This window comes from Euleptes europaea, chromosome 9 (assembly GCF_029931775.1).
Source record: "Euleptes europaea isolate rEulEur1 chromosome 9, rEulEur1.hap1, whole genome shotgun sequence".
NCBI classification, from domain to species: Eukaryota; Metazoa; Chordata; class Lepidosauria; order Squamata; family Sphaerodactylidae; genus Euleptes; species Euleptes europaea.
In genome coordinates, this window is record NC_079320.1 from 85,374,123 (window position 1) to 85,518,301 (window position 144,179).

At 44.6% G+C, this 144,179-nt stretch overlaps 1 protein-coding gene across 3 annotated transcripts; it reads left to right on the forward strand.

Annotated features, from left to right (window-relative positions):
- The first annotated feature begins 7,087 nt into the window (after positions 1-7,087).
- Positions 7,088-118,338, forward strand: RAB28 (RAB28, member RAS oncogene family). 3 transcript variants are annotated; one of them, XM_056855388.1, is made up of 8 exons: positions 7,088-7,174; positions 30,376-30,472; positions 37,683-37,771; positions 41,435-41,564; positions 107,519-107,622; positions 108,105-108,182; positions 112,916-113,016; positions 118,228-118,338. In XM_056855388.1, exons 1-7 carry the CDS (start codon positions 7,094-7,096, stop codon positions 113,009-113,011), a joined length of 675 nt encoding a protein of 224 aa, XP_056711366.1. In that variant the 5' UTR covers positions 7,088-7,093; the 3' UTR covers positions 113,012-113,016; positions 118,228-118,338. The 3 variants fall into 3 exon arrangements, with proteins under 3 accessions (XP_056711366.1, XP_056711367.1, XP_056711368.1); XM_056855389.1 differs by having other exon boundaries at positions 112,916-113,011; XM_056855390.1 differs by lacking the exon at positions 112,916-113,016.
- The last annotated feature ends 25,841 nt before the right edge of the window (positions 118,339-144,179 follow it).

Sequence of the window (144,179 nt, forward strand, 5' to 3'; positions counted from 1 at the left end):
ATTTTATGTTCGGTACATTGATGATCTTTTTTGTATATTGGACAATGAATCTTCTTATGGTATTATTTTTCAATGGATTAATTCTCTGAACACGCATTTACAATTCACTGGCTCTATGAATTTACAATCTATAGCTTATTTAGATCTGATGGTCTTTAGGACCATGGAGAATAAGACTGCTGTGAAACCATACCAAAAACCTACGGATGTAGGGGCAGGACTTCACTTTGCTTCACATCATCCCCTCCATTTAAAACTTAATTTACCTTTTAGTCAACTGCTTAGATTAAAACGTAATTCTACGTTTGAACAAGATTTTGTTTCTGCAGCTTCTGACCTTTGTGATACATTTCAGAACAGAGGATTCCAACCCCGGATCACACAGAATGCCCTAGCCCGAGCTAGTACTATTCCTAGGCATGAGTTGCTACAAACTTCCAAACGCAGCCAGTCCAGGAAGCCAAGAATCTTTGCCTCTTTAGAGTTCAACCATCTGACCCATGAAATTCAGAAGATTGTGTGTAAGCACTGGCACATTCTATACAATGTACCCGGGTGCAATGAGTTTCCTGTGTTTGGATTAAGGAAATCCAAATCCCTGCGTAACCATTTAATAAAAACGGACTGTTTGGAAAGTAAAACGGAGTCGAAACCAAAGGGTCACTTTAAATGCGGCTCTTGTGCTATGTGCCCATATTGCTTGCCAATAAAGGAAGTCAGTTCCTCTAGCACAAATTTCACTTTCAAACTGAATCAATTTACTAATTGTAGCTCCTCCTACGTGGTGTACGGAATTTTTTGTCCATGTTTTTTATTATACATCGGCTCAACGACGAGACAATTAAAAATTCGCATCGGTGAGCATCGGGCAAGGATACGTTCCCTTACACGGGAGGCTCCGTTAACCAATCACTATCTAGAGAAAGGCCACTCAGACAAAGATCTTTTGTTTTTTGCCCTGTGGCAATACAAACCTCGCTCTTATTGTCAAGAAGATGCAGCTAAATTATTGCACAGACACGAAATGAAATTTATTCATTTATTTAAAACGATGTCTCCATCAGGTCTCAATAATGATTTTGATCTGAGCTGTTTCCTTTAAAATCCACTTATCAACACCCCCAGGTGTAGGCTATTAGAGTTCAGGGATTTAGTCTGTACGGGTGTTGCATTCGCCACCAGCCGGGGCAGAGCCTGAGGAACCGTGAGGTATAGCTGGTCTATTATTGGTAAGATTAATGGTATTCGTCTTTGTATGAGCAGTTCTTGTCTGTATATTGTTAGTTATGGCCTGTGATGTATATTATACATATATATATATATATTTTTTCAGAGGTCTTTGTACCCAATTAAACTTATCCATAAGGGAAATGTTCATCAAGACAAAAGCAATCTACTGAATGTTCATCAAGGCAGTATTAATCAACTGAAGAAGCAATTCATATTGCGAAACGATCACTCATCCGGAGGTGCCGTTTTGAGTTGGATTTTTATTCAAGTTTGGATCATTTGTTGAATTTGGACTGATTGAATTTAATAAGAAGTACCATTGTAAATCTGGGACTTGAACAGCCATCAGGTTGTAATAATTTGGATTTGTTATTCCCGGTGTGGACTTTTCTGTTGTTACCTTATACTATCGGACTGATTGGTATTATATATGAATTGTTATTGTTTAGGATTCAACCTGCAAATGGTAAAATATATATGAAGAAATTTTTGTTACCAGGCAATATAGTTTGGCCATGATTCATTGAGCTGGTGCTGTTGTTTTCTTAACCTAGTTGTTTCAGCACACGTTGTTTTTCATTAACCTCCAGGTGGTGGCTGGAGATCACCTGGGATTGCAACTGATCTCCAGGCAACAGAGGTCAGTTCAGCTGGAGAAAATGGCCGCTTTGGAAGGTGGCATCTATGGCATTATACACCATTGAAATCCCTGTCCTCCCCTCCCCAAACCCCACCCCCCTCAGGCTCCACCCCCAAAATCTTCAGGTATTTCCTAACTTGGAGCTGGCAACCCTAGGGTTTTTGGTGCCTCTCCCATTCAACATACATACACAAACATAATGAGAAAACTCATTCCAAGGGCTGCAATCCTGAGCGTGCTTACCTGGGAATAAATCCTGCTTTACATAGTGGGACTTACATCTGAGTAGGCATTGACAGGCAGAGGAGGAATGCTGATTCACCTCCCTCTCTGCCCTGAACACTAGGCCCCAGGGGCTGCCTGTGGCCACTCACTCACTCACTCTTTTGACACTCCCCCTGTGCCAATGCCCTAGGTGACTGCCGACATTTGCCTAGGAAATGGGATGGCTCTGGTCAGGACAACAGGCAGCTATCATCTGGCCTTCAGAGCGATCTCACTGCTGAGTGTAATCTGCACACATAAAACAAACAGGGCAAGATGGAGGGGATCTGGTGCACTTCTCCATCTTCATTCAGGGAAGATAGTTGTATGTATGGTTGGAAGGCACATGCTTCAGTAAACTTTGCTGAAACTACGCGAGTCTAGGGCTGAGTAGTGCTTGGCTGGGAGACCTCCTGGGGATCCAATAGATGTTGCCTTGAGCTTCATGAACGAAAGGTGGGATGCAAATATGTTTCATAAACAAATAGGACTTTGGGTCTGGAATTCTTCAACTTACCAGTGAGTATACCCAACAGGGACATACAAGGGCCATTGTCATCAGTTCAAGAGGCGGAAAACATACAGGAACCTTGCCTGCTTACCTGGTTCACTATTAATCTGAATTTTCTCCTAGCCCTATTACTTAGTTGAAAACTCCACCATAATTGCCTTTCCAAAGCCTGACAAAACAGAAAAATGTGGCAGAATTCAAAAGGGATGGCATAGATGTCTAATGCAAAAAGATTGTGGGTGATTTAGAAAAATCTATCCTTGGATGCTGAACGGAGGTTTGATGGTAGGGATTTTCTGTTCCTTTGAGCTTCAAGGCCTCTGAAAACATATCATTTCCTTTATAGGTTGTAAATGCAGTGATCATGAAGCCAGAAGGAACTGTCTTCTTGGGAGTCATTGGCAAGAACATCCTTGCACGTACACCATTTTCTCAATTTACTAAAACAACTCATATGGTGATAAAAATTATGACTGTCTATGTGTGCCTTTCCCAGCCCTCCAGCTTCCTTTTTGAAATACTTTGTTAGGCCTCTGTAGCCCAGAGGCTGAAAACAAAGAATCAAACAACAACCAAATAGTGATTTTTCACTATTTATGGTGTATGGCATGTTTATGGTGTAGGCATTACTTTTGAGAATTAAAAAGAATGCATAAAATTTGAAGCTCTTCAGCAGAAGTCTTCACTCAAGGGATAAGCCAGGTCAGGAATGCTCTAGCTCTGCGTTTCCTGCATGCTCTAGCTTTCGGTGAGGAATGTTTTAGCTTTGGGTTTCCTGCATTGAGCTGGGGGAGATGGTGGTGACGTAGAAGGCCCTTCCAATTTGAGGTCTATGGTACCATGAAGGGAGACACACAGACAATAATTAGTTATGTTTCACAGGAGTCACAGAGTGCAAGTTTACTCAAACACTCTTTATGTGGTGTGAGATACGGACCTGAAGTGTGAATTTAACCTAGATGTTCTTCTAGTTTCTATACCAACTTCATCCTGGAGAGGAGTGACCAGTGGAGTGCCACAGTGTCTGTCCTGGGACTGGTACTATTTAATATTTTTATAAATGACTTGGATGATGGGATAGAGAGCATGCTAATCAAATTTGCAGATGACACCAAGTTAGGAGGGGTAGTTAATAACCCGGAGGACAGGGTCAGAGTTCAGAATGACCTTGATAGACTGGAGAGCTGGGCCATAAGTAATAAAATGGATTTCAATAGGGAGAAGTGTAAGGTACTTCACCTAGGCAGAAACAATATAAGGCACAGGTACAGGATGGGAGAGAGTTGGCTTGACAACAGTACGTGTGAAAGAGATCAAAGCGTCTTAGTGGACCACAAACTGAACATGAGTCAACAGTGTGATATGGCAGCTAAGAAAGCCAATGCAATTCTGGGCTGCATCAATAGGAGTATTATGTCTAGATCAAGGGAAGTAATGTATTCTGCATTGGTCAGGCCTCACTTGGAATACTGTGTCCAGTTTTGGGCTCCACAATTTAAGAAGGATGTTGACAATTTGGAGCATGTCCAGAGGAGGGCGACCAGAATGGTCAAAGGTCTGGAATCCATGCCCTATGAGGAGAGACTTAGGGAGTTGGGTTTGTTTAGTTTGGAGAAGAGAAGCTTGAGGGGAGACATGATAGCCATGTTTAAATATTTGAAGGGATGTCATGTTGATGAGGGAACTAGCTTGTTCTCTGTTGCTCCAGAGACTAGGACACGGAGTAATGGATTAAAACTAATAGAAAAGTGATTCCACCTAAACATTAGGAAGAACTTCCTGACGGTGAGAGCTATTCGATGGTGGTATGCACTGCCTCGGAGGGTGGTAGAGTCCCCGTCTTTGGAGGTCTTTAAGCAGAGGCTGGATGGCCATCTGTCGGGAGTGCTTTGATTGTGGGATCCTGCATGGTGGGGGGAGGGTTGGGGTCACTGGGGATGTGGGGAGGGGAGGTAGTTGTTAATTTTCTGCATTGGGCAGGGGGTTGGACTAGATGACCCTGGTGGTCCCTTCCAAGTCTATGATTCTATGATACCTTTCCCCTCTACCAGTTGGGAATTGTCACTTTTAGATTTGCCTCTTGGGCGAGAATGGACCAATACTTCACAGCCCTTGTAGGGATTTGCATTGGAACTCTGCCTGCAGTTTGTGTTGAGTGGGGAATCCCAGTTCTCCAGACTAGAGTTTACTGCTTTTACCCACTATACCACGCTGGCTCTGTGTTTGGTTGTGGACTTTGTTGGCCTCCTAAACTACATGGTGGCTGTGTCAGTATGGGGAATTTTGTTTTTAGCACCAATTGAGTTCATTAGGAGTGTTTATACTTATATACAGACAAATAATGTGGGCTGGGGGAAATTTAGGAGACTGCTTAAAACCTGCTCCTCCCGGGAAAGCCCATTTTTTTGTGGTTGCTGTCAAGTCAAAACCAAGTTATGGAGATACCATAGGGTTTTCAAGGCAAGATGTGTTCAGAGGTGGTTTGCTATTGCCTGCCTCTGCATCATGATGACCCTGGTATTCTGTGGAGGTCTCCCATCCAAATACTAGCCAGGGTCAAGCTTGCTTAGCTTCTGAGGTCTGATGAGATTAGGCTAACCTGGGGCTATCCAGGTCAGAGGGCGCTGTCCATTGCTGGCTCCTATGCTGACATAGTTATGCCAGCACTTGGTTCATGCCGGCGCAGCCTTAGTGCTGTGCTGGGCTGGCATAGCCCCCCCCCATCCCAATTTACAATCTGTGTGTTCCACCAGTGTGGGGCTCAGTTGATATCTTAAGCAGTTTATAGAGTGGCTTTAGGATTGTGCCTTGAGTAACAGAATAATGTATAACAGGCAATTCTGAACACTGGTTGCAGAGTTCCTGCCTTTTGTAATGCCCCCACCCCCCGCACCACTTGGGCCAAACACATACCAGCATCTAGAACACTTTTGACATTCTCTGAGCACATCCCATTATCGGGACATAGACTAGACCTCTATAGTCATTTCAGACCCAACATCCACCTTTAATCAAATTCTATTTTTGCTCTATTATTTTGTATTATTGCATATATTGTATTATTGTATATGCCCATTGTCCTCCTTTTCAAGGATGACCAAATGCCAAGGAAAACAAGGAGGTACAGGTAGGGTTGTCAACCTCCAGGTGTGGCCTGGAAATCTCTCAGAGTTACAACTATCTCCAGACTACAGAGCTCAGCTCCCCTGGAGAAAATGGCTGCATTGGAGGGTGGGCTCCAGGACATCATACCCCACTCTGGTCCCTCTCTTCCCCAGGCTCCATCCCCAAATTTCCAGCAATTTCCCAGCCTGGAGTTGGCAACCCATGTCAACAATCTTCTTCTGCATATTAAAAACAAGGGAACACCGTCCTTAATAACTCTTTTTGCATATTCACAAACAACAGAAGAAGATAGTAGGTAAAGGTCCCCTGTGCAAGCACCGGGTCATTCGTGACCCATGGAGTGACGTCACATCCTGACGTTTCCAAGGCAGACTTTGTTTTAAGGGGTGGTTTGCCAGGGCCTTCCCCAGTCATCTTCCCTTTACCCCCAGCAAGCTGGGTACTCATTTGACCGACCTCGGAAGGATGGAAGGCTGAGTCAACCTTGAGCTGACTACCTGAAACCGACGTCCGTCAGGATCGAACTCAGGTACTGAGCAGAGCTTTTGACTGCAGTACTGCAGCTTAACATTCTGCGCCACCGGCAATGTGATTATTATTTTCAAAACATTTTCTCTTTGTTTAAATTATTGCTTATTTGTGTAAATTAAATTATTTCTAGTCCTCATCAATAAAGATAAAAACAACGGTCTGTGGTTTTTTAAACTCAAAATGCATTCATTGTAAAAAAAATTTAAAAACCCCCACCGGGCCGCACATTTCCCACCTTGCAGATTCAGAACCAACACCCCGCCCCCATCTGAAAGCAATACGCATGCGCTCCTCTTTCCCGGGCGCCAAGGGCAGACTTCCTGCGACTCACTTTTTACCATATTAGGTAAAAGGGGCGTTCCTCTTAGCGAGTCACCTTTCACCCTCCAAGGGCCTTAGTTACCACGCCGGGCGTCACTAGCAGCCCGAACCGTGACGCCAGCCGCTTTGGACTAAACCATTAATTTGTAGAAGGGGCGACGGCACTCGTGATCAATCCCACAGGGAGCCCATTCTCGCTCCCGCTTTTTCCGGCCCCGCGCTTCTTAAGCCTTCCACGAATTCTTCCCCTGTCCTTCGTCATCTTAGTAAACCCCCACCCCCGCCGCAGATTCGGCCGTCTTCATCGCCTTCCTTCCCTGTCCCCCCCTCTCGTTCTGCCACATGGTCTCGTCCAGCGCCGGCCATAGCGACCGGCGTCGAGGGGGCGCAAGATGGCGGCGGCGCTGGTTTTGCTTCCGTTGCCGCCGTGAGGAGCGAATGAGCGCGGGGCTCCTCCTGGCCGCCGGGCGATGTCGGACTCGGAGGAGGAGGAGGAGCGCCCCGACCGGCAGCTCAAGATCGTGGTGGTGGGCGACGGCACCTCCGGCAAGGTCAGTCGGTCAGACAGTCTCGCAGAGTCTCGCGACGTCGACGCCTGGACCGACCTGGCGACGCGAGCGTCAGGCGCTCTGGACGGGGAGCGGGACTGCCGGACGTGGGTTCGAATCCCGATTAGTCCTGCTGCCCCCCAGTTTGTTAATAATAGCCATGCCCTACTTTAGAAGGCTTCCTGTGGCAGGGTTGCCAACCTCCAGGAGCTGCCTGGAGATTTCCCAGTATTACAGATGACCAAGATCTCTTGGAGAAAATGGCTGCTTGGGAGAGTGGACTCTATGACATTATACCTTGCTGAGGTCCCTCCCCTCCCCAAACCCACCTGCCCCAGGCCCAACACCCCAAATCTCCAGGTGTTTCCCAACCCAGAGTTGGCAACCCTATGTGTAGGGTTGCCAAGTCCCTTTTCACCATCGGCGGGAGGTTTTTGGGGCGGAGCCTGGGGAGGGCGGGGCTTGGGGAGGAGAGGGACTTCAATGCCATAGAGTCTAATTGCCAATGCAGCCATTTTTTCCAGGTGAACTGATCTATTGGCTGGAGATCAGTTGTAATAGCAGGAGATCTCAAGCTAGTACCTGGAGGTTGGCAACCCTACCTATGTGGGGAAGGGTGGCAGTGCTTTCTCTAGCACAGTGAGGCTTGATTTGGTGTCTTGTGGAGAACCACAATTACCCCCCACCACAAAAGCCACGTGGCTACTTCCTTTCCTTTATCCCTTGGAAGCTCCTTGATCCGTTGATCTTGAATAGCGTAAATCTAATGTTTGAGGGATATAAGGACTGAAATAAATCTTGCCACTAACAATGTAGCCTTGAGATCCCTGTCGCTTAATAAAGAAGCCATTATGTCAGACACAGAGGAGTCTTGTGGAGAACCACAATTACCCTCCCACCACAAAAGCCACGTGGCTACTTCCAAGCATGAAATAGGGTTGCCAGCCTCCCAGAATTAAAACTGGTCTCCAAAATACAGAGATCAATTTCCCTGGAGAAAATGGCAGCTTTGGAGGGTGGACTCTATGGTATACTGTAGATTCTAGGTGAAATCCCTCCCCAAACACCACCCTTCACTGGTAACACCCCCAAATCTCCAGGAATTTCCCAAGCTGGAGCTGGCAACCTTATATACAATAATGTAACTGTTAATATTAAGTATATAATTATACCAAGAGGCTGTGGCAAGGGGTAGGTGGAGGGGTGGCTGGAGTGGATTGTGCTTCCTTCCCAGGCATTAGGCCTGGAGCTCAGGAAAGTTAGCGGCTTACCCATTCTCCATTCCCTCCAATGGTGGCTGTTTCACAGTGTGATCCACCTACCAGGCAGTGGCCTACTCCAGTTTCCTGGAACATGGGGCAGGTGGCACATTGGGGAATGGTGCTAAGAAGAGCCACTGTGGCTCCTGAGCCACTGAGTATGTCTCTAGTACATCTGCCTCCTGGCCTTCCTACAAAGAGATTGTGGGTCTTTCTTCCCTTCTTTTTTATCCTCACAACAAACTCTTTGTGGTAGGCTCTGCTGACTGTGTGTGTTTGTGTAAGAGGGTGGGGGGCAGACTTTAAGTTGGCCAGTGTTTTACATAATAATAGTGGGGCTTTTTCTGTTTTCCTGCACCTGACAAAATAATATAACCATTCCATCATACGGCACTCCATCTATCAAGATCTCATTCATTGTACTTCAAATGATAAGAACATAAGACGAACCCTGCTGGATCAAACTGGTGGTCTATCAGATTTATTTATTAATACGGTAAATGCCATTAAAAACATTCATATCAGTTACAGAAATAAAACTGGAGAATATACAATAACTAAAACTGTAGGATAGACAGTTTATATAATTTAAACAGACCTTGAATTAATAAAACATTCTCCTTTTTAAGTTAAATTACCAAACCCCAGCTTTGTCTGACGGATCTTATATATTGTGGTACAGAATTTCGCTACTTGCTTCACCCTCTGGTCTGACCCATCCCATAGGAGATTCCTCAGCCTCCCTTCCTCGGAACTATCCTTTATTAGATCAAGGAGAGGGGAAATTAGCCTGCATCAGACTTCCTGGTAGAAAGAACACCTGAAAAAGACATGCGCAGTAGATTCAACTTCACCTGACTTACAGGGACATCATTCTGACCTTGGTAATCTCTTCTAGGATCGCTGAGGGCAGGGCAGAACTTCCAGCAAGCAAAAAATCCCTTCCTTGTTTGTTCATTTCCAGATATGAAAGATATTCTGCTGGCGCTAACACATACCTATTATTGTCTGGGGCCAAAAACGCCGGAGAGTTCACAAGCTCATTTTGACGTTCAATGTCAAAAAACCTCTGCCTGATTAATTGCTTTGCGTGATCAGTGTTAAGCTCTAACAGAGAGTGGGTGGAGAATCCTAGGCTTGTGACTCTCCTTTCAGTCTGTTGCCACCATCTGGGTTTAAAATCATCACCAAGGAGCAAAGGCAGAAGGCCTTCAGTTGCACCTATCACTATCAGTCAAAGGTAAATGGAGGAAGGACTGATCCTATCCTCTATCTTTAACATCCAAGTTTCCAGGTGTACCCAAGAGTTTGATACGCATGGTGGTACTTGAAGTATTGCTCTAGGGAATTTGGCTTGGACCCGCTCCAGCGGAGCATAGCTGGACCTCGAAGAACCCAATAAGGTTCCATATAGCATCTGGGTCAAAGACTTTGCCTTGAACCATCTTAGGGCAGCTGGGATAAAATAGGCTCCCCTTGCGCGGTAAAATTTTATTATACTGTAGGATGATCTTTCAGCTACATTCGCTGCCCGTCTATGGTGTTCCGTTTTTAGTCCGTTCAATTGGAAAGTCACCCCTAGGTATCTGATGGACTTTTCCTGTTCAATTCTTTTCCTGCTTATATACCAGGCCCCGTTTTTACGATATGGTGGTCTATCTATTCCAGCTTCTATCTATTCCATATCTATTCCAGATATGGTGGTCTATCTATTCACATAGCAGCCAACCAGCTGCCATAGAGCAGGGATTCCCAGCCTTTTTGAGCCTGTGGCCACCTTTGACACAGTGGAGCAGGCACAGTCATAAAATGGCTGCTGCAGGAGGTGGAGCCAACCATACAATGGCAGCCTCAGCTTATCTTCCATCACACAGTGCTTGTGCTTTGGTGGCAGCTGCTGCTAAAGCAATATTTTTAAACATCTGCACAGCAAGTTAACCCTGACCTGGATGGCCCAGGCTAGCCTGATCTTGTCAGATCTCAGAAGCTAAGCAGGGTCAGCCCTGGTTAGTATTTGGATGGGAGACCACCAAGGAATACCAGGGTTGCTGTGCTGAGGAAGGCACTGGCAAACCACCTCTGTTAGTCTCTTGCCATGAAAACCCCGTAAGGGGTCACCATAAGTCGGCTGCGACTTGACTGCACTTTACACACACACACACACACAGCAAGTTAAATCTCCAATGGCCAATTAGAAGCCTTGCTGGGCAAAAGCTCCACCTAGCCCTGCCCACTTTCTAAAAACACTGAATGGGTGCCCGGAAAGAGGTAAGTGGGCGCCATGGTGCCCACAGGCCCCACAACGGGGACCCCTGCCCTAGGGTACCAAGAAACAAGCAACAGAGGTCAATGCCTTCACTGATGTTTCCTCCTGGCAGTGGCATTCTGAGGTTTACTGCCTCTGAATGTGGAGGGTACTTTTAAGTACCATGACTAGTAGCTACTGATGGATCTCCATGAATTTATCTCATCCCCTTTTGCTTGTGGCCATCACTGCCTTCTCTTGCAGTGTATACCACAACTGAATCACTAGTCTGGGTGAAGAAGGACTTCCTTTTGTTTGTTTGAATCAGTTGCCCATCACCTTCATTGGTGCCCCCAAGTCCTAGTATAATGGGAGTGGGAGAAGGAGACCTCTCTATCCATACATGATTTTTATAAATATCATTGGTAGTGCAGGTTTTGAACCTGGGTATCTCACATTATAGTTTGGCACTCTACCACATTACCTCTCTAAATTTTTACTCCCATCTCCGGGACCATGCCCCATCTCACCTGAGCATGTCTTCTTGCTCGTCAAGGTGGAATAGGGCCTGCAAGTCTGAGCAGGCCTGTTCCGCCACATCTGGTGGTAGCGGTGGGATTTGACCAAATAGAGAACATGATTGGCCAGAAGTTTAAATTTGGCTTTCACATACACAGAGAGAGCAATGGATGTTTTGTTTCCGGGTCGACTGGAGTAGGGGCAGATCAGACTAGCTAGGATGGAACTGGCAGAGCAAGTGAGAATAATAAAGATGTCAAAGCACAAGCTGCAAGAAGAATGCCAGAAGCAGTGGATAAACTGTGAGAATAGGACTGCAGATGAGATGAAGGCTCTCCTGCTAAGCAGTGGCACATCAGTAGGGGCAGCAGCAGCTGGGCACCAAAGGCCACAGGACAAGGTCCTGCTCGAGGAATTAGAGCTGGAAAGGTTGTGGCTACAGGAGAGGAGGGAGGAGAGAGAAGCCCGCATGAGAGAACTTGAGAGGGAGGAAAAGCTGCAGGAAAGGAGGGAGAAGATGCAAGAGGAGCACCTCGAGATGATGCACCTGCAGGCTGACCAAAGCAGGAAAATCAAAGTTATCCCCAAAGATTTTGCTCCATACAGGGAGGGGGAAGTCCCCTCAGTATATCTTGCTAATTTTGAGAAAGCAGCTAGCCAGTGGGAGGTTGCAGAGGCAGACTATATGGCATACCTCTGTAGCATCTTCTTTATTTTTTTATAAATATTTTATTAAATTTTCAATATATACAAACAAACATAAAATGACACATCCATTCACACAGTTTATACTCCTTCGGGGAGTCTGTTTCATCATACATCTCAAAAAGTCTTCTACATTATCAGTATGGTTTGCATATTAAATTCCGTCTATTCTAATTATAAATTTATATATTCCAAATCTTACATCTATCAATCTATCCCTTTTGTTGAACATAGTCCAAATAGCTTTTCCATTTTCGTTGAAATTCATCAGTTGTCTTCTCTCTCAACAAGCCAGTCAGTCTGGCCATCACCACGAATTCATCCATTTTCTGTTGCCATCTTTCTACATCTGGAAGGTCCTCCTGTTTCCAAAATGTTGCCAGTATCAATCTGGCCGCTGTTGTCATATAGCCGAACCCAAGTTCCTGTCCAAATTATTAGGTTCCACTCCTAGTAACATAATCTCTGGATTTAACGGAAATTTTATTTTTAAAATTTTCTGCATTTCTTGATGTATTTGTATCCAAAATTTCTTGACTTTCTTGCATGTCCACCACATATGAAAATATGTTCCGTCTTTATCTTTACATCGACTATCTTTCCAACATCGACTATCATATGACTCATCCATTTTTTTAATATCCATCGGTGTGATATACCATCTAAAAATTGTTTATACCAATAAAAATTGTTTACCAATACGTAAAATTGTAGCATCTTGAGTGGGGAACTGGCTACCATCTACCATAGCATGCCCAGGGTGGAGAGGGGAAGTAACTTTTAAAGATTTCAAAACCACAGTTTTTAAAAGGTTCAAACTGGGGGCGGAGCATTTTCGAAACCAGTTTAGGGGCTTATCCCCACAGCAATGCAAGATCTATTCAGAATATGTGATAAAGATGAGTGAGATTGGGAGGAGATGGGTGGAAGAAGCAAAAGTAGGGGACTTTGAGGCTTTATTCCAGTTAATGGTGCTAGACCCATTTTATTCCAAACTTCCCAAGGAGCTGAAATGTCTGGTAAAGGACAAAAGGCCCAAGGATGCTTCTGAAGTTTCAGAACTGGTGGATGAGCTGGTGCTGGACAGGGAGGGGTTGGACTGGAGGATTTCTCAATTGGAAAGGGAAGGGAAAGGGTTCCAGAGGGGTGGGAAGGTTGATTCTCAACCCAAAAGGGAAGGGGCTTCTGTTCAGGCAGAGGTTAAGAAAGCCCCTGATTTGGCTAATTGGAACTGGCCCCAGGTCAGGAAGTACTTTAACTGTGGAGGTATAGGCTACTTAAGGGCTGCCTGTCCCCAGTTACAAGCAGAGGCCTCCAAACCCACTCCAAAAGCACCAACCACCCCTAAAGTGAAAGAAGAGCAAGTGGCTGTGGCTAACCATGAGTGCCTCTTCACCACCATGGAACCTGCTGAAGCCTGGGGTGATTATGTAGAACTGGTATGGTTGAGAGACTGGTTGGTTTTGGCGTATTCTGACACAAATTCTTCAGTGACCCTGGGGGGCCAGTACTCAGTAAATGTGGTAATGCACAGCCAGGCCCTAAGGGGTGGGGTGGGGGGAAGAAAGCGTCTCTGCAGAATCAAGCGCTCCACCACCCAGGGGGGAAGAAGTGGCTCAGGTTACTGTAGGAGAAGAGGGAGCCCAGTTGACCCAGGAAGGGGAGGGCCAGCCCATCTCAGACCCAGAGGGAGGGGTCTCCCAGGAGGGGGAAGGGTGCAGTTCTCCCCAGGAGCAGCCAGAGGTTGTGGTTCTTCCTGGTGAGGAAGAGGATCTGTCTCACTTCAGTGCAGTAGAGGTTAGAAGACAGAGGTAGCAGGGGAAGGGTAGCAGGGGAATCCAGTTGGAGACTGGATTTCCCTAGTGTCAGGCCTTTGCCTTTTAGCTAAAGCAAAGGCTCTTGACATGAATTAGGCCAGGTTCTGGCGACACGTCAAGTCCTTGGTTCTCATGCCTATGAACGTCTGTGTACAGTTTCGCTCATCCTGTTTTCTGCAGCTGTGGTAAGGTTTAGGCTATCTTCCTGGGAACTGCTTATCTCAGGGTTGCTTAGCAATGTTTATCTTTTCAGTCCGTAGTATTTTAAGCATGTAACCTGCCTGTGTTCCCCATTACTGGCCTCACCAGCCTGCAGGCAGTCAGCCCTTTAATCTGTCTTTTTGCTCCTAATAAAGTATTACTGCTTCAGAGCTACCTGCCTGGATGAGTTTGCTTATGAGATGCTAGGGATAGATGCCTGATCCTGACACCTAGTGAGGAGGAAGACCTGTCTTGCCTCCAGGGAGGGCCGGTGGAGGAGACAGAGGGAGAGGTGCAGATTCCACAGGAGTTTTGAAGGGTAGTGAGGCTAGTGTTGGCTCAGAAGAGCAGATAGCTGAATGCTTGGGGGAGCAGGAGGAGTTCCTGGACGAGGTTCAGGGTGACCCTAGTTTGGAACGGCTTCGTCAAGTAGCTGTGGACCAAGAGGTAGAATTTCTGAGACTATCTCTGAACAAGTAGTTTGGAAGCAGGGCCAGTTGTATAGCCTCTGGTTTCTGCAGGGCAGAAAGGCATCCTGGGGTTCGGTTAGACAGCTGGTGGTTCTAGGGAAGTACGGGAAGAGACTCATGGAGTTGGCTCATGATATTCCATGTGCAGGGCATCTGAGGATCAACAAGACTAGGCAAAGGCTTTTGTTGAACTTTTACTGGCCCAAGTTAGCACAGGATGTGAGGGAATATTGTTAATCCTGTCCCACTTGTCAGAGAGTGGATGCAAGGCAAGGCAGCCAAAAGAGACTTCTCTCCTGGCTCTCAGCAGTTTTAATCCTTCCATTTCTCCACCCACTGACCAGGACAACCTGGGTCAAATAAGTTTTTCCTGGAGCCCCTTCTAGCATTTTAAAACGTCCAAGTTTCTGCGGTAATATTTACAGCATTTTCAGTATTACAGAATTTAACACACTATCGACATATGGTGCTAGTCCTATTGTGACTGTATGAGGCTGTTTCTGTCCCATAACACACTTCCTTTTGTTTATTACAAAATTTGAGCTTTTTGTTCTCAATTTTTAGTTTTTCTTTCCTCTCAGATTGCCAAAACCGTATGAGACTCTTTCTGTCCCTTTCTTTTGTTTAGTGCAAAATTTGGTGTTTTTCATTTTTCTTTTCCTGCCTCTCAGATGGCAGAAATTTAGATACATATGCCATGGAAGCATAGGGTGTAGCTGGTTGCCATTCTCTTTCTTCAGGATAAGGTGCATTTGCAATTTCTTGCAATTTAGCTTGCAGAAAATGAAGGCATTTATGCTTTTGAATTTTGTAAGTATGCAATTTTGTATGCAAATGATACATGCTATGTTGTAAAAACAGTCAAGTAAGTTTAATCTTGATAAGAGGTTAAGTATTGCATATATTTCAATTTTTCCGAAAATGTGTGTTAAAATCCATGTAATACTCTTTTATGAGGGACAAAGAAAAAATGAAAAATAAATATTCTGCAATATTCTTAAGAAAACTTATGTCAGGCAGACGTTGCAAAAAATAAAACATTTAAAGAGGGAAAAGACAGACTCTTCTGCCAGCTCTGGTGAGGTTAGATGCTGACAGGCACACTGAGTAGTTCAATGGCCATAGGTGTTGGATTCCAGAACTTGCATCATGGGGGAAGAAAAGCTGGGGGGAAACACCTCCACCTCCAAAATTTCCAGAAATTTCAAATCTCTAATCTAGTCCAGTGTTTTTTTCCCCAAGAGTGGCAGGGCAGATGCTTGTCAAAAGGTAAAGATGGGCCTGACGGTGGGTTAGACCAATTGCTGCTGAAGGGCATTTATGTTTACCTTTGCTGGTCCCAACTCTAGGGTCTTTCTCAGATCTGATGCCTTGGGTCCTTTTAACCGTTAATGCCAGTACCTTTCATACATACAACGAGAACTCCAACATGGAGCCGTTTCCTCTTTCCATGGACAATAGTGCTTTACTTGATACTGTCCAGATAGGCACAGGCAGAAGACTCTACAGGGAATTCAATCCTGGTTTTTGGCAATATTCTAAGGGAGGCACTTCTCTTGGATTGTGCAGTACTGGTAGTAAAATCTCCCCCACTACCATTATATGGAGGTTAACCATAGTTCAGATCACAGGATTGTCTTAAAAATAATGTCATATTTGACTATATTATTGTATTGCTAGAATTACATGCTTCCAAACCAGTTATGGGCTAGAAAGTAGACTTTTATTATTATACATTTCTGTTATCTTTAAAGTGCTTTTTATGAGGGTGTCGGTGATTATTAGTCTTGCTGTATAGAAATGGTGGCAGAGACAGAGTGACTTGCTCATGGATGCCCAGTGAATTCAAGGCAGAGCAGGGATTTGAACTGTGCTGTTTGAGAGCAAATTGTCTATCCGCTGACATTTGCTATCTCTCTGCAGGTCTTTTAAGAGTTGATTCACATAGATATGTTCCTTTGATGCAGTTCAGGCATTGGGCCAAGCCACGGTTAAGGAAGTCTGCCTGTGGTTTAGAAGAATGTCTAAAATGTCAGTCCATAGTTTGGTTGGCAAACCAGAATCTGTCATAGTTTGAAGTGGGTGTACAAACTGTGGTTTGTGCTAACTGTAGTTTGGTGGGAATTGTCAACTTTCATTATGGCTATGGCTTTACTTTTGTAGACCATTGCATCTAGGGACTGGGTGCTGAGTAGGTGGAAAATGAAAGCAGACTGCTCTAAATCATAGGATGCCTGTATGTCTGGAAACACAAACATTGATTTGGGGACTAAACTATGATTAAAGTAAACCATGGGTATCTGAATTGAATCTCCATGAGCCAGTTCACATAGGTGTGTTAATGACTTGATATTTCATTGATGACATGTTTGGAATGCGTGGATTCCATACGGAAAAATAATTTTGTGCAAGGTGCCATCAGATGATGGTGGAGCTTGACCCAAGATTGCTGCTTCTCACATGCAAATCGTCTCTCATTGATGGTGTCATTGAGCGGTATGATAAATGTCTAAATCCACTATTGGATATATAGCCAGAAGGAAAAACTCTTTATTGGCAGCAACACGTACAAAAATTTTATGAGGCTTTGAAGCAGGTGCATCTTCGGACTTCAGCCGGGACTATCCTCTCATTAACGAGGAGGCTGTACCGAAGCCATAAATCACCCCACACGCCGGCAGCCGAGCACCTCAGGAATCTAGCGGAGATTTTCAGACAGCTATTGCTGAGGGGGAAGAATTACACACTAGAAGACAGAATGTACATTATGCTAGGATCCCTAGATGAAAGCTACCATGTGCTGATAACATCTCTGGAGTGTATGGACGCGGCACGTTTAATACCAGAGTACGTGTCGGGGAGAATTCTTGAAGATGAAGCAAGACGGTGGGAGAGCCAGGATGAGATGGCTGCAGCCCAGGCGAGACCGCATCCGGTGATAAGAGCAGCTCATCAATCATCGCGGCAGACAGCAGCCCAGCAGTGGGAGGGTCACGCGAGAGAGGGACATCCCAAACAGTCTACGCCGATGGCAACGCGGATGACAACGCCGATGACTTCGCCGATGACATCGCCGAAGACACCAGGATGGGAGGCGTTTGTCTACCCTGCGCAGAGTTTGCAGCAGAAGCAAGCGCGTGGAGCTGGTCGGAGGAGCGGTGGCTTCAAGGAGGAACCGGAGGAGTGTGTACTCTTTGTCAGGAAATGCTTCAGCTGTGGCTCAACAAAGCACTTCAAAAGAGACTGCCCTAATGAGCTGGCCAAGAGACGTCAGAGTAAACAGACTGAACATTCCTCACATACCTCTGTAGTACTGGCAGAGGCTGGAGAAGCAAGCAGCCTCTGGCTAATTGACAGTGGAGCTTCCAAGGTTTTTGTTAACTCTGCTGCAATGTTAAACGCAAAGAAATGTTCTGCCAAGAGTCATGTAAGTTTGGCAGATGGGAAGCGTTTGGAGGTGTCATGTGAGGGGGAGGTGTTTTTTCCTGCGTTAAATCACACGTTCAAGTCTGTGCTGTGTGTCCCAGGGCTCGAAAATAATCTATTAAGTGTTTCAGCCCTCACCCAGGCTGGATATACGATGGTGTTTCAGGACAAAGCCTGCCTGATTAAGAAAAATGAGGCTGTGTTGTTAAAGGGGCACATTAACAAAGATGTTTATGTGGTGCACAGTGGCTCAGAAGAGTCTAATGCGGTGGAAGCATTAAACCCTAAACCACATGATGGCTGCCAGCATCTCCTCCACAGGAGGCTTGGCCATATGTCATATTCTACTCTTAGGAAAACCCTAGAGGCATTAGGGGGTGAACTGAAAGTAAATAAGTGCAACTCTTTCTTGGACTGCACAGTTTGCAAATCAGTGAAGAGTAGGAGGGGTCCAGTGGCAAAAGCCAGCAGCAGGGTTAGTAGCCAACCCCTAGAGCTCGTGCACATGGACCTGAGTGGCCCCTATCCGGACAGTGTGTCCAAGAATAAATGTGCATTATGTGTGGTTGATGACAGGACCCGTTTTGGATGGATTTATCTCTTGAAAAATAAGAGTGAGGCTTGTCAAACTATCAAATATTGGCTTGCCAGGGTTGAGAGGCAATTAAACCTCAAAGTAAAAAAGATACAGTATGATAGGAGTGGAGAATTCTTATCACATGCCCTGACTCAGTGGCTGGAAAGTAAAGGCATTGAACAGAGACTTGCTAATCCCGGGGTGCCACAGGAGAATGGGGTCGCAGAGCGCAGAAATCAATACTTGCAATCAATGATGCAAGCTCTGCTGGAAGACTCTCAGCTCAAACCCAGATTTTGGGGAGAGGCGATCAAGACTGCAAATTACTTGATCAACCACTTGACCTCAAGCATAAATGACATCCTCTATAAAGTGTTATATGGGAAGAACCCATCTTTAAAGCATTTGAGGATTTTTGGGTCTAAAGCTTGGGTCAATATACCTTTGCATCAAAGAAGAAAGGGTGGCAAAAGGTCTAAACAATTATTTTTCCTAGGCTATCAGAATGCAGCCAAGTCCTACAGCAGTGATGGCGAACCTTTTAGAGACCGAGTGCCCAAACTGCAACCCAAAACCCACTTATTTATCGCAAAGTGCCAACACGGAGCGGTTCAAAGCTGGGCGGCGGGGAGTCCAGGGAAGGGGAGGGATTTGAACTGCTCCGCTGGGGCTCCCCCCCAGCCAGAAAGGGGCTTGTCCCCCCCAGCAACTTGCCCCAGCGAGCCCAGATGGAGCTCCCCCCCAGCTATAAAGAGGGTGGCCCGCCCAGCAACTTGCCCCAGCGAGCCCTGACGGAGCTCCCCCCTGCCAGAAAGGGGCTTGCCCCCCCAGCCACTTGCCCCAGCAAAGCTCCCCCCCGCCAGAAAGGGGTTCCCTCCCGCCCCAGCCAGAAAGGGGCTCTTCCCCCCCAGCAACTTGCCCCAGCGAGCCCAGACGGAGCTCCCCCCAGCTAGAAAGAGGGTGCCCCCCCAGCAGCTTGCCCCAGCGAGCCCCGATGGAGCTCCCCCCGCCAGAAAGGGGCTTGCCCCCCCAGCCACTTGCCCCAGCAAAGCTCCCCCCCACCAGAAAGGGGTCCCCCCCGCCCCAGCCAGAAAGGGGCTCTCCCCCCCAGCAACTTGCCCCAGCGAGCCCCGACAAAGCTCCCCCCAGCTAGAAAGGAGCTTGCCCCCCCCAGCAACTTGCCCCAGCGAGCCCCGACGGAGCTCCCCCTCCAGCCAGAAAGGGGTTTGTCCCCCCCCCCACACACACACAGCAACTTGCTCTACGGAAGCAAAAGAAGCCGCCCTGCCCGCGACAGGGAGGAAGAGGTGAAGCTGCCCAGAGACAAGGAGGGATTTTATTCTTTGTCTCAACCAAGAAAAATACAGCAATTGCTGGAGAAGTTTAACTTAGTAAATGCAAATGCTGTGGATACCCCAATGGTCACAGGGTATGTGAAAGATGAGACAGAAGGGCAAGAGGAGTGTGACAGAGAGCTATATCAGTCTCTTGTCGGTAGCCTTCTGTACCTTGCTTGCTGGACAAGACCAGATACTTATCAAGCTGTATGTCTCCAAAGCAAAGAGACTGGAAGGCTGCTAAGTGGGTTCTTAGGTATTTAAAGGGCACCGTGGATAAGCAGTTAAACCTGAGGGCAGAGAGAGGAAGTCTGACAGCGTATGCGGACGCATCCTGGGCAGATGAGAAAGATTCCAGATCAACAAGTGGGTACATCTTGTTTCTGGGGAAGGCACCAATTCATTGGAAGTCCCTTAAGCAAACATTTGTGGCTACTAGCTCATGTGAAGCAGAGTATAGCGCCATTAGCGAGTGTGTGGGACAAATAGAATGGTGTCAGCCCTTGGCCCACAGAACCAGAAATCACCACAAAGTCATATAGAGTCCAAACAGATGGCTTTTACTGGTCAAATAGGCATACAGTGCAAACGAATAAAATGACAGCTATGAGAGACTCACTAGCTGGGAGATATTATAAGGCAGGAAAGGCGGGAGATTACACGCATAGACTGAATACAGTTTCCCAGGAGCTGAGTTCCCAGGCCTAGGTATGCGACCTTGGGGGGCAGACAATACAGCGCAGAGACAGAGGCAATAACGAAACCGAGATAGCAGCCTGACATTCTGCTCCCCTCAAGGCCCCCTCCCAGTTCGCAAGGGGGCTGGCCTATCCGGGTAAGCAATGTGAAAGGCGTCGACGAGGTCGGGGGCGGAGACATCCCGTGCACGCACCCATTCGTCATAGGCAGGGGGGAAATGTTTCCAACGGACTAAATATTGCAGGTTGCCATGGTGAACACGGGAGTCAAGGATCTTGGAGACTTCGAAGTGTTCCTCCCCCCCCACCATGATGGGTTGCGCAGGAGGTGGGTCCGGATGCCACTGTGGAGAAGCAACATGGGGTTTGAGGAGGCTAATGTGGAAAACAGGATGCACACGCCTCAAGGATTTGGGGAGAGCCAGTTCCACCGTGACAGGGTTTATGACCCGGGTGATGGGGAAAGGGCCAATGAATTTAGCACTGAGCTTATGGCACGGTTGGGTGGAATGGAGATTTTTGGTGGAAAGGTAAACCAAAGCACCCACTTGCAGATCACCCCCGGGGGAGCGATGTTTGTCAGCTTGCGCTTTGTATTTACGTTTGGCCCGGTCGAGGTTGCTAACGAGCCAGGGCCAAGTGGTACGGAGGGCGTGTGCCCAGGAGGCAATGTCGGGGTTCCCCTCCCCCTCTACATCATCTGCAGGAGCGATAGGACTGAAATCTTGTCCATACACAGCAAAAAATGGGCTAAAACCTGTGGATTGATGCATGGCATTATTGTAGGCATATTCTGCTAAAGGTAACAGTTCCACCCAGTTATCCTGGTGGTAGTTAACATAACAGCGTAAATAACATTCAAGTACAGCATTGACACGTTCAGTTTGACCATCAGTTTGAGGATGGTATGCACTAGACAACCCTTGTTCCACTCCCACCAACTTGAGGAAAGCTTTCCAAAACTTAGAAACGAAACCACTTCTGCGGTCACAAATTATCTTACGCGGAAACGAATGTAAACGAAAGATATGCGTCACGAAGAGGCGGGCCAGTTTCTGAGCAGAGGGGATCCCTGCGCATGGAATCAAATGTATTTGCTTAGAAAACAAATCAGTAACAACCCACAACACAGTTTTACCCCCACTGAGAGGGAGATCAGTCATAAAGTCCATAGCAATCACTTCCCAAGGTCTGCTGGGCGTTTCAAGAGGTTGTAGCAGTCCCGGGGGTTTGCCCTGCGATCGTTTCGCAGCGGCACAAACGGGACAGCTGCGGATGAAGGAGTCAATGTCGGAACGCATTCCCCCCCACCAGAACTGTCTGCGCAATAAGTGAAGGGTTTTCAGAAACCCAAAGTGCCCAGCTGTTTTGGCTCCATGAGCTAAATGTAAAACGTCCTTCCGGAGAGCTTTGGGTACATACAATTTCGAGTCCTTGTACCAGGACCCTCCTTGTTCCAAAACACCAGGAGGTAGGGTATGAGCGGAGCATTCTAAAAGGCACTGGTCCCGAAGGACAGTTAAAAAGGACTCGGAGATGGGGATTTTGGAGGGGGCCCCCCCGTCGGCCATGGAGATCTTAGAAACAGTTATGGGGCTAGTGCTTACGTGCGGCGGCGCGCAGACTGCAGGCGGCTGGGCGGCCGGAGGGGTAGGAAGGGCGGGAACTCCGGTCTGTTGCGGTGGCGGCTGGGCAGCCGGTTGGGCTGGCGGAGCTTGTAAGTTGGGTAAGGTGTGCTGATGCTGGGATCGAGTTTGCACAGCCAGCATAGGTAGGGCCCCACGTTGCATAGGGGTGAACAGAGAGTTGGTGGGTCTCTCGAGTTTTACCGGATATTGTGGTAAACGGGAGAGGGCATCCGCGAGAACGTTCTGCTTCCCAGGGACGTGCTTCAGGGTGAAACGGAACTGAGCAAAGAACTCCGCCCACCGTTGTTGTTTCGCCGATAGCTTATGGGACCCCGTGAGGGCAGCTAGATTTTTGTGATCGGTCCAAACCTCAAAGGGGACTTTAGACCCTTCCAAGAATTGTCGCCATAGAGTCAGTGCATGATGAACTGCTGAGGCCTCTTTCTCCCAGATGGGCCAGTTCAATTGAGCGTGCGCAAATTTTTTTGAAAAGTAAGCGCAAGGGTGAAGAAGACCATCCGGTCCTTGCTGGAGGAGAGCCCCTCCCATGGCTACATCGGAAGCATCGACTTGCACAATGAACATTTGATTTGGGTCTGGGTGCTGTAGCACCGGCTCCGAAGTGAAGAGGCGTTTGAGGGCCAGAAAGGCGGCTTGGCATTGCTCAGTCCATAGGATTTTTGCGGAGGGCAAGGCAGCCGAGCTTACTTTTCCCTTAGTTTTCAGTAGGTCCGTAATGGGTAGAGCCACCTGGGCGAAGTTAGGGATGAATCCTCGATAGAAGTTTGCAAATCCCAGAAATTGCTGTACTTGCTTACGGTTGGTGGGGGGAGTCCAATCGAGGACGGCTTGGACTTTGGCGGGGTCCATGCGAAGACCTTGGTGGGAGATGATGTATCCCAAAAACGTGAGTTTGCTTTGGTGAAATTCGCACTTAGCTAGTTTTGCGAAAAGTTGATGGTTACGCAGGCGTTGCAGAACTTCCCTGACCAGAGCCACATGCTCGTCCATAGTTTTCGAATAAATGAGAATGTCATCTAAGTAGACCACCACCCCACGATATAGAAGGTCACGTAGGATTTCATTGATGAGTTGCATGAAGACCCCCGGGGCCCCTTTTAATCCGAACGGCATCACAAGGAATTCATACATTCCGAAACAGCTAGAGAAGGCAGTGAGGTGCTCATCCCCTTCGCGGATACGGACTCGGTAGTAAGCTTCCACCAAGTCTAATTTAGAGAACACACGGCCTTCCTGTAATTGTCCCAAAATATCTGATATTAATGGGATAGGATAGGCGTTGGTCTGGGTAACCGCATTGAGCTTTCTGAAGTCAATGCACAGGCGAAGGTCGCCCTCTTTTTTCCGGACGAAAAACGCGGGGGCCGAGTTTGGGGCATTCGAAGGGCGAATGAACCCTCTGGCGAGGTTTTTGTCCAAAAAGTCCCGGAGGACAGTGCGCTCGGAAGCGCTCATAGGGTAAATCTTACTCTTGGTTAATGTGCAGTCCTTTACCACTTCAATCGCACAGTCTGAGGCCCGGTGGGGGGGTAAGGCATCACATTCCCTAAGGTCGAAGACATCTTCAAAGTCCCGGTATACAGCGGGTAGAGCCGGTGGTGCTGGGGCAGTAGAGGTTAATGCTGGAACGGGCGGATATAGCAGAGCAAAGTTTTGCCGATGCTGGTCGCAGGTGGGACTAGCGAAGGAGATAGTGTTTGTTTCCCAATCAATACTGGGACTATGTCCTTTAATCCAGTTAATTCCCAAGACCACTTCAAATCGGATAGGGGCTATAGTGAAGTCTATTTGTTCCCAGTGGGAACCAATTCCCATTGCCACCCCTATGGTGCGGTGATCAACTGGACCCCCCTGGAAATGGCTTCCGTCCATTTGGGCAAATTGGACGGGGGCGGGTAAAGCCTCAGAGTCGGCTCTGAGTGCAGCAAAAGTGGTTTCGCTTATGAGAGTGCGACAGCAACCGGAGTCAATTAGTGCTTTGACGGGGATTTGTGGGCCACCGTTAAGTTGTTGTAAAACTGCATCCACGTAGACGGTGGAGTCCACTTCTTTGATTTTGGTAGGAGCATTCGGTTTGATAGGAAGATCCTGAGAGGTCTGTGGAGACGCTCCATTCACCACAGACCGGAGCCGTTTTTTGACAAGTCGAGGGGAGATTCCAGGTTTAAGGCTGGAGAAATCCAAGGATTTTCCTCATCCGAAGAGGGAAAGTTGTCCCCCAATGGGGCACTTGTAATCCGAGACCCGGCGGGGTCGTTGGTAGTAGGCAGGGAGGCTGGGTCCCCGGCATGGAGTGCAGAGGGTGTGGGTCTTCCCGGAGCTGCGCTGCGGGTGGCCGCGGTGCCTCTGCGTGGTGGACGACCTCGGGCGCGGGTTGTCGTGCTGGGACGAAATAATTCCTGGCGGCGCGGGCAAACGGCTGCAAAGTGGCCCATTTCCCCGCAAGTAAGACAGGCACCCCTCTGAAATCGGGCTTCACGTTCCTGGGGCGGACGTGGGGGATTTCGTGGGACGAGCAGTGGTGCCTTGGGTTGAGGCTTTTGGGTGCCTTTTTCCTTGTGCTTTTGACGGACGAGAGAAATAAAGCGTCGGCGGCTTTCCACTTCCTCGGCTAATAGGATCCAGTCTTCGAGGGTATCGGGATCGCCCCGCATGTAAGACCAGTTCAGAATGTCAGGATGCAAGGCTTCCCTGAAATGATGGATCAGGGTGGTCTCGGGCCAACCTACAATTTTACTTGCCAGTCGTTGAAATTCATCGGCAAATTCTCGAACTGTAGCAGAGCCTTGTTTTAATTGTAAGAGTTCCGTTTTGGCTCTTTCCCCCAGGAAGGGGTCCTCAAACCTCCTTCTCAGGGCAGTCATGAAGTTGTTGAGGGAACGAATAGCACGAGAGCGGGTGTCAAACTGGAGGACCATCCAGTCAGCCGCTTTACCTGTCAGAAGGGAAGCTACGTAACGCACCCGGCTATCTTCCGTGGGGAAAAGTTGTCCTTGTTCTCGCATATAACTGTCCACTTGATGCAAGAAACAAGGCAAAGTCTCGAGAGATCCGTCATACATAGTCCTCAATTTGAGTTGCTTCCAAGGGCCGGGCGCAGGTTGACCCGGTTGCACGGGTGGTCCGGGCGGAGGAGCAACAGGAGCTCCAGGAGGCAAGGGTGGAGCAGGCACATTAGCGGGTGGTTGCACGGGTGGTCCGGGCGGAGGAGCAACAGGAGCTCCAGGAGGCAAGGGTGGAGCAGGCACATTAGCGGGTGGCTGTACGGGTACCCCCTGACCCGGTATCGGAACGGGCTGTCTCTGAGCTATCAGGGTTTGTTGTAATTGCCTGTTCTCCTGAAGCATACGTTCCATTAATTCCTGGAGTTGATCAACACGGTCGGAGAGCTCCCGATTCTGGGCTCGTAAGAGATGAACCTCCTCACTTGGGCCACCAGTAAGATGAGGCTTACTGGTCCGGAAGCTTGTGGCCCATTGAGAGCTATCCCCATATAGATCCTCGTCTTCAGACTCTCCTGAGTCTCGACGTCGGTCAGCCAAACGGCGTGCGCGTTGGGTCGCGCGCGACGGGACAAACGCCGGGGAAAAAGACAGACCTGATAGCCCTAGTACATTGTCCTTGGGGCGCGTGTCCACGTTCGCCTGATTTCTAATCCTTGCTGCAGCCGCCCTGGCTGCTTCCGCAGCTTCTCTCTCTCTTGCGACCTTAGCCGCTTCGGCGGCTTGCTGATCCGCAAGAACTTTGGCGTTCTCAAGTCTTAGGGCAGTCTCTGCCGTAATGCGCGGCAAAAGTTCTGTCTCCAGGAGTGAGAGTATGGGGTCGGGTTCCCCGCCCAGCAGAGGTTGTACTCGAACCGCCAGTGCGGGTGCCTCGGCTCCAAAAGTCGAGGTCAAAACTTGAGCCAAGGTGGCTACCGGGGTGTCCTTTGTACATTCCACAAGGAGAAGAGCGGTGCTAATAGCGACTCGCTTGGCCTCAGCCTGACAGCTGGCTGCATCCGGGATCAGGGAAAAACCCTCCGGCGGGGCTCCCGCCATGGTAGAAAGAGTTTCTCGAGAAATAAGATTATCCAAAAGTCCAGTTAATATTTGTAAATCCTCAGTCGCCAACCGGGCATCGTCCAGTAATTGATCCAAGTCTTGAAGATCTAAACGAGCATCAGTATCCTCCGACGTTAACATCCAGAGAGTTCCTGTAAGAGATTGCCACTGTTCCTGTACCAGTCCCCTCAAGCGGCAAACCTCTCGGGTCGTCCGGAAAAGTTCAGCGATTAAGTCTTGTAACAGAGTAGGATCCTCAGAGAAGGGCTCCAGGGTAGTAGATCACCTGGAGAGCTGCACAGCTCCCATCCAAGTGGCAGGCGAACCCCCCTGGGCTCCAGCCTGGCTAGTAGAATGGTGAAGAGGAGATAGCTGTCATAATGTCAGCCCTTGGCCCACAGAACCAGAAATCACCACAAAGTCATATAGAGTCCAAACAGATGGCTTTTACTGGTCAAATAGGCATACAGTGCAAACGAATAAAATGACAGCTATGAGAGACTCACTAGCTGGGAGATATTATAAGGCAGGAAAGGCGGGAGATTACACGCATAGACTGAATACAGTTTCCCAGGAGCTGAGTTCCCAGGCCTAGGTATGCGACCTTGGGGGGCAGACAATACAGCGCAGAGACAGAGGCAATAACGAAACCGAGATAGCAGCCTGACAAATGGTTTGTGTTCTTAATGAAGGAATTGGGTGTAAATGTATCCCTGCCAGTACAAGTGTTTTCAGATAACGAAGCAGCGCAAACTCTTTCTAACGAGCAGTCATTCCGTGGCAAGAGCAAGCATGTCAAGATAAGGTATCAAAATGTGTTGGCTGCAATAAACAATAATCTGATAACAGTAATGAGATGTGCAGGTGTAAACAATATTGCAGATCTGTTCACCAAGGTGGTGAATTGCAACAGATTCTTGCAACTGTCAAAGCAAATATGATAAACTTGAGAAGGAGTGACAGAATATGCAAGTCTGTTCATATTGGCAATGACAGGTGGTTTTAGATTCAGGGGATCTAAGTGTCAAGCTAAGCTGATGCAATAACCTGGAAAGCCCCTAGAAGGCCTGAGACTGAGTTAATGAGTTGCACCTGTAGGGTGACTCAGCCTGAAGGTGATGAGTTGCACCTGGAGAGTGACTCAGCCAGTAACACTAATTGCTGCCTGGAGATGGCATCTGTATATAAGTGTAAGACTCTGTGAGTCTGGGTCAGGAGATAGTGGTGGAAGAGTGTGTATATAGCACTGTGAATAAACAACTGCATTTTCTACAAGCTCTACTGGTACTGGTGGTTAAACAACTGCATTTTCTACAAGCTCTACTGGTACTGGTGGTTATTCCTGGGCGTTGGCACAATCCGCCAGCTCCCGCAACAGAGTCTAGGATGGACGGTTGTGGGAGTGCAAAGAAATGGAAGACTAAGGCTCCAACTCCGAAGAATGCTTTTCTTGGGCCTAAGTCCTGTTAAATAAAATGGGGCTTACTTCTGAGTAGACCTGCTTGGGATTGTTCCCTAACAGGCAGCGGACTGAAAGTCCAGTTAGGAAAAGTGTAAATAACTGATCTGGCAAAAAGAAAAAAAAGTGGGCAGAGAATTGCTACCTCATTAGTTGACCACTAATGAGATGAACAACCTGTAGGAGTAAAATTAATATACTTGCACTTCACATGGACAGAATTTTAAAACGGTTAAATATCACTCTCCCTCTCCACTCCCGATCATCCTGAATGTTAGAAACTGCAATTCAGTGAAGGACACTCTGACTGCTCTGAGCTATGCTGGATACCCCCAAAGGCCTGATTAGGTTCCCAGGGCCTCACATTTGACAGCTTTGGTGAAACCCCAATAATTGGCTGTTCCTGATGGGAACATTGATCAGGGACATTTCCAACTGTCCTCTGGTATCCCTTAGTGTTCTGCGCATTAACTAAGGGCACTCGTTTTGACCCATAAAGTAACTTCCCTTAATCCGTAGAACTGGTGCTGGGATGGGGCCTGGTGGTAAGCTGCCATAGCCTCCAAGGCTAAGGAAACTTTTGGCTTGATTTGTTAGTCGTCTAGCATTTCAAATTTAGTCTACAGTGTGTAGATTTCTGAGAAGTTGAAGTGGTGTGAAATTAAGATGAATGTAAAGGTTTTGTTTTGAATTCTTGACTGCCTATGGTGTGGTTTGTTTGTTTTTTGTTATTTGGTGTGCTTATATTATTGGAAGGTGCGGATTGGTTTCAAGGTATTGTTTTCAGTACTCCAATATGTTGAGGACAAAACGTCTGTCTGGTCCTACAAACTTGAGCGTGTATTTTAAGTTTGGGAAAATATAGAAAGACAAATGTTAGAATTAGTTTTCTGGAAGCCTGTTGCTGAATAGAAGAATGTGAACTGCTGATACCACTACTTGGAGTATAAATATTTGTGCTTGAACTAGAAGTCTTGTTTTTCTAGGGTTGTAAGAGTAGGACCTCCAGTGCAGCACATTCATTAACAGCAAAATATAAGGGGTCCTAGACAGCCACTGATTTTCTGCTCTACATTCTTTCTCATTAAGGAGAGGATGTAAGAAGGTGGCTTTAAGAGAACTTTTCTTTGCTGCTGATAACTTTTTGCTCTTACTAGTAGTTGTTAACCCAATGTGTGTTTTCATTAACACCTTTAGAAACCTTTAGGGAATATCAAGTGTTGGAGAGGGATAAAACTAATATTTATAATGTCCTTAAATCAAAGAGGGAGGAATAAAGTAGATAATCTTACCAGAGGTTTCTGTATTTTCTAAATTTACATCTACATTGTGCATATTTTTGCCCCTGACATTCAATTTCTTATCAAAAGAAGGTCACATTTAAAGTTGGAATCAGTTTGTGGGAAGAGAAATGTTGGCAATTTCCCCCATGTGTCTTTTTCATGCTTCTGTTTTCATTTTAGAATTTTCATCAGTGTATTACTGTATTTATATACTTTCTGTTAAAGTATCTGAAATTACTATTCTTAATGTGCAGTTTTCAAATCAAAAATTTAGAAGAATGGTTGGTTTGAATATCCTTTTTATTGTAATGAATAGAATTACTGCAATTACTGATACATCAGCACAGTACAGCTTGTTTTCTATATTTTTGCAATCTAAAATTAATGTAATCCTTCCAGAAAACACCTTTTATTTTAAACTTGTAATAATTGAGGCTCTGGTCCCGAGTACACATATTAGGAAATGCATTCCATGGTATTCAACAGGTGTTATTTCAAATACTGCAAGTTTCTTAATAGTGAGTTTAGGACTGGAAACCAATATAATATTAGGAAAATGTGTCCTCTAAACGAGTATATATTCAAGGGCCTTCACATTTGACAGAGTAGGTTAGTCCTCATGAACCCACACACATGGAGAAATGAATCTGTCTGCCTCAGTTCTCTATCTGAACAATTATCATTAGCCACTGGGGTCCAGCATGTTACGGTTCGACATCTTAGCTGTGTGAGACATTTTAAGCTTTTTTCCCTTTGACCCGCACATCTCTGTGCCGTGTCACTAACTGTTTTCAGATTCCCTCAGCTTCAAAAGTTATTGGGGGGGGGTGTGTACTCCAGAAACACAAGTGCAAAAAACCCTTGGACATATGAACTGTTTGTTTGGCTCTTTGGATCCTGGTGGGGTGTAAATATTTTAATAAATACTATGAGCACAGATTTTTGAGAAATGTTTTCCATGTTACTGCAACACATAATCTGGGATCTTGTTCTGTGTGCTGGAGCAGTTTAGGGTTTTCATATAACATTTGTATATAGTAGGCATTTTTTACTTCATGTTATTTATTCTAAAAAATCCAAAACTGCCAATCAGCCAAAAGACCGTCTTGCAAAAGTTGTCAGTTTTGCTTTAGAAATTGCCTGACTACCGTTGCCATTAAATTAGTAATATATTTGTAATTATGGCATTCAGAAAAAAGTTGACTAAATACATATTTATGAATATAAACTAAGACTGAATTCATATGCTTATTTACCAAAGAGTGGAATTTACTTTTCAGTGGTCATGTGTAGGTTGGGTTGTATGACTGTTATTTGTCTTTCTTTTTACCTGCTGTGTTTTTAATTATTTTATTATCTATTTAAATTGGTATTATTTTCTACATTCCTATGCAAATCACTGAAGCATTAGCAGTCACTGATTTTTAAAAAATGTGCTTTGTTTTTATTTTACTATGTTACTGTTCAGTTGTGGCTTTTAAGATACCAAATGGATTTAATGTGATTCTGTTTTTAGACCTCTTTAGCCACACGCTTTGCTCAAGAAGCTTTTGGGAAGCAGTACAAACAAACCATAGGACTTGACTTCTTTTTGAAAAGAATCACACTGCCAGGTAAGAAGAGAATTAACATGCACAATGCAAACAGTGGGGAAAGCTGAGAACATGCTGTATTCTGAAATAGACAAAATTTAATGTGGTGCTTTAATAATGTTTTAAAGGTGCTCCTTGATAAAGAGTTGTGTATTTGCTGTTGCGTTGTTTTGATTTTGAGATGAGGGTCTCAGGAATGTGTTTGTCTGAGCTTCCTAGATCTGTAGATTCCAAGTAGGTAATGCCCTCTGCAAAGAAAAGAAAAAAGAACTGAAAAAGGTGTTTCTGTTGAAATAAATATGATTTTGGAATGAAATTTTCCCCACTTTTGATTAGGTTGATGGAGTACATGCAGCGTAGCTATGGAGTTGCTAGGCTGAGATCTGTGAATGCTGTCTTATGCAAGGCAGCATGAAATTGCTGGCATTTAATAGACCACTAAAATGCAGGGTCCCAAGGCACTCATAAAAATACAGTTTGAGCATTCAAGATGTTTCACTTCATGATGCAAAGCAACTATTTAGATGCCGGTTGTGCCATGCTGCATGAAAAATATAAAGAAATAATTAAGAAAGAATGGAAGGATCTTAAAGTTTGTTTCAAAACAACTGGGCACCTAAAATGAGCCGTTTGTTCATTTTAGTGTAATTCAATTTGTAAGCATAAAAATAATCCATTAAACGTATTTTCCCTGGTGTGCTTAACAAACCAAAGCTGGAGAGAGCATTTTCACCATGAGACTGGAGGGAGAAATGATAATGTGGTTGGAAGATTGACCTTTTAAAAAAAATATTTCTGGGATGTTTCAGGAAAATACAAATAGAGCATAGTTTAGTTGAACAGTATTTAGGGCATTTTTCTACCCCCCCTCCTCCATTCTTCTGAATGCTAAATTATAACATCAGTAATGAGGTCTCTGAAATATTTAGCTTCAAAAAGCCAGTGTTAAATTTTGGAGAGCCAGTATCAAACTGGCTCAGTCAGTCCCTACATAAAGCTGAAAAACAGTTCAGATATCTAGGTACCAACATCCATTTGACCACATTCTTAGGACTCTGCCACTAATATTCAAACAACATAGATTTTCAGTGCAGTGTTGAATTCCAAGCCTCAGTGGCTGTTTCTTTATGAACGAAGAAGCTAATAGCATGTTTCTCTGGTAGGTATCTGGAGGAATGGGTAAGTAGATATTGACACTAACGCTAGCAGAATGCATGCCCTGTGCACGTGAGAACATGTGTATTGAGAACATGTGTATATTTTTGGTATCTGTATTTATAGGCAGATGTCAGACTATTTATCTACTGAAGTAGACTAAATATTGCCCCAGAATTTTTTTACACTTTTTAATTAACAAAAACATTTGTGGTCCCCTCCCCTGGATTTAAAATGCCTTTTTAAGATTTGGATATTTTTTTGGAGAATGGTAGCATCTTAGGGCTAAAAAGTTTTAAAATGTGTATTGTGCATATACTTTAATTCAATTTTTTATTTTAAAATATCTTTAATTAGCCCAACAGAAATAAATTAAAATATAATAAAATATAACAATATAGTCAACAGATAAGCATCTATAAAAAGTTTCCAAGTATCTAATAATATGTTCACACACAGTTGTCATTTGTATACTGTATGTTCAAATGTTGATAAAGCTGTAAAGTCCTCAATTTACTGGATGTGGGCATTTATCTTCCCAGTATTGTAGCATAAGTGTTTTAGCAACAGTAAGGGCACAGAGGGTCCATTTTTGTTGACAGTTAATCTCCAGGAGATAAGCAAATAGTTTAGAAGTACATGAGCATCCTCAAGAATGAAAAAATATCCTAATACAAAAATAATTACTTCTCCAAAAAACCAAATAACTGGATATGCCCAAAGTCTTGTAAGTTACATTGCCAACAGTTAGGCACTTCAGTCCTTTAGTGAAATAGCCCCATAGTGTCCAGTATATTATAAACATAATTTTTTGCTGATTAAGTCACAGCATAAGATCCATGGGGGGAAAGGTTGACAGTGCAATCTTACAAAGAGTTATTCCAGTCGAAACCCATTCATTTCAATGGGCTTAGACTGGAGTAACTCTGTTAAGGATTGCCCTGTTAGACTTTAATTAGATTCCCATGACAGAACTGATTATTCTTAAAATTATCTGTAAAAGTGGACAAATTAGTGCTGCGAAAGCTCAGTGTAAGAATGATTTTTTTCTGTTTACATTCAGAGGTGTTGGTAATACAGTTTATCTTCCTCAAAGCTGTATGTTTTAGGGGGGTTCACATGTACATATTTGGGTGATGGGGCCTTAATTTGACACTATTATTTTAAGCCCAGTGTTCATCTACTTCCTCTTTCAAAAACAACAGCTGGTTTATCAAGAATAATATTGGTTTCAGTTATTCAGATTTGGTAGCCTTACATTTGGCAGACTTGTGTCCGGTATTTTTACAATACATGCTGATTAAAATTTCAGTAATAGACTGTTTAGGAGTATCATCCTAGGTTAGAGTATCATCCTAGGATCTAGGAGACCCAGGTTTGCTCCTCCACTCTGCTGTCAAATCTTGCTGGGTGACTTTGGGCCACACTTTCAGCCTAACCTACCTCTCACGGTTGTGGTGAGGATAAAATGAAGGAGCAGATAATAATGTAAATGGCTTTGGATCCTCAATGGGGAGAAAGGTGGAGATATACATGAAGTAAATAAATAAAATAGTATTTGTGCATGAGCCCTGTTGAAGTTAATAGGACCTGTAATTCCTGCAGTGAGCTACAGTTCATGCTGTTGCTCCATTACTACATGCTGTGTCCCCTGCTCTGTCACCAGCTTCTATGCACTTCATTGACCTGTGTGTTCAAAAGGGGGAAGACCCAGATCCAGCACAGAGTGCTACTTATGAGGTACCCCTTACTACCCACACCTTGTTTACTACGCTGGTAGGTTTGGCATCACCAATAATGTGCTTGGCATCAGGAAGGGGTCCAGTACTAGGCACTTGTTTCTTCCCGTCTCCCCGTAAACAAGTGATGGTTGATGCCAGAACTGATAGAGCTGGGAATCCGTTTGGCAGGATTCTTTCTCACACTCAGATCCTTGCATTATGCGAGAATCTCCTCATTGTTGCCATTGTGTTTTGGACTGGGGTATACCTTTTTCAGCACACGGTATCAAATGTTGTTGAAGGCTTTGACATTTAAAAACATTTCCAGGTAAACTGATGTAATTCTCTCTGTTTGAGGGGGAAATTCAATTTCAATATTCAAAATAGTAGCCCATTTCATTATATTTTACGATCCAGTGTGCTGTATAGTCTGGATGCAACCACTGTGCAGATTTCAGTGCTTAAAATAGTGTATCTGCTAGTCAGAGGTTTTGCAGATAGAGCTCCTTAAGAGTCATAGTCAAAATACTTTCAGGAAGGTTGTGGGTATCGTCCAGTAAACAAGGTTTCACTGTGAAAAGACTTTTAAAAGTTCTCAGTGAAGAGGTGGACAGACATGTGTTTTTAGTTCCATCTTGACTGTAGAACTTTAAGTAAGGTTAACCAGTGCCCCAAGTATACTTTTAGAAGGTCGCTGTTGAATCCTGCTAGTGGCTTCGATTCAGACCAAAAGAGCTTGGATAACTGCCCTATATTCCCTAATAAGATCAACTTTGCTTTCAATTGAGCACTATTTCCTGTGGAGTACAAAAAAAAAGTTCCAACAAAATTTCTGAAGCATTCTTAATATATGGCTCCTACGAAAACTTTAAATTTAAAGAGAACCTTTTCCCCATCAGTGACTGTGAAAGATATTGTATACGTCTGTAAAAACATATTAAATGGTACAGCATTGCTAAAATTTATAACATTATATATAGATATAATAATATCTATGTGTAAACTTTCCACTTTACCAGGTATAATTAAATTGCTTGAATATTACTGAAAGACTGTGGCTTCATCTGGATAATGTACATTTCTGTATGGAACTCCTTTTCACTGATTCCAACTGAAAGTAGATACTTATTTACCAAATATTTAGGCTTAGTATCCCAGAAAAATATAGTTGGAGCAATGTGGCTAAATGTTCCCATGCTTGGAAACATATTGTTCTGTAAGTTTATAATCTTAGTACAATACCTTTGTACATAATTTGGTTGCTAGTAGTTTGAATGCAAATTATTCCTCTTGTCTTAGCAGCTCTGTTTGGTGACTTATGAAGAAATTTTCTTGCATGGGCTCTGCTGCAGAGAATGGGAACTCCCATTCATTTCAGCATAGCATGTGGCTTGTGCAAAAGAATTTCCCAGTGGACTGTATACTTAACAAATGTGTGTCTGTAGCTTCCTGCTGAAGATGCAGAGTGGGTTACAGGTATCTCTTCAAATCAGGTAAAAGCATTGTTATGATCAGGTAACTTTCTAAACAGGGAAGAGAGTGTATATTTGAAAGAATATGAAAAGAGCAGCTAATAAGGTGCCACAGTTAATGGAAAATTCTGACTCGTTTCTGTGCTCTTTATCAGAGGAATTTGCTCAACAGTTAATCAGACATACGTTGCGTGGTCCTCTGGCGAGACACACAGAGGAGCTGTGTCTCAAAGCAGTTCCTCTACCTTACCAGAAGCCGATGCAATATGTGTGTGTTCAACTGTTGAATAAATTGCACTGATGAAGAGAACTAAAGCATGTTGGGCATTTTCCTTTAATAACTCTCACACCTTATTGGCTTCACTTTTAGTATCTCTTTATTGTTGTTTTGGTGCAGTCCCACTTGTTGATTTTATTGCACACTTGATCTTATGTACTAAATTACTACAATCTGCCACTAAAATGTGGCAATTTTAAGAGGTTAAAAAAAATTAAATAAGGAATTCTACATTTAGTACTTGTATTTATTGCCCATTGTAAAGGAACCATTTATTTCTCCCAGTTACATATAATATCAGTGGGGCTGTAAATGTGTAAGGGATCACAACCATATGTAGAATTTTACACTGAGAAGAATGATCAACGGAATCATAACAAGATTTACATATTTTAAATGATTCAGAGGAGCATAAGCACAGTATGGGTTGGATCCAGCCAGCTTTTCTGCTGGTAAAAAAGGGTCCCCTTTGACCATCCAAAAATGCTATGTTTGAGATCACAGGACCTGTATGTACAAAAGCCATGTGTAATGGGAACTGTCATAAGAAGGGGAATTAGACGAGAGGGAGTGAAAAACTGGCTGCGTCTATCCAATGTCTTTTTTCTTGTAAATTATGAAGTAGTACAGTTATTTAAATCCTTGATATGAACAACGCTAAAAATTATTTGTATTTCAAATACAAATTATATATTTGAAAAGTTGTGGAATTTATGGAAAATGGAACCCACTGGATTTCTGCTAGTGTGCCTGCTATTAAGGGTACAGTACTTCAATGCAGAAAAGGTGGCAACCCTAAGATATTTAGGTCTTGATATAATACATCCCTTTGGTAGCCTTTTGCATAGGGATAACATTGTAAAAGCAGCTCACAGATCTTGAACACAAAATTTTTGTGTGCTGAAAGTTGTGCTGTTAGAGCTTCATTGTATTAAAAGGTGTTTCCTGACAGTGTGTGTTGCCTTAAAAATATTATGCTAGTTATAGCAGATTGCAAGGCTCCTGTTGTGGGTGTGTATAAAATATTTTACAAGGTAGGCTGATGTGTCAGTCTTTGTGCCCTCCACTGTTTGATGTATTATACTTTGATAAAATAGTTTCATATTGATAGAAGTATTCTCTAGTCTGAACAGATTCTCCACAGCAGTAACCTGTCTTTAACTGACCCCCCCCCCCTTACTGTTTAAAAACTTAGGCTATAATTTGACTAAAGTTAGTTCTACTAAATGTAGTATATCTGTTTTTCACTCATGCTCAGCTCTCTCACTGAAACCAGAGGAACTGACAATTGGTTGAATTATGCCCTTAATATTTTTAAACATACGAAGCTGAAATTAAAACATCTGTATATTCAGCTGGAAAAGAAAACAAGATCCTTTGCTGTTTAAAAGCAGAATTCACAACATGCAAGAAATCTGAAATGATGGGCTTTTACTTTTAGGATATTTAAAAAAGGAATACAGCAGTGTTATTGGTTCAGAATTCACAGTGTATTAATTTATTAGTTATGGTGACCAGCGCACACGCACACTTGATCCATTGATCTCAACAATTTCAGGAGCCGAACTATATTGGAGATGTTAATAGACTGACCTTATTTTAAATAAAGGACAGTTGTAATAATGGCAGAGTTCAACTTCTTTGAGCTTATTTTTCAAGCAGCATCAGGACTGTAATGGAAGAGTAAGTGATGTAGGCACAGGAGAGACCCACATGCTCAGCTTTACTTTTGTTTGTCTCTGGTGGTTTTCCCTCTGCAGAACAGAAAAGTTGCTTTGCATCTGAGAAAGTGACATGTCTATTCAGCAGCAGAAATGCTGCAGACAGCAGTGAAAATTAAAACTTGGCTGTGCATTTGATTGCAAACCATGCATGCTTGTTACCTCTCAGGGTTTTCATTTGCCCTCAAGGAGGACGTTTTCAAGGTAGTTGTTACAAAGAGCTTAGAAATGCTCTTTTTGGTCTGAAATATGCTCAAATGATGACTATATTGGTAAATGCATAAATGGTCCACAAAATTATTGTTCTCTATCACAGGCCAGGGTCCAAGTTGGTAGGTTTTGCATTTCGTGAACATGGGTTCCTTGAGCCATCTCTGTAAATGTGATTAGGTGGGGAGGGGTTTGAAAACAGTTTAGTGGTTTTGCTAGTTGAAAAAACCACAGCTCAGTGGGGTCAGGCAAACCTTTGGGCTCCAGAAGCTCTTTGGATTGAAGCCCTGAGGTATATGCTTCCCAAAGATAACTGAATAGCCAAGTCAAAGGCTAGGCTTCAGACAGCTGTTCAGGTGTGTCCAAGGGCTTGTGTCTCTCTGTGAGATTTTGGGCTGTTTTTCTTTGTACAGTGGGCACTTCCATTTGTCCCATTATTATAACTTTAATAGACTGACATTACTTAAACAAAGGCACGTTATAGTTACCAGTCAATGCATCTCTTCAAAGTTGTCCTCAGTTAAAAACACAAAACAAAAACAAACAAAAAATACATTTCATCCAGCATAGTAGACATGTATACTGTTCAGTGTTGCTTTGAGAAATTTTATTTGTATTTGTTTTCTGTAAGTTAGGTATTCAAAAGTTTTTGGTTCTTTTTTTCTCTTGTTGCAGGAAATGTAAATGTTTCTCTTCAGGTATGGGATATTGGTGGCCAAACAATAGGAGGCAAGATGTTGGATAAATATGTCTATGGTGCACAGGTATGGTTTAAAAAATTACTGCAGTTATTTATTGTTGGCCTTCCTAAAATGTTTGCATTTACAAAAAAAGGTTAGGAGAGACTGTTAAGCGACTAGTAAAATGTAAACATCTGCTTAAGTGAAACTGTTTTGCACTTCGGTTTTGTTAAACTAGCTTAAATTTGTTATATGGGGTTGCTCAATAGTATTTTTTTTTATGAAGCAAAGGTGCTAGTTTGTATATCCCTAACAGCTCTCTGAAACAGATGTTCATTGCCTTACATTGTGGGCTAAGTTGAAAATAGCCGTCTTCGCCAAGGTTATTTAGATATCCCCACGGTATGGTAGGTATAGTGGCTGTTTTGAGTGCAGATGCTTCCTGGGGAGTAGAGGCAGAGGAGGAAATTAAGACCAATCCTATGCCATTAAACTTACTCAACCAGCTGAGGTTCTAGGAGGCCGAACAAAAGAAGTCAACCAGGTAGCAAAATATTTTTTTGGCAGAATGGTAAAAAATGCTTTAGAAATAAACCCACTTTAAAGTTAAATACTTTATATCCTTTCTGGTTGTTGTTTTTTAAATAAGAAACATATTAGACAATGAACTCTGTTATTTTGGAAGGGAGCTACAAAATAGCATTTGATTTTGGAAATACATCTTTTGGACTGCTTGAATAAAATTAGAGAAGTGCATAAAAAGGCTGTCATATGTTTATAAAATGTTTATATTTGGTTTTGTTTGCAGCTTTTGGCAATATGTAAATATTGTGTGTTAAGATGTAAAAATAGAGGAAGAACTGTTAACTGAGGAGTGTCTGGAAATTGTACGTTAGTGGATGAAAAAGGGGCCAAGTAGTTAAATTTTAAAGCTAGTCATTTTCAAAAATGTAGTTAACAGATGTTAAACATAACATACCCAATCCTGAGTCAACCTTGCCACATCTGTGTTGCCAAACCGTGTTTTCCTACATGTGAAGCGGAAGCATTGTAAAGTGAGATTAAGTTAAAGCTCACAATATCATGGGACTTTCCTTGTATGGCAATAATCTCTATGGACAAAGTTTAAAATTACTGGGGATGTGAGAAGTAAGAGAAACTCTTCCCACACAGTCAATCCTAAAATATTCAGGAAATAACTCACATCCATTTTGATGGAATTTCATTCTGAGCATTCATTAATAATAGTCTCTTGCTGCTGCTTCATATTTACTTGATGTTTTTTGAGAATTCAAGAGCACCTCATTATGTGCCTCTTTATTTCATTAACCCTTACCAGAGATATGGTATGAGGGGTGTCATTATAATGATACCTGTTGCAGATGAAGCTGAGGCAGAGAAGGTGGCAGCTTCATTAAAGCCACCCCGTGAGTTTATGATAGTGATGAGATTTGAACCCCGGGGGTTCCTGGTTCAGTTTTAATCACAACACTATTCTGACTCAATATATGACCTTCAAGAAAAAGCAGCTGGCTATCTGTGCCTCTTCCTCCCATCCCTTGAGTTTGATGCTGTGTTGTTTCATGCTCCATGTCCCTCAGTAGAGCTTTCCATTGGCCGTGGTCATGAGCTTGATGGCAGCAAAATTGCCGGTAATTTTCTAGGCATCCATAATCTAGATTATGTTTAGATGTGGGCTTTAGTGATATTTTCTTTGCCTTAGCCAGGCCGTTGTTTAATTGCCAAACACAAGGTAACATAAGGGATGAACTTTGCTCAGGAATTCTTATCACCAACTCTTCTATACAGCTGCTCTTGTATCTGTGACTGACTTGGTCTTTTGCCTGAATACCCTGGACTGTTGCCCTGATGTTCATCATTCCCACTGCCAGTTTACTGTGATTGCCAGACTAGTGGAATGCAGTCAGAGCTCTTCAGACAATTACGGGAACTGCAGCACACTGAGAACTAGGGTGCTTCTGCCGATGTTCTACAAGCAGTGAAGGATGCTGGTGGCTAAGAAAGCCATTTGGACCATCCAACACAATACTGTGGGCTACCATCATTAGTCAAAAGTTAAGGAACTGCAACAGCAGACTTGTATTCCATGCGAACAGCTCCCTTCTAGGAGACACATGCATGCGTGTTGGATAATATGTCACGTTTTCCATAGGGAGAGGTAGAAGATGGATTTAAATCAGAATTTTATTACTTCTTAAATAAAATTCAGTACATGTTTAGTGTATATTTAGTATAACATAACTTTTTTTTGGGGGAGGGGCTGTCAAGTCACAGCTGACTTATGCTGACCCCAAAGAGCTTTGAAGGCAAGACGGGGGTTGAGAGATATGAGGAGAGCAGGCTAGCCTGGGCTATCCAGATCAAGTCAACCATAAAACATACTGATTTAAAAATGAATAGATCCCTTATATATCATCTGAGGGCCCACTGTAAGCTTCTTAAATCTTTATTTTTTTTTTTTACTATTCAACCACAATGATGTACCATGCGTTGTATGTTTTTAGATAACAATGCTCATGGCCTCAAAAGGGGGATTGATTGACTAGCTTCAGCCCTTACAGGTTTTTGTAGACAGATGCTGGTAGATATCAACATTAGAAGATTGCTTCTTTTTCCCAGAGTCTCTCTCTGTCTCTCTGTCTTAAAGCATGCCCCTTCTCTTTTATATTTGCTCTGGCCCAGTCAACTAAAAGGAAATATTTTCAACCAGAATGAAGGTCAGGTGGAAGTAATCTGTCAGATAATTGTTCTTGTAGGAGATAGATGTTCTTTGATGGGTAGACAGTGTCATAAATATTTTGAATTAGAGCGCTGAGCCCGCTGCATAGAGGTGGCTCCAGGGCTGAAATGCTGCCTGGTGGACAACGCTCAGAGTGACTTGCCAGTTCCTGGGCTGCAGTATAAATGCACGAATGACTGGGCAATATGATTATTTGATGAAGTTGCTTTCTACTGTTTTTCCCCCCTTTACAAAGACCAGTAGCATTCATAAATTGATTAGGGAGGTTGTAAATTCAATTTTAACAGATTATACATAGACAATAAGTTCAGATTTGATGTAGATCAGTTATTTTTAGAAGGAAAATTTACTATAGCTAAAATGTAAATACATTATAAATATAATTTAAATTTTTAAAATGTGATTATTTTGGGGGAAATTTTGCTATTTTTAAAATTTGTTTTTATCCACTCTACCTGTGAGTGGGGTCATGATCCTGAGGCTCTGTTTGGTGCTCCTCTTCCATGTGTAGCATGTACATGCTAAGGAACTTGAATGGTTCAGCCTTGTGTAACTCATATAAATTGTACAAATGGAGACCCAGCATGGTGTAGTGGTTAAGAGTGGTGGACTCTAATCTGGAGAACTGGGCTAGATTCTCCACTCCTCCACATGGGCGGCAGACTCTAATCTGGAGAACCAGGTTTGATTCCCCACCCTTACACATGAAGCCTCCTGGGTGACCTTTGGCTAGTCACAATTCTCTTGGAGCTCTCTCAGCCCCACCTACCTCACAAGGTGTCGGTTGTGGGGAGAGGAAGGGAAGGCGATTGTAAGCCGGCTTGAGACTCCTTAAAGGTAGAGAAAACTGGAATATAAAAACAAACTCTTCTTCATTTTGTGTCACAGGAATCATATTTGCAGAAGGGACTTCCCCATTCGTGAAGACTTTAAACAATAGCGTAAGCTAATATACTTTTCTTAACAAATTGTACTTTTCTCCTCAGGCTGTCCTTCTGGTGTATGATATCACCAACCAGCAGAGCTTTGAAAACTTGGAAGATTGGTACAGTGTTATAAAGAAGGTCAACGAAGAGTCAGAAACTCAGCCACATGTGGCACTGGTAGGCAATAAAAGTAAGTTGTTAAATTGTTATTCAGTTGGAATGTTTGGGTGATCTACTAAAATGCAGATCAGCATTATGTTCCGTATTCTCAGCTCTGTACTTACAACTATGTGGGCTTCAATCTTGCAGACACTGGTATATGTGTGGTCCTTTTCATTTCACTGGCACCATTGTGCATTGATTTTGGCAAGCTCCGGACTTCAGAATGTAATATTTCATGCATAGCACCAAATTGGGTGTGTGTGTGTGCTATATTGTGACAGCAATCACAGTGTTTAGTCTGCTGGGGGATATCACTTTATGGAAATAACCTGCTTCAGTGATTAGCAGCATGACACTACCCATAAAACTTGGGAAGCTCTGCTAGTTTGTTTTTCTTATTTTTCTCATATAAAATGGCTGTATTATTGTTTGTGTTTCCCCTTTAAAAACCATGCATAACCTGAAAGATACTTCTTTCTTATTCTTTAAAATTAAAAGGTTCCTTTGGCCATCACCTATTGAGAGAGACTTGTTGGTTGATAACATCATCACAGTGCAATGGGTGATATTTTGCCACCATTCCACTAATGAAAGAAGGCAGAGAAGTGATCTCACCTGATTCTCTTTCTCATGGAAACTCTTAAGCTGCGTGGCTTTTTTTGTTTATAAGAACAGAAAACAGTGACTTTTCAGAGGTTACAGAGGCTGGTAGGAAAAGACCTTGCTTCCACTGATGGAACAGTCATAGAGTTGGAAGGGGCCCTACAGGCCATCTAGTCCAATCCCCTGCTTAATGCAGAATCAGCCTAGAGAATCCCTGACAAATGTTAGTCTAGCTGCTGCTTGAAGACTACCAGTGAGGGGGTGCTCACCACCTCCCTATGCAGCTGATTCCACTGCTGAACAGTAAAAAATGTCTTCCTTATATCCAGCCAGTATCATTCCACCGGTAATTTATACCCATTATTGGGGGTCCTATTCTCTGCTGCCTATAGGAACAGCTCCCTGCCCTCCTTTAAGTGACCTTAATCAAAACACAAACATAGGTAGCCAAAAATGGAATGCCATATGTGGATAATGTTTGGCTGCACATATGAAGAAGTCCATCAGAGTTCTGTATAGAATACAAACATTGATAAAGTCTGAAGAATGGTCACAAAGCAGTTTTGCAAGGTGAACAACACAGCAAAGATGGTCTAGAAGAAATCTGTTTCATCCTCAGACTTCTTCAGTTCCTTCTGAATTCTGCCATGCACTCACTTAGTAATAACATATATCACAGTAGCATTAAGTACTATGGTAGTACTTAATTGCCCATTATATGCTGGTATCCTATATTGGAACACATGTTGTAAGCTGCTTGTAAGCTACACACTACCTGGAATGTTGTATGTAAGCTGTATGCTACTGTGATATAAGTTATTACTAAGTCAGTGCTTAGTAATAAGTTATTACTTATTACTGATTACTAAGTCAGTTAGTTTTTTTATCACTTTACCGTTGCAAAAGTGGACACATCAGACAGTAGCAACATTTCTCCTAAGTGTGTACTGTCTGTGTAAGTTCTTTAATAAAATCCACTCTTGGTACTAACATTCTGTAAAGAGAAGAGAGACAATCGATCCGTCTTATAAGTCTGATGCTTTTTCCGTGGCCTAGATTGAAGATCCGTTTTAGAATATCTAGAAACCTGCACATTGATTTGGGAGCATTTGTCAGCTTCTGCTACCATTTCTTCAGTGTTCACCGGCCAAGTTCTTCAGTGGCGCTGTTCCTTTGGTTGAGAACAGTGCCGTATCTGTACTTTGAAGTACAGTTAGTAATCAGATTTTTCACCCAAGAAGTTCAAATCCTAGCTGAGCAACTGCCTGGAGTTTGTCGTATGGCCATGACTGATGTGCTGTTATGGATCATCTGGCAATTTTGCCCAAATCTGTGCTTAGAAGTCTTTGATATCATACTTCTTATTATGGGATTTAATTAAACAGGAAGGGGTTTATTCTCCTGCCTTTCTGCCCTCTCCCAGTCCTACCTTGGATTGAGAAAGGGGAAGTGGGTGTTTTTAATTTTGTTCTGCTTTATTGTGATGTTTGCTGTGGGATCAAAACGACAAAAAATTATCATTCTAAATCAACATCTTGCTTCTGTGCTGATTACTGAATAAAAAGGTGGCTTATAGGGCTGCCAACCTCCAGGTGGTGGCTGGAGATCTCCTGCTATTACAACTGATCTCCAGGCGACAGAGATCAGTTCCCCAGAAGAAAATGGCCACTTTGGTAATTGGACTCCATGGCATTGAAGTCCCTCCCTTCTCCAAATCCCGCTCTCCTCAGGTTCCACCCCCAAAATCTCCAGGTATTTCCCAATATGGAGTGTGATTTCCCAATATGAGTGTGAGTCTCCTACAGGTTGCTTCCCAATGGCCTCTTACTAACAGGGCCAATTAGTAGCATTAATTCCCATTGGAAAAAGAAAATTTCCTGTGGGGTTAGCTTTTCTTTTCACTCTCCACTTCTTGGAGACTAACTGGCTTAACAAAGGTGAGGAGCCATTATTGTAGAATAATGTGTGCTCAGAAGTACCGTAATAATGTCCTTATTATGGTGCTATGGCATGTAGGAGGTAATGCAGACAGTTGCTCATTATTCAGTGAATCTATAGCTAATTTTAAGATCCTCCCCCTCCCCCCAGTCTTTCTTTTTTATTTTTAGTGGGGGCTGGGGCAGGAGAGCAGAAGTGCTTATTTCTGTTTTAAGAACTGTTTTTATGTTCATTACTACGAGCATATTTTTTTAATGCTGCTCTATTTTCTTTCTTCCTGACTAGCTCCCCTCCTTTATCACATTTATAAGCAAAATCCCTAAGTGTCAAGTCAACATTCCTAGTGGATAAATTGTGACCCAAAATTAACCCAGGCTGTGTAGGAGCTGCTGTTACTTGATTTGCAGTTGGCTGGTTGGCCCGAGGGCAGCGGTTATCAGCAACTTACAGAAGGGGTAGGAATTATCAGGTGGCAGTGTAGGCTGGATGGATGAACCATCTCTCTTCTTGTAGATATTAACCAGATCTGTTCCCAAACACAGTCCAATAAGTCAGCTTTTTAAACAACGATTGTGACTGATGGGGCTGAGAAGAGAGTGCATCCATGCTAATTAAAAATGTTGATGGTATATTTGTCTGAGTGATGATTAATGGATGCCGGAGTGCTGTCTGTGAGCAGGAAATGTTTCACTGTTGCAGTGTGAAGTGTAAAGGTTAAATTCTAATGTAAATTGTAAGGTTAATGCATTGAACTGTCTGATGATCTATTAGGACAACATAATTGCACTTGAAACTATAGATTTTAGTTATAAATCTGAGTATTTAGAAATAATTTTTACTAATGGATTCTTGGCAATTTCCAATAAACTGGCTTGTTAAGTGCTGCTTTTTTTTCTGCTGAGAAATGCATTCTTACCTTGTGGAACAGAGAAGCACTGCAAGAGTTTTCTCCAGTTAGGCTGGAACAACAAACCCCAAGGTTTTTCTGTAGTAGAATACAGTTTACATTTGCCTGTGTATTCTCTAAACGGAGAAAGCCAGAAACGTAGTACACAATTCTAATGTATATGGAACAGCTTCATGGTCATTGGGAAGAGTTGATGTCAAGAAACTGAAAGTGAAGACTTTGAGGTGGGATCCCGTGATGTGAAAGGCTTCCCAGCCAGAAAAAAAACAATAAAAAATATTTTTTGAACAAAACCCTGTGAAACTCCCCTATTGGTTTCACAGGGCTATGCCAGCTATTTTGCAGGCGTAACTGCACGCCTGCAAAATAGCACCTTCCCAGGGCAAAAGGACTTTGGAAGCTGCCTAAAGGCAGCTCCGCCCCTGGGAATGCTCCCTGGACACCAGCATGGGATCTTATTCTGGGGAAATGCTGTTAAGGAGGCAGTGCTGGCGCCTGAGGCCCGCACTGCTGCATCTGTCCACAGAGCTGGCATTAAATCTCCCTGTGCCAGTGTCCATGCCACTTTGGACAGCTCGAGCGGTACGGATGACAGCATAGGGGTCACACTCCAGCCCCCCCTTCAGGATTGCACGGCCAATCTTCCATCAGCAGAACAGAAGTTTCCTGCCGCCTCCTCTCCCACTGCAGCTTGCTGTTCTCCATCAAATGCTACTTGTGTCAAAGGACACTGAGCGGTGACATATAGGCAGTCTACAGCAGGAAGGGGGCTTCGATGGAAACAGCCAGTTTAGTCTGGAATCAAACCTCTGTTTTGAGCTGAGATTGATGCTGAATTGTACCAGATTTCTCAGAGGTGCTGGGGCTCATAAAGGATCAGATTATGATAGGGTATTGTGGACCCTTTCTGACCCCTGCTGCTGCTTCTTCCTCTTCCTCCTTCTCTTCCTCCTCTTCCTCCCCCTCTTGCTTACCAATGCTTATAATAGTAAGCCCAAAAAATTGAGCAGATGAAGCTTCCTGCACTGCTGGGAGAAACCTGCATGCTGGGAGAAACCTCTCCATGTTGGGCTTCTGCCAAAGGCACAGCTGCTGCAGGACCAGGAAAAGGCGGCAACTGGATGGCTGCATAATACAGGAGAGAGATGCTGTGCCTTTAAATGATCCATTGAGTAGAACTGAGGCAGCTGTTTGTCTAGAATGGGTACATTTCTATTTTGATTAAATTGCTATGAATACATCAGAAACCCATGTATGGTGTACTGTTTTCCTGCTATTCTGGCTGTTATTACTTTTTTGACAGTGACAAGGAAATTGTTGTAAGCGGTTTTAGCTCGGGCATGCATCGGAAGGTTTATTCCTTGGAAAAGTATTCCTTGAAGGCTCCCCACAGCTTGTTCATAGTCTAACAAAAACTTCAGAGTGATGATCGTTAGAACGAGGGTAGCCAAACCGTTTTCCATTCACTCATAACTTAATTGCTTTTAGGAGCCAAACAGGCTTTCAAATAAAGGTACCAAGGTTACGACGCGGAAAGCCTGCAGCAGGTTTTTGGCTAGCTCCACAGCCACCTATATTAGTCATTCCTGTGATTCCCTGAAGGCCTCAGAGTGTCTGTGGCTAGTGAAATGGCTAGCGAGGTGCAACCACATTGTGGCTACCAAAGATAGAAGGGGCTCCCACCTTCATCTGTGAGAGTAGGGGGGCAGTGCTGGAGGCAGGGGCCTGGCAGCCAGCACCACGGGAGGATGCTGATGGGCTACCAGCCTCAGAGTGCAGCATGCCTAGTTGCAAACCCACCTCTTTGCTGGCTGCAACTCCCCCCCCCCCAACCTTCTTTACCCTTGGAAATTGCTGGCCTTCCTACCCTGCACATCCTTCCCCCCCCAAATTGTTATCTTTGGGGGATGTGGAACACAGCAGGCTCTTCTGCGGCCTATATATCAGACTAGTTAGGCCTCAGAATAATATTATTGTTAGGATTTTATGGCCGTTTTTAATTTCAGTTTTAACTGTTTTATTATTTAATTATATTTGTGTGGGTCTCCCTGAGCCTGGCCTTGGCTGGGGAGGGCGGATTATAAATTTGATAAATAAATAAATAAAAGTGTATGCATTGTGGGTTAAGGTGTGAGAGGGAGTGAAGGACTACCAAGTGGGTCAGTGGTGGAGGGGTAGACGATGACATGCCATCGAGGTCCTGTGTTTCAAAAGTTAATGAACTTTGCCAGTCAGACATCTCATCCTACTGATTGCATTGACTTGCATTGTGTAATCCGCTTTGAGTCTCTGTGAGAAAGGCAGACTATGAGTAACATAAATAAAAAAAATACGTTTTTTAAAAAAATCACACTTTAAAAAAAAGCCACAAAGAATAACAGGCTTGCCTTCCACTGAAATACATGCACCTTTGCTTTAGCCTGGACATTTCTCCAACCTCAGTTTAAATGATGTGTACAGGGGTGGTATTGGATGACCTCCATGGGCAAATGGCACGGGCTCCTTCCATCCCCCCGCCCCTTGTGTGACCGGAGCAATTAGCAAAGCTGATCAAGCCTTGTTTTTGTTATCTGCATGGCAGTAATTGCAGTCATTACCAGATTATGCTTTGCTTAGAAATGAGTGAAGTTACTAGAACACAAAGACTTCCCCCAAAGCTGATGAGCTACGGAAGTGATGACAAAATATTCTGAAGTGGCGCCTAAACTTGAAAAGCATAAAATGGACTGCCTTGTGGTGTCTAAGGGTGTGAATGTAAATATGAATATTTCACGCAGTGCTTTGTGAATCAAAGACTGAATGTGAAGTAACCAGAGTGTTTTTTTAATCTGCACAATGAAGTGCACGATAACTTTGGAAATGTGTCTTGGCAAGAGCCATTGAAGTGAATGGCATTGCATAGGAGAACTGCCGTGTGGGTTGCTGCTGTGGCAGCGTGGACCCAGTGCTGTTAACAAAGATGCTTCATGAATCATAGTTTAGGATAAATGCATCTCTGGCTTAACTGTAACTATTTTTTCTGGTTGCATTTTTCATACTTTAGTCTTTTTATTAAAAAAACGGAGATTTTAAAAATTGTACTCGGGGAATAGTTAACCTACAGTTGACATATGGGGGACAAAATTGGCGTCTAGCAAATGCAATAAAATGGCAAGCAGAAAACTTGTGACTGTGTCTTGGGCTGGGAGATGAATTATTCTGCCCGATTGTACTGTATCTTAATTTAAGATAAATTTTCCTGTGTTGATATGTTAATGATTGTCCAATTTATGATGGAACCGTGCCCAGGGAAAATGTTCTGCTGTCCTTCTTCCATAAAGTTTGTCTTCTGGGCCATCCCTAAGAGTAAATAAGAGTTCTAATTGCTACCAATTAGGCATAAATGGTATTTTTTAAAAAGTCACAATGTGGTAGATAATCTGCATTATCCCCATACCGTGTTTCATCTTTATGGATTGAAGCATTATATGTGGTTGTGCTGCTCCAGCAAAAGGTTAAGTATTAATGGAAAATGTTCACAGCTCTTTTACTCAAAGAAAACATGTTACTTGTAAGTTTTCTTTTGATTTTTACTTTTACAGTTACATTGAATGTCTTCATTCATTTAGCCATCCATAAAGCAAATATTGTTGCACATGCAGTGGATAATAAGTCTTTTTAGGACTACTTGTGTGGTATGTCACAGATCATTAACGGCAAGCAACCACCTGACTTGGGGGAAGTCTGGAAGCATCATTACAGTGAAATGAGCTTTTATTTCTCTATCACTGCAGCACATTGATTTGGAGGAATGTCTCCATTAGCTACTGTGGAAATATATCCTCACCGAAGGAAGCTGATGATAGAGGATAACGAATGTTCGATTGTGAGGAGGACATTAATACTGGGCTTTTGGACACGGTTTGAAATGGGGGGGCAAATATGTGTTTAAGAATTTCTATAAATCTTTTTCTGAATGTGCCATTAAGTATTTTTTTACAATTGTTTCTTTCACTGAAGAGTGGGTCAAATTAGGAGCTGTAATAAAACTTCACAGCCGGCGTATAATGTTGGTGCTTATCCTGCAGAGTCATCTTATTGCTGTATCCACCGAATGCAGTATTTGTTTTCTGCTCTAGTGGTGTAGCTGTGTGTGTGTGTGCGAGCGCACACATTGGGGGGGAGAGAAGGAGTATGACCATATATTTGAGAGAGAGAGAGAAGCAAGGCTTCTTCAAATTTAGTTTTGACTGGACTAAAAAAGTATAAAGGTTTTTATCTACTTCGGCACTGGTTTTATGTTCCAACTCACATAACAACTGATAGCGTGGGAGGGAGCCTGTCAAATTAGATGCATTGTTCACAACCCTTATAATTAGAATGCAATTTTAGTGATCTTTAAGGATCATCTTAATCCAGTCTTTTCTGAGATTAGGATTCAAATTGCTCTTCAGCACTAAAGGCAGTCACTCTTTCACCAGTTCAGTTTTGTCAGCAAAATGGGGGATAGTGGTGACCTGCCATATGAGGATGCTGAAGGATGGATGGATGAATGATTGATTAGGATCAACGCCTAGCAAAAAGTGAACACATTTGGGTTGCATTGATTTCAGTGGGAGAGTGAAGGACATGCATTGAAATCAGTAGGGTTGAAAAGTGCTTGAATGTAGTCAGAATCCTCTAGTTCTAAGGGGGGAAAACATATTGGGTGGAAAAAGATGGGAGTTCCCAACCATGAATTGGCACAGTACTCTGCAAAGAAGCCTTTGGGAAGGGGAGGAATGGGGCGGGGGGGGGGTGATGGCCTTGTTTGCTCCTTCTGTCTGCTGATTTTCCCTTGTAATCTCTCTGTGTGGATTAGGACTGGGTTTAAGAATCACATGGTTGCTACCAAACATGTAGTTTCACCCTTAGGACAGTCCAGTCATTGGCGAATTAACAAACCCTTATGTTTTAAATGTCTGTTGCTTTTCTAATAACCAAGTGGTCTCAAACAAGACTGAATTGGACATTCTCTAAACATTAGCATGACAAGCAAATGCAGGTTCATAAAGAGGGAAAAGAACTTTGTGTGTGTGTTGGTGGTGGGGGTAGAATAATGAATGATCTGGTAAATTGAAAATGTTTCTATATACATTATTCTGTTAGGTTGGGTCCGGTGACTTCCTTCCAAGCTGGATCTTTTTCCTTCCTCTAAGACTTTCTTCCATTGGAGGACGTCTTTCCAGCCCATGGATTTGGAAGTAAATAATTGTGTTCCGGGATTGCTCCAATTTAAACATTAGCATTTGGAATGAATTTTCAGTTGGACATTTTAAAGACGTGATGCGTAGATTTCCACTTTTTTACAGGTGTGTGTATATTTTCAGTCTCGGAGCTGTTGGCACAAGTAGTCATAGAGCATTAGAGGTGGAAGGGACCTGGGAGGTAATTGAGTCCACCACTCTGCTCAGGGCAGGTCTCCTATCTGCCTTGTTTCAGCAAGGTGGTGGTGTCACATGCCCTCAACCATTTCTCTCTCTGTGTTAAGGAAGATATTTCATAGCTGGAGAAACTGATGCCTGAGAAATTAACTGTTTATCCAGTTTTATGTTATCCTTTCTCCTGCGATGGAGAGTGCTGCCTGCTTCTATTTCATTTAAACATTAAATATGCCAGAGAGTATATATACCAACTAAGTTGATACAAATTATGCATTTTATATTGTTAAATCAGTAACATAAGTTTAGGATTGATAGGAAACTTAAGTATGACGTGTATTTCAGTTTCCCCCCACATGGCTGCTTTTCAACTTTTCCCTCCATGTTTGCAAAATTTCCAGAAATGTGCATCTCTGCTCTGCATTTATTTTCAGAGTTAGTCTGAAAATGAATATACTGATGAAGAAGCGTTGGTGTCCCCATTAGTGGTATTGAGTGATGTATAGATTTTGCTGTTTATTTTGCTCAAGAGACCAATTTGAAGTAGGAAGCCTACTCTGTTGGTAGCACCTTTTCTTGATAATTTTTCTCTTGTGGGTTTTTCTCCTGCTTTACTCTGCCCTTGAAAGTGAAATTGTTCAGTGTCAGTGGAAAGCAAACAAGAAGAAATTATTAAGGGAAATTTTCCCATCCTCTAACTTGAGAGAAGCAAGCAGTAGTTCCCTCTCTTGCCCTTGACTTTGATTATCCCCTATATTTCTCAGCTGAGGCATGAAAATGTAATGAGCTGACCTAAATATTCATTAACCCTCCTTTGGTCTTTACGCTTTTACCAGCTGAGCCTACTTATTAACAGTTTGCGCTTTGAAAGCATGGATGGGTGTGTGTTCATTCTGTTTAGCATGGACAGCACTTGCACATGTGTTACATGATCCAGTGACAGCCAGTGTGGTGTAGTGGTCAGAGTGTTGAAATATGATCAGGGAGACACAGGTTTGATTCCCAGCTCTGCCATGGAAGCTGGCTGAGTGACCATTCACAATCTCTCCGCCTAACCTACCTCACAGGACTGTTGTGAGGGTAAAATGGAGAAGAGAATGACGTAAGCTGCTTTGGGGAGGAAGGTAGGGTATAATTGGAGCAAATAAATAATAACAATAAATGTAATCCAAACATGCCTTTCCTGGGGAAAAGGCATGAGGGCCTTGATCCAAAGTCTGCTATCCAAGATTGTGGGTAGGGGCTGTGGCTCAGTGGTGAAACATCTGCTTTGCATACAGAAGGTCCCAGGTTGAAATCTGGGTATGGGATCCAAAGAAGTATCCGTATTAAGTCCTGATGAGTATTGGGAATAGCAGACTGGGCAGAAATCTGAAGTCTTCTCTTATAAAAAGAGGAAATTAGATGTAGTTTTTACAAAAATATTTGTAAGTGGAACTTTTAAATGACCAGGTCGTTTTTTCATTACAAAATTAATAATTTTCTTAAGCTGTCTTTCTGGTAAAAAGTCTAAATAGCAGTATCAGTAGAGACTCCCTTTGGCATTTATAACTTCCATAGTGAGAACAAAGCCAAGCCAAAGATTTTTGGAGGGCTGCATGTTTCAGGACGTTGATCACTCGGGCAATAATGCTGGTTTCTGAGCCCAGCCAGCCCTTTTTCCAGCTGCTTTATAGTGAGTGATATCTTGAAGCTTAAAATGTAATCTGCCTGGGTTAGCCACAAAAGCCACTCAATATTAAAGCAGGCCCAGACAATAAATCACAATTGCCCAGCTGGCATTGCTACTAAAGTAATAAACTTATTTATTAAAAATCTAAACAGAAGAATTATATTAAAGTATAGCATAATTTCTGCAGACCAGTGGATATACTTTAAAACCTGGAAAGTGTTCTAGATTAAGGGCCAAATTTACGAACATCTGTTTTGGCAGTTTCTGTGTGATACTCATGCTCTTTACGTGGAAGTGTGAAATGTATGTCTCCCTTACTGCCCTTTCATATTAATCATGCCTTTCTGCAGTTCATAAACCTCTTATTTGACCTTATGTGTGTGATCCCCCCTCTCTTTACACACTTCTGAACATAATTACTCTATTTACTAAAAAAAAAAGGAAAATAAAGCTCATTTTCAGCATTGGTGATCTGGGCTGGAGGTGGGGTGATTAAATTCACTTATTTCAGAAAGGTAACGTGCTGAGCAGTACATGAACTTTAAGCCTTTTTTCTTCATACTCTAAAAAATGAGATAATAGGGATAATAATAGAGATTTGCCATTGACAGAGCTATGCATATGCTGTGTTTTCATGGAGGTACTCATTTTTCAGGCAAGAGTATTGACTGCAGAATTTAGTTTCCGAATCTTGAATTTTCTGTTTGAATTGTTTAGGCTTGATAACATGTGAGCAAGGCCTGCTGAAATCTCTAAAATGGGATGGGTAATACTTTAATGGGTCTCAGTATAGTAGGCTTCGGAGCATAATTCCTTGCTGTTCCTCTTGAAAAAGAATAAATTACACAAAGTGGTACAAATGGTAGAGTGTATTATGTAAATAAGAGAAATCCTGTAAAATGAGCTCTTCATCTTGTGGAAGTTGGGGTACCTTGGTACCCAGTTATCACTCAGCTTGGTGAATTCCAGAGGGTAGCAGGGTTAGTCGGCTGCATCTCAAATCATAAGGAATCGGGTGGCCCTTTGAAGACTAACACATTTATTGAGGCACATGTTTTCCTGTGCTGGAGCCCACGGAGTCCGGCACGGTAAGTGTTGGTAGTGACCCTCTTTGCATGAACATCACGCCTGTGGCACAGGGGCCCCTGGGTTCAGGAAATCTTATGTCTCAATAAATCCTTTGGTCTTTAAGGTGCCACGAGACTCTGAATATATGTTATTGACGTATACTTTTTGGTTGTGATACTTTTTGATATATACATACATTGCACCTTTTTGGCTTTTGCTGTTTATTTGTAGTTGCTGGTTGATTATTGGGACACTTCATTTTGCACAGTTCCACAAAACAGGGCTGTAGGCAGTGTGCCCTACTGATCCGCATTCTTGACAGCTAAGTGGGTCTTGTAACACAGTTGCTGCCGAGAAAACACCGGAATCTTTGGGTAGTGACTGTGGAGATTGTGTGTTCTGTCTGCTGCCTCTCAGGTGGTTTCACACTGCCTTACTTCCCAAACTGCGGCTTTTTATGGGGGGAGGGGCTTCTGCATGATGTTGTCGTGCAATATACTCGATTTCCCCTTGCTTCAGTTTGGGTTTTCCCAAATCTGCTTTGCTCTTTAACTAGTTTTAAAGAATTTTATTCAAACATCATGTTGGTATTGTTCTACAATAGGGGTAGCAGGCAAGATTTTCTTCTGGAGCCAGCATAGTTGCTGAGCAAAGACTTCCCAGTTAATAAATGTCATGTTTCCTTTATGATTTTAGGGAATTCATCTTGGTAAATCTCTCTGGATCTTGTTTTCCCTTGAAAACACTTTAGCAGGGCTGGATCTTGAGGAGGGGTCTGGCAGCGTGCAAGAAGAGAGAGGGTGCTAGTGCAGGCATGGGGAGGAGAAACACTGCCACAGCACGGGTGCAGCTGCCCGCCCATGGCCTGGCCGGTGCATGCCCTGCTCTCCCTCCTCGGCTCGTATCGGCCTCTGCTCTCTTTTTTTCTGCGGGGGTGGCCCCATGTATCCCACCCAGCACATTTCTCTCCACTCCTTCTCCCAGCTCCATGCCTATGCCCTGGGGCCAACATCATCTGGCTCCAGCGCACACACGTGGCATACCCCTCCCTCCCCTTACCTCTGCCCCTGGCGCTCCATTCCCCAGCTCCGTGCCCGCACTTTAGTATCTGTTTTGATGTACCGTATTTTTCGCTCCATAAGACGCACTTTTTTCCTTCTCAAAAGTGAGGGGAAATGTGGGTGCGTCTTATAGAGCGAATGTGCGCACAGAGCCGGCTGGGCGCGCTGGGAGGCAGCCAGGGAAAGCTGCCTCGCGCCGTTCCAGCGCGCCCAGCCGGCTCTGTGCGCCCGCCCAGCCCGCTCTGTGCGCTTGCTCGCCTCCCAGCTGGGAAGTGGAGGGGGGGCGGCTTGGCGCGCCCGCCCGCCTCCTCCCCGCCCGCTCTGAGCGCTTGGCGCGCCTCTCCCGCCCGGCTCCTCCCAGCTCGCTCTGAGCTCTTGGAGCGCCCGCCCGCCTCCTCCCCGCCCGCTCTGAGCGCTTGGCGCGCCCGCTCCCTGCCCACGTTTTTAGAGGAGGAAAACAAGATTTTTTCTTGTTTTCCTCCTCTAAAAACTAGGTGCGTCTTATGGAGCGGTGCGTCCTATGGAGCGAAAAATACGGTAGATGTGCTTGCAGCATACTTACATTCTACGTGTGGAATCCTGTTCATCTGGACTGATTGATATATTGAGGGTTGTGCTGTACTTCAAGTGGTTAACCTGGATGACCTCCTGTCCTATGATTATATGCAGTAGCAAAGTGGTTAAGTTGCTCGGCCATATCTACACCCTTCAAGTTCTTTAGATCAGAGTCTCAGATACTTACACACTGAATGGACATTTTTCTCCATCCAGAATTACATGGGTATTTGATTTTCCTGGGCTGGGGGAAGTCTTAAACAATTGGAACTGTGCTGGCTGAGCTCAGAGGTCCATCTTATCCCATATACTGCTTTCCGTAGTCTCTAGATCAGGGCTGTCGAATACAATTGGTTCAAGGGTCTGGTATGACATAAATGTCACTTGGTTGGGCCGGGCCATGCCTCGCCAGCTCAGATCTATAGTGTGTGGGGGGCTGCCTCACCTGACTCGCTGGTCTTTTGGCTGTCCTCAGTCTACTGCCTATAAATTAATTGGGTGACCCCAAGTTCTACTATTTAGTATGAAGATCTGGTTCTAGTATTCATTTAGTATGAAGATCTGGTTCTAGTATTCCTGTATCTAATATGGAGCAGGTGAAAAGCTTATTTCTTTAACACTTTGTCCCCCTCGTGTGTAGTTTTATGACAGCCGTATTTAGCCATATTCTATGACAGCCTTAGCCATATTTTATTTTTGCTAAACGAAATCCCCCCCCCAAAAAAAATACTAGATTAAACAGTTGTGGGGTAAAAATAACAGCTCCTGTCCATTGTGGATCTCTGCAACTTTTTAAATATGAAAGCAGGCATAAGAACATAAGAAAAGCCCTGCTGGATCAGACCAAGGCCCATCAAATCCAGCAGTTTGTTCACACAGTGGCTAACCAGGTGCTTCTAGGAAGCCCACAAACAAGGCAGGAACTGGTAGATCACCGCAGTAGATAACTATGATTGTACTGTAACACAATAGCAATTACCAGGTTTTTTTTTTTTTTTAAAAAGCCCTCTGGTGTTCCAGTGGGAAATATGACAACTGTGAGGGGCTGAGAGAAGGAAAATGGCTCTAACCCTCAAAATGATGGAACTTTTGCCAAAGTGCACTTTGTTGCCCAGATGACTTGCTAATGTGTTTGGATTGTGTTCTTTCTGAAAAAACATTGTACCATGTCAGGTTTGAGAGAAAATACACTGAGGACGGAGAAAGCGGGGACAATGTTGTGTGGCTGCTCCCCCACCCCCCAAAAAGCTGCCATTTGGAAGCCAAGGTAGAGAAAAATCTCTGTGGATACAGCCTTCCTTTTAGAGTAGCCATGCTGATTCTTTATCAGCACTGCTTATTCTTCTGTGTACTTAATAATGTTTTACAGCCATTTGCCTGCTGTACACACTAAGCTGAGTAGACTGTAGTTTCCTGGCTTCCCTCAAGATCACTTTTTTTAAAATCAGTGTTACATTGGGATACTCCAGTAAGGAGACATGCTGTTAAGTATAAAGTTAATGAACTTGGGAGAACACTTTGCCAGTCATCCAGGTTTCATGGCTTGTTAATTTTTAGTTCAATTAGGTCTAGAGTGTCATCTCTTGCCTCTTCTATTCGAATCAGTTCTTCAGATATCCTCTTTTTTCCCTGAGATTTTTTAAATTTTACTTACATATTTTCAATCAATTAAAACAAAATTTTAACCACTACAGTAACAGATTCAGTAAACAAATCCAAATCTTACTTAAGCATAAACATAACCAATTCTACCTGTCTGTACTAATTTATTTATCACTACCACCAAATCCATAATCCTCAGCTGTAATCTTAACTAGAATAAATGCTTTAACATCTCTAAACAAACAAATAATCTTTCACACAGATTCCAATATCTGGTGCTGCACATCCTGGTAACCGTTCTGGTTATTCCAGTATGCAGTAAACAAGCTCCAAGTATCAAAAGAAGTCAGCAATTGACCAGCCTTTCCAAGTCCCCACGTACCTGTGCAAAGATATTCATCGTCCACATTAACTGCACTTTGGTTAGTCGCAGTGCCAAACATGGCACTGTATCTGAACTTCCATTTTCAGATATCCTCTCTAAAAACTGTTATTCATGTGCTGGGTATCTGTCCAACGTATTCTTCAGTGAACACTGAAGCAAAGAATTCTTTCACTTTCTTCCCCAACTGACCCCACTGGATGAGGAATGTGACTTTAGTCATGTAAGCCTGGTTAATGACAAGGCTGGACATGATTGATTTCACCACTTCTAAAAACTTACATCTGAAGTTGGTATATCCATAGTTTGTGATGGGAACATGAGAACACTTGAATTGACTTTGGTGAATTGGTACAGGCTGGGGTTGAGGAAAATGTACAGAGAATGTTGCTCTTGAAATAGCTACAAGGCATATTTACACAAGGTTCACTTTCCATTAATTAAAACAAAACAGCTGTTTAAGGCACCCACTTAGTTTTTGTGGCACTCTTTTATGTGTTTTTGCCTCGCTTCTTTCTCTGGACGCCTCTCCGCTGGCATCTGCACAACTGCATCACCCATTGCCATTCCCCTTTTAACCTCTACTTTTAATTAAGAAAACCTTAAATCAAATGATATTTAAGGCTTCTAGCTTAGCAGTGGGAAAATAAAACTTCAAATCTTGCCCAGAGGTAGGTGAACAGCTGTTTAAGAGCCACAAGCTAAAAATTTACTTTTAAAAAAATAAAAAAGATTTTAAAAGGGAAACATTTCCACCAAGAACCTACCCAAAGCTCTTTGGCTTTGGCCAGCTGCTTTTCACCTTTAGTTTTTATTTATTTTTCAAGGGATAAAGAAACAAGCATATATGTCCTATGAAGGTCAGGTCCCTTGTTGTTCTATCTTACATTTTTTTAAAGTAATATGATAGTAGCACAAACAAAAGCTTTTCAACTCTTGAAAGTTCTTTGTAGAGGAAAATCTTAAACATTAAGAGCCTATTCCTGCAGGGATGGTGGGTTAGATGATGCCCGGAAAATTAAAGCCCACTTTTTTGGAAAAACCCCACGGAACTCGCCATAGAGTTCCATGGGGTTACGCCACAATTTTGCAGGCATAACTGAACACCTGCAAGATGGTGTGTTTCTGGCCTGGGAGGGCTTAGGAAGTTGCTCTGGCCCCAGGAATGCTCTGGGAACACCCCTTGGATGCTGGCCTGGGAGGGCTTAGGAGGGCTTAGGAAGTTGCTCTGCCCCCAGGAATGCTCTGGGAACACCCCCTTGGATGCTGGCATGGGGGGATACGCTGGTGAAATGCTGTTGGGAGGCATCGCAGGTACCCGAGCCACACACTGATGCTGGCATCCAGGAGGGTGGCGTAAGTTGCCTTATGCTGGCAGCCATGGCACAAGTGGCACGGATGCCAGGGTAGGGGTCATGCTGCCTCCTATGCAGCTTGCCCCCACCCCCAGGAATGGGCAGCCCGGAACTAACGTAGATCTGTTCATTAAAAAGCATATAAGTATTTTATTTATTTATTTTATTAATATAGGCTTAACTCATTTATTAATGGGTTAAGAAAATCACTTGTATTCTGAGTTTACATTATGCCCATATTTTAACAAGTCCGCCTATATTAGGTTGGATCCAAAAGTGATTTTTCCGTGGGTGTTTGAGCACTTGAGCCAGTGGCCGTGGCACTTCTGTTGGTGAACCGAGGGGAGGTGATTTTGCTGCTTTCTGCTTCCCTCCACACTGTGCTCATCAGGGTTCCTGACACCCAGGAGCAGAATTGGGGTGGGGGTGAGGTGGGTGGCCAGTGGGCTGCAATGGGAGGTGATCGTAGAAAAATCCCATTTTGCAAGTTTCATGTATGCTTTCCCCTGGATAATACAAATCTTTTATTTCTACCTGGCCTGTGTCTTTATCCACCATTTTTGTAAGCAGAGATGTAAGACAATGCTTTATTTTTCCATGGAGATTTTTCCATTTTAGGGATTTATTGTTTCATAAAATTAATTGAATGCCTTCACCAATACAATATGAGGCAAGTTTGGCAGTTTCAGTTATAATTAATATTTTTTTCAGGTGATTATCTCTAGGAATTGTATGAGAGAGAACATGTATGTTTTATTAGTCTGTAAATTGGCTGGTGTGTGTGTGTGTGTGTGTGTGTGAGAGAGAGAGAGAGAAAAAACTCAAATGTATCTAACAGTCCAAATAGAAGTATCAAGTACTGATTTCACTTGGTTATTTTTGATTTGAGCTGCACATATGAATCTGAAATTCTTATTTATATGTCTGTTCTCATACAGCGGAAGGGAAATCATAATCTGGTGGAAGGAGCTCCCTGAAGAGGTGAAAGGGACCCCCCTGGAGATGTTCAAGAGGCACTGCAAGGGTTGTTAGTTTGCCAGGGATTTTAATGGGGTATGAGCAGCAGAAGAAAAAGAGTGCACAGCACCAGAGGTTGCAAGGCGTTTATATAATCATAATCTGATATGAAACCAACAAGTGCTAACAAGGACTGCCGCCTCTGTTCCTGTGGTCTTCCTGCTGCCACCTGATGGCTGTCCCCCCACTTAGGGTGGCCCACCTGGCCTTGACCAGATTGTGTGTTTATATAACAATTAGTAGCTACGTCTAAAGTATACAATATGGTTGTTGCAAAAGTACAAAGTAATTGTAAATCATGTATTGCAGTACAGTTGTAATGATCAAAAAACAGAAACATTGGTTGTAATGCTCAAAACCACAACATTCAGTGACAGTATGCTGGCTATCTTCCATTTCGATATCTCTTCTTCGGACTGTGCCCTTGTGATTCTATAACGAGCAAAAGTATAACAAATACAATCATCACACGAAGCAACAGTCTTACTGATTTACAAACCAAATTGCATAGAACTTAACTGTAGCTGTCATCCAAACTGAAGAAATCATCCTTTATGAAATACAAATCTGCAATAAATGGAATGAAGTACACATCAGTTAGTAGGCAAACAGACATATCTATGTAGAAGTAAATAGAAAAATTAAACATCTTTCTAGATTTGTATTTCATAAAGAATAATTTTGCCTTGCAACCTTTGGTGCTGTGCACTTTTTTCTTCTTTTAGAGGTATCTCCTCCCCTTTCTTCGGGATATGAGCAGCTTTTTTGGGGGGGGGAGGGAGGTATTTGGGTTTTTTAAAATTTGGTTTTAATCTGTAATGTTTTATTACTACTTGTAAGCTGCCTTGAGCCAATAGGAAAGGTGGGTTACACAAAGTTTAATCAATTAGTAAAATAAATAATGCAAGTGATGCTGTGGAACATTTTAAAAATAATTTTTATAAACGCCGGCTCACGCCGTCTCGACGCGCACTCGCCCACCCGGCTCTGTGCACGCCACCCGCCTCCCAGCTGGCCGTTGGGGCGGGAAACACCGGCTCGCGCCGTCCTGACGCGCATGCGCCCAGCCGGCTCTGTGCGCCCCGCCCACCTCCCAGCTGGCGGGGCACACAGAGCCGGTTGTGTGCGTGCGCGTCGGGACGGCGTGAGCCGGCGTTCCCTGCCCTGACGGACAGCTGGGAGGCAAGCGGGGCCGCACAGAGCCAGCTGGGCTCGTGCGCCGGCTCGCTCTGCGCGGCCCCATCCGCCTCCCAGCTGGTTGTCGGGGCGGGGAACGCTGGCTCACGCCATCCCGACGCGCACGCGCCCAGCCGGCATTCGCTCCATAAGACAAGTTTTTAGAGGAGGAAAACAAGATTTTTTCTTGTTTTCCTCCTCTAAAAACTAGGTGCGTCTTATGGAAAGGTGCGTCCTATGGAGCGAAAAATACCGTAATTGCATTTGTGTATGCCCGCATCTTGCTAATGTCCCCAGAAAAAAGTGGGAAGAAGACCCACATAATAATGAATGTATCATCAACTTTTGTTTGATATCTTTGTAACAGATTATACTGATGGTTTTATATGTAGCCTGTATTCCAGGCCCTATGTTTTTAACAAACCTATTGTGTACACCATATAATAAATATAATTATTTTGTTATAGATCTTATAGTTTCCAGCTCAATCTTTGAGGCTCCCTTTTTTGTTGTTTAATTGCACTTAGTCCTCAGTCCAAGGTAGATAATATTTGGCCACAGCCCCCGCTGTGGTTCTCTTCAGTTCTCTGGCCCCTTCCCTCCTTGCCTGCTCATTTTTTAAAAACTGCTGTTGAAGATTTTTTAATTTAGTGTATGAAGAGTTAATTTCCCCTCTCTAAAATTATTTTGACATGCATGTATTGGGCAGCTTGAGTATTAGCCTATGAACGTAGGAAACACGCGCGTCTAATCAAATTAAGTTTGACTGCCTTTACCTAATAACTATCTGTCATTCTGTCTGTCTGAGAGGGGGCATATACAGTTTATTTTGTATTTGAAATAACTTCCTGGAGGTTGTTAATGTGACACACAGTTTGGGGGACATGAGTATAACCAGATCATCACTCTAGATGCTTTCCCGATGACCTTAAAATTATGGTGTAAATCTGATTTGTAACCAAACTTGTTTCTGACATTTTATTACACCTGACAACTGCGCCCCAACAAGACAGCTGAAAAGTATGTGATTTCAGTGAGAAAAGAGGTTCATAGAGATTCATGTGTATTTAAGTACAAAAGGCTGCAGGTGATTATTTAACAATGCATAGTAAAATTGTGGAACTCCCTGCCCCTGGATGTGGTGATTACTGCCAACTTGGAAGGCTTTAAGAGGGGAGTGGACATGTTCATGGAGGAGAGGGCTGTCCATGGCTACTAGTCAAAATGAATACTAGTCATGATGCATACCTGTTCTCTCTAGTATCAGAGGAGCATGCCTATTCTATTAGGTGCTGTGGAACACAGGCAGGGTAATGCTGCTGCTGTCGTCTTATTTGCGGGCTTCCTAGAGGCACCTGGTTGGCAACCGAGTGAACAGACTGCTGGACTCGATGGGCCTTGTTCTGATCCAGCATGACTTTTCTAATGTTCTTTTTTTTTTTTTTCATTTTGAAAGAAAATACACTATAGTTCTCACTTGCAAATACAAAAAAAGCATGCATGTGTACCTCTCTCCCAGAGCCAGTCAGGTTGGCAGGGGGAAGTAAAAGTTAGTGCCAAAACGAGGCAGTGGAATGGTGGGGCAAGGCGCCAGAGCAGCTGAATCCTCTTGTGGTTCAGAGTAGAGGCGAAGTGTGATGCTTTCGTAGGGACTGGAGAATGCGGCTCTGGCCAGTGTTTCGAGTGCTTCTTGCAGGTCTGGCTCTTGCTGCCTCCTCTGGCCTGGCCTGGGTAGTGGTGCAGGCTCAATTTCTACCTGGCACTACTCAGGTTCACGATTTGCTATAGGTTCAAGGCTTGAGAATCGTGTGCTTCTGTGTCTCAATTGAAACCACCACTGAAATGACTGTGGTTGAGAAAACATTCTGTGGAATAGTGGGATGTTTGTTTATTTTGTGCCTTTCTGTTTCCGATTTAAAACCCTTCACCCTCAAATATTCTTTCTATAGTTTCTAGTGATCAGAGACTTCTGGAAATCTACTGAGGAGCTTTTCTTTTATGTCGGCCAGTGACAGCATGCATGGTGTGTTGAGTAAGCGTATTTGAAATGATGATAGTGTTTTAAGTTTCAGAATTTCTTGGAACTTCTTTGATCCAGCACAGTGTTTAAGATCACGCTGCAAACACCAGCATGTGGAATGTCACTGTAGATTTCTAGCTGAGATCTACAAAGTATAAATTTAATAGACACTAGTGACTGTGAACACGCTTCCTCAGAAATAAATGTCACTTTGCACTATGCCACCCAGCTTCTCAGCAAGGAGATCGACAGGGACAATATTTCTGTTATTTCTGCTGCTTCTTCTTTTTCAACTGGGTTGGGGGTAGGGGGAAGTTCCAGATTCCTGTGACATCGGTCGCTGGGGCAGGTGACCATTTCTGTTTATCTTTTCTGTCTGGGAATAACACCGGACTCGGGATCCCCCCACCAGAACTGCAGAAGCCCCCCCCCTCCCCGGCACTTATGCCTCAGCTACTCCTGACTGAGATGCTCTGAGCACTGGTAGGGAGGGTGTTGAGCCTGGAGCCATCTGTCCCACAGTCCCCATAGTGGCGGCCTTGAGCAAAGCTTTCCCCGGCTCCCCCGGTGACGAGAATGGCTTTGCTGTAGCTGCCGATGAGAGGAAGGCAGCTTCTGGTACCTGTAGCCTCTATTCCAGTTGCAACCAGAGGAGGCCTGCAGGGAGAGAAGGAGCAGGGTACAGCGCAACACCAAGATGGAGAGGCTGGACCAGTGAAGACAGCCCTGATGGCGAGCAGCTCAGCAGCATTCCAAGGACTGGGGAGGGTGTCTGAAGGGCAGGCACAGGGTAAACGGGTGGGCTCAAGAAAATCTGTAGCCTCCTCCAGTCGGTCATCCAGCTCGGCCAATGAAGAGAGGCTGCAGGAGGGAAAAAGGCAGGTGGCGGCTACAGCAGGGCAAAGGGTGAAAGTGCGGCAGGTCATCTTCCTGGGTCTGGGCAAGAACCCTGGCAGGCGGGGCCAATGAGGGGGTTGGGGAAACCTGCCCAGAGGGGTGAGGCTGGCCAGTGTTTAAAGGGGAATGCCTAGCAATGGCTGGGGAAGAATGACAGGCTCATCTCTAGGCTGCGTGGGCTGCTGCCCGTGGAAGAACCAGGTGGAGCAACCCCCTTCCATCCCCATTCTGAGACCTATGGAGGCCCACCAGCAAATTGCAACAAGACAGCTGAGAGGCAGCTAACGGATGTGGAAAAGGAGGAGTGCCACATGGGCTAAACCAGGGGTGGGGAATATCAGGCCCGGGGGCCGTTTAAATCATTTGGTCTGGCCATTTGTGGGTCCTGGCAGATCTCAAGCTCAGAAGGATCTAAGACCGGCAATCCGCCCCCTCCTGCGGACAGGAATAGCCTCTATTCAAGGCGGATGTGAGTTTGTTTTTCTGAGAAAATGAACCTTTTCCCCCCTTGCAGAAGAGTCATTAGCAATGGAGCTGCTAGGACCACCCAAAAAACTGTGTTAACCCTTTCCCACCCGGGCTATGGAGAAACGTATTCCCTCTGTACTACAAGAGGGCTGGGGCGGAAGTGGCGACAATGGAGGGGTTAAAGGGGGCAGGGAGTTCTTAGCCAGTGTGTCCTCATTTCATCCCTGCAGGTGGAGGTAGCAGGAGCGGGCTGTAGAATCTGGCCCCAACCATGCGGAGCAGGAGCAACTCCGGCGTGCTGCTGGACGGCTACGCCTGGCTAGTGCAACATACCATCCTGTGCCACCAGGTGGGCGAGTGCGCCTCTGGTTGGATGCCTGCCTGCTTGCCTACACGGGGGGGAGGGTCATCTGGGGCAGCTGTCTGCTTTGGGCTTGGTCGGCTAATTTTTAAGTTGATAATTTTGTATGGCCCACAAATGATGTTATAAATATCCAAATGGCCCTTGGCGGAAAAAAGGTTCCCCACCCCTGGGCTAAAGAAAGGAAATCCCGAAGATTAAAGTTGGCTGTGCTTTTTGTTCAGCAGCTTTATTTTGTACTGATTGTTGTTCGTGTGCAGGTCGTGCAGGCCCGCCTTTGGGCAAGCGCCTGGCTTGTAGTCCCCTTTGACACCACAGTAGACCAACAAGTTAGAAGAAAAAGGGCTACCGTATATACTCGAGTGTAAGCCGACCCGAGTATAAGCCGAGGAACCTAATTTTGCCCCAGAAAAGGGATCCTGTTATTGACCCGAGTATAAGCTGAGGGTGGGAAATACAGCACTCTAAAATGGTGGACACCATTTTAGAGCAGGAGGAGGATCTCGCCCCTGCCCCGGGTTGCCCTCCCGCCCGGGCTCCCGGGCCCTCAAGACCCACTCCAACCCCAGCGCCATCCTACGGGGGGAGGGGGAAGAGCCCTTGAACCCCCACTCACCGGTAGAACACGGTGGGGGGGGGAAGAAACCGCCGCTGCCTCCGCTCCCTCCAGCTGCCGCCGCCTGCCGCCTCCGCCTCTCTTCCGTGGCCCGAGAAGTGGCGGCGGGGACGGCCGGGGGTCCCTCGCCGCTGCCACCCCCTCCAGCAGCCGTCGCGGGCCGCCTCCGGCCGCGGAGGCGGCAGGTGGCGGCAGGAGGCGGCTGCTGGTTGGGGTGGTGGCGGTGAGGGACCCTGGCCGCCCCTGCCGCTTCTCAAAGCAAGCCACAGAGAAGAGGCGGAGGCGGCCCGCGGCGGCTGCTGGAAGCCCGAGCATCAGGTAATTTCCCCCCCCTCCTTCCCTCCCTCCCTCCCTCCTCTACCGTATAGACTCGAGTATAAGCTGCGGAGGGCTTTTTCAGCCTAAAAAAAGGGCTGAAAAACTCGGCTTATACTCTAGTATATACGGTATATATTTTTTATTATGCCCCAGGCATGTTTTTATAAGACTAATATGTATATAATTTTAAGCACATGTAAATCAATTTAATACATGTTGAGAGCATTTTACTTGTCAGATAGGTGTGGGCTAATCGTAATAGCTCATTATTTCAACATTATGTAATTTTATAACTTGTATGAACAGCTGCAAACGCTTTTTTGAGAGATTATTTTTAGTTTTGCACAACATACTGTAGAAAAGTTTATAGTTTTACACTGTGCCATGTAGATTAATATCTATAAATATATATACAATAGAGACTGCCTGTGATTGCAGGTAAAATATTAAACTGTCCAGTGACCAATTTTAACCATCCAGGCAGGAGAGCCTTGGTGTGTTCGGTACACACAGTGCCTATTTTGCATGAAACAGTATAGCCACTGGCAAGTGAAAGTTAAGCAAAAGGTTTGAACTGACCAATAAATATTGAATGCCCTTATAATTTATCAAAGCGATGAAGTATGCCCTCCAGAGAAAATTCTCAAGGCGAGCTGTATAATGCTTGCGTTCTCTGATCTTTCACAGGAGGCCAACCTGCGAATGGACACCCGCACACATGGATTGGGCAGTAGTATAGCTGAGGAGGAAGGCACTGGCAAACCACCCCGCAAACAAAGTCTGCCTTGGAAACATCAGGATGTGACGTCACCCCATGGGTCAGGAATGACCCGGTGCTTGCACAGGGGACCTTTACCTATAGCTGAGGAGGGTAAACAGGGAACTAGGAGCAACGTAAAATCTGGGTCAGTCTTATGAGTGTAGAAATGGATAAAAACGAATAAACAACTGATAAAAATCTGAAACAGAGGCATTGTTTTCAAAAGGGCTTAAAATTTTCTTATAATTGTATGTGACCACTGTGTGGAAAGGGTTTCTTGTATATATGCAACTTTCAGAGGTGTTTCTCATTGTCACCAAATTGTTAAAGCTACAGTGGAAGACTTTTATTTTATTTACTTTTATTTACTTTGTTTATGCTTTACCTTTCTCCCCAAAGGGGACCCAAAATGGCTTACATCATTCTTCTTTACTCCATTTTATCCTCACAACAACCCTGAAAGGTAGTTTAGCCTGAGAGTGTGTGACTGGTCCAGCAAATTTCCATGGCAGAGCGGGGATTTGGACCTGGGTTTCCCAGATCCTAGTCTAACACTGTAACCATTCTGGCTGTCACCTAGTATTGTTTCCAGGCACAATGCAGAGTGCTGGGTCTTCTCCTGTACTCCCTTGAAATAATTTAGGATCAAGGTACCTGAAGGACTGCCTCCACCCATGCTGTCCAGCCCTTAGATGAAGTATTTATTATGATCAAAGACCAGCATCAGAACAAATACGTTACCAGAAATGTTACATAAAGAAATGACGTACAGTATATTAAAGCAAGCAAATAAAATCCCTTAAATTAATACAGAACTACAATAGATTATAGCACATGCACAAAATCTGCCCACTTTATTCATTATCTCAGGGTCTGAGAGGAAAAAGGAATTATATTATTCCTCTGATCTACCAGGAGTTTTTGGAGAGTAGAAATAATTAAATTAAGTCTAAGTTCTCAACAGCCTGCCAGTTAAGGTCTTCTGTCCAAACCCGCTTTCTGGGTCCCTGCCTTCAGAGGTAAGGTGGGCAGCTGGTAACCTTGCCTGGGCTTACTCAGTGGTGGCATCTAATCTGTGGAATGCCCTTTCCCTCAAGGCTTGCTGGATGTTTGCCCTGTTTTCTTTTAGGTGCCGAGCCTAAACATTTCTTTTTACTCAGGCTTTCAATTAAAAGTGTGATCTCTTTCCATTGTTCTTACAGTCAGTTTCTAACCTGAGAATTGTGTTATGAGACTCATTATAAGTATCTAAATATTTTATGCTGTTTTGACGCTCTGGCTGGGTTTTAACAGTTGATGGTTAATCATTTTTCATCTGCGTGGCTTCTATGCAGTCCCACATTGGGACTGCGCTTGTGCAGGCCAGCCACGGATAAAATTAGTCAGCTTCTAGAAAAGTGAAACTAAGAGCGCCCTTCCTCCCCCCCCTTGAGTCATGTAGCCTTCCCGCCCAAACAGTCACATGACCAAGGGGGAGGGGCGCTCTTCAGTTCTCTTTCTGCTGCCACGGTGAGAGAACGTGTCTTCTGCTTCTCCTTGTCTTCTGCCTCTCCTCGATATGGAATCTAAGAAGGCTCCACTTTTCAAACATTGCCACACATGCGGCACTAAAATGGCAAAGAATGATTGCCATCTAGATTGACTTCTCTGCTTGGGGGAGGGTCATATCCCTTCCTCTTGCAAATCCTGTGCGAAGTTTACTGTGAAGGCCTTGAGGGTTCATTCTTCTCACCTCAAGTCCCACCTCTATGAAGAGTGTTTTCGCCCAGAACCAGGAGAGGGTTTGTCAAAACTCCCTTTGGATACTCCCGGATCGGGGGCTAAGTCTTTGGAGCCTGCTGGAAAGGTCTCTCACAAGGAACCACAGCAGGACACTGGAGGTACGGCCAAATGTGTTAAATCCTCAGCTTCTGCTCAGTCCTTTGGAAAGGTGGCAAAGACCGACCTAATTAAACCCGTTATGTTCCTTGCCCTGGATGCTTCGTTTCGGTGTCCACAGGATCCCTCTCGACATCGATCTCCTTTGAAGTCCCCTTGGCGCCAATCTCCTCATATCGAGGTCGAAGGATCTCAACGGCAGCCTACCCCACCACCGATCATGCTCACCGATTCGCCTCCTCGCGATGCCCTGGCTACTTCCTCTGTCCAAGTTCAGAGCGGGGCCCAGGATGACCACCAGCTCTTTAAGCAGCACCTCCTTCAACTTTATCAGGACATGACTCCTCCTCGCCATCTCCCGACTCCAGAAAAGCCCTCACTGACCACTGAGGCTGGGGCATAGTCGGCTTCGGTGGATGTCTCCACCACTCCGAACCCTCCTGCCCCCGCGGGCAAGGACCTCGACACTGCGGCACAAGTCTTGCAAATCAAGCGCTGCTCAGGCTCCCAGCTCCATTCAACTTCTGACCGCCACTCAGGCTCTCGACTTCGGTCCGGCTCCCAAGCTCTTTCTGATTCTCGATGCCAGTCAAACTCCCACCGCCTGTCCGCTCATCGACGCCGGTCCAACTCTCAACACCGGTCCAACTCTTGATGTCGGTCCAACTCCAGGGGTCACCATGGCCGTTCGTCATCAGCACATTCCTCGACCTCCTTTTCAAGCTCCCGGCGTGATAGATGGGCTTGACATAGCTGTTCATCTTTGTGATCCCGCCACAGGCACCACCGATGCAGTCATAGGAGCCAATCCTCCTGCTGTCATCGCCGACACCATTCACCACCACCATTCACCGCATTCCAGGCACCGAGACAATTCTTGACAACTCCATCATCAGCAACATGAGGACTCCTGACACCGAGGGGCTTCTTGGGACCGCCAAATCCCTAGACAAGACCCCTGTTTGAGGACTCCCCCTTCTAGGTCTCCTTCTATCTCAAGGGACCTTGTCCATTCAGACTCTGACGCGGCTGCGACCCAGGATTCTGATTCCAAATCTCGCACACTGGTAAGGACACTGTTGGGGACTAAACCCTGGTAAGGACACTGTTGGGGACTAAACCAGTCTCCCCTATGGGGGATGTTCGCCTTTATGCGGAACAACTAATCCGTATGGCCTAAGCGTTAAATATTGATTTCCGTTCTGATGATTCAGGTCCTGTTAATTCCATCATGGATATATTGCACTCAAGGTTGCCTCCTTGCTCCTCTCTTGTTTAATCTATACCTGAATGATATGGCAACCAATTTCTCAGAGTTTTGCCACCCCCCAAAGCTTGCAAGTCATCCCACCCCGATTCTACTCTATGCTGACGATGCAGTTCTCCTGTCTCGCACAAGAATTGGTTTGAAAAGATCTTTGCAAACTTTCTCTGAGTACTGCTCTAGGGAAGGTCTTAAAATAAACCATCATAAATCTAAGATTATGATCTTCACTAAGAGGAGAAAAATGCCTCTTTTTCGCTGGGTATTAGATGGCTTTGAGGTTGACCAAGTCAAGGAGTTTGTTTACCTTGGCATTCTGTTTTCCCATAACCTAAATTGGAATGCCCATCAAAAAGCAGTGTCCAACAAAATTAAACCTGGGGTTGGTGCTATTGTCAATTTTTTTCACACCAAAGGTGGCAAATATATTCCAGGGGCTATCCAGGCTTTTAACCTGAAAATTACCCCAATCTTTGGTGTTGCCATCTGGATAACAGTCATCAATGAATCTATAGATCGTCCACTGCTTCAGTTCTTACGAAAACTCCTAAATGCCCCTCGATGTGTTGCTGGTGTTACTCTTCGTTCTGAGTTTGGCCAAATGTCACTTGAAGCTAGGGCGTGGTTGGCCGCCTTTAAACTACACCTTAAACTGTGCTTTAGCACTGAGGGGTTCCTAGCTTCTCTGAAGCATGACCCTTTTAAATCCTCATGGCAATAAATCTTAGATGAGAAATTGGCGTTGTTGGGCTTCTCGCAGGATATGTTATCAGATTTTGGGAAAACAGAAGCTCTTACCAAAATTAAAAAGCGCATTAAAAGCTCGATTATAACAGCACTACTTTTCGTGCTCGTCGTGTCTGTTCATCCCAGTTCTTCGGAATACCCCCTCCACGTGGTCTGCCTGCCTATACATATTATCTAACAACTCCTCGTCTCTGTAGAGCTTTTTGCTTGGCTAGATTGAATGCTAACCCTTCTATGGTAAATCAGGGCAAAATTCTGAATATACCATACTCAGACAGGATCTGCCCTTGCTTTTCTGGCTCTATTGACTCATTAGCCCATGCCCTTTTGGAATGACGCTTTTACGAGGAACTTCGATCGCGCTATATTTCACCCCTTTTAATATACAAATCCAATGCCTCTGTGACTGACATAATGCTTTTCTTACTAAGTGATAGGGACCCCAAGGCTACATTGTCAGTGGCAAGATTTGTTTCACTCCTTATATCCCTCCAACACTAGATATATGCTGCTCAAGATCAATTGATCAAGGAGCTTCTAAGGAAGGAAAGGAAAGGATATATTGCACTCCCCAAATGCAGGTCCAGTTGCCCTTCCTATAGTGAAGAGCATCCTGGACGTGGTTAATGCCAATTGGGTTAAACCCACTTCAGTCCCCTCCTCTAAAAGAGTGGAGAATCTTTAAGATCCGCCTTGAGGGTGGAGAATTTTTATATCAACATCCTCGCCCAAACGTAGAAACGTTACCTGGTAAATATAGGTCGGGCATGCATTCATCTCCCCAAGACCGGGAGGGCCGCAACTTAGATGCCTTTGGGCGGAAGGTCTACACTTCAAGTGCCATAGGCCTCCGCATCTCCAACTTTCTCGTTGTCATGGCCAGATACCAGTACGCCTTATGGGACAGGATTTCCCCTCAAATTAATATCCTGCCTGAGGATCAGCGGCCTTTGGCCAAAGCTATCCAGAACAAGGGCATGACCCTCGCCAGACAGCAGTTAACTGCAGCCCGCCATGTTGCTGACTCATCCAGCAAGTCCATGGCCTCGTCAATAGTCCTCCATAGGCATGCATGGCTTAGACAGTCTGCCCTCCCTTACGATACATGGTCCCATATTGAGGACTTGCCCTTTGAGGGCACCTCGCTATTCAGCAACTAAACCGACACATTCCTTGGCAGGCTCAAAAAGAATAAGTGTAATACTAAATCCTTGGGTATCGCCCCTAGTATACCGGCTTTCAAGCCTAGGTACTTTGGTAGGTAGTCAAACCAACCGGCTTGACCCTATCGTTACCAGGGTGCTAACCAACAACAACAAACATATTTCCGACCCTCCTTCTCTAACGTCCAGCAGGACAGGAAGCTCTCCGGCAGACCCAGGCCCAGAAAAAGTCCAAGGGGATGTTGGAATATGAGACTGCACATGGCAAGCAGATGTAAAAGATCTATGTGACAGCCAGGTGATTGGTGGTGTCACATGACAGCTCAATGACTGAGCAGAAAAACTGGCTTGTACTGGACTGAGCTAGATAGTCCTGGAGACAAGGCAGCCAACAGGTGATTGGCTGAGAGACTATGCCAGATATGTATATAGGTGTGTTATATATGTATTGGGTTGTGGGTTGTGGAGAGTTGATGACCAAGCGGAGCATTCTGTCACTGTGAATAAAAGAGCACTTTTGTACTACGTGCTGAGTCTTCTGTGCTTACTCGCCTGTAGAGCTGCAACGCTTTCTAACATACGCCAACAGGGTTATGGGCCCAGAACAGCTCAACTGCGCTACATCCTGGAGGTTCTGAGCAGAGGTACTATCTGTGGAACAAGGGCTGTAGTGAGCAGAAGGCGAGTGGATGTCTGAGGTTGAGTCAGACGGAGCAGAGGAGGTGCCCAGCAGGTCTGTCAGCAGCAGTGCGTCTGAGGCGGAGGAGGAGAGCGACACGGAGCAGGAGCAGCAGGGAGCGGGAGAAATTATGGCTCAAGCTGCAATGTCCTTGCTTGTGGAGAAGCTCACTTCTACCAACTACAATGTGTGGGCGTTACGAATGCAACACTACCTTAAAAGAGAGGCACTGTGGATTTATGTCTCCAACCCCCCGGATCCTGAGACGCCGCAGGACGTGGTGAAAGATGAGAAGGCACTGGCAATCATAGTGCTGAGCGTGGCTGACGACCAGCTTGTCCATGTGACGGGAGCTTTAAAAGCGAAAGCAGCCTGGAACTCATTATCTCAGGTCTACGTACAAAAAACAGCTGGCTCTTTGATAGCCATATCGAGGCGTTTGTACAGAACTTTTCTTTTGCCGTCAGTTCCTGTGAGAAACCATATAAATGAACTGACTGAATGTTTCCAAATGCTGGAGCAGAGGGGGAAGACTCTACAGGAGGATGATAAAGTTTATATACTCCTGAGCTCTCTGTCTGAGCAGTATAATATGTTAGTTACTGCTCTGGAGTCGGTTGAAATTGATAAACTGACTCTACAATATGTTGTTGGAAGAATTTTGGACCATGAGAAGAGATTGCTTGCAACAAATCCTGAGAAGCCTGCCAAGCCGGAGGGAAACCTGCCAAGCCGGGAGACGCGGAGGTCTGCCGGCGGAGAGAGGAATGCGGAGCAGAGAAAGCCGGGTGATTTACAGCAGCACGTGGCTCTGAGGGTCAGACGTTGCTACATCTGCAAGGCAACAAATCACTTAAAGCGCGACTGCCCAGAAGCAAGGAAGAAAAGCCGAAGGGACCAGTCGTCACGTGAGTTTGTGAGCGGTCAGAAGGCATCATTGGTGCTGACTGAGCACAGTGACACAGCCGGTGTCTGGATTTTAGACTCTGGTGCGTCACAGACCATTTGCCGGCATCAGGAACTTTTAAAAGACACACGGGACTCAAGTTTGCCGCATGTAAGCCTCGCTGATGGAAGGAATTCTGAGGTGACACGTGAGGGGAGTGTGTGGTTCCCAGCTTTGAACTATACATTTAAAAAGGTGCTATGTGTCCCTGAACTAGAGAACAATCTGTTAAGTGTAAGTGCCCTTGACAGGGCTGGATATACTGTAACATTTACAGACAAGGCTTGTAAGATATCCAAAGGTGGGAAAGTGCTTCTTACAGGGAAAATGTGTAATAATGTGTATGTGGTAGAAAATAGGCATGTGGAGGCAAAAATGATAACTAATAAGAGCCCCCATGACAATTGCATACATCTGCTACATAGAAGGTTGGCTCATGCAAATTATGAGACCATAAAGAAAACGCTAGCCTTACTGGGGAAGGAAAAAGTTAAAGAGTGTGGGAACTACCTGGATTGTGAGGTATGCAAAAGTTCCAAATCTAAGGCTTACCCAGTGGCTAAGCATAGTGAGAGACTCTCAGACACTGCATTAAAGGTAGTGCATGCAGATGTAATAGGCCCCTACAGGGAGAGTCACTCAGGTAACCATTACGCGTTGATTCTGGTGGATGATTGCACCAGATTCTCATGGGTGTATCCTTTGAAAAAAAAGTCACAGGTGTTTGAAACATTTAAGTATTGGGCCAAAAGAGTGCAGAAACAACTTAAATGTACCTTGGATTCTCTCCAAACAGATTTTGGGGGAGAATTCATGTCAAATGAGTTTAAGAAATGGTTACAGGTGCAAGGTGTGAGGCACAGAGTTGCCAACGTGGCGGTGCCAGCAGAAAATGGTGTTGCTGAGCGACATGGGGGAATGCTACAAACAAAAATGTATTCCATGTTGCAGGATGCAGGGTTGCCAATGACATACTGGGCAGAGGCAATCAAGGCCGCCGCTTATGTTTCCAACAGGATCTGGACCAGGTCCATACAAGACATACCTTATAGGGTTTTGTACCAGAGGGATCCTAGCTTAGGTTACCTCAGAGTGTTTGGTACAAAAGCCTGGGTTGATGTGCCAATATCCAAGAGAAGGAAAGGAGGAGCGAGAGCTAAAAAACTAACCTTCCTTGGGTATCAGTCTGGCATGAAATCATACAGGTTTGCTGATGAGCATAATTCTCTCAGCTACAGCAGAGCTGCGAATTTTTGTGAGGGAAATAACTGGGCCAGAATTCATGGACAGGAGGAGCCAAAAGAAATTGGGCTACCATTGACAGATCTCTCACAGGATGCAGATGGGGTGAAGCAGGAGGGATCTCCTCAGAGGGCTTCATCACCAAGGGCTGAAGAGGGGAGGCAGATTCCTAGGGTGTCAAGCAGGAGCACTAAAGGAATTCCCCCAGAGAGGTATGGTTTTGAAACTACTGATGTAAATCATGTACAGGTCAAAGAACCAAAGAGTTTTCAGGAGGTAATGGCTTTGGAAAGCAGGGAAAAGGAGGCCTGGCTAGAAGCCATGCAAACTGAGTTTGATTCCCTGAAAGAGAATAAGGTATTCTCTGTAACAAAACTGCCAGCTCAGAGAAAAGCCATAGGGTGCAGATGGCTTTACAAAGTCAAACAGTGTCCAGAAGGGAAGATACTCCGTAAGGCCAGGCTTGTGGCTAAGGGTTATTCCCAAGTTGAAGGGCAAGACTTTGATGAATTATTTGCTCCCACTGTGAAGGCTGATACCATAAGAGCTGCATTGTGTAAAGCTGTCAGAGATAGCATGTTAGTGCACCATTTTGACTTCACCACTGCATATTTGAATGCAACAATAAGTGAAGAGATATATATGGAGCAGATCCCTGGGTTTGAATGCAAGGGTAAACAAGGAGTATTAAAATTGCATAAGGCTCTGTATGGATTAAAGCAGAGTGCACGTGCATGGTCCCAATGCATTAGTGAAGCATTGGCAAATCTTGGGTTTAAGCAAGGTGTTGCTGATCCTTGTATGTTTACCAAATGTGTAAAGGGCTCTGACTGTGTTGTATTTTTATATGTTGATGATCTTTGTTTGTTGTGTCATACAAAGGAACAACTAAACTGGTTTAAGGAGGCAACTGGAAAACTGTTTAAAATGAAGCATCTTGGTGACATTCAAAATTATCTGGGGGTAGAAATTACCAGGAACCCAGAAGGATATTTTGAATTGTGCCAGGAGAAAAAGATTGAACAGCTCCTAGAAAAATTTAAAATGACAGAGGCAAAAAGCACTGAGACTCCCATGACAACAGGGTATGTGAAAGAGGTGGATGATAAGGTATTCCATGACAAAAATCAATACCAATCGTTGGTGGGTTCATTGTTATATCTGTCATGTTGGACAAGACCAGACATTTGTATGGCAGTACATTTGCTTTGCCAGAAATGTGCATGTCCATACATGAAAGACTGGAATGCAGCAAAAAGGGTGCTGCGATACTTAAAAGGCTCAGCTTCAGCCAGGTTGTGTTTAAAGGCTGATGCAGAGGAAACAATCACAGTGTATAGTGACTCCAGTTGGGGAGAGAGAGAAGAAGGAAAGTCTACCACTGGGTATGTGTTATTTTTACATGGGGCACTGGTTATGTGGAAGTCTTTAAAACAGACTCATGTAGCTACCAGCACATGTGAGGCAGAATATTCTGCATTAAGCGACTGAGATTCAGCTGGAATGGCTGTGTCAACTGGCTAAAGACCTAAATCTTGAATGTGAAATGCCTGTAAGTGTTTACTGTGATAATACTGCAGCACAGCAATTGGCTGGATATCAAGGTATTAGAACAAGAAGTAAACACATCACAATAAGATACCAAAATGTCAGGGAAGCGGTAAACAATGGTTTAATAGTTCTGAAACATTGTGCTTCAAATGTAAATATTGCTGACGTTTTCACCAAGTGTTTGCCTACTGAAAAATTTGAACTATTTAGAAGCAAATTGGGGCTTGCAATGTCAGTCTAGGAGGAGTGTTGGAATATGAGACTGCACATGGCAAGCAGATGTAAAAGATCTATGTGACAGCCAGGTGATTGGTGGTGTCACATGACAGCTCAATGACTGAGCAGAAAAACTGGCTTGTACTGGACTGAGCTAGATAGTCCTGGAGACAAGGCAGCCAACAGGTGATTGGCTGAGAGACTATGCCAGATATGTATATAGGTGTGTTATATATGTATTGGGTTGTGGGTTGTGGAGAGTTGATGACCAAGCGGAGCATTCTGTCACTGTGAATAAAAGAGCACTTTTGTACTACGTGCTGAGTCTTCTGTGCTTACTCGCCTGTAGAGCTGCAACGCTTTCTAACATACGCCAACAGGGGATCCCCTATGCGTTCTGCAAAGCCTAAGCAGGCGTGACTAGATTTTTCTATAATGTTTGGTACTCGATTACTGATGATGGTTGGGTCCTTAAGATAATAAAGAATGGGTACTTTATAGAGTTTGAAACTTTGCCTCTCTTTTACCTCCCGGCACCCACTCCTGCCCAATTATTACAAGAGGTACAAGACCTCTTGACTAAAGGTGCTGTCCGGGAAGTTCCCCCTGAAGAATGGGGTCACGGGTATTATTCCTGATTTTTTCTAGTGGACAAAAAAGTGGGGGCAAAAGCCCGATCCTGGATCTGCGGAAGGTTAACAAGTTTCTTAAAACTAAGAAATTCCGTATGTTGTCACTCCCAGAAGTTCTCCCTCTTCTGGATGAACAGATGTGGTTTGCTGTCTTGGATATGCGCAACACATACTTTCAAATTGCTATCCACAAAGATTGTAGACATCATTATTCTACCAGCTGACAAAGGCAATGCCACAGTGATCATGAAAACAGAAGAATACAAAAAGAAGATTGAGGAACTTCTGGACCCTGCCACATACAAAAAACTAAAACGAGATCCAACTTGTAAATTAACCAGGAAAACTAGCATTCTGATCAAGAATTCCACTCTTCATCCCGACACACACAGAAAACTATGCAAGACAGAAGCACAACCACCACGATTATATGGACTACCTAAAATTCATAAGGATTCCGTCCCACTCCGACCCATCGTGAGCGCCATTGGTTCCCCAACATATGAATTAGCTAAATATTTGACCACCCTCCTACAGGACCACACTGGAAAAACCACTTTTTACATCAAAGATTCAACTCACTTCATCAACAAAATCAGTCCGTTGAGACTCAATCCACAGGATATATTAATCAGTTTTGATGTTGTATCCCTCTTTACCAAGGTTCCAGTAAAAGACACAATCTCATTGATTAACCAAATTTTTCCAAAAGATATAACAGCCTTATTTCACCATTGTTTGACCACAAGTTATTTCCTATGGGATCAACAATTTTATGAACAGATTGATGGAGTAGCTATGGGAAGTCCACTCAGTCCAGTAATAGCAAATTTTTACATGGAATATTTTGAAAAGACAGCATTAGAATCGGCACCTTACAAACCTACAGTCTGGTTCAGATTCGTAGATGATACATTTACCATTTGGAGCCATGGTGAAGAAAAATTAATGGACTTTCTAAACCGTCTTAATAATATCCATCCAAACATTCAGTTTACCATGGAAAAGGAAATTGAGGGTAAACTCTCATTTCTTGATACCCTTGTCATCCGTAAAACAAACTTTCAGTTAGGTCACAAGGTCTACCGGAAACCAACTCACACAGATCGCCACTTACACAAAAACTCCAACCACCACCCTCGACAAAAAAGAGGAATAATCAAAACATTAATGGACCGTGCAAGACGGATCTGTGAACCACAGTTTCTCAAGGAAGAAACTAATCATTTAAATCACGCACTGCTAGCAAACGGCTATTCCAAGAATGAAATCAGAAGGGCCATTAAAGCAAACAAAAATCAGAAAACTCAGGAAAAACAGTCTCCCATAGGAAAGGTATTCTTGCCATTTATTAAAGGAGTCACTGATAGGATGGAGAAACTTTTGAAAAAACATAACCTACAAACAGTGTTTAAACCCACCAAGAAAATACAACAAATGCTACGATCAGCAAAAGACTACCTTGCAGCTGTGGAGAAGTTTACATCGGGACCACAAAACGCAGCATACAAACAATGATAAAAGAACATGAAAGATACTGCAGACTTGGCCAACCTGAGAAATCAGCAGTGGCTGAACATGGACTGACACAAACAGGACACAGGGTCTTATTCCAAGACACTGAAAGACTGGACAATTCTACCAACTATTTTGTCAGATTGCACAGAGAAGCCATTGAAATTCATAAACATCAGCACAACTTTAACAGAAAAGAAGAGAGTTTAAGAATGAATAAGGCTTGGCTTCCTGCCCTGAAAAACCTCCAGACTAACAAAGGCTACAGTCAACAATAGCCATGCAGATTAGCTTTGGATTTCACACATTACCAGATCATTCCAGGATACAATGCTTCCATATTAACATACCACACTCTCATTAGTACATTATCTTGATACTTACAGGACAATGATGAGCACATTACGTCTGCAGGACAGTACTCAGCTCAAACCCAACCCCTCTCTGACTTCCTACACACTTGACACTGAGAGACACTGTCCTTCAGTGTTACTACTCTGAAAATGCCTTCCACAGCTGCTGGAAAGCACCCTCTAAAATAGTTTGCTGTTATTTGTGGTAAAAGCTAAATATAGTTGGTTCCATTCGTTTTGGAAGAATATCTCTTTCTTTTTCCGAATCAGCTCTCGAAAAGCTTTTTTTTGCATTTGGTATTCGGCATAGTGATCAAGGTCCCCTGACATACAATAGTCATGAAATATGGTCCTCAACTGTATTTCCTTGGTTAAACATGTCGGTGTCAAACCAGGAATGTGTTCTAGGTCTTGAACAATTTATGGGTGCAGCTTTAGATTTACATTGGTTAATTATTTGTAAATAAGTTGAAATAGTTTCTTCAGGAGTAATTGCAATCATTATTTTCTCTCTCAGTGCAGTTAGTGTCTCAGAGTATAGTAAGGAAAACATTGCTGTCTCATTTGCAATGGACCATGTGATCCATTTCAGTTTTTCTCCTCCCGGTTCGTCGCTTCGTTTATCGTTATAGTTTTTCCCTTGGGTAAGATCGATAAATATTTCTAAGGGAAGATGGTCACTCTCAGTGCGATGTTCTAAATTTGCACGTTTCACATTTTTTAATATTTCAAGGGCGCATGGACCATAATCGTTCACGCTACAGCCAGTAGGGGCCCTGAAAGTGTATTCATCTGATTTAGGAAATTGACCAAGGCCATTTAGAATAATAACATTTTGGGCTATGCAGAATTCATAGAGTCTAAGGCCAGCTCTGTAATTATTTTATCTTTAGACAAGCAAGTAAAAGTCAAAGGCCAGGGTAAAGTGTCGTTCTTATCATAGCCCATCCAAGAAATTATTTTATCGAGGTTGTTGCCTGAGCGAGAATTAAAATCACCAGCTATAACAAAGACTGCTGTTGGATGTCTTTTAGATAAAGATGTAACGAACTCAGAGAGGGAATCCCACTGAGCGAGGATTTCGTTAGTTGATGGAAGGTAGACATTAATTATGATTAATTGAATCTTAGGGAAAGTTAAGCCGATAGCTTGGGCAATAGAAGCACAGGGTCCGAGATCCAAGGGTATACAATTGCAAGTTAGTTTGAATAATATGGAAAGACCACCTTTGCATCTACCCTTTTGCCTGGGTTTAGTAGCTAGGAGGTTGAATGACTTGAAGCCTTTTAAATTCACTTCCGTTTCTGACCATGTCTCTTGTAAAAGGATACAATTAAATAGTTTAAGTAGTCTGTAAAGTCCTGGTCACCGCATTTACTTTTCCATCCTGCTATATTCCATGAAATGATAGAAAAGTTCTTCCCATTTCCTACTTCAGATAGTCAGTCCTCTGTTTTTGAATATTGTAGGGGAGAGGTGGTAACAGTCGGGCTACAGTCATCTGGTGTATCCGATGGGCCACATGGATTATTAAGCGGAGTAAGAGGTACTTGATTTATATATGTGTTGGCTTTTATAGGGGGTTGATGACAATCCCCTTCTACTGTTGCTTTTTCATCAGCATCTTTCAGTTCTTGAGAAAGAGGTTTGATATGGTCTGAGGATTGTTCATCTCTGTTGCAGAAAATAGTTGTAAAGAGAATTGGGGGGTCAATTTCTATTTCCTCCTGTATTGCTGTTTCATAAATGTTAACATTGATGGGAGTTTTTTTGGGGCTAGGTTGGTATTTATGGGTGGTTTGGACTTCTTCCCTTTCTTGCGAATTGTCCTCTTTATAGGGTGAGGTCGGTGTTATTTTTGAAGGTCCGCTATTTCCATTCATATTTGAATAGTATGATGATTCTAGGGGCAGAATCGAGGATTGTGTAGTGGAGGGGCTACTTGATAAATATTCTCCCTGAATTTCCATTTCTGACGTATTTGCTTCAGGCTTGTCAGTAATTAAATGGTTGCAGAAGGTTTGGCTGGTTGTTTTCTCTCTATTATCAGGCCCCTGGCGTTCCATTTCTGGTGTTTTTTGCTTATTAATTGCTTTATTTGTTATCACAAGGTCAGTTGGTATTTCCCCATCTCTCCTTTTCAGAGTGTTTCCAGTAGTTGTGAAGGTTCCCTTAAGTGGATGTTTAGTTCTTAGTTTGAATAGGGGAGGGCAGATACTATCTTTAAAAACTCTTGTTATAAAAATTTGGTATTTTATTAGGGAGTCTCTTCTACTCATAAGCAGAGATGTCGTCCAAGTTGATCGGAAGGTGATCAGGAGTCTTTTATAGAAGTTCTTGCTGGGGAGCCAGTATAATTCCTGAATCTCACCCTCCCTGAGACCACCCTGGATTATTTCTTTTAAAAAGTTCAATACCGCCCTTTTGTTATCCCATTGGCCATATTTTGACCCATGGTTCCCAATAAGGAAGGCTAATCGGTTCCTTTGTAATCTGCGGCTGTTTCTGTCATTCTCAGTTCGTTCATTGGTTATAAGGGGTCATTGTGAAGGGTTTGTTTTTCGTTTAGTATTCATATAACAGGATTTGTTTGTCTCCTTTCCCAGGGAGTTACTTTTTCCTGCCTTGTCTCTCCCTTCTCCTTGGCAGTCTGTCCTAGTAGTTTTTAGCACAGTCTTTAAGTCCTTTAGTTCATCTAACTTCAAGTTAATTTGGTCAATTTTCGTATAAAGGTTAACTATGGTTTCTGTTATAAGGGATGTCTGCTTTATGAGGATATCCAGGTCACTTGGCTGCTTTTCAATTCTCTGATTACGTTCCTCCTCCGCAGCTGTAATGGTGGTAATTCTTGAAGTATCAAATGTAGCATTCTCATCTTCAAGAGGGGTGGGGGTTTGTTCTAGCACTGCATATTTGTTGCTAAGTGGTATAGGAGTAGATTCCCGGTTCTTTTCTTTCCAGTAGTAACCTAACTTCAGCTGCTTTTCAGTTTTGTGACCCAGCTGCTCTGAAGAGCGTTGTCGTTTCTTCGAGCTCATTTCCCAAGGGTGAAATAAACGATTTTGCCAATTATATTTACTCACGTTTGGCCTTGGGAGATATTTATAGGGCAGGAGGTAGGAAACAAGCTTCACTGGCCGAGCAGGTTAGTAAATAAAGTTAAGAACTTGTCATCCACCACTCTTCTCCTGCTCTTCTCCCACGTCTTCCACACAGCATGTCGGCAGCTTAATTGTTTTTAAAAAGCTCCGGGTAACTCCCCACAGTTGCTAGCAAGATAAAGTTGTTCTTTCCAGGTTCAGTTGCAAAACAAGACTCCAATTAAAAAGTTAAAATAACCCAGTCATTACAGTTTCGTTAGAATGATTTAGAATTAATGGCTTAAAAATAGGGAGCTTATCTGAGGCGTGCTTCCTCCTTCCCCCGACCGGAACCGGACCAGATAACTAGTCCTTTAGTCTTTGTGTTTGATGAGGCAATAAACACTTGCCCCAAAGAATTCCTTTGTAGGTATTTCTTGTCTTTTCTTGCAATATGTGTTTCTTGCAAGCAAATCAGGGAGTATTTTTGTTGTTGTAAAAATTTGAAAATCCGTCCCCTTTTCACTTTTTCATTTAGTCCATTCACATTCCACGAAATTACTTTAGCCATGGTGTCAGAGTTAAATTTCAAAGTCCACCTACAGCACCTTTTGAAGATTCTTCTTCTTCATCTTGGCTAGAGTCATGGTGTTGTTCCGATGTGGATCCTAATAGTTCTTTTTTATACTTCCTCATGAATTTCCCGACATCTTCTTTGGTTGTTATAGAGAATTTCACTTCTTTATAAGTAAAAGTTAGACCTTGTGGTAACAGCCACCTGTATTTAATTCCACTCTTTCTCAAAGTTGAGGCAAAATCCTTGAACAATGCTCGTTTTGTCATCAAATGTCTTGGGATGTCCTTCAACAGAATTAATGGGTTGCCTTCCAAAATTATTGGATCTTTGTAGTGATGTTGCATCATCATGTCTTTCACTCTGATATCATAAAAGGATATCATCGCATCTCTTGCTTTTGCTTTTTAAATTCGGAGGCAAGGGCATCCTGTAAATTCTATTCACAGCATTGTCCAAATCCTGTTCATTTAGGTGGAACATCCCTGCTAGTTCTTTTATCAGTGATTCTCTGGTGGCACCACAATCTTCAGGCAAATTTCATATGCGTAAATTGGACTCTCTGACTTTCATGTCCATCATTGCGAATTGATCTTTCTTGGATTCCTCCTGTAATTGCAATTTATCCATTTGCTTGTCATGCATTTCTACTTTTTTCTTGACTTCTTTATGTTCTTCAGTCATTTTCTTAAGGGAAATATCCATTGCCTTCATGTCCGTTTGTAGTGTAGTCATCTGGGTCTTCATCTCTTGAACTTCTTTTGTAACATTGTCCATTTTTCCAACCAGCAGCTCCGTTTGCTGTGTCATTTGTTTTTCCATAAGTTTAGTAAAAGTCTCAGTCTGTCTGGTCAGAAGATGTTGCATTTGTTTATCTTGTTTTTGGTAGGAGGATTAGAGTTGGTGACAATTGACAAAAGCATGACTGACAAGTAAATACATTTAGGACTGAGCTGTAAGGTTCTAGTCCTAAGTGTTCTTAATTGGAAGTTGATGAGGCTAGCCTGATCTCGTCTGATCTCAGAAGCTAAGCAGGGTCGGCCCTGGTTAGTACTTGGATGGGAGACAACCAAGGAATACCAGGGTTTTTTTGCAGAGGAAGGCAATGGCAAACCACCTCTGTTAGTCCTTTGCCTTGAGAACCCCATAAGGGGTCACCGTAAATCGGCTGCAACGTGACGGCACTTTACACACACACGCACACACCTTGAAATCAGCATGCAACTTTGTTCCTTTGATTTTCTATTTCATTGGTGCTTCTCATGCTTTCTATGTGGGTCTCTTTTAAACATAATCCTGAATAATTTGCATGATTACATTTACTGTGTACTTGTTGAATGCAGTCTAATATTGAGTTAAAATGTCTAAGAATTTGACTGTTTCATAAAATCCCTACATTTTTAAAAGTTTGATTTTTGATGGAATGGGCTTTTTGTTACTGTAAATCTGGAATGGCCAACTGAAATCACTCTAAGGGCACTTCAACATTTTTATTAACTCAAGAGGCCTTCATTGCTTCATTAACCATAGAGAAGTGTTTTGTTAAAGTTTTAACTTTGTGCTATTATTACAAAAGATCACTATCACCAACTACAAAAAAAAAGTTGAAAACTTTACTAACACCAAATCAGGCCTCTTCTGGATTCTGTTTGGATGTTGCTAACCACCAGTGTGAAACATGAATCTAAATTACAGCACATACTTTACCCCACAGAGGCCATGTGAAAATATCTGTAACAGTTCAGTAAGGGAACATCCCCAAATTCACAACTTCCCACAATATAATACTTCCTCTTTTTCCTCTCTGCACCCCATAGCAGATTCTTTTTTCTCTTTGTGTGCTGCCATAAGAACCCTATTCTTTCTTAACTCTCAGTTTTTCACATTACATTCTCTCTCTTCTCCCCCTTCCCAGCCGTCATTACAGTTCTGCACCACGAATTCAGTCTCCCTCTGGTCCTCACTTTGCACTTCTTAGTCATTCCATTGGGTGACCATGTATGACAACCTGTGCATTTTGAAACGTGGGAATATCCAGACCAGTGTGAGTACTTGTTCTGAGAGCAGACCCATAATTTCCACATATGGATGATGAACCCCTGGCATGGCCTTTGGCAGCTGTTGCCCATGATAGGAAGCAGACGCAGAGGCTGCCTGGTACCTTTCCAGATGGGGATGCGTTCCTGAAAATGTAATGTGAAAATCAACTGTAATGATTTATTTGTTTTAAAATTTTATAGGCTGCCTTTCCAAATGCTTGAAGCAGCTATCAAACAATACGTGTTAAGTAATGTTGTTAAAACAGACCCCAGGGACAACATTAATCTTAACCAAGAAGATCCAGTTCTTTATCCCATCAAAATTCATTCAGACAAAATCAGCAAGCTTTTTAGAGATGCCGAATAAAATCTAACCTTTTGAAAAGCTTTTCTTAATATAATGGTTTCTACCTTGTAAAACACAGTTTCATGTTTATCTGGATCAAGCAGTACTTTTAATGCTTTTGGTCCTGTGTGGATCAAAGAGATGGGGGACCTGAACAGTTCTCATGTAGCTTCGGACAGGCCAGCAGTACACCCACTTGGTGATTTGGTTGATAAATCTGTAAATAGTGTGTTGCTCCAAAGGATGGCAAATGTCCCGGATTGTGAAGACTTTTTTCTTGCCTTGTGTCCAAGACAAGCAGCTAAAATGATGTTGGAAACAGAATGGCAACAGCATGGTTCCCTCCCCCTTCCCCCCAGGTTTCTTGGGTGGGCATGAAATTTAAGTGGAGAGTTAATAGAGAAAGTTGTTCCAAGAATGCCATATCCATTTATTCTGCTGCTCTGAAAATATTTGAGTGTCATTGCAACTTCATTTGTGCATTTGTTCAGTAAGCAAGGTAATGGCTTTTGGATGATTTCTAGTGACACTGCTGGCTAATTTGCTTAGCAGTCCTTTGGCTGAGAGCAGTAACTTTCTCCAGGGACACACATTTCTTACATTTCCTCTGTTATGTTTGTGTGATCTCCTTTCTCCTACCCTTCTTTAATTTTTTGGGTGCTTTTGATCATTTCATTTTCTTAGTGCAAAGCCACTTGGTGTCTAGGCAGATTGTAAACCTGAGAACAAAAACCAGATCTTTAAGAATTTTACTACCCTTACAAGAATGCTTATTAATCTCCCATATGTAATTTTAAGACTGTGATTTTAAGCATATATACACAGAACTTGGTACAGCATAACTTCTGGAAAAAGGATACTTGGGGTTAGGCAGGCAATAATTTAGGCTTTCGTTTCCCAAAGAAATGTGTTAAGAGGACACGTTGTTAGCTTCTGGAAGAGAGGAGGAGGTTACAGCACAGTTTTGTTAAGTGGTGGTGGGTCTTGGCTTTCTTTTTGTTTCCATATTTGCTGTGTGCGTTAAATTAGACCATAATGAGTTTGAAATTTTTCCCTTAAAGCCATGTTTGGTCAGGTCCTTGACTTGTTAATCTTCAGGCATACTGCAGCATTTTTCTATGTGGTTTAGAGAGAGCCATCATGGTGTAGTGGTTAAGTGTCAGACTAGGATTTGGGAAACCCAGGTTCAAATCCCCACTGGTGCCATGAAAGCTTGCCAGGTGATCTTGGGCTAGTCACACACTCTCAGTCCTGACCCGGGCTAGTATTTGGATGGGAGACTTCCAAGGAAGACCAGGGTTGTGACGGGGAGGCAGGCAATGGCAAACCACCTCCAAACATTTCTTCCCTTGAAAACTCTATGGGGTCACCATAAGTCAGCTGTGACTTGATGGCCAAAAATTTGATTTATGAAGGACGGGGCAGCTTATGGTAAGATGTATATTGTCTTTCCCAGCTCCTCAGGTCTGTGCACATGTTTCAAAGAATAGGTGAAAAGTTCTTAGCCAGTGTTCTCAACCAGCTCTGGCCTGCTTTTTATCCTGTGTAAAAATGTCTCTCTGCTTGTATATCGGGATTGCTAAATCTTATAGGTGCCTCAACCTGTAATAGAAAACTTCTCCACTACAGGTCAAGGGACCAGTCACTGAGCATTTGTTGGAAGGGACCATATTTTTAGTGTAATCATAAGTACAGTTATACTCATCTAAGCCCTTGACTTAAACTCTGTTTAGGATTACACTCTTTGGATTTTTTTTTTTGAAGTAACTTCCCTGGCTTCATTATTTTATCTCATTATTGCAAGCAGTAGTATTACTCGGTTAAGATTTCTCTTTGTTGTTAATGTCAGAATGGCTAAAGTATGCCAAATAAAAAGTGCATAGGAATTAGACCAAAACCAAAGTACACCAAATAAAAAGTGTATAGGAATTCTGTTAGACCAAAACTCTTTCAGACCAAATCTCCAGGGCCTACAAATTAAAGACCTCCAGTATCATTTTTAAATAAAGCATTTTATGTGGCATTTTTTTCAGTTGATAATCAAATGACACTATTATGCAGCCTTACTAGATTTGCAAATTTACAAGTTTTCACAAGTCAGCTGGGTCCCTTCCTGAGGAAATCACTTGAAGGTTTTTTCTCTATATTGACATAAGGAGCTTGGTTGTCTTTAAAGCCTTGTGAACGTGTTTGCCTTTTAATTTGACAGCATTGAATCAATACCCTTACAGGGACCCTAATGCAATAAAAAGAGAAGTTGTTCACTATTGCTTCCCATTACTTTAGAATCAGATTTGAAGAGACTGGACTGCGCACAATCCAGCCCATACAAGCTTTGAGTTCCATGTTATGCAGTGCAGGCTTGGACTTTCCAGTGAAATGTGGTGGTGTTTAAAAGCTTTTCTGTACACCCAGTAGGCATATAATGGTTCAAAATGAAAACAGCCGGCATTCATTTGGATTTCAGAATATCATTTTTGAAGTATTCATTTGTAAAATAGAAGATATTTATGCCTGTGTTCCTGATTGCCAAATATCAGTAAGCTTATCTGGTTTGATCAAAGGACGTTGAATAAACCACAGAATACGGAGTGAAATTCAGTTGACTAATTGGTTCTTGTAGGTTATCCGGGCTGTGTAACCGTGGTCTTGGTATTTTCTTTCCTGACGTTTCGCCAGCAGCTGAGGCAGGCATCTTCAGAGGAGTAACACTGAAGGACAGTGTCTCTCAGTGTCTAGTGTGTAGGAAGAGTAATATATAGTCAGAAAGGGGTTGGGTTTGAGCTGAATCATTGTCCTGCAAAAAGTATCAAAGGTAATGTGCTAATCATTGTTCTTGTTCCGAAGTGTTTCCAATCTCCGGGTCTGTTGAAATATTTCCTCCCCATAGAGGCGTTCAAAATATTGTCGAAGGCTTTCACCGTCAGAGTTCATTGGTTCTTGTAGGTTATCTGGGCTGTGAAACCGTGGTCTTGGTATTTTCTTTCCTGATGTTTCGCCAGCAGCTGTGGCAGGCATCTTCAGAGGAGTAACACTGAAGGACAGTGTCTCTCAGTGTCAAGTGTGTAGGAAGAGTAATACACATTACCTTTGATACTTTTTGCAGGACAATGATTCAGCTCAAATCCAACCCCTTTCTGACTATATATTACTCTTCCTACACACTTGACACTGAGAGACACTGTCCTTCAGTGTTACTTCTCTGAAGATGCCTGCCACAGCTGCTGGCGAAACGTCAGGAAAGAAAATACGAAGACCACGGTTATACAACCCGGATAACCTACAAGAACCAATGAACTCTGACCGTGAAAACCTTCGACAATATTCAGTTGACTAACTTTAAAAAAGTATCCCATCTTTTCTGCACTCAAAGTAGTTTACAGAACTACTTAAAATGGCAAGCATTTAAAAATCTGATAAACAGCAATAACTTCCAGGTGAGCAGCAGCAATTTCCTGTACACATTCTTTTTTAAAAAAAAACTTCTAAATGCTCTTTTGTAGAGGTAGGATTTATGGTCCCTTTAAAAGACATCAAAAATGTAGGAAGAGGAAGAAGAAGAAGAAGACATACTACTACTACGACGATGACGACTACAGCCTGAGTCCAGTAGATCCTTACCAGCATAGAGCAATGTGTCTCCTCCCATAGGCCTCACTTCTGCCTTGACCCTGCTCCTTTCACCCTGAGGAGCAGGGGCCATTGTGTCCTCCATGGCTGACTTCCCTTTGCCTTATGAAGGGCCTGGCTTATCCTGAAGCCAGCCCTTTTGTGGTTCTGCCCTTCCAGGACTCCGTGAGATCTGAGCAACTCCCACGTGAAGAAGAAGCGTTGGTTTTTATATGCTGACTTTCTCTACCACCTAAGGGAGAATCAAACCGGCTTACAATCACCTTCCCTTCCCTTCCCCTCCCCACAACAGATACCCTTTGAGGTAGGTGGGGCTGAGAGAGCTCTAACAGAACCCAAGGTCACCCAGCTGGAAACCAAACCGGTTTACCAGATTAGTGTCCGCTGCTCTTGTGGCGGAGTGGGGAATCAAACCCAGTTCTCCAGATTAGAGACCACCGCTCCAAACCACCACTCTTAACCACTACATCACGCTGGCTCTGCCCCCCAAATCTCAGCTATGACTCGTTTCCTCATTTCCCCAGCACTGGCTCCAGGTTGGCTCCCAGCTGATTGTCAAGCACCAGGCTGGTGAAGAGCCAGGCACTGGTCGAGCAGCTGACCAGCAGTGTGTGGCTGACTTGGTGAATGGATGCTGAGAGTGACTCCCCAGATGCCCTCAGAGTTGGGGAGCCTCGGGGTCCCTTTGGTCCTTGACAGTGTACTTTAACATAGTGAAGATCCATCTAATATTCTTAATGTTGATTATCATTGATAGAGCACATTTTGCATACATTGTCTCAGCAGCCTTTATTACAGTGTTTGTCTTGAGGCTGTAGATGGATAGAGCTAAGGCTGAGGTGGTTTGGCCTCGGGGTCCCTTTGGTCCTTGACAGTGTACTTTAACATAGTGAAGATCCATCTAATATTCTTAATGTTGATTATCATTGATAGAGCACATTTTGCATACATTGTCTCAGCAGCCTTTATTACAGTGTTTGTCTTGAGGCTGTAGATGGATAGAGCTAAGGCTCACCTTTCCCCGCAACCCATGTGAACTTCATGATAAAGACCGAGTACTGCACACTCCCGCAGCCGCCCTCGTAGGGGCCCCTTCTATCGGGCTTCCACTGTTCCAGCTTCCCAAAGAGTATTCCCAGTTTGCCGATGTGTTTGACGTGCGGGAATGCGACGAACTGCCCCCCCACCGGGAAACGGACTGTGCTATCGAGATAGTGGGGGATGGCAAATTGTCCAAGGGGAAGGTCTACCCCATGAGTCCTAATGAAAAGGCGGTGTTGCGAGACTATTTGGACACCAATTTGGCACGGGGCTTTATCCGCCCGTCTAAGGCTCCATACTCAGCCCCCGCCTTCTTTGTCAAGAAAAAGACGGGGGACTTAAGACTGTGTATTGATTTCCGTAGACTGAATGCTGTCACTCAGTCTAATGCATACCCCCTCCCTCTCATTCCAGACCTTCTCGCACAATTGAAAGAGGGCCGAATCTTCACCAAATTGGATTTGGTGGAGTCTTACCACTGAGTCCGCATACGAGAAGGGGACGAACCAAAGACTGCCTTCTCCAGTTGTTTTGGAATGTTTGAGTATTTAGTGATGCTGTTCGGACTTTCGGGGGCTCCGAGTGTGTTCATGCAATTAATTAATGAAGTGCTTCATGATTTGTTGTTCCGCGGGGTGGTGGTTTTCTTGGACGATATCCTCATTTATACGAAAACCATGGAGGAGCACGTACAACTGGTACGCGAGGTGCTGCAGCGGCTGCGCGAGCACAAACTGTTTGCTAAGGTTTCTAAATGTGATTTCCATCAACCCTCCATCACCTTCCTGGGGTATGTGATTTCCCATCAAGGCTTAGAGATGGATCCCGAGAAGGTTCAGGCGGTAATGGAGTGGGACCCCCCCACCACGCACAGACATTTACAGCAGTTTTTGGGCTTTGCTAACTTTTACCGAAACTTCATCCTTAATTTTGCCCAGGTAGCGCTCCCTCTCACTTCGCTCCTGCGCACAAAAGGGAAAGGGGCGGGAGCCGCCTTGCCCTCTGCTCGGTTGCAATGGACTTCGGACTGCCAGCAGGCTTTCGATACGCTCAAGCTGCTTTTTTCGTCCGAACCCGTTCTTGCACACCCTGATTGTGAAAAACCTTTCGTGGTCCAGGTCGATGCCTCTGACGTCGCCATGGGGGGGGGGGCCCTCTTGCAACGGGACGAAAACGGTCAGCTGAAACCTTGTGCCTATTTTTCAAAAAAATTCTCCCAATCCGAAATCAACTGGGCCATTTGGGAGAAAGAAGCCGCTGCTGTTAAACATGCCCTCACCATTTGGAGGCATTTTCTGGAAGGGGCAGAGATCCCTTTTGAGGTTTGCAGCGATCACAAGAATCTAGAGGCCTTAAAAGGGGCTAGAAAGCTCACCGCGAAACAGATTCGTTGGGCACAGTTTTTTGCCAAATTCCACTTTGTCCTGAAACATGTGCCAGGGAAGGACAATGCGTTAGCGGATGCTCTTTCTAGGCTCCCCCAATACCGCAATGACTTTGACCTGCCGGTGGATTCCTTATTTACCCCTGAACAGAGAGGGGAAGTCTCGGGACTTGCAGTGACCACCCGGTCCCAGTCCCACCGCCAGGATGTTCCTCTCCTCAAGGGAATTCCGGAGGCTTTTCAACAGCGGCTCCGGGACGCTTCTCTGAGGGAAGCGGATCAGCAGGTTCTGCCCGCACATCTCGACCAACAGGGCTCCTTGTGGTTGCAGGGGGGTAAGCTTTATGTCCCCGAAGTGCTCCGAAAAGAGGTGCTGGGACTGGTTCACGGGGCCAAACTTGCGGGGCATTTTGGGTTTGTAGACTTTGCATTTATTACGGCATCAATTTTGGTGGCCAGGTATGAGGGCCGATGTGGAGTTGTACGTGCGCAGCTGCCCCATTTGCGCCACGGCCAAAAACCGGATGGGAAAGCCTCCCGGACTCTTAAAGCCTCTGGAGACCCCGACCATGCCCTGGGAAGTGATCGCCATGGATTTTATCACGGATTTGCCCCCTAGTCGGGGAAAAACTGTACTGTGGGTGATAACAGACTTATTCTCTAAACAGGTTCATTTTGTTCCTTGTGCGGGGCTACCATCGGCCCAGAAGTTGGCTAAACTGTTTATTAATCACGTGGTGAAGCATCATTCGATCCCGAGGAAGGTCCTCTCCGACAGAGGGGCCCAGTTCGTAGCCAAATTCTGGAGGGCTTTCCTGAAAGTCATGGGGGTGGAAGAGCAAGGACTCTCTTCAGCCTACCACCCCCAGACCGATGGTCAGACCGAACGTGTCAATGCTGTAGTAGAATGCTATCTAAGGTGTTATGTCAATTACCACCAGGACGATTGGGTAGACCTACTGCCTTTTGCTGAATATGCCTACAATAATGCCCCCCATTCCTCCACAGGTTTCAGTCCTTTTCACGTGGTTTATGGAAAGGACTTTGGGCCCTTCGGTTCTCCTAACATCACTCCTGAACTTGAAGGGGTGCAGGAGGTCCAGGATTGGGTACAAGTAGTGCAGACCACTTGGCCCTGGCTGCAGAAAAACCTGGAAAGGGCTAAGCGCAAGTACAAAGACCAGGCCGATAAACATCGGTCTCCGGGGTGGGAACTCAAGGTGGGAGGGTAGGTTTACCTTTCCACAAAGAACCTACGGTCACTTCGGCCTTGCAAAAAGCTTAGTGACAAGTATGTAGGTCCTTTCCCCATCACCCGGGTGATCAATGACGTCACGGTAGAGTTAGAACTTCCCAAGTCGCTTCGAGGGGTACATCCGGTGTTCCACATCAGCCTACTTAAACCGTACGTCGCTGCCCCTCAGTTCCACCCCCTCCCTAAGTCCGAAATTCCTACAGTTGTGGGAGGGGAATCGCATCTTGAAGTTTCTAAAGTGTTGGACTCTAAGCTGAAAAAGGGAAAACTGTTCTATTTGGTCCGCTGGAAGCACCTGGGGTCCGCCCAGGATGAGTGGGTGGCTGCTCCCCATGTGGCGGCTCCCCGCCTGGTTCGAGAGTTTCACTCTGCCTATCCTGACAAGCCTCGTCCGCCCGGACTCAGGGGAGGGGGGCCTTAAGGGGGGCAGAATGTGAGGGTCTGTACGCCTTGCCTTGGGTAGGCCTTTGCCTTGTATGTTTCCCCCCCCCCTCCCTGGACTCGTAAAAGCAGTCCAGGCCTCTTGACTTTCCTTGGTTCAGGCGCAGCGTCTGACGGGCCCCAGGTTGGAATGTCTCTTCCCTCTTCCCACGTCCCTCCCTTGCTCTCACTGACTCCCTTCCACCACTGTGGCCTTGGTGGGTAGATAGTACTAACAAGCTCTGAGTTCTTTGATGTTTTGTACCATGCACAATTATCTCGTAGATTCCCATAACATACGTTTGACATCTGCTTCCCTGTAGGGGTTATAATTCTGTCTTTGTGAAACTGTATTCACTTGCAACTTTACCAGTGTAAGGCCTGTACTACCTGAAGCTTCCAATAAAGTTCCTTGTTTCTTCATGACAGTCTGAGCAAGTGATTTTATGGAATTTGCACAGGAAGGTTGGGAACCCTCACAGTAGTTCTTGGTCAGAGTTTCCCTTGCAAGACGTTGGCTAAGGTAGGATTTAAACCAGGAGGTTCAAAACTCACGGTCTTAGCCAATATGCTTCACCTCTTGATGAACTGCAACATTTCAAAGAGTTCTAAAACACACACATTTTAGCATCATTAAGTTGCCACTTTAGAGAAGTACCCAAATAAATTTGCCACACATTTTAGACACTCCGGTTGTATTTCTCAGACAATAAATGCACCGTTTTGTCTTCCAGTCACAAGAATGGAGGACTGTGTGATAGCGGAAATAATGATTCTTCAGTAAGATCTACATAAAAAGAACCATTTGAAAGGGCAATCTAAAGGGCCCTCAGCTTAACTGGATTCACAGATACAGAAATGTTGCTCTCAACTTACCTTTGGTTTTGACCCTCCTAATGTTTTGTTTGTAAGAGCTGAAAAATCTGAGTGGATGAAAAGGCAAATCAGATGGATAACTGCACTCCCTTTTAAATATTTGAACCAAATCACACTTCCAGCTACCTGGATAAATTACTCATCCCTCTTTGTGACAGCTTCTTTGACTAAAGTGTTAGCCACACAAATGCCTTTGGGAAGCCAGTCGTCCAAAGAGAGGCAGTAATTTGAGAGGTTATTGTACTATAGAACTTCGAGAAGAATGCCAACTGCCATTTGGGGGGGGGGGGTTGAATACAACAGGCAATTCCATTGGTCTGCGTAACACACCCAAAGGCCCCATCACTCACTTAGAGCACAGGCTAGACAGAAAAGCAGGATATAAATGAATTTTTAAAATATGTCGAGAAAGTAAAGACTTGGTGGTCACACTTCTCAGTGTATTAACAGCAGTAATTGTCATTGGTCGATGTGGCTTCAATGTAATTAACATGTCAATGTGCAGGGCCAGCCCTATGGTTTTGGGCACCCAGGCAAGAATTTCCAGGGGGCCTGAGGCGCCCCCAACCCCCGGAAGGCAGCAAATCTGCACCAGACATCGTCCCTGTGCCAGGGAAAGGCAGGAAAACACCGCCTGTCTTCCTTGTCTCCCCCCACATCGTAGGGAAGATGGGAATATGCTGCCAGTTCTCCTTTCCCCTGGTGCATTAGTCCCCTAGAGCAGGGGTGGGGAACCTCCGGCCCGTGGGCCGGAAATGGCCCGTGAGCTCATTTTATGCGGCCCTCGGCTGGCCTGCCAAGGCCGGGAGCTCCACAACCCCCAGCCCGCCTGCCAAGGCCGGGAGCTCCACAGCCCACCTGCCGAGGCCAGGAACTCCACAGAGCTAGCTGTCGCTAGCCAGGGCCTTTTCTCGGTGCAGGGGTGTGGCTGAGGGGGTCGAGCAGCGGGAGGGCTGTACCAAGCCGGTGGCCCGGCCAGTGTGCAGGCTGGCAAGGCCCTGGCGGCACGAGTCTCAGCCGCCCCCTCAGCACACACCCGCACCGCGGCCTAATACTGAGGGGGCGACTGAGACTCGTGCCGCCGGGGCCTCGCCGGCCTGCGCGCTAGCTGCGCCGCTGGCTCGGTGGGCCCCTGTGTGTGTAGCCGGGTGTGTGTTTATGGGGGGAAGCCGGGAAGGCTTCACCCTGATTGGCCTGGCGTGTGCCTGTGGCCATTTCTGCCTGGGAGGTTTTGCCTTGGATTTGCCACTCAATAGATGCACATTTTTCCCATCTGAATTCTCAAAACTCAAAAAGAAGCCCCCAGGCAGAGTTTTGAGAATTCGGGTGGGGGAAATGTGCATCTATTGAGCGGCAAATCCAAGGCAAAACCTCCCGTGCATAAATGGCTGGCAATTTGGCTGGCCCGCTCGGCGCGCGCGTGGCTCCCTCCCCGGGTCTTATTCCGGCTTGAGGGAAGAGGAGCCGCCGCTGCTGCCGTCCTCCTTCCTCCCTGCCATCTTCCCTCCTTCCTTCCCAGCCGGCGGTATGGAAAAGGCCCGAGGGAGCCAGAACGGCTTCTTGGAGCCGGGTGGCCTGGCCGAGCTGGAGGCATGTGTGAAAGTCTGGAGGGGGGGAAGCGCTCCCCCCTCCACACTTTCACACACACCTCCAGCTTGGCCACACCGCCCAGCTTAAGAAGCCGTTCTGGCTCCCTCAGGGCTTCTCCATGTGTGTTCTTGGGGGGGGGAAGCCTCCTTCCCTTTCCTTCCTTCTTTCCTGATCTCATGTGTGTGTGCCTGCGTGTGTCTGTGTGTGGGGAGGAAAGGCGTGTATGCATGTGTGTGTGGGGAGCCTCCTTCCTTTTCCTTCCTTCCGATCGCATGTGTGCGTGCCTGCGTGTGTATGTGTGTGGAGGGGGGAAGGTGTGTGTGTGTGGGGGAAAGCCTCCTTTCCTTCCTTCTTTCCTTCCCTCTCTCCGTCCTTTGCATAGCCTCTCCTAGGGTTGCCAGGCTGGAGACCTGGCAACCCTAGCCTTCCTTCCTAGCCTTCCTTTCCTTCCCTCCCTCCTCTGCATGGCCTAGGGTTGCCACCAGTGGTGGCTGGAGACCTGGCAACCCTAGCATTCCTTCCCTTCCTCCCTCCTCTGCATAGCCTCTCCTAGGGTTTCCACCCTCCAGTTGGCTGCTGGAGTCATGGCAACCCTAGCCTTCCTTTCTAGCCTTCTTTTCCTTCCTTCCTTCCCTTCCTTCCTTCCTTCCTTCCTTCCTTCCTTCCTTCCTTCCTTCCTTCCTGTGCATAGCCTCTCCTAGGGTTGCCAACCTCCAGGTGGTGACTGGAGACCTGGCAACCCTAGCCTCTCCCTCCCCCGCCGCCGGGAGATCTACACCTGGTATGGCCCCCGAATGATGTTATAAATGTGCAAATGGCCCTTGACAGGGAAAAGGTTCCCCACCCCTGCTCTAGAGGCTGGGCAGAGCCACCCCCCCTCTCCTGGGGCCCAGGGTGCCTTGTCTTCTCAACGCTGCAGGGACCGCCTAGTGGATGAGCTGCACCTGTTAATGGGTATATTTGCTATAGCGCTTTATGTCTAAAATATATTTATACTGACAATAAATTTAGGGAGAAGTTTGAAAACTCTAGCCTGATTTGGAATGCTCAAGTGGTGTCAGTTTCTTTTAAGTGTGTGTGTTTGTGCCATCAAGTTACTGCTGGCTTATGGCAGTCCCATAGGGTTTTCAAGGCAAGAGACGTTCAGAGGTGGTTTGCACATGGGCTGAGAGAGTTCTGAGAGAACTGTGACTGGCCCAAGGTCACCCAGCAGGCTTCATGTGGAGGAGTGGGGAAACCAACCCAGTTCTCCAGAATAGAGTCCGCTGCTCTTAATCACCACACCACACTGGCTCTCTTTTCTTCTCAGTAGTACTTTAGAATAATCTATTTGTTTTTATAATGTATTTGTAATAGTACTGGCAATCATAAGTGCATGATTGGCTATAGTCTAGGGTTGCCAACCTCCAATCTCCCGCTTTGACAGCTGATCTCTGGACTACAGAGATCAGTTCCCAAGGAGAAAATAGCTGCTTTAAAGGGTGAACTCTATGACACTGTACCATGGCAAAATCCGTTCCCTCTCCAAACCATGTCCTCTCCAGGCTCCACCCCAAAATTTCCAGGTATTTCCCAATGCAGAGCTGGCATCCATACTGCAGTTCTATAAATAGTTATTCATGTCAAACTCCCATTTGGGGTAATCTGTTGATATTGTAATTATCAAGTGATAAATGCCATATTAATGGGAGCCCTGTTCGCATGATAACAGAGCTCCATCAACTGATCTGGAATGGTCATTTCACATAGGCAAGCTATCACCTGACATTTGCTGTTATCAAGGGATAGATCTGAGTGGGCAGAATGGCCCTCCTGTGTTATAGTAAATGGGACTTGCATCTGATCAGTTCTTCAGTGGGTGCCATCAAAAGAATTTCAGAAAAAGGCTGTGCATTTACATTTCTTTGATTTCAGTCGGACGAAATCAAACCTAAATTTTGCGGATAGCTTTTGCAGTAAAGCTGGTATGCTTTATTTTCACCTAGTGCACTTGGGGTTGTGTTGTGTTGTGTGTGTGTGTGTGTGTGTGTAAAGCGCCTTCAAGTCTCAGGCGACTTATGGCAACCCCTTTTTGGGGTTTTCATGGCAACAGGTGGTTTGCCAGTGCCTTCCTCTGCACAGCAACCCTGGTATTCCTTGGTTGTCTCCCATCCAAATACTAACCAGGGCTGACCCGGCTTAGCTTCTGAGATCAGACAAGATCAGGCTAGCCTGGGCCATCCAGGTCAGGACTGGGTTGTGTTAGGCTCATGTAACTGGGTGCTGAATTATAGCTGTGTTCCCCACTTAAAATGGGTTTGTCAATATTACCCAGAAGGATGCAGCAATATTTTAGTACACTTGAGGAACCTCTTCAAAGGAGAGCATTTATGCTAGCTCAACTCAATTCCTTTCCATCTAGGTTTTATACGGGAGATTTACTAAGACTCCCTTTAACAAGAGGGTATGTCCACGCGGAGCGGGGCAGCCAAGCGCCCTACATCACATTATCTTAGATTGACATTTACATGAAGAACCCCGTAAAAAAATTATATTACCCTTAATCAGCAAATGGACGGCCCCTTATAGAACATCCACTTGCCAATTCTTGCTGAACGACATTACAACTGATGTTATGGTGAAGGTGGCGGAGTTTTTGGCAGAAGCTGTTAAGGTTAAGATTCAAACTCAATTTTAATTTAGATATGTATTATCTGTTTATCTCTGACCTTGTGACCATCAATTTTATTATGCCAATAAAGGTTATCTGATTCTGATTCTATAACTGTGTTCCTCAGTCCAAAAAGTCCACAAGATTCACTTGCAGAGGTTTTCATTTGAGGTGGGAAGCATGTCTTGACAGTGCATAGAAATTTCCCTTTGTATAGAAGAAAAAGGATCTTGGAATTGTAGCCTTGGTCTAGGAGTACGGTCAGAGATTCCAAGGTCAGTCTAGGGAATGGAAACTGTACGCTAGGGTGTTAAATTGGATGCTTCCCCCCGAGTGAATATTTTTCTCTTACTGTGAGCTGCTCTTTGTTATTTATAAGGTATCTTTTTGTGGTTTGGGCCATAGGTGTGTCTGAAGTCAGCTGTTGCCTTTGAAGAGCAACTCCTTCCTGTGCTATCTCACAAGCTGTTTTTGGAAGTCTCTTCTGTTTTAAAATTTGTTTGCTATGCAGCTCGGGGTCTGTTGTTCCAGAAGCGCAGGCCAGAAGCCACCTTGTGCCCCAGAGCCAGCCGTATATGCTTTGCTTGTATTAAGATGAAAGATTGTTCTCTGCTATCATGCAGTAGTCTGTGACACCACTTTATTTTTTTACTGTATATATTTGCCTCCTTCCTTCTTTGGCCAATGCCAAAGCTGGATGGAGTTTCTGAGCCTTGAATACTGGTGTAGGAGAAGAAAAAGCAGGTTTTGGCAGGGTAACCTCGTCATTGTTACAGGCTTTGACATATTAGGACGTATGGAAGTATTAGTGTTGTACATATGCAGAAGTATTCAATGTAAAACCATATTTTTCATGAAAAGCCATTTAGAGGTTTGATTCCCTTTAAACTGGACAAGCCTAGACATGCACAGCCAAGAGACTCTTTTGGAAAAATTACGTTTTAGAAAAATCTTGGATCTTTTATGCTTCATATTTATCCAGTAGTATTTTTCCTAATGGTTACCTAACAATGACTAGTCAGCAACAGCTGTCTGAAACATTACCTAATGGTGTTGTATAATGTTATATTGGGTTTTAAGGTTTAATATGAAAGAATGGTAGTAGAAAGTTGAAAATATATTCATTTGTATCGTGTTCTTTAGGAGATGAGAATGCTGGTAAAATTAGTCATTATAGAGACATAACATGACTAAAAATTGACTGTCTAAGAAATAGCTATGTTCAGCAAAATAACCTGCTGGAAGAGGAAAATCCTTACATGGTAGTCTGCAAGGAAGCTTGCAGCTACAGAGCATGTGCAGGAAAAATAAATCCAGCAGTAAAAATAAATCCCAAATCGGAAAAGAAGTAATTTTTGACAGTATAAATATAGGCAGGGAAAGGCCAGAAATTTAAATATCTCTAAGTCTTTGGACTAAGAAAATCTCAAAAGAGATTGGCTTTGGGTATGTATGGATTTACTTATTTACTATTCTAGATAGTGTGAATCAGATTCTTTAAACTAAATCAGACTTCTTTAACTGTTATATTTTAAGTATTGGATTTTTATGTAAGCACTTGTCCCATCGAAAACCAAAAGCCACACCAGGAGACTTAGTAGTCCAAAAGAGTTGGTTTAATGGTATCACAGGCAAGCAGAGCTTAGAAATCCAAAGACAGAAATGGGGGGGAAATGGCATGCACTTGGTAATATAAGAACACTAGAAAAGCGGCAGCAATACAGTCTCATGAGATAACCTCAAACAGTCTAGAGACACCACGGCTCCCACGGGCATCTGCTAGCTTCAAATGGGATAGGAATGCAGTTTTAGGGAAACAGTCCTTGAACGAAGGTCTGTGAGAAAACGAAACTATTTGAGACACAGCGAGCAGGCCTGACATTCTGCTCCCCTTAGGCCCCCCCCCGTCCTGCAAGGGGGACGGCTTATGGGGGTAGGCGATGTGGAAGGCGTGCACTAGGTGCGGGGCGGAGACATCCCGTGCACGAACCCATTCGTCATAGACAGGGGGGAAGTGTTTCCAACGAACCAAGTATTGCAGAGAGCCGTGACGCATACGAGAGTCCAGGATCTTTGACACTTCAAAATACTCCTCCCCCCCCCACCATCACAGGCTGTTCAGGAGGCGGTTCCAGGTGCCAGTCTGAGGCGGCAACATGAGGCTTGAGGAGGCTGACATGGAAGACAGGATGGATGCGCCTCAATGTTTTAGGGAGGGTCAGTTCCACAGTGACTGGGTTAATTATCCAAGCAATGGGATACAGCCCCACGTACTTGGCGCTGAGCTTATTACATGGCCGGGTGGACCGTAGATTCTTGGTGGATAGGTACACTAAGTCACCAACCTGGAAGTCTGTGCTGGGAGAGCGATGTTTATCTGCTTGAGCTTTATATTTGTGTTTGGCCCTTTCTAAATTTTTCACCAGCCAGGGCCAGGTGGTGTGGATAGCTCGAGCCCAAGAGGCTACATCATCACTTCCCTCCTCCCCCGCAACATCAACATGACCAATAGGACTGAAATCTTGACCATACACAGCATAAAAAGGACTAAAACCCGTAGATTGATGCACAGCATTATTGTAAGCATACTCAGCAAAAGGCAATAGTTCAACCCAATCATCTTGGTGATAATTGACATAACGCAAATAACATTCCAATACAGCATTTACACGTTCAGTTTGCCCATCCGTTTGGGGGTGAAAAGCACTAGACAAACCCTGTTCCACCCCCACCAACTTGAGAAAGGCTTTCCAAAACTTAGCCACGTAGGTACCCCCGCGGTCGCTGATTATCTTACGCGGAAAGGAATGCAAACGGAAAACACGTGACACAAAGGGGCGGGCCAACTTTGGGGCGGAGGGTATACCCGCACACGGAACCAGATGCACCTGTTTGGAAAACAAGTCAGTAATAACCCATAGAACAGTTTTTCCTTCACTGAGCGGGAGATCAGTCATAAAATCCATAGCAATCACTTCCCAGGGCTTGGTGGGAACTTCCAGCGGTTGCAACAGTCCAGGGGGTTTACCTTGGGATCGTTTAACAGTGGCACAGATGGGACAGCTGCGAACGAAGGAATCCACGTCAGTACGCATGCCTGCCCACCAAAACTGCCTGCGCAGCGAAGGGTTTTTAAGAATCCAAAGTGTCCTGCTGTTTTGGCTCCATGGGCCATTTGCAGGACCTCTTTCCGAAGTATTTTAGGTATGTACAATTTCGAGTCTTTGTACCAACAACCACCCCATTCTAGCAGGCCCGAGGGCAGTGCCTGAGCAGTGCGTTCGGCTAGGCACTGAGCGCAAAGGGAGTCCAGGAAGGAATCGGGCAGGATCACACACCCCTTCAGGAGCCGCCGGCAGTGGCGATGGGGTGGAGGGGAGGATTGGTTGATGTGGGGCACTGGGCGTAGGTGGCGTGGGTGGGTCCACTGAGGGAGTTGGTTCCCTCTTGACAGATGCTCTGCTGTCCGCTGTTTGGGGCTGGGACTGGAGCAGTGTTTGGGACCGAGTCTGTACAGCTAGAACTGGTAGAGCTCCCCTTTGCGCTGGGGTGAATAGGGAGACCGTAGGACGGTCGATTTTCACCGGACACTGGGGAAGCCTGGAAAGAGCATCAGCTAGCACGTTTTGCTTTCCAGGCACATGCTTGAGCACAAAATGGAATTGAGCAAAGAAGTCAGCCCAACGTTGTTGTTTTGCGGACAGTTTGTGGGCCCCCGTGAGGGCCTCTAGATTTTTGTGATCAGTCCAGACTTCAAAGAGTAATATGTTCATCCATAGAATTAGAGTAAATAAGGATATCATCGAGATAAACCACCACGCCCCGATATAATAAATCATGGAGGACTTCGTTAATGAGTTGCATGAAGACCCCCTGGGCCCCTTTTAACCCAAAAGGCATCACCAGAAATTCATACATTCCGAAGCAGCTAGAGAAGGCTGTGAGGGGTTCGTCCCCGTCACGAATCCAGACCCGGTAATAAGCTTCAACCAAGTCCAGTTTGGTGAAATGCACCCCTCCCTTAGTTGTCCCAAGATGTCCGAAATCAGCAGGATGGGGTAGGCATTGGTTTGAGTGACTGCGTTGAGTTTTCGAAAGTCAATGCATAAGCGCAAGTCACCCGTCTTCTTATGGACAAAGAAAGCAGGGGCTGAGTTGGGGGCGGCTGATGGCCGAATGAACCCCCGAGCAAGATTTTTGTCTAGAAATTCTCGCAGCACAGCGCGTTCGGAAACGCTCATAGGGTAAATCTTGCTTTTAGTCAGTTTGCAGTCTCCCACCACTTCAATCGCACAGTCCGTAGTACGGTGGGGGGGGGGGTAATGCATTGCATTCTTTTACATCAAAAACATCCTCAAAGTCCCGGTATACCTCGGGCAATTGGGTCGGCAGTGGGGCATCGGAGGCTAAGGCTGAGGCTGGTGGAAGAGCAACCGCGACCTCGTGTCGATGTTGGTTACACTTAGGGTTGGTAAAGGCAATAGTGTCAGCCTCCCAGTCTATGGAAGGACTGTGCCCTTTGAGCCAGTTGATTCCTAAAATGATCTTGTATCGAACTGGAGCAATGGTAAAGTCTATCTGCTCCCAATGGGAACCGATGCCCATCGCTACTCCCCGTGTGCGATGGTCGACCGACCCCCCTTTAAAGTGGCTACCGTCCATTTGGGCAAATTGGATGGGAGCCGGTAGGTTTTCGGACTTGACTTGTAGGGCTGCAAACGTGGCCTCATTGTTTAAAGAGCGCCCGCAGCCGGAATCTATGAGTGCTTTGACACGTAACTGGGGGCCCTTTTTATAGTGTTGTAACACTACGTCCACATACACAGTATTTTCGACTTCACTTACCATGACAGGAGCCTTGGGTTTTGCAGGGGTTTCTGCAGGGGTCTGTGGGGACGCTCCACTCATCACAGACCGTGTCCGTTTTTTGACAGGTCAAGAGGAGATTCCAGATTTAGAGCTGGGGAATTCCATTGATCTTCGTCGAAAGAAGGAGAGCTGTCCCCCACTGGGGCACTTGTAATCCGGGATCCTGCGGGGTCGATGGGTGCAGGGAGACTAGACGATTCTCCGACGTGAAGTGCAGAGGGTGTGGGTCGTCCCGGTGCTGCGCTGCGGGTGGCCGCGGTGCCTCTGCGTTGAGGTTGTCCCCGAGCTCGAGGCGGTATGTCCGGTCGAGTGGGTTCTGGACGTTGGGGACAAGCCGCTGCAAAGTGGCCCATAACACCGAAAACGAGACAGGCTCCTCTCTGGAATCTGGACTCGTGATCCAGAGGGAGTCGGGTTGGTCTCCGCGGGTTGGGAGTCGAAGGTTTGGGGCAGGTTTTTGACTGCCCCTCTCTTTGGCCCGATTTCGGACCAGGGAAACAAACCGTCGGCGACTTTCTACTTCCTCGGCCAGTAGAATCCAATCCTCCAGGGTATCTGGGTCGCCTCGCATATAAGACCAGTTTAAAATGTCCGGGTGCAAAGCTTCACAGAAGTAGTGGATAAGGGTAGCTTCACGCTGCCCGTGTCTGCTCCTCCGCTCTTTTGCATTCGGCTAGGGCCTGGTCAGCTTCTAGCTTGGCGGTCAGTGCCGTGGTAACGAGCGGAAGGGCCTCCTGTTCCAAGGTGAAGAGGAGTTCAGCGGGATCTGTCAGATCCAACATCGGCTGGATCTGCACTGCCAAGGCCGCTGCATTAGCACCGAAGTCGGGGGCCAGGTGCTTTGTGAGTTCAGCCATCGAAATAGTGGTTGCAGTGTGTCCCTGAAAAAGCGCAGCCACCCGTGTGGCCACCGCTTTCGCCTCCGCTTGGCAGAGCTCGGGGGCTGGTGTGGCCGGGGTCGCCATGTCTGAAGACGTGGCAGGACGAATCGGGACCGCAGTCAGAGTCGTTTGCGTTTCACTGGCAGTTAGTCCCGCCAACAGGCTAGTCAACAATTGTAAATCCTCTGTCGACAATCAAGCATCTTCCACCAACCAGTCAAGGGTGTGGAGGTCTTGGCAGGCACTGGTATCCGTGATGTCGGACGTCCAGGGGACCGTCGCGGCTAGAGAACGCCACTGAGCACGAACAAGTCCAGTCAGGCAATTAACTTCCGCATCTGTACGAAGAAGCTCAGCTAAAACGTCCCGTAAGAACTCGGGGTCGTCAGCCGCTGTTCCTAAGGGAAGGGACCAAGGATGGAAGTATGTAGTATGGAGGATGGAAGTAAATAGTATGTAGAACTTGCTTGCTTTATTGTATACATTGTTATTGCTTTTAATACTTTGTAATACCGTGGCGCAGAGTGTTAAGCTGCAGTACTGCAGTCAAAAGCTCTGCTCACGACCTGAGTTCGATATCGACGGAAGTCGGTTTCAGGTAGCCAGCTCAAGGTTGACTCAGCCTTCCATCCTTCCGAGGTCCGTCAAATGAATACCCAGCTTGCTGGGGGTAAAGGGAAGATGACTGGGGAAGGCACTGGCAAACCACCCCGTAAACAAAGTCTGCCTTGGAAACGTCGGGATGTGACGTCACCCCATGGGTCAGGAATGACCCAGTGCTTGCATAGGGAACCTTTACCTAATACTTGCATATACACATATATACACATTTATTACATTGAAGCTATTCAATAAAAAGACTTACTTTTTGTGAGTAAATTAGTTGAGTCTTGCTTAGTAGGTGACTAACTGAATAAGATAACATACCACTTCTCAGGAAGGGGTCAATTCTAATTGCATAGTCAACTAAAAGGCACTGACCCGCTTCACCATGCCGGGCTGGAAAGAGCTGAACCTGTTGAAACTCTTCCTTCTGCACCATTAATGAGGGCACAAGAGTGCTGCCCTCCTTTGCATCCGGTCTGAGCAAAGAAGGGTGATGTCCCCTATGCGACTGACCTTAGGTCAGGGAGCAACCCACTTTTGCTGCCCCCTGCTGGAGACCAATGGCATCCTATCTAGCCCTCCTTGGTCTCCATTCAGACTCAAGTAGGGGTTCTGTGCCAAAGCAGAAGAAACCCTGGCAAGTTCTAGTTGAGGAATTGTTGCTCAGATACCCTCTTCCAAGGAGCGCCTACATTCTTCCTTGGTTCTTTTCTGTTACTGCCTCCATGATGGTTCTTCATTGAGAAGTTTCTCCTCAGCCTTTCCCTCTCTAGTTTTATATACACAAGACTTCTAGAAGAGTATATCTTGTTATTATGTAGCACAGTTGGATTTCAGATCTTGTTCCCCCCTCTCCCGTGGTTTTTTCCCCCTCCCTTGCATCAACCATATGCTTACAGCATAACAGTCTACTTTTAATCCACGCTGCAATTGTGGAAGTAAATTTTCCGTGTCTGACTGACGTGAATTATGCTTTCTGTTGTATTGGAGACAGCCACGGCTTAGACTCCAGTCTTCACTGTAGCTCTGGTTTGCTTGACAGAAACCATCTCTCTCACCTGCGCATACTTCTGGGGAAAATGTGTGTGATGCTAGTTACTGTGGCCGCAGTGCTGGTTCCCCAGTCAAGCAACCCAAATGGTTGCTTGGAACACCAAATTGGTGGTGAGGGGCAGCTATGTGGGAGGACATGATGGGGGTGGCTTGCTCCAGTTGTCGTCCAGCTGACTTGTGCCGCTGCAACCTGGTTGCAGTGCCTATAGCCCAGCTAAGGTGAGACAGGAAGAGGATGCTCTGGGTGGCAAAATGTCTTGAGGTGGCCCTGCACGGATGTTCTCTGCATCAACCCCTGGAGCTAGTTTTTGTTGTGAGCTTCCATGCCTCTGCATTGGGTTTCCAGTCATGCAGCTGAATCACAGGCACTTACTTCTGTGCTTCCATTCTGAATGGTTCAAACCTAGCCAGAGCTGCAGAGAATCCGTTGTTTCAAAACCTGGACAATAAAGACAAAAGAAGAAAAAGTGGGGCTGTCTCTCCTGGTATGTCCCCCAGAGAATATTGCATTCAGCAAATATTCACCAAAGAGTGTGCGGCTGGCCACAAATAGGGCCAGGGACTTTTCTGCCGTGGCCCCTGTCTGGTGGAATATCCTCCCAAATAAGACCAGGGCCCTGTGGGACAGAGCTATTCCACCAGGCCTATGGTTGAAGTCAGCTACGGTCTTTTTCATCAATGCTGGCCTCCCTATCACCCTCCACTTTTTCTAGTGCTGGTATTGAATAACTGTTATTATTGGGGGGGGGGGCTCTGACTGCCTGCTGGCTCTACTGAGGCCTCTATGTCGCAATAAGTGTGCTAGATGTCTTGTTTCAGATATTTTGATATATTTTTTGATCTTTTGATATTTTCATGGTTTTATGGGGCTTTTTTTATTTATGAGTATGGTTGTTATATGACTTATTGTGATTTTATTGTAATTGTGATTTAAGATTATGTGAGCTGCCCTGAGCCCTGCTTTTGCTGTGGAGGGCGGGATACAAGTTGAATTAAAAAAATAAAATAAAACATTCTGATTCTATGGAGTCATCTGAAGAGTGCAGGTCCTCCTGCCTGATCTGGTCATCATACCTATGGTGATAACTGCTGCCTACATTCTGACATCCGGGTCCATTCCTGAGACCCTGGAGAGCCGCTGCCAGTTTGAGTAGACACAACACTTACTTTGATGGGCCAATGGTCTGAGCCAATATAAGGCAGCTTCTTGTGTTCGTGTGTATTTCCTACACTGACATCAACACAATTGTTTGAGCTGGCTCTTGAAACATTTCAAGTCTTTTCCATATATTTCCCACACTTAGGTATGTTATGGTGACCAAATGGAGCCTCCATATACAGAGGCAGTAAACCTCTGAAACCAATGCTAGGAGACAGCATCAGAGGAGTGGTTTGGCCTCCGTGCTCAGCTGGTTGACAGCTGTGTGAAACAGGATGCTGGGCTAGATGGACCATTCATCTGGGCCAGCAAGCCCTACTTGTTCTTATGGAGTCTTATGGAGTCTTCTGTTCTGGTTTCAAAGAGAAGACACCTCAGTCGTCTCTGCAACCCCTCTGCTCCAGTTGCGATGGAGGCCAGTTGCTATGACCAAGTCATCTCTTAAGCTGCAGTAGATCTCCTTGAAGTGCTTCTCCTCTATGCCAGAGAGAGTATCTGGGTTGCCCCAAAGATTAGACAAGCCTGCTTGATGAACACATAAAGCTGCATTATACTGAATCAGACCCTCAGTCCATCAAAGTCAGTATTGTCTACCCAGACTGACAGTGGCTCTCCAGGGTCTCAGGCAGAGGTATTTCACATCACCTACTTGCCTAGTCCCTTTTAACTGGAGATGCAGGGGATTGAACCCGGGACGTCCTGCATGCCAAGCAGAGGCTCTACCACTGGCTATGATGGGAGGGGCTGGCCTCATCCCGAGTGATGGCAACCACTGCACCTCCCGAATGCATTCCTCCTAATTTTTGAAGGGATGATGGAAATAAGCATTTCTGTCAGTTTGATCTGGACTGGGGTGAATCCTAGAAACCCAGGATTCCCTGTCCCTGTCTCTTCACCAAGACAACAACAGTTATAATGCGCAGCTCTGTCATACCAGGTGGACTCTTTGATTTGCCTGTTTCACCAGGCTAAGCAGCAGCAAGGACAACTCTTTACATTTTCCTCTTCCACCTCAACATTGGTGTACAGGAAGTGGTTCTTTTGGCTTCTGAGATTTTACCACTACCTACGTCCAAGTATATCAGTTTCTTATCTGGGGTGACCATATGTGGAAATGCAGGTAGACCACAAAGACAGACAAGTTGCTTACCTGTAACTGGACCTTCTTTCAATGGTCATCTCTGTAGTTGCATAACCTGCTCTCCTTCCCTCCTGCTGGGTGCTCTCTTGTCTTGCTACTTTGAGGGAGCTGAATACAGGATTCAGAAGGAACTGAACAGAGAAGATGCTTACCTCTTCTTTTGTGTCATGAGCAGAGAGGCAAAGCTGTTCCTTAGGGGAGAGGATGGGAGGGCCAATTTCTTGGCTAGAGCTCCAGAACTTTCTGGATTGATGAATCGGTGCAGAATCATAGACGTGTGACCACACAAATGGCCTTGAAAAGAAACCAGTATCAAGTATGCAATCTTGGGAGCCAGCATGGTGTAGTGGTTAAGAGGGGTGGACTCTAATCTGGAGAACTGGGTTTGATACCCCACTCCTCCACATGAGTGACGGACGCTAATCTGGTGAACAGATGGTTTCCCCACTCCTCCACATGAAGCCAGCTAGGTGACCTTGGGTTAGTCACAGTTCTCTCCCAACTCTTCCAGCTCCACCTACCTAACAAGGTGTCTGTTGTGGGGAGAGGAAGGACAGGAGATTGTAAGCAGGTTTTATTCTCCTTAGGAGCCCCGTGGCACAGAGTGGTAAGCTGCAGTAATGCAGTCCAAAGCTCTGCTCACGACCTGAGTTCGATCCCGACGGAAGTTGGTTTCAGGTAGCTGGCTTGACTCTGGGCCAGCCAAGGTTGACTCCTTCCATCCTTCCGAGGTCAGTAAAATGAGTACCCAGCTTGCTGGGGTAAAGGGAAGATGTCTGGGGAAGGCACTGGCAAACCACCCTGTAAACAAAGTCTGCCTAGTAAACGTCGGGATGTGATGTCACCCCATGGGTTAAGAATGACCCGGTGCACAGGGGACCTTTACCTTTTACCTTTATTGATTCTCCTTAAAAGGCAGAGAAAGTCGGCATATAAAAACCAACTCTTCTTCTTTTTTTGTTTAAAGAATGTATCTAAGAAAGTAACAATACACAAATGTTTTCATTCCCTGTGAACCTTTTCGTAGTTGATTTGGAGCATCTGCGGACAGTCAAGGCTGATCGGCACCATCGCTTCTGTCAGGAAAATCACTGTAGCAGCCATTTTGTGTCAGCCAAGACAGGTGATTCTGTAAGTAAATATGAATAAGGTTAAGTACTTTTGACATTTACAGCACCAGTCTCCAGAGTGCTGAGTGCCAAGAACTGAAATCATGGGCATTGCTTTTGTGAACTGAATTGCTTACCATAGGTGCTTAACATGATGTTTTGCAAAAGTTCAGTGGGGGTTTTGAGTGCATCTTTAAAAAGCGATTCTGATACATGCATTATTCTTGTAAACCATTGTATGCAAGAGTGCATTTTGTATTTAATTCTCTAAAATCCAATTAGGAGACCAGAATAATAGTCATTCTTTCATATCACAATTCAATTGTTTTAGAATATTGCTGTGGTTACTGGCATGAAATTTACCAATGGAATTGTTCAGAGATCTTTTGCACAGGTTGTATTTTCCCCCCATCTCACTGTTTATAATTCAGGAAATATTTGCTGTATTTGAAGTAACTTCAGGATGTCTGTTTCTAATCACTTAAGCCTTTTCTTTTTTAATAGGTCTTCCTGTGTTTTCAAAGAATCGCTGCCGACATCCTTGACGTCAAATTAAACAGAGCGGAAATAGAGCAGTCACAGGTGAGACTTCTGAGTTGTGTGGCTTTTGCTAGTTGATATATTTACTTTTCAAGCTGTCAATTAACAATCTGTTTTGCTGCAAGGTGTGGCAACGTTGTGTTATGTGTTGTTTGCATACTGAAGCAAAACGTTACTCTTGCAGTCATACAATCAAGCTTTGAGGTTTAATTTTCTTTCCAAAGTCCTTGCACACCAACAGATGCTCACTGCTCCCTGGTACTTTGGCCAGAGAGCTGTTTTAGGCCCATTTGGGGGCTTCTGCACTTTTGTTTTTGTTGAATCAGCAGAGGGTCCCTGGGCCATCTCTGCAGCTGCTGTTGTGAAACTCCCTGAAGTTCTTTCACCTTCACTTAACTGGCAGAACAGTATTTTGGACCTCATTTAAACTGTCAACAGGTAAGCCAGCATGGTATAGTGGTTAAGAGTGGTGGACTCTATTCTGGTGAACCGGGTTGATTTCCCCACTCCTCCACCTGCAGCCAGCTGGGTGACCTTGGGCCAGTCACAGTTCTCTCAGAGCTCTCTCAATCCCACCTACCTCACAGGGTGCCTGTTGTGGGGAGGGGAAGGGAAGGTGATTGTAAGCAGATTTGATTCTCCTTAAAAGGAAGAGAAAGTTGGCATATAAAAACCATTTATCTTCATATCCAGAGACTCCCTATGATAGCCATAAAATATACCATCTCTTCTGTTTCAAACCCATTCATCACATCCCTGTAAATAATTGTTTATCATTAGGTCCAATTCTAGCATTGAAATCACCTGCAATTACCAACTTAACTCTGCGATAGAATGTTACTAATCTTTCATCTAAATCCCTAAGCTTCCTCCAATTGCTCAGAATGGTATTTTTATCTTTAACAGGTGGTAAATAAACTGATATTAATATAAGGGAATCATTTCTAAATTTTATATATATATATAGCTAAGGCTTTATATATTTTATAAATATATAAAATATATTTATTTTTGGCTCCATTAGGTACATCGTACTGTGTTAGAAATTAAACAAGCCAGACCTGCTCTTGGGCGCCCGCCGTTATTACCTATTCAAGCCTTAGCTGGAAATGCTACATATCCTGTTAAACAGATGTCACTGATCGCCCAAGTTTCCTGGAGTAATATAATATGGATTTTTTTTTTAAAAAAAGGTTCAACATCAGGTGTTTGGGCTTTAGAAATCCAACCAGTTATATTCTGAGATAATACCTTCACTTGAGATCCGTAGAGTCAATCTTGCATCATGTCTGTCATAATGTCTTGTTCGTATACAACACATCCAGGATTAGATTTCCATACTATCACTTCAGGCTCTGCAGGTAAAGGGACCTAGTTCACTGGTGCCACTCCCATTTCTGGGGTACAGCATACGTGGCAGCGGAGAGGGCTGTTTAAAGGAGATGCTGGGTGCATGCTACAGTGGGTGGCTGAATCCTTTTGTGCTCCTGTGGGGAGGGGGGGAAATGATGAAGCAGATGCATGACTGGAGAAACAACAAGCCACAGCATTTATTGAACACAATGGCAGGAGCCCAGGTGCAGCATAGGGCACAGACCCAGCATCAGGTGACCCGCCTGCTACCCGATGGCACCAACCATCTGCCCAGCCCACTGGCTGGGGGAGCAATTTGGGATGGCAGTCCCTGAGGTGCCACATGGGTGCAAGCCGTGGCACGGTTCCCTTGCCATCTGAAGGTGATACCCCTGAGCTGGTCATATACTCAGGGCCCACTCCTAGACTCCTGGGGGTCCCAGGCCAGGGAAGGCAGGCACGAAGCCTCAGCCTCCCTCCAAAACTAGATCTGGCCCAATGCCCAAACTGCCTATGAAAAACTGTGACAAGAGCTTGCAAGCAAGCAAACCTAAATACAACACAAAAGTGCAAAGTGCAAAAGACCAAAGGAGGGTGGGGAAATTAGCAGCTCATTTCTCTACAGATGCCAATTTTCTGCCCCATAGCATTTATCCCCTGCTCTAATCTAGCTGATTACTATGAGCATTGTACCGCTGCATCCTGAATCCTTTCTTTGCAACACCCCTCCCACCTTCAGAATGGGATATAAGGTCTCCATTCCTACTTGTACCTGAGAAAAGGTGCTTTGACTTTCGAAAGCTCATACCTCCAAAATCTTTTTGGTCTCCAAGGTGCTACTGGAATCAAATCTAGCTGATCTGTAACCAAAACTTTATCTGGCATAATAGCCGCAAATAAATTATTATTGTTATTTGTAACCAAAACTGAAGTTTTGGGGAACATCTGTGTACAGATTTTAAAAATGAATATAAATGTCCAATAATGGCAATGTTCTGTTCACTGAACCTGAAATTCTTTTAAGGCTTCCAAACCATGTGTTAACCTTCTATACAATGTATGAAACATGGGTTCACTAACCTCGCTGTTGTTTACAAGATAGGATTTAAACCAGGATTTTCCTTAGTAATTTTTTAAGCTGCTGAAGGTAGCATATTGCCTTGCAATTGGGTCCACTGTGTTTAGATAACGCTGTTTACTGTTGCTGTTCTGCAAAGATCTTCATAAGATTGCGTTTCTGATGATACCGTCAGGCTGGGAAGCCAGTGGATCATGACTCTTGCCTCCCTGATAAGAGAATATGATGTTGATCAGTAAGAATTCAAATGGAGAATGTGGGCAGCTCATAAATTTAGATCCCCCCACAGCCATCGATGTCCATTACCGATTTTTGTTTAATATATACAGAGGTTATCTTCAACCAAAAATATTTATATAGCAAGAGTTCTGTAAAAGGTTCTGTGTTTTTCTTTAAAAGAAAATTAAGGCATGGTTCAGACAAGTCCCACTGGTTTCACTGAGACTTGGTCAAAATCAGTGGGATTTAAGCGCTTGGGCTGGATCATGCCTCTAGTGTATTTTCATTTTGCCCATTAGTATATCTTATCTTAGAGGAAAGGGAAAAAATATTCATGAACATCTCAGAAATATTGGCTGTATATCCAAAGGGCCTTAAAACATGTACATGTTTCACGCGTTGAGAACACTTTTTGCCAAGTATGGTATAATATAACAACGATAGAGTTGGCAATAGAAATACAAATCTATGATATAACGTGCGTGCTTAAATTAATTTTTAGATAGATAGATATAGATAGATAGATATAGATAGATAGATATAGATATAGATATAGATATAGATAGCATGAGCCAGCCCAAATTATAAACTTTGGATTTCAGCTGGGGAGATTTCAGAACATGGTTAACTAATTACCCATTAAAATCAATGAGACTTCACTGCTTAACTTTGGTTGCTTTGAGTCTACAATCTGTTTGCCTACTTCGAGAAAAGTCCATTTCTTCAAAAGATTAGAAAACAAAAAATTTTTAGATCCAGAAGTGTTTTACAGTGCAATCCTAAACAGAGTTACATTGTTTGAAGTCTGTTGAAATCAGTGGACTTAGAAGAGTGTAACTCTATTTAAGACTGCACTGTCAAAGAACTCTAAAGGGCTATTACGGACCTTCTACACTAAAAAAGGTATGATGGTTGGCAACACTTTCCAAAAAATATTTTATGTTTCTGTTTCGAACACAGCTTTATTCTAAGCACTTTAAAAAGCTATGTATAATTTAACTGTGGCAAGGCATACCCAAGTGATTAAAACGTGGAGTTGTAATAATTAATCTGTACAACAGATGGCTGCTTGAAATACAGACACCTGGTGCACATAGGCCCAATTCCTCACTTCTAAAGTCCAGAGCAATTCCTCGGTAAGATTTCTCAGCTAGAGTGTGCTTGGGGACAGAGATAGACTCTATTTGGGACTGAGAAGGGAAGCCAACCATAATTCTCCCATTTTGCTTCTTTTTCTTGAAGAATATTTGGTTGTTCTGAAATTAATTTTGATCGGTGGTTTTGATTGCTTTGGGGGGTTGTGAGCCAAGCATCTTTTTGAGACACCTGCGTGAAGACTGTGATCCCAGCAGCCGAAACATATGTCTTATGTGACTGCTTGCTTGCTAAGTCACAACGTTCTTGGTACAGCAACACACACACCCTTTATATCCTCAGCACCACAAAACGGAGAAAGGGAGCTTAGGATTGTTGCCAACGGTGAAGTATGCCTAGCTGGCCTTTTACTATACACTATACTATACACTTCTTTACGGGATTCTTACCATTGCTAAGCTATAGCAGGATATGAAGCTGTCACGTATTTTTTTACCCAACATTTATATCATTTCTAACCCACTTTTCTCCCAGTGGGAGTGAAAAGAGATTGCAATCTTAATTATAAAAACCCCAGAGTAGTAACTTTAAAACAGCAGAAAAAATAGATTCTGAATTAACACCAAAAACCATCTGCAGGCGTGGTTATATAGGAGTGGCTGCCCAAGTAGCATGCTTTTGACAGCCTTCTAAAAAGCACCACTGGGTTGGCCTTTTATATTGTTCGGGAAGCATTCCACCATGGGGCCACCACTAAAAAGGTTCTAGAATGTCTGTCTAGTCACAGCTCTTACTTGCAGGATGGAATGTTAAGCACTCATTCAGCCAAGCAAGGGTGGCACATGGGAGATGCGCTGGGATGTGTGTCTTCTCTGCATGGTATCTTGAACATGGTGGCATTTGTTTGTTCCTGTTCATTTGTGTCAATCACTTTTCCTTTTCTAACTGTTCATCTCTCTCTCTCTTTTTGTCCCCCCCCCCCTCCACTCACCTCTTTGCTGTCGGTCTTCTGCTTGGCACATGGCTGCAGCATGTTGTCAGGGCAGAACTAGTGAAGTATCCTGAAGATGATAGCCAACAGGCCAACATGCCCGACTGTCAGAGTAAAACCTGTTCAGTGCAGTAGGTCAGGTAGTACAGTAAAATGATTCAGTGTTACTATTTTATATGTATGAAATAGTAACTGTGGTTTTGTGTGTCATTTTGATTTGTACTTTTGCAAAGGATACAGCATAATGTAATCAAATAATCCCACCCTGACCCTGAAAAACAACAACAACAACCAGTCCTAAGTCCCACTGAATTCATTGGAGCTTCAGATAGCCATAACTTCCAGTTGATTTCATGAGAGTTTAGATGAGATTAACGTGGGGTGAAAGGTCTGTTTAGAGTTATAAATGGAGGAGAACTGGGTTGAAAATCATAAACCTTCACATGTGTACCTCAGGGATTCTCCCACCTCACCGCTCTTTGTGCTTCACTGGGAGGAGCGTCTTAATCTTCCCCAAATTTCAGGGATGACATCTTGGACGGCATGGGATAACACTTTTAAAAGGGAATTCTGCTCCGTTGCATGTGTGAAGCTTTCTGCATGGCAGACATTATTTATTGTATTTATTTACGTTATTTATAATCCACCTTTTTCACTATTGCTTAAGGGGGATTACACAGAAATAGTCAATATAATCAACAAGGCGGGACATTCAATAAACAGTGCATAAGAATTGTAGAAACCTGGAACCAACCAGATGTCTAAAAGACAGAAGTGAAGCATAGCATAAGTATTCACATGATACATTAAGTGGTGCAAAAATTACCTAATAGGATCTTACTTACAGTGTACTATACATAGTAGTACAGACCACAGCTCCAGTCATTTATCCAAGTAACTTTGTAAACTATTTTGTACAATGCAACCCTATTACCTGTGTAGAAAACCCTGCTTGGATAGTTCAGTTTTGCATAGTTTATGGAAAAGCCAGGACAGAGGGCCCAGGCAGGCCGCTCCATAAGGTGGGGGCCACAACGGAGAAGGCACATGTATGGGCAGTTGTTGATTTCGCCCATTTGCAGGTCAGCACCTGCAGAAGCCCCTGCTGACTTCAGTGAAGTTGTTGTGGTGGAGCTTAGGGGGAGAGGCAGTCCTGTACATGTGAGGGGCCAAGGCCACGAAGGGCTTTGTATGTGGTAGCCAGCACCTTAAATTGAGCCCAGTAACAAGTGGGCAGCCAATGGGAGCAATTGCAGAATGGGAGTAATATGCATGCTCTATGTAGCTTCTGATAATACTCAACCCAAAGCATTCTGCACCAGCTGGAGTTTCTGGGTTGATTTTAAAGGAAGACCAATGTATTGTGCATTACAGTAGTCTAGTCTCAATGTTACTGTAGCATGAATCCAGGTGGTCAGATAAGCTGTGTCAAGGTAAGGGGCCATTTTATGGGCTAGGCCGAGTTGGAAGAAAGCCCTTTTTTTTTTGCAGCTGCATTAACTTGCTTCTCCAGCAATAATGTCAAACCCTGTGTAATCGCGAGACTTTTAACAAAAAAAGTGGGGAGCACAATGTCCTTCAAGATATCCGCCTTCCCCACCAGCATTACTTCGTCTTTCCAGAGTTTAGTTTCAGTTTGTTCACTTAGCCAGTTAACCACAGCAGTCAGACAGCTATTCAGGACCTCTACTGCATCACCAGGAGATTTGGATAAGTATATATAGAACTGGGTATGGTCAGCATATTGATGACAACAAACCCCAAAACTATGATTAGTTCTAAGGGCTTTACACAGAGATTGAAAAGCATGGGGGATAGCACTGCGCCCTATAGAACCCCACAGGATAGGTCCCACACTGAGGATAGTTGGTTTCCAATAACAACCCTTTGAGCCTGATCCGTGAGGAATTATTTGAACCAGTTCAATATAGGGCTGTTGGGAAAAAAAACTCGGTATAGTTCGGCTTTGGCAAAATTCGGCACGTTTTTATTCAGGCCGTGCCAAAGTCCGAACTCCCCCGCTTCGGATCCCTGGAAATTTGGGGGGATCCGGCGCGCGGGGGGCCCTTTAAACAGATCTGCGCCTCCTAGCTGGGAGGCGCAGATCTGTTTAAAGGGTCCCCTCACGCGCCTTCAGGGAAGCCCCCTGAAGGCGCGCGGGGGCCCCTTTAAACAAGCCCCTCTACGCTGTCTGCGCAGGCAGCGCAGAGAGTTTCCAGACTCCCCCCTCCCGCCGTGCCGGGACTCCCGGCAGGACTGGCGGGGGGCTGGCAAGACCCTCTGCGCTGTCTGCGCAGACAGCGCAGAGGGGCTTGCCAGCCCCCCGCCAGCCCTGCCGGGAGTCCCGGCAGGGCTGGGGGGGGGCTTTAAGGCACAGCTCCCTGGAGGCGCACGGGGGGACTTCAAACAGATCTGGGCCTCCCAGCCGGGAGGCACAGATCTATTTAAAGCCCCCCCCCAGCCCTGCCGGGACTCCCGGCAGAGCTGGCGGGGGGCTGGCAAGACCCTCTGCGCTGTCTGCGCAGACAGCGCAGAGGGCTTCCAGACCCCCCCCCAGCCCTGCCGGGACTCCCGGGGCTTGACAGCCCCCCGCCAGCCCCCTGACAGACCCCCCTAGACCCCCCCCCAGCCCTGCCAAGACTCCCTGGGCTTGCCAGACCCCCGCCAAACCCCCCCCCAGCCCCGCTGGGACTCCCAGGGCTTGCCAGCCCCCCGCCGGGAGTCCCGGCAGGGCTGGGGGGGGGATTTAAATAGATTTGTGTCTCCCGGCCGGGAGGCACAGATCTATTTAAAGGGCCCGCCGCGCTCCTCCAGGGAAGCTCCTGGAGGCATGGGGGGGGGGACAGATCTGCGCCTTCCAGCTGGAAGGCGCAGATCTGTTTAAAGGGGCCGAATTCGCCGAATTTATTCGGGAACACCCCGAACTCGGCGAATTCGGCTCCCCGGTTTCCCCCCCCTTTTTGTGTTTGGTTCGTCCAAACCGAAAAACCACCGAATTGTGGTAAATTCGGCTGTTTTTCGGTTTGGACCAAACCAAATCAACAGCCCTAGTTCAATGTACATCCTCTGATACTTACTTCTGTCTCCAAGTGCCTCAAGAAGATGGCATGATCAACTGTATCAAAGGCTGCAGATAAAGGCCATTCCTCCTTGTTGCTCTTATTGGACTTATCTACACTCCAACAGAGATAATCAACTGAAGCTAGCAGAGCTATCTCTGTCCCATTGCCTAGCCTGAAGCTGGACTGGAAAGGATTCTCTCTAGTATCAGAGGAGCATGCCTATTATATTAGGTGATGTGGAACACAGGCAGGATGGGGCTGCTGCAGTCGTCTTGTTTGTGGCTTCCTAGAGGCACCTGGTTGGCCGCTGTGTGAACAGATTGCTGGACTTGATGGGCCTTGGTCAGATCCAGCAGGGCCTTTCTTATGTTCTTATGATCCAGAACAGATGAGTTATCCAAGAAGACCTGGAGTTGGTCCACTGCCGCCTCTCAATCACTTTTCCCAGAAAGGGCAGTTTAGAGACTAGACAATAATTATCCAATCATTTTTCTGTAGGAAAGGTTTTTTAAGCCGTGGATGCTTAACTGCCTCTTTGAGTGGCCAAGGAAAGGTGCTCTGAGTTAGTGAATGATTTATAATAGATACTAAGGGTTGGTTGATATGGCCCTTACATGATTTTAGCAACCAGAATGGGGCAAGGATCCAGGGTACAAGTAGTGGCCTTCACAGACCCCAGAATCTTGTCAATATCCATCAGTGAAACTGGGTCAGAATGGTCCATAACTAGACCAGTGTATTAGGCCTGTCTTCTAGTGTTTCTGGGTTACAACTAACGTCTGGATTCTGGATGCATTCTCGATATTTTTATGAGCAAAATGTTTGGAAAAAATATCACAGCAAATTTTTCCGGAGACAATAAAGGCCCAGATTTAGGTGTCAGCAGGTGCCGAGTCTCCTTGAACAACTGGGATGATCTTGAACTGGCTGATGCTACAGTAGCAGAGAAGTAGCATTTCTTTGCCACTGCTACCGCCGCTTCATAGGCCTTCCAATGGGCTCTATAGCATAATGTCTCAGATTCAGTACGAGTTCTCCTCCAGTGTTGTTCTAGACCTCTCCTGGCCTTTTGAGTTCACCCAGCTCCATCATAAACCAGGGGCCTTTTTTTTTTGTCTCAAGAGCAGGAGAGGGGGCAGCTTTATCAATAGCTTCAAGGAGGTTTGCATTCCACTACAGCCTCTGACATCAGTACCTGCTTGTGCTGTTTGGAATGCTGTTTAAACGATGCCTAATTTTCTAACATCAGATTCAAGCAAACTGAAAAAACACTTCTCATGAAAGAATGTGTTGTTATCTGCTATTAAAAGGTAGGTGAAGCTGAGGCAAAATAGGGAGGAGGATTTTCAGAAATATTTTTTTCTTTCCTGCAAAACTACATCTCTCCATTTTGCTGGTTTGTGAAAGGGTGTGCTGCAAAATCTTTTGTTTGGGCTTGAGGGGGAAATTGGTAAAGTGTTCCCTTTTCTGAGGTGATGAACCCAACACTAACTCCCCCTGTCCAGCGGTACGTATTTGACTAAATGGGGCAGAGTGTAGATGGGGATCTGCATTTGGGGGCACACTGGAAGAGGCCGCCTAGTCCATGCTTTGCATCAGCTAAACTAGCCGGGCAGAACCAGCATTTTGCAAAAATGAGATCGGGGAAACTTCTTGCCATGCAGCACTGGCAGGCAGTGGAACAGCCGATGCAGCGTGGCAAGGCAAGTTGGCAATGGAGACACTTCCCCCTCCCTCCCCTCTCTTCTGTTTGAAATGCAGACAGTGGGACGACCTCTGCCTGGGTGATGCAGTCAGGGAGCCAGTTTGGGCTGTCTGCTGTTTGGGGTTGTAACGTTTGCTGGTTGATCGCTGGTTGATTTGGAGCCGAAAGGGGAAGAAACGGTTTTAAAATAGCAGTATACCTGGGCCGTGAACATGTGCAAAAAAAGCAGATTCAGGGGTGGTCTTTTTTAAAGGACATTTTGCCCTCCCCTCAGATATCAAATTTCAGAATTTAAGCACACTGCCCCAAAGAAGCTGACAGAACATGTTACATGAAAACTTTTCCCCTTGTTTGGAATCAAGGAATTTATTTAGAATTGGTATCAGGACATACCATAATCTTTATGTATGATTTCCAGGAAAAGGGACAGCCTCATACACTCCTTCTGACTAGCTCTTTCTTTTCTGTCTTCCAAGGCAAGTCATTAACATATGAAATGTTTTACCAGCACTTTGGAATGCCGTTTCCTTTGGATTCTCTTGCTATAACCTCTTCTCTCTCTCTCTCTTTCTTTTTTATGACAGAGGGTGGTGAAGGCAGATATTGTAAATTACAGCCAGGAGCCTGTGTCAAGAAAAGTCAACTCTCCTAGAAGCTCAATGTGTACAATTCAGTGAATGTTTTCTTCTTTTTTTGTATTTATCTCCTTTGGCGGCTACGCTGCCTTTGCATAGGCGTGTTGTTTTAACTGTGACCATTTCTGTAGTGCAGTTAGAGATCCCGACAACTTACTACCCATTTGTGAGTCGACAAGCAGCAGGCAGTTGCTTTGGCTAGCCAAGGCTGAAACGTTTGGGACCACACACTTTGCGAAATTAAGATAGATATCTATATTCTTTTGAATCATATTTCAGTAAACCAGTGTAACTATGTATACAGATGTCCTTTCACAGATATTGTAAGAATATTAAAAAAAAAAAGTATAAATTATATGACATGAAAGGTGATGCTTGAATTAAACTGATGGAGTTAAACTATTGTTTGTTTTCATGCCTGATGTTTTCTGTTTTTTGTTCTCACTCTTATTCAAATCAGTGTGCTAGATTCTTTGTTTTTAACCTGCAGGGTTGGTAGTGAGCACCAGATGGATTTGTCCTATAGAATCAACTGTATTAACTGGTACAGCTGAAGGGGGATAAGGGTGTCTGAGCACTCAACAACAAAGGTCTGATGTAAACATTCCTTGGCCTCAAGTAAAACTTACATTGCAGTAACACATGAATTAAGTGTTCAGGTACCCCAACCGTGCATGGACAACATCTGTCGCTGAGAGGAATTATCTTATATCTACCATAGAAAATGGCTGATGGAAGAATATTACACCTGGTAAGCATAAAAGCTCTGCAGACATCAGGTGATTCCAAATGAGATAAGTAAGCAGCTACAGTTCCATAATCCAGAACAACACCATGAAATAAGTTTGCCTTTCTATATCTAGCAAGCGCTGATGCAGCAATCCGAAGGCGTGCTCTTTTCCAAGCAACAAAAGAGTCAAAAGAAATACCAATAGATATTATTTTCTTCTTAATTAACTTTGGCCGCTTACTTATATAGGAGACGGAGAGCAAGGCAGAGATATAACTTGGGTGTTCAGTTAGAAAATGCAAACGCAACCAGAACTTAATAGTCTGAATCCAGGCCTTGGTTTCAAAGAACCCTTGCCTGGAAACCTGGAGTTGCTCCTCTGCTTGGTAGATATTGCTGAAACCCAAGTCCATATTTAAAGTTGAGTTGTGTCTGCAGACAGAGTTTCCCCCCCCCCCCCTGCACTTACTCCTTCTGAGGAGCTCGGTGAGCCTGCTGCCACTGCGGCGGTGGGCAGACTTCTTCGGCCTCCACCGCTGGCTGCCTCAACCTGGGTGGTGGGAGTTTTTGGCAACCGTCACTGGCTGCAATTGGATGAGCAGGGGAGGGAAAGGGAGGCAACACCGGCAGGGGCAGCTCAGTGGGGACAGGGGCACAGGATAGGGTGCCCTGACCTCTGGGTATCCTGGGAGGCCCAGCAGGCCAAAAACAGCCCTGGGATATGCGGTTTGGGCCTTAGCCTTAAGTAGGAGGGGTTGGGAGAGGCTTTTAAAGACTGGGAGGGGAACTGGCAGGCTGGAGACAGGGCTAGGGACGGCAGCTGATTGGCTGGGAGGCCAGTCACTGAAGGGGTTTGGGAGGCATTGGTGGGAGCCTGTGGAAGTCCCGCCCCAGGTACTCCTTTATAAGGCATTTCTGGAGACACTCGAGGAATAAGTCCAGGCCTTGTCCTCAAAGCCAGAGGGCTGACAGAGGCTGGGAACAGATCACTATGGGTTGCCGTGTTAGTCTGTCACTAGCAGTAGAAAAGAGCAAGAGTCCAGTAGCACCTTAAATAACACAATTTTTGGCAGGATATGAGCTTTCATGAGCACAGCTCACTTCTTCAGATACAACTAGAATGTGATGCCATCTATCCTTAACTAGAGAAGAGTTAATTAGACACACAATTGTCATGTAACTGTCAAAAGCAAGTAAATAACCTTAGCAGGTATGATTGGATTAGGTGTGCTATGCAGAGGGGTAGTAGGCATGGAGAAATTAGCATTGGTAATGAGACAGGAATCTCAGATCTCTATTCAGTCCTGGAGAATGCATTGTCTTGAGCTTTCCTTAAATCAGCAACTGAATATCTTGGAACGGTGAGATGTCCCCCCACTGGTTTTTGAATGTTGTGGTTTCTGGTGTCAGACTTATGTCCATTTAATGTTTGTCGCAGGGACTGGCCCGTGTGTCCAGTGTAGAGAGTAGAAGGGCCTTGCTGGCATGTGATGGCAAGTGAGGGAACCAGAGTGAGGGAATACACTCCTCTCCTTTGCTGAGGCATTTTTCACAGGTGTGTTGGAAAGGAAGAAGCTGGAAGGTGAGCCTCTCCCCCAACTCCAGCCTCTGACCGGTGGAGTCTGACAAATCTGATGACATTGATTACAAACAAAATATGCTTTCCCCCCCTAAACAGAGCTGGTATTTGGTTTCAAACACCATGCACCAGTTGAATAGGTCAAGTTTGTTTTTATTCCCCCCCACACACACACACACAAAATACTTGGACCATGCAGAGCATGTTTTACAACCTGCTTTTTAGTTCTTGTAAGCATCTATGTTTCATTTACAAACATTCAGCTCAAAGAAGAGAAGGCAAAAAAAAAAGTCCTTGAGTTTCCGGATCTGCTTACTTTTTTTTAGCTTGTCACAGTCCTAATTTGGGTTCCCTTTCCCATTTTTCCTTTGCTTCTATCACATTTTTCAAACAGGGATGTTTTTGGTTTGTGTGTGTACATAAAAAGTGTCACTGGAACAGCTGACTCAAAACTAGTTTTCGTTTCTGCCAGAATCCAAACGTAAGAATGTGCCAATTCAGCCAAGTTTTGGCATACTGTAGAACACCCCTCCCCCAGCAGTGTACTTACCCTTAAACAGAATAGTTATCATATTGAGAGCTCTGTAATGCTGCTTGGCATGGGATCTCAATATCATTATACACAGTACGAACTTATTAGGCAGTCCCTATTAACAAAAGCCTGCATACTACTGAAGAGCACTGTGTCTTGGCACTGTTAAGGTTTGGGAGGTTTTTTAAATAAAGAAATCATTGGATGAATCATTGCTCTTGGGACTTACAACATGGCGACCCTGTAATGAAGCGATGAAGGAGAGATGAGTCAAGCTGAGCGGGGCCGGCCAAGTGCGTGGAGAGACGAATACCAGACAGCAGATTAAAACACCCCGTCTCTTCATTTGTATTGCCTGGATCAATTCCCTGACATGTTTAAACATGAGCTGGGTCAGCTTGGTGGGGTTTAGGGAGATATTTGATCTCTATCTAGGAAAAAGTGAAGTGATCTTTTCTTGTATTTGTAAAAAAAAAAAAAAAAAAAAGACGAAGCAATGCTTTAAGCCGCTTAATGGAAACATTCTAGAGAAACATTGACGTCCCTCTTGTCAATCCATTTGCTTTTTTAAAAAATCCATAGCCTTGAGAATAAGAGCAAAACGTCAACCGACATTGGCAGAAATGGGTTGTCTGGGCTACTGGGATGTGATTTCCTAGTTCTCCTTGATAACAACGCAACAGAGGACTCGTTTCTGTAAAAAGGTTTGTGTAGCCCTTAATACACTAGGAAAGCACTGAGCCAGAGAGCCACTTAGTGATGGAGGGGAAGAAATGAAAGACTCCTATGCTGGTTTGGTTATTTCCAGATTCACACAGGCAAGTTATTTCGGGGCCATTTGTACACATGAGGACTCTGATACATCATCAACAAGTCTTTATTGCATTAGCAAAAAAAGCCATAGCAACAATACAAAACGGTGGAAATTCCACCAAAACAAAATCAATAACATTTTTTAAAAAGTAACATAAGTTAAAACAAATTAAACATTTCCCATAAAATATTAAAATGCAAATACAAATTCATCATTAAAATTTTTTTAAAAAATTTATTATATTTTCAAACAAAACATAATACATAAACACAAACAACAACAAAAAACAAACAAAAAATAACAAGACAAAAGTATAACAATATACAGAACTACATAATAAGAATGATATATATATAAAATTTAAAAAGACTCAAAATATATTCATTACATTCTTATTACATTTATCTTACCCAATTTTATTCCTACCTCCTTCCACCAGTGTACCCTTAATCCCTCCCACCACCGTGTTGAACTTCCGGAGAAGTGTCTAAACAGTTTATTGATAAATTATTTTAACAATAAATTGAATGACAAAAATTGAATCTACAACTCGTTCACTATATTAATAAAATTCATTTTTGCCAGCTTGTCCCAATATGCGAAGGCTTTTGACCACATTGTTTTAAATTCTTCCACATCCTTCCCATGTAGGGAATCTGTTAATTTAGCCATCCGCATATATAACCATAGTTTTTCTCTCCAGTCCTTAATTAGAGGTCTATTTACTAGCTTCCAGGATTTTGCAATAATAATCCTTGCTGCTGCAAAGCTGTATTGGCATATGACTCTATCATTCTTATTCATATTATCTCTGGGGATACCTAATAAACAAAAAGCTGGGTCCATATTTATTTTGGTATTAATCAAATTATTCATCTCCCTTACTACCTTTCTCCAAAACTTTCTAATTTTTTTACAAATCCACCAGGCATGCATAAAGCTTCCTTTTTCCAATCCACATTTCCAACATAAATCAGAATTTCCCATTTAAAATTTACTTACCATCACTGGTGTAATGTACCATCTATAAAACATCTTGTATAAATTCTCTCTTATTTCATTAGTAATTATAAATTTAAATTCTATTTTCCATCTTTCCCAGACCTCAAGATTAATATTATGCCCCAAATCTCTCATCCACTTTATCATAATTGGTTTAATCCTCTCTTGCTCTAAATTTGTTTGAATTATGAATCTATACATCCTTGCTATCTGACCTTTATTTCCCATATTTAATAATAATTCCAACTTAGATTTATTTCTATTAAACCCTGTTAATTTATCTTTATTAAATATATCCTTTAGTTTATAATACATAAACCAATCTCTGATCTTGAGTTCTTCTCTTGTTTTAAGAGTCCAGATGTCACCACAGTCCTCAATAATATCCCTATAGTTACCTATATCTAAATTAAGCTGCGTTCCCCTTTTCATAAATGCTTCTATAGGGTTAGTCCATCCTGGTGTTTTAACTTCCCAGCATCTTTTATATCTTTTCCAAATCTGTAATAAACTATTCCTGATAACATGAGAGTTAAAATCTTTATTTACTTTATCTTTATCATACCACAAATATGCATGCCAACCAAATCTTATATTAAAACCTTCCAATTATCTAGGATTCTCTAATAATATCCAATTCCTTAACCAACCGAAACAAGCTGCTTCATAATACATTCTTAAGTCTGGAAGGCTCAGACCTCCAGTTTCTTTTAATTCAATTAAATTATTATAAGCAATCCTATGTCTTTCTTTTCCCCATAAAAAATTCAAAATTGCCTTTTTCCAAACTTTAAAAATCATTACTCCTTTTATAATTGGCAAACTCTGAAACAAAAAAAGCATCTTCGGTAATACTATCATTTTAATTACTGAAATCCTTCCCCATAATGATAACAGTATCTTCTCCCATTGCTTAAAATCTTTAACGATTTGTTGCCATATTTTTACATAATTATTCTGAAATAAATTAAGATTATTTGGAGTTAACCATATTCCTAAATACCTAATTTTAGACTCAATAATAAATCCTGTTTTACTAATTAAATCTGCCTGTTGTGATAGTCATATTCTTTACCAAAATCTTTGTTTTACTCCTGTTTATTTTAAAACCTGCAAGCTTTCCATAGACCTCCACAATATTATTCCATTTTCCCATTTGACAATTAGTATTAGTCAGAACACACACTAAATCATTTGCGTATGCTTTTACCTTATAATGATTTCTCCCAATTCGTATACCAACAATATTATCATCTAATCTAAACTTATTCAATAATACTTCTAAAACTAAAATTAACAATAAAGGTGAAAAAGGGCAACCTTGTCGGGTGCCCTTTTGAATTTCTATTTGTGGTGATAATATCCATTAACCATAAATCTAGCTGTTTGTTGAGTATATATACTCTCAGTTGCTGTTTTAAAACCAGTTCCCAATTCCATATATTCCAATATTTTTTTCATAAATTTCCAGTTTACATTATCAAAAGCTTTCTCTGCATCTAAAAAAAATCATAGCCATTGGGGTTGGAGTATACTCTGAGTATTCTAATAAATCTATCACCATTCTAACATTTTGACTAATCATTCTACCAGGTAAAAAACCAGTTTGATCTTCATGTATATAATTATTTAATACCTTTTTTAGCCTTGTGTCTAAAATATCAACAAATAATTTGTAATCATTATTTAATAACGAAATAGGCCTATAATTCCTAACTTCCAATAAATCTGTATCCAATTTTGGTATTAATGCTATATTTGCTTGTTTCCAAGTTTGTGGAATAGTGTCAGGCCTGCTCGCTGTGTCTCAAATAGTTTCGTTTTCTCACAGACTTTCGTTCAAGGACTGTTTCCCTAAAACTGCATTCCTATTCCCTTTGAAGCTAGCAGCTGCCTGTCTCTAGACTGTTTGAGGTTATCTCATGAGCCTGTATTGCTGCCGCTTTTCTAGTGTTCTTATATTACCAAGTGCATGCCATTCCTCCCCCCCCCCCATTCCTGTCTTTGGATTTCTAAGCTTTGCTTGCCTGTGATACCATTAAACCAACTCTTTTGGACTACTAAGTCTCCTGGTGTGGCTTTTGGTTTTCGATGGGACAAGTGCTTACATTGGAATCGTCTGGCACCTCGGGTAATGTCCCCGCCAACCTGCGGGAGCGTTGAATGCTACGCGACGGGACGAAAGTCGGGGAGAATGGGGGTAATTCATAGCCCCCGGGTTGTCAGGGGCGCGTGCCGGCCCACGCCCATTCGGCAGCTAAGCGTTCCCTCTCCTCCTGTTCAGCCCGAGCTTTTGCCGTGGCTTACAGTCCTTGAATAAAAGTCTGTGAGAAAATGAAACTATTTGAGACACAGCGAGCAGGCCTGACATTCTGCTCCCCTTAGCCCCCCCCATCCTGCAAGGGGGACGGCTTATGGGGGTAGGCGATGTGGAAGGCGCGCACTAGGTGCGGGGCAGAGACATCCCGTGCACGAACCCATTCGTCATAGGCAGGGGGGAAGTGTTTCCAACGAACCAAGTATTGCAGAGAGCCGTGACGCATACGAGAGTCCAGGATCTTTGACACTTCAAAATGCTTCTCCCCCCCCCATCACAAGCTGTTCAGGAGGCGGTTCCGGGTGCCAGTCTGAGGCGGCCACATGAGGCTTGAGAAGGCGGACATGGAAGACAGGATGGATGCGCCTCAAAGTTTTAGGGAGGGTCAGTTCCACAGTGACTGGGTTAATTATCCGAGCAATGGGATACGGCCCTATGTACTTGGCACTGAGCTTATCACACGGCCGGGTGGACCGTAGATTCTTGGTGGATAGGTACACTAAGTCACCAACCTGGAAGTTTGTGCTGGGAGAGCGATGTTATCTGCTTAAGCTTTATATTTGCGTTTGGCCCTTTCTAAATTTTTTACCAGCCATGGCCAGGTGGTGTGGATAGCTCGAGCCTAGGAGGCTACATCATTACTTCCCTCCTCCCCCGCAACATCAACATGACCAATAGGACTGAAATCTTGACCATACACAGCATAAAAAGGACTAAAACCATTTTGTAAACATAAATTCATGACCTTCAATAAACGTGAAGATATCTGTTCTTCGAAGGTTTTGTAATAAAATGCCATAAATCCATCGGATCCTGGTGATTTATTTAATTTACTTTTACCAATTGCTTTCTTTAGTTCCTCAGGGGTTATAATTAGATCTAAAGAATCCTTTGTTCCTGTGATACACCTTGCCACTAAAACTGTTTCAAATACACATCCATTTCTTTGTCTAAAGCCAGTTTTTCCTGGTATAAATTTTTATAATAATCTACAAATGTCTTCATTACTTTCTGTTTATCAGTTACTATTTTACCTTCTTTCCTTATTCTAACTATTGGTATCTTTTTCTCCCTCTGCTTTAACTGCCAGGCTAATAATTTGCCAGGTTTATTAGCGTGTTCAAAAAATCTTTGCCTATTAAACATAATTTTTTCTATTTCTGTTGTTATTAGTAATTCATATTGTTGTTGTAACTGTTTCAAGTTATTAGCCTTCTCCTGCTTACCTAATTTATCTTGAGTTTTTTATTTGTATTTCTTCTAACTTAATTTTCTCTAACGTTTTCTTTTGTTTTTCTTTCATCTTAAACCACCTTGTGTTTTGTTGAATCAGAAGTCCTCTAATTACTGCTTTACCAGCATCCCATACTATCGTATCTGAAACCCCCTTATCAGCATTTTCGGTGAAATAATTTTGAATATTTTTAATTTTTCTACAACCTTTTTATTTTTTAATAAATAATCATTCACTAACCACGGTCTATAATTCTTATCACCTATCCTAACTTTTATCATGATGGCATTATGATCAGATAGTACCCTAGGTAATATCTCCGGGCTTTCTGAAATATTCATTAAAGTTTTGGAAAGCCATATCGTATCTATTCTTGAATGGGTAAGATAACTGTTTGAGAAATATGTGTAACCCTTCTTATTTCCATTTATAAGTCTCCAAATATCAAACATTTCCCGTTGGTTCATCATATTAGAAAAAATGCCAGGCAGCCTACCCTCACATTTCAGTTTCTTTTTCTTTACAGATCTGTCTATTTTTGGTTCTACTACCCCATTAAAATCCTCCATCCATATCATTTTCTCAGTTCCATACTCAGCCAATATTGAAGCTAAATCATTTAAAAAGTTTTTTGTTTCATATTAGGGGCATAAATACCAACCAATAATATTTTCTGATATCAAATTGTAATTTCTATTAATAGAATTCTACCTTCCATATCCTTATAAATTAACTTTGGTTCCATTATCAAAGGAACATACATAGCTACTCCATTGACTTCTTTTCATTACAAGATGTAAATAATTTCCCTAGTTTCAGATTCTCTAACCTTATCACGTCCTTGGGTAGCATATGTGTTTCCTGCAAACAAAAAATGTTAGCTTTAGATTTTTGTAAGTGATAGAGCACCTTTCTCCTCTTATTGGGAGAATTTAAACCATTAATATTCCACGACAGTATTTTTAACATATCAGCTCACAATTCTTCCCATCCCTATTTCCCCCCATTTTAATGTTTATTTAAACCCAGCCTGTAATCCTTCTAAAAAACAGCTCAACCATCATTATCTTCTGAAAGAGACTCCTCTTCCTGTGTTTCTACAGGTTGAGCACCTCCAGATGCCTGTTCAGATTTGTCCTCTTCTGGTAAATCACTTTTAGTAGGCCGCTGTGAAGATTTTGGAAGCTCTTTGTCATATCTTCTCAGAAATTGTTCAGCTTTAAGAGTATCAGTAATTTTATATCTTCTTGTTTTGAAAAAGAAAGAAATACCTTGAGGATACTCCCATCTGTGTTGAATACCATTAAGCTTCAGCCTTTCCACAGTCTCTGCAAAATCTTTTCCTAAGTAGCCTGGTAGGGATCTCCTTCATAATTCTCAGCGAAACACCATCTATTGTAAGTGCGCTCTTGTAATGTTGATTCAAGATGAGATCTCGATGAGATCTGGAGAAAAGCTGAATCAAACAATCTCTTGGGACCTTGTTGTTTCTAGCATAAGCTGAGTTAACTCTGTAGGCTGTCACAATCATACCTTCAATGACTTCTTGGTCTTCTTGTAGAAATTCTGCCAAATGTACTTAAAAAAAAACCTTTTAAATCTGCTCCTTCCGATGACTCTTTAAGCCCATGTATACGAATGAAGTTTTCTTTAACTTTAAGTTCTAACATACCAATGTGGTCCTCTCTCCTTTCTTCTCTCTCCTGAATAGACTCCACTGAAAGTTCCAGGTTAAGCACCTTTTTCTTAACTTCTTTGCTATCTTGAGCACACTTCTGCATTTAGTTTCCAATTTGTCTTGTCTTAAAGTTAGAGAAGTAATTGAGTCCTTTAAAGCAGAAATAGCAACTGCATTTTGGTTAACTGCTTCTTTTATGGCAGCACTTTCTAGTAAGGACTTAGTCATCATCTCATGTAATGAGTTAAGCGTATCTTCAGGTAGTTTTGGTTTAGGTGCCATCTTAGCCAAACCTGAGGCTGCAATAGGAGGAGATGGAGCTGTTGACAAGTTTATATTAGACACAGAAGCTCTCCCTGTTTGTGAAACCTGCTGCAGTTGCTGTTGCTTTAGAAGCTCTTTGGGATGCTTTTCTTTTTTATCTCCCATTAGTCTGAGCTGTTGTATTTGTAATCCACAAAAAAGAGGGGGGGTGAGCTCTGCTGAGCTAGTTAATCTCCATCAGTATCTTTTCAACAGTTAGTGGAATCTCCAAGTTGTTATAATATCCAGACCTTAAAGAACAGTTACTGGATTGCTGCATTTTTTAAACCTTCATCTTTTGCCACTCTTGTTTTCCCCTCACTGTTCTGTTAGATAGCTGGCACTGCTGGAATTTGAACTGCGCAATCCAGCTAGCAAAAAGCCAAGTTCAAGTCATATCTCGTTACTGGAGTTGTAGCAAAGTTGTAGAAAGTTTAATTCCAAGCAAATCCTGTTAGACACCTCAGTTGTGCTCATTCATGAGAATAAAAGTGAAAGTACTTGCTTCGTGTTGCAGTCGGAGAATCCCCGCGGCTCGTCCCGGCTGTCAGCAAAGGGAATAATGGCATCGGCTGCTCAGCTGCAGCACGTCTGAGCTATCCGCGCCAATTTCTCGGTAGGGGTAGCTGCTAGGACGGTGTGCCTGCAGCCGCCTTCTCTGCACCCCCTCTTCCACCGAGGGTGCTGCCTGATGCAGGGGGGGTGTTCTTTCCCTCCCTTAAGCCCTCCACCGGAGCACGGTTCTCGCGCTTACCGCCGCCGTTTCTCTCCGACCCTGGAAGTCCCATTAACATATAATAGGAAGGAAAGATCATACAATCCAGAGACAAATAGAAGATGACAAATGACCCAGAGTAGAGCAATTATGGGTCAGAGATATTATGGTCAGCATATCCCATCATCTTTTTATTTTTCATGATGGCGGCAGCAAATCTTGCCATTTGAGAAGTAATGTATTTGTCTCTGTCTTTCGACTCTGGTATATATATGTGGCAGAGCTGCATTGTATACTTGCTAGAATATTAGAGTGCAAAACACTTAACATACCTTGTGTAATGGGCAGGCCCAAAACAGCCACAGAAGACACGTTTTTGCCTCCAGAAGGTCTCAGGTTCAATCCTTGTTGTCTCCACGTAAGTCACAGGGCTGGGGAAGGTCCGAGCCCAAAAGCTGTCAGGCTGAACTGGGCTAGGTAAAGACAATGTGATGTAGTGGTTAGAGTGCTGGACTAGGGTCTGGGAAACCCCAGGTTGAATCCCCGCTGCACCATGGAAACTTGCTGGGTGACCTTGGGCCAGTCACACTCTCAGCCTCAGCTACCTCTCAGGGCTATTGTGAGGATAAAATGTAGAAGAATGACGTAAGCCACTTTGGATACAGGGTATATAAGGATGTAAATATAAATAGACCAGTAGTCTGATTCTGTATATGCCAGGAACACACATGGGGCACCCCCCTTTCCTCTGTTTCCACTTGGAACATGTGGTTAAAACATTCACTAGTAGGTGACAATGTCACTGCTGCCAATGGAACTAGGAAGAAGGAGAGGAGGAGGATGTAGGGTTGCCAGGTGCCCGCTGGTGGCAGGCAAACCCCTGGCAATTTACCCCTCTGCCCGCCGACCACCTGAGGGTTGGTGGGCAAACGTGCATGTGCGTGCAGACGCACCACTTCCGGTTTACAACCGGAAGTGCCGCCTCGAGAGGAGCCTTATACCACTCAAACTCTTTGTTTGAAGGGCTGGCCCTTCTTAGTTTAAAGGGCCGGCCCTTTAACACTCAAACTAAGAGTCTGAGTGGTATAAGGTTCCTCTCAAGGCGGCACTTCCAGTTGTAAACCAGAAGTGGCGTCAGCTCCAAAAGCCTCCCGCCAAAGGTAAGGGGGGACCTGGCAACCCTTGAAGGAGGAGTTGGTTTTTATATGCTGACTTTCTCTGCCCCTTAAGGAAGAATCAAACCGGCTTACAATCACCTTTCCTTCTCCTCCGCTCCCCACAACAGACACCCTGTGAGATAGGTGGGGCTGAGAGAATTTTAAAAGAATGGTGACTGGGCCCCAAGAACACCCAGCAGGCTTTGTGTGTAGGAGTGGGGAAACCAGTCCGGTTCACCAGATTAGAGTCTACTGCTCATGTGGAGGAGTGGGGAATCAAACCCAGTTCTCCAGATTAGAGTCCACTGCTCCTAACCATGCTCTTAACCATTATACCATGCTGGCTGAACTTTAGAAATTATTTCTAAACTGTATTAGGCCTGGAGAATGTGGAGTCTACATACAATGCACAGGAGGATAAGCTGCATCCATGATGACCCAAGAGATCCGGCATCTCTGTAAAATAAAAATAAAAATGAGGTCATAAGGGAGTCCTCAAAGCTTTTAAAAGCTGTGTTTGTTAATGGTATGGCAGGAATTCCATGACAGGAGCCCTTAGCACAGCCGAGCTGAAGAACAGAGCAAAGCCCTCATGGAGATGAGTTCCATTCATAAGCAGTGAGGTGCCCACCCCTAGGCAGCCCACCAGGACCTGGTGCAGAGAGCCCTAATCAGACTGTGCACTAATCGACGAATTGTTTTGTGTGGGGAGGGTACCAGATTCAGATCCCCCTTATGTGGTGCGGCATCCTGAAAGAGAGCAATCAGACCGAATCTCTCCATGCACAACGGCCCTGCCCAGATGGTTTTTTTGAGTATTTGTGCCCCACTCGACTGTGAGCAAGACTCCATTTTTGGTAAGGAGCACATCCTCTAGGTAGGTTGGGGGGGGGGCAGCATTCCTAGTCACAGCTCAGAAGACGAGGAGAAATGTAGCTCTCAGGATGACTGGTGCTTTAGGATAAAACCACAGCGACATGCCATCTCGGTTTGCTTCTCCCAGTAGGGGATTTTTAAGGGCAAAGAAATCAAAGCATTACAAAAATATTTATTGGCTGTTTTAATTTACTTGCTGAATCTGTGTTTTAAAGATGGTGTTTCATATTTATGCTTTGCAGAGTTACGATGTCCAGACTCCCCTCCTCAAAGGGGGTCAAAGCTCCAGTAAATAGAAAGGGTTGCTGCTCATGAACTGAAACCGAGCGGATCGTTGTTTTACTTCCATCTCCAGAGGACTCTGGCCTGGGGTCTGACCCAGTGTTAATTTATCTTCAGGGGAGCTGAATTTCAAGTTATGAAAAATGGGTCTCTATAGATAAGTCCCCAAAAGAGTGTCTTGGCAACAAGTTGGAAAATATACTTCAAAGTAACAAACTTCCCATCAATACCAAGAGTCATCGGTGACTGCTACAGCCTTTCCCCTCCAGCATTAAAAACACACAGTCCCCATCCCTCACCCCAACTTTAAGCCTTAATAGGTTACGTTCTAATGCATTGATTTTTGCTAACCTTCCTTTTCCTCTCATGCTGAATGGATCCTCTGTGTAACTTGTGGAAAACTAACTGGTATGCATTACGGTTTTTACAAGTGGGAACCCACAAGGATTTGTGGGAGGCATCTGATTTCCCCTCCCACTCTATTTCCACTTTCTCTTCCCTGAAAGTCCCCACAGTGTTTTCCCCTTTCCTGCTTCCTACACTCCTTCCCACCCAACAGCTAATCTCCCTTTATCGGCTCCTAGGTCTTTAACTCCCCCCCTCAGCAGCCTCTACCTAGAACAACTATGGCCCAGTCGAGTGGTGCTGGCCACTGGGCCAGGCCCATTTGCATGATAAGGAACCGTCATGGACTTGTGGGGGGCACCTCCCCTTCCCATGTATCCTAGGGTTGCCAGGTGCCTGCTGGTGGTGGGTAAACCCCCGGTAATTTGCCCCTCTGCCCGCCGACCAGCTGAGGAATGGCTGTCAATTGTGCATGCGCGCACTGACAGCACTCCCAGAAGTGCCGCATTGGCATGCGTGCGCAGAAACCTCCCCTTGAAGGTGAGGGGGGAACTGGCAACCCTACCCGCTGTCTTGCTCTTTGAGGCAGCACACAGTGGGGCTTTGAAGCCCAATCTGGGCTTGTAGAGTGCAAAGGAGGGCTGCAGAATTCCCCCCTGCACCTAGTGGGTGCATAGAGGGGCTAGGAAACCAGAAGTAATGTCGGGAGAGCGCGGAACTCCCTCCACCCAGCCCCACCCAGTGGAACCTCCCGCCAAAGGTAAGTGGGGACCTGGCAACCCTAATGTATCCCCTCTCTGCAGTATTTCTTTTTCCCCTCCTCCTGGCAACCCCCAGATCCTCCCCCCTTTCCCTGCCTCATTGTCTCCTTCTCACCCATTCACCAACCTACCTTTTATCTGCCTCCAATCTTGAGCTATGATGTCAGGCTGCTATCTCGGTTTCAGTATTGTTTCTGTGTCGGTACTGTACTGTCTAGCCTCAAGGCCGACCACACATACCAAGGCCTGGGAATACTGCTCCTGGGAAAGTTGACTCTGTCTGTGTATGCTGATGTTGTATAATCTCCCGCCATTTACTGCCTTATATTATCGTTCGGCTAGTGAGACTCTCATAGCTGCCATAGTTCCCTGTATGCACTGTATTGCCTTTTTGACCAGTAAAAGCCATCTGCTTGGATTCTATATGACTCTGTGGTGATTTCTGGTTCGAAGGGTCAGGAGCTTACATTATGGCAGCTATCTTTCACCTTTATTGTACTACTAGTCAGGCTGGAGTCCAGGGGGGTTCGCCTGCCGCTTGGATGGGAGCTGAGAAGCTCTCCGAGTGACCTACTATCCTGGATTCCTCTCGGAAAGATCCCACCCTGTTACAGGACATAGTCGCTGAACTCTTCAGAACTACCCTAGAGGTTTGCCGCTTGAGGGGACTGGTACAGGAACAGTGGCAATCTCTTAAAGGGACTCTCTGGATGTTGACGTTGGAGGATACTGATACTCGTTTAGATCTTCAAGACTTGGATCAATTACTGGACGATGCCCGGTTGGCAACTGAGGATTTACAAGTACTAACTGGACTTTTGGATAATCTTATTTCTCGAGAGACTCTTTCCTCTAGTTCTACCATGGCAGGAGCCCCGCCGGAGGGTTTTTCCCTGATCCCGGATGCGGCCAGCTGTCAGGCTGAAGCCAAGCGAGTCGCTATTCGCACCGCTCTTCTCCTTGTGGAATGTACAAAGGACACCCCGGTCGCCACCTTGGCTCAAGCTTTGACCTCGACTTTTGGAGCCGATGCACCTGCACTGGCGGTTCGAATACAACCCTTGCTGGGCGGGGAATCCGACCCCATACTCTCACTCCTGGAAACAGAACTTTTACCGCGCATTACGGCGGAGGCTGCCCTAAGACTTGAGAACGCCAAAGTTCTTGCGGATAAGGATGCCGCCGAAGCGGCTAAGGTCGCAAGAGAGAGAGAGGCTGCTGAAGCAGCCAAGGCGGCAGCAGCAAGGGTTAGGGATCGGGCGAGAATGGATACGCGCCCCAAGGACACTGTACAAGGGCTATCAGGTCTGTCTTTTTCCCCGGCGTTCGTCCCGTCGCGCGCGACCCAACGCGCACGCCGTTTGGCTGACCGACGTCGAGACTCAGGAGAGTCTGAAGACGAGGATCTTTATGGAGATAGCTCTCAATGGGCCACGAGCTTCCGGACCAGTAAACCTCATCTCACTGGTGGCCCAAGTGAGGAGGTTCACCTCTTACGAGCCCAGAATCGGGAGCTCTCCGACCGTGTTGATCAACTCCAAGAACTAATGGAACGTATGCTTCAGGATAACAGGCAATTACAACAAACCCTGATAGCCCAAGCACAGCCCGTTCCGATACCGGGTCAGGGGGTGCCCATCGAGCCACCCCAACCACCCGCTAATGTGCCTACTCCACCCTTGCCTCCCGGAGCTCCCGTTGTTCCTCCGCCCGGACCACCCGTGCAACCGGGCCAACCTGCGCCCGGCCCTTGGAAGCAACTTAAATTGAGGACTACGTACGACGGATCTCTCGAGACTTTGCCTTGTTTCTTGCATCAAGTGGACAGTTATATGCGAGAACAAGGACAACTTTTCCCCACGGAAGATAGCCGGGTGCGTTATGTAGCTTCCCTTCTGACAGGTAAAGCAGCTGACTGGATGGTCCTCCAGTTTGACACCCGCTCTCGGGCTATTCGTTCCCTCAACAACTTCATGACTGCTCTGAGAAGGAGGTTTGAAGACCCCTTCCTGGGGGAAAGAGCCAAAACGGAACTCTTACAACTAAAACAAGGCTCTGCTACAGTTCGAGAATTTGCCGATGAATTTCAACGACTGGCAAGTAAAATTGTAGGCTGGCCCGAGACCACCCTAATTCATCATTTCAGGGAAGCCTTGCACCCTGACGTCCTGAACTGGTCATACATGCGGGGCGATCCCGATACCCTTGAAGACTGGATTCTATTGGCCGAGGAAGTGGAAAGCCGACGACGCTTTATTTCCCTAGTCCGCCAAAAGCACAAGGAAAAAGGCAGCCAAAAGCCTCAATCCAAGGCACCACCGCCCGTCCCACGAAATCCTCCACGTCCGCCCCAGGAACGTGAAGCCCGATTTCAGAGAGGTGCCTGTCTTACTTGCGGAGAAATGGGCCACTTTGCAGCTGTTTGCCCGCACCGCCATGAATTATTTCGTCCCAGCACAACAACCCGCGGCAGAGGTCGTCCACCACGCAGAGGCACCGCGGCCACCCGCAGCGCAGCTCCGGGAAGACCCACACCCTCTGCACTCCATGCCGGAGACCCAGCCTCCCTGCCTACTACCAACGACCCCGCCGGGTCTCGGATTACAAGTGCCCCATTGGGGGACAGCTTTCCCTCTTCGGATGAGGAAAATCCTTGGAATTCTCTAGCCTTAAACCTGGAATCTCCCCTCGACTTGTCAAAAAACGGCTCCGGTCTGTGGTGAATGGAGCGTCTCCACAGACCTCTCAGGATCCTCCTGTTAAACCGAATGCTCCTACCAAAATCAAAGAAGTGGACTCCACCGTCTACGTGGATGCAGTTTTACAACACATTAACGGTGGCCCACAACTACCCGTCAAAGCACTAATCGACTCCGGTTGCTGTCGCACTCTCATAAGCGAAGCCACTTTTGCTGCACTCAGAGCCGAATCTGAGGCTTTACCCACCCCTGTCCAATTTGCCCAAATGGACGGGAGCCATTTCCAGGGGGGTCCAGTTGATCACCGCACCATAGGGGTGGCAATGGGAATTGGCTCCCACTGGGAGCAAATAGACTTCACTATAGCCCCTATCCGTTTTGAAGTGGTCTTGGGTATTAACTGGATTAAAGGACATAGTCCCAGTATTAACTGGGAAACAAACACTATCTCCTTCGCCAGCCCCATGTGCGATCAGCACCGGCAGAACTTTGCACTGTTATATCCGCCCGTCCCAGCATTGGCCTCCGATGTCCGAGCACTTCCAGTCCTACCTAATGTATATCGAGACTTTGCGGATGTCTTCGACCTTAAAGAATGTGATACCTTACCCCCCCACCGGGCCTCGGACTGTACAATTGAGGTGGTCAAGGACTGCACATTAACCAAAAGTAAAATTTACCCTATGAGCGCTTCCGAGCGCACTGTTCTCCGGGACTTCCTTGACAAAAACCTCGCCAGAGGGTTCATTCGCCCATCGAATGCCCCGAACTCGGCCCCCGCGTTTTTTGTCCAAAAGAAAGAGGGCGACCTTCGTTTATGCATTGACTTCAGGAAACTCAATGCGGTTACCCAAACCAACGCCTATCCTATCCCATTAATATCTGATATTTTGGGACAGTTACAGGAGGGCCGGATATTCTCCAAGTTAGACTTGGTGGAAGCCTACTACCGAGTCCGCATCCGCGAAGGGGATGAGCACCTCACTGCCTTCTCTAGCTGTTTCGGTATGTATGAATTCCTCGTGATGCCGTTCGGATTAAAAGGGGCCCCGGGGGTCTTTATGCAACTCATCAACGAAATCCTTCATGACTTGCTGTATCGCGGAGTGGTGGTTTACTTAGACGACATTCTTATTTATTCAAAAACCATGGAAGAGCATGTAACTCTAGTCCGAGAAGTTCTGCAGCGCCTGCGCGACCACCAACTCTTTGCAAAACTGGCTAAATGCGAGTTTCATCGAAGCCAGCTCACATTTCTAGGATACATAATCTCCCACCAAGGTCTTCGCATGGACCCTGTCAAAGTCCAAGCCGTTCTCGATTGGACTCCTCCCACCAACCGCAAGCAAGTGCAACAGTTTTTGGGATTTGCGAACTTTTATCGAGGATTCATTCCTAACTTCGCCCAAGTGGCCCTACCCATTACTGATCTACTAAAAACCAAAGGGAAAGCAAACACAGCTACCTTACCCTCCGCAAAAATCCTGTGGACTGATCAATGCCAAGCCGCGTTTGTGGCTCTCAAACGCCTCTTCACATCCGAACCCGTACTACAGCACCCAGACCCAAACCAAATGTTTATTGTGCAAGTCGATGCCTCCGATGTAGCTATGGGAGGGGCCCTCCTCCAGAAAGGTCCGGATGGCCTCCTTCACCCGTGCGCTTACTTTTCGAGAAAATTTGCGCACGCACAATTGAACTGGCCCATTTGGGAAAAAGAGGCAGCGGCCGTTCACCATGCCCTGATTCTATGGAGACAATTCTTAGAGGGGTCCAATATCCCCTTCGAGGTTTGGACCGATCACAAGAATCTAGCTGCCCTCACGGGGTCCCATAAACTATCAGCAAAACAACAACGTTGGGCTGAATTCTTCGCTCAGTTTCGTTTCGTCCTAAAGCATGTTCCTGGGAAGCAAAACGTTCTCGCAGATGCCCTCTCCCGGTTGCCACAATACCCGGTAAAACTCGAGAGACCAACTGACTCTCTGTTCACCCCTACGCAAAGGGGAGCCCTTCCTGTACTGGCCGTGCAAACTCGATCTCAGCAAACTCGATCTCAGCAACAGCATCCCAGATCCAGTTCTCCAGCACCTCCAACCCGAGCGGCTACCCAACCGCCCTTGCAACAACAACGAACCGATGATTCCACTCCTCCAACCCCACCGGCTACCCTACCGCCTACAATCTGCGCACCACCGCACGTAAACACTACCCCCATAGCTGGTCCTAAGACTACTATAGCCGGGGGGGGGGGTTCCCGCCAAGGTTCCCATCTCCGAATCCTTTTTAAATACCCTTCGGGACCACTGCCTTTCTGAACGCTCCACTCACACCCTACCCCCTGGGGTAATAGAACAGGGAGGCTCACGGTACAAAGACTCTAAATTGTATGTACCCAAGGCACTTCGAAAAGACGTTTTACACTTAGCTCATGGAGTAAAAACAGCTGGACACTTTGGATTCCTAAAAACTCTCCATTTATTGCGCAGACAATTTTGGTGGGGGGGAATGCGTTCCGACGTTGACTCTTTTATTCGCAGCTGCCCTGTTTGCGCCACAGTGAAACGATCACAAGGCAAACCCCCGGGGCTACTGCAACCTCTAGAAACACCCAACAGACCATGGGAAGTGATTGCTATGGACTTTATCTCAGCGGGGGAAAGACTGTATTATGGGTTGTTACTGATTTGTTTTCCAAGCAAATCCATTTAGTTCCATGCGCAGGGATCCCCTCTGCTCAAAAAATGGCCCGCCTCTTCGTGACACATATCTTCAAATTACATTCGTTTCCGCGCAAAATAATCTGTGACCGCGGCAGTGGCTTTGTTTCCAAGTTTTGGAAAGCATTCCTCAAGTTGGTAGGGGTTGAACAAGGATTGTCTACTGCATACCATCCTCAAACCGATGGTCAAACTGAACGTGTAAATGCTGTCCTTGAATGTTATTTACGCTGTTATGTAAACTACCACCAAGATAACTGGGTAGAACTGTTACCTTTTGCAGAATATGCCTACAATAATGCTGTACATCAATCTACAGGTTTTAGCCCATTCTATGCAGTGTATGGACAGGATTTTGGTCCTGTTACTCCCAGAAATAATGTGGAGGGGGAGGGAGATCCTGACGTTGCTTCCTGGGCACACACCCTCCGTACCACTTGGCCTTGGCTCGTTAGCAATCTCGACCGAGCCAAGCGCAAATACAAAGCACAAGCTGATAAACATCGTTCCCCCGGGGGCGAACTGCGAGTGGGTAAATTGGTCTATCTTTCCACCAAAAACCTACGTTCCACCCGTCCGTGCCTTAAACTCAATGCTAAATTCATTGGCCCATTCCCGATCACACGGGTCATAAATCCTGTCACGGTGGAATTAGCTCTCCTGAAAACCCTGAGGCGTGTGCATCCCGTTTTCCACATTAGCCTCCTGAAGCCCCATACGGCCTCTCCACAATGGCATCCCGATCCGCCCCCCGAACAGCCCATTATGGTGGGGGGGGAAGAGCACTTCGAAGTCTCCAAAATCCTTGACTCTCGTGTTCACCATGGAAACCTACAGTATTTGGTCCGTTGGAAACACTTCCCCCCTGCCTACGACGAATGGGTTCGCGCACGAGATGTCTCCGCCCCCAAACTAATCGACGCCTTTCACACTGCCTACCCGGACAGACCATCCCCCTTACAGACTGGGAGGGGGCCTTAAGGGGAGCAGGATGTCAGGCTGCTATCTCGGTTTCAGTATTGTTTCTGTGTCGGTACTGTACTGTCTAGCCTCAAGGCCGACCACACATACCAAGGCCTGGGAATACTGCTCCTGGGAAAGTTGACTCTGTCTGTGTATGCTGATGTTGTATAATCTCCCGCCATTTACTGCCTTATATTATCGTTCGGCTAGTGAGACTCTCATAGCTGCCATAGTTCCCTGTATGCACTGTATTGCCTTTTTGACCAGTAAAAGCCATCTGCTTGGATTCTATATGACTCTGTGGTGATTTCTGGTTCGAAGGGTCAGGAGCTTACATATATTTATTATTAATTTACTTCATTTATACCCTCCCTTTCTCCACAGTGGGGATCTAAGTAGCTTTCATCATTCTCCTCTCATTTTTATCCTCACAACAACCCTGTGAAGTAGGTTAGGCTGAAAGTATGTGACTGACATAAAATCACCCAGTGAGCTTTCACAGCAAGATGGAGATTCAAACCTAGATCTCCCAGACCCTACTCTGAAGCTTTAACCACTACACTAAACTGGATTTTATAGGGTAGCTGCTGTTTTAATGTAGCAAGCAGCCAGACCTGAGTGAATATGGAACTTTGGTGGTATCAAGTCAACTAGTGGTTGCTGCAGGCCCCTGCTATTCCCCAATGAGTCCTCCCTCAAAGGCCAAAACAGCCCTGGAAAGCACCCTTTCCCTTCCACCTGCCTTTTGATCCCAGAAACCAAGATTGGAATGTTGTTGTTGCCTAGTGACAGCCACAGAAGGTATCAGTTTCTTAAAGCTACAGGAGTTCTTTTTCTCATTTTTTTAAAAAAAACTCCCCAATATATTTTTTTAATTTCAAATTTTTCTGCACATCTTGGGTGATTTCAGGTTTGTAGAAAGATTTGTCTTGCCTGTCACAGCTCTACTCACCAAATGTATGTATCATCAGATCTGGCCAACTTGGCTATTAGTGTTGGAAATTGGGCTCTCCGTAACGGTGTCACTTGCCTCCACACTCAAAGGGGGGGGGGAACTGACCAGATAGTCAGATAGACACATGGGAGGTTGTTAGTAGTTGCACCTCTCCCCTCATTTCCTGCCCTTTGATGTTTTGAGTTATATTGTCAGGGACAATATCCTCTTCCCCTTCTCTCTTCCCCTCACCCTCTTCGATGCAAGTCGCATAGAGCTGGGCTCTTCATGAGCTCAGACCTTGCCACCCCAAAGATGGGGTGGAAGGCAGGTAACGTCTTTTATATCTAAGGAATTAGCTAGATAGATTAGGATAGGGGACCCTGTATGTCCTTTCCTATCCAAAGTGTATTTCCACAATAAATGTATTTAGTTTGATTAGAGCAAACGACTGCTGCTTCTTTATTTTTCACACACGCACGCATGAGTCAGCTCCCACTGTTTGCTAAGCTTAAGCTTAATGCACTCTGCTAAATATTAGGAATATGAGACTATGCACATTCCAACAATTAGAACATACAAGCAGGAACCCACAAGGTTCTATTCAGCTATAGGTGCTCTTTTTATCATTTTGGGGGATTTTTAACTCCCCAGTTTTTTTTAAATAAAGATTTCTGATTTTACTGCAAACCTTGGGAGTTGTTCAGGTTTGTAGAAAAATTTGTTTATGGGTTCAATCTCTGGATTTCAGTATCCTCAGATTTGTCCAATTTGTCTATTAGAATATAGATGATTAGCAAAAAGATTAATAATAAAGCTATCTACATTTATATAGTGAAGCCACATTTAGAACAAAACTGGTTGCCCTATCAAAGGTATTACATAATTGGGCTGGGATTGGTACAGAAAATAGCAACTAATACAAGCAAAATGTTAGAAATCATTCAGTAAGAGGAATGACTAAAGCATTTGGCAATTTTTAACTAGATAAAAGAAAAGACTGTTAGGGGGAAATGCTTATTTTAACCCACCCATCCTCCACCACTACCATCTTGTCCCCACAATATCCTGCTAAATAGGGAGAAAAGACATTTTGAAAATTATGGTCTCCAGGCTTGAGCAATTAAGGAGAAGATGAGAATAATGATGAAAAGAAATGTTGTTATTTTTTTCAGTCAGAGGCCAAACAAAGGATGCAGATACTTATTAAGGTACAGATTTGTCCATCTTCAGAACACAAACCTTAAAACTGTCCTCAGGAAGCATCTGCTAGAAAGCATTATAATTGTGCAAATTTGGATGCACCCAAACAGCTTGGCAAATTATCAGCTCCCTCTTTGCAACTGGCAAGCAGGACACGAGGAACGCTGGCAGGTTATCAAGCATCTCTTATAAGAATAAGGGGGTAAAAAAATGAAAATGGTCACCAGAATAATCATAACAAAAGATACCACAAATAAATTAAAAATAACCATCATATATATACAAATTTATCTAATGCTGTAAGGTGGATAAGGTGCATAAGAAATGAAGCCACTTGGTAGGTTGCCATGGACTCATTTTATGGCCAGGAACCCAATGGGTGTGTCGGGCATCCCACTCTCTCTTGAGGATCTGCCAGCTCTTTTCAAAGGGCAGCCCCTCTCTAAGATGCCTCCTAATGGCTCTCCAGAGAGCCAGCATGGTGTAGTGGTTAAGGTGTTGGACTAATATCTGGGAAACCCAGGTTCGAATCCCCACTCTGCCATGGAAACTTGCTGGGTGACCTTGGGCCAGTCACATGCTCAGCCTCGACCCTGATAAGTATTTGTATGGGAGACCTCCAAGGAATACCAGGGGCGTGACATGGAGGCAGGCAATGGCAAACCACCTCTGAACATCTGTTGCCTTGAAAACCCCACCAGGGGTTGCCATAAGTCAGCTATGTCTCTTCCTACTAAGTGTTCATGGAAGCACTTTCCAGTTATGATCAAGGGGAGCAATTGGCATATGGTGGTTAGTATCAGTCTGAGGAGAGCTGGGTTCAGTTCTCTGCTACAAATCTCTCTGAGGGAGATGTTTATATTTTATTGGTCACTTGAGTGTGTCATAGGGTTGTGCATATCGATAAACCCGAACCAAAAATAAACCCGAAATTAGCAGTTTTGGTAAATTTCGGGATTTGGATTTAATGAACTCCAAAACCTGGGGATATAGCCGAAGCTGAATAGGCGATTCCTGAAAAAGCTGAATAGATATTACACCCACGGTAGAGCTATGGGTGGTCTTGGTATTATGATTGCCACAACATTAAAGGTTAAGGTTACAGAGCTTCCCCCCTTTGATCATTTGGCTATGGCAGTGTTAATGGAATACGGGCGAACTATGTGTCTGATTATAAATGTGTATTTGCCTCCATCAAAGACCAAAATCCAAAGGGAAAAGAATTTGCTAGGGCTTGAATCATATCTATGCCAATTAATGTTAACCCATCCCTGAGCTTATGTTATTGTAGGTGGAGATTTTAACGCCAGGCTGGGCCCAGATGACACTAGTTTGTTTGCTAAATATAAATCCTGCCCCGCAGACGATGACAATATAGTTCTCCCATATCCTAGACAATCTAAAGACCGCAAAGCCAATCATGCTGGGTTTCTTCTGGCCCAGATAGCCTGTCGTACCAATCTAGCTATATTAAATGGGTCTTATCCAAATGATCATCCGGCTGAATTCACCTACTGGTCAGCCCAGAAAATGAGTGTTATTGACTATATTATAGTTTCTGAAAATTTTGCCCAATTTGTGGAATCATTCGAGGTTTCCTCTTATGACAGTGATCATTTGCCTCTTAATGTGTTCTTTAATATTCCAACTTTTAATCCACGCATTGAAACGCGCCATGGAGTGGTATTGGAAACAGAGGCAAATGCAACGCGGGTTAGGTGGAGCCCTCGACTAGATAAGATCATGTCTGATTTCCTTGCCTCTGGTGCCTTGGATGAAATTTTACAGGGTTTTCTAACAGCAGAAGGAATAGATAGTTGTTTAGGGCAATATGAACAAATGATTAGGGCCATACAGTCAGTTATGAGTACCACTAACACTAATCCTAAGAGAGCCTTAACTCATCATTCCAAACACTGGTTTGACAAGGAGTGCCGGAGTCTTAAAAGAGCCCTTAGAGAGACATATGCTAGATATAGATGTAATTCTGAGGCAGTTTTGCTGACAGACTTGAAAAACTTAAAATCACAATACAAGCTGCTCATTAAACACAAAAAGAGGGCAGCCACTGTCTTAGCCTGGGAACAGATTAGACAGGCGGCTAAACTTAAAAATTCCACCCTACTCTGGCGCCTGATCTCAGCAGGTACAAAGCCCACCTCACCACCTGATTGCACTATTTTACCAGTTACGTGGGGAAATTATTTTAAGGCTCTATATAAGAATAATGACCACAATGACAATCATGCTGAGAGCATTAGAAATCTTCCAGAATGGCCAGCGGTGGAGACCTCAGAGATAAGGAAGCTCATTGAATCCTTGAAACTAGGGAAAGCCCCAGGTATTGATCAGATCCCCACAGATTTACTGAAAAGGAATCTGGAATGGTGGGCCCCGGTGTTGGCATCCCTCTTCACTGCAATTGACAAAACTGGCAGAATTCCAAATGATTGGGGGGTGGCAATTATCATCCCCATTTATAAAAAGGGTAACAGGGAAGACCCTTCCAACTACAGACCAATCAGCTTACTTAGTACCATAAGCAAGCTCTATGCCAAGCATCTTCAGTGGAAACTTAGAGATTGGCTGGAACAAGGGAATTACCTAGCACAAGAGCAGGCGGGTTTCAGAGAAGGCCGCTCTACGATAGCTCATTGTGTGTTGCTAGACCATCTTATTGCAAAGTATGCGGCCAAATCTGCTGTCTCACTGTATGCAGCTTTTATTGATTTGAAATCGGCGTTTGACTCAATCCCAAGATCCATTCTCTGGGAAAAGCTAAGCGCCTCTATGATAGACAGACGACTTCTGTTTCTGATTCGAGCCCTATATGAAAGAACCACAATACGGGTAAGATGTAACCATCAAGGGCAGCTAACTGATCCCATTGTAACAAGGAAGGGGGTCAAACAGGGCTGCATACTAGCGCCATTATTGTTCAATTTTTACATCAACGATATGGCAGCATATTTAAACAAGCAAGAGCTGCACCCCCCAAAACTGGTGGATAGGCACATTCCCCTGTTACTATATGCAGACGATGCCATTCTTTCTAGA

Bases quoted from the DNA above. Each gene is read 5' to 3' on its own strand.
- RAB28 (XM_056855388.1), top strand. From the start codon at position 7,094: ATGTCGGACTCGGAGGAGGAGGAGGAGCGCCCCGACCGGCAGCTCAAG. The intron at 107,623-108,104 runs GTAAGTAAATAT...CTTTTTTAATAG, and splicing joins CAGCCAAGACAGGTGATTCT to GTCTTCCTGTGTTTTCAAAG. The intron at 108,183-112,915 runs GTGAGACTTCTG...ACATGGCTGCAG, and splicing joins CGGAAATAGAGCAGTCACAG to CATGTTGTCAGGGCAGAACT.